The sequence below is a fragment of the Vicugna pacos genome, unplaced genomic scaffold, assembly GCF_048564905.1.
Source record: "Vicugna pacos unplaced genomic scaffold, VicPac4 scaffold_209, whole genome shotgun sequence".
In the NCBI taxonomy this organism is placed as follows: domain Eukaryota; kingdom Metazoa; phylum Chordata; class Mammalia; order Artiodactyla; family Camelidae; genus Vicugna; species Vicugna pacos.
The window spans coordinates 38,392-140,297 of record NW_027328888.1 but is presented as its reverse complement, the minus strand read 5'-3'; the positions used below and the strand labels follow the sequence as shown (position 1 = coordinate 140,297).

At 46.4% G+C, this 101,906-nt stretch overlaps 2 protein-coding genes across 5 annotated transcripts; one reads left to right on the top strand and one right to left on the bottom strand.

The window, feature by feature from the left end:
* Positions 1–22,177: 22,177 nt before the first annotated feature.
* LOC102537096 (nuclear cap-binding protein subunit 2-like) lies at positions 22,178–22,661 on the bottom strand. The gene is given in 2 exon segments (XM_015247803.2): positions 22,178–22,429; positions 22,431–22,661. Coding segments are annotated over 2 exon segments (483 nt in total).
* A 16,432-nt stretch (positions 22,662–39,093) lies between these two features.
* Positions 39,094–97,953, top strand: TSC22D3 (TSC22 domain family member 3). Of its 4 annotated transcripts, none has more exons than XM_031675474.2 (4): positions 39,094–39,250; positions 39,881–40,306; positions 95,207–95,258; positions 96,436–97,953. In XM_031675474.2, the coding sequence occupies exons 1-4, from the start codon at positions 39,165–39,167 to the stop codon at positions 96,664–96,666; spliced, it is 795 nt and encodes a 264-aa protein (XP_031531334.1). In that variant the 5' UTR covers positions 39,094–39,164; the 3' UTR covers positions 96,667–97,953. The 4 variants fall into 4 exon arrangements, with proteins under 4 accessions (XP_031531334.1, XP_031531335.1, XP_072814287.1 ...); XM_031675475.2 differs by lacking the exon at positions 39,094–39,250 and adding an exon at positions 39,411–39,624; XM_072958186.1 differs by lacking the exons at positions 39,094–39,250; positions 39,881–40,306 and adding an exon at positions 94,083–94,454.
* Positions 97,954–101,906: the final 3,953 nt, after the last annotated feature.

The window sequence follows — 101,906 nt, the reverse complement described above, 5'->3', positions numbered from 1 at the left end:
GACAGATTAATTTTTTTTAAAAGTTGAGTCAGAAGTAAATTGATCCTGGCATAACAGAAGAGTCTATATATAAGGATTATGTAAATACATTATATATATTTATAGATCATAGATATTGTTAAATGAACAGAGCAAGCTGTGTATGGTTTGCTATACTGTGTAATGAAAGGAGGAGGGTGTATGTCTGTCCATGTATGCGTGTGTGTGAGTAGACTTTTCAGTAAAGATACCTAAGAAACTGATTACTCTGGTTCCCTGGGAGTCAAGCGTAGGAGGGAGGAGTATTTAACATTTTATATGCCCTTTTGTGTTGTTTAAAGTTTTTGTAATGTCTGTGTTTTACCTTTTCAAAAACAATTTTACAAGAATAAGGAGCATAGAGACAGAAAATAAAACAGAGATTACTGGGGACTGAAGGGAGGAGAGAATGGGGAGTTATTGTTTAATGGTGACAGACTTTCTATTTGGGATGACAGAAACAGTTCTGGAACTCAATGCTGCTGATGGTTACACAACATTGTGAATGTGCTTAATGCTACTGAATCGTACACTCAAAATGGTTAAAATGGTAAATTTTGTGTAATGTGTATTTTAGCAGAATAAAACAAATTAAAAAAAACTAAAAGAATGAGGAGGTATACAGAACAGGTAGAGATTATTGTATTTATGTAAGAAAATAGATGTATGTATATGCCAGTAAATGCATAGACTAGTGCCTGGAAGCACACTGTAAATAGTGTGAGCCTGGAATTATGGTGGGTGTTAAGGGGATCTTTCCAGTTTGATTCTATATATTTTATAACTGTTTGAATATTCTACAGTGAGAACTTCTTTTGTAGTTCAAAAATTTTTTTTAAAGTTCGTCTCCAGAAAACCCAAAGTTGAGTCAGAAGTCAATTGATCCCTGAGAATTCTTTAACCTCACTTGATTTGATCCCTACAGAGAGCTGGAAAATTTTCTATAATGTGAAGAAGTGATCACTTTCATCACGGACATACTGGAACCAAGCTAGCTAGCTCCTGGCAGAACTGTCACTTAAAGGAGATTTGCTTTTAATGGCTTTTATCGTCCTTTAGAAACCTCTCTTTCCTTCACTTTTTAGCAGTCTCCCCTCCACCTGAGCTTCCAGTGCTTTCAAGCTAGTTCCTGGCTTCCCGGAGCTCTATACAGAATGCTCCAACCCCCTCTTCCTCCCCAAGCAGCAGCCCAAAATCTGGACCTTTCCTTTTCCTACCTCAAAACTTAAAACTGCTTCTGGGTCCCTTTCACAAAGGACTTTACTGATTAATGATTTCAATCAACTGATTTGAACTAAATGTTAATAACTTCATTTGTCTCTCTATTAGTCGATAATGTTTTAATTTTAACAGAGGCCTTCAATGTATTAACTCAAAGGAATGACTAATAGTGTGTGTGGGTGGGGATGGGGGCTGGGGAGATTTTGCTAATCACATCACCTTAGCAGCTGCTTTGAAAATATCTCCCACTTTCAGGGGTTTTATGCAAATTATCGCTGTAAATGTATTAAAGTAAATGTTTTGTATCTGGCAGGAGATGCAAAATCGGCTGGGAGTATGTGATGAAATGATTTGTTTATAATTATTTAATGATTACTATTGTATATAACATGTGTTGATCCTATTAACAAAATAAATCGGGCCCATGGGGAAAAAAAGACGTTTGACAGATTCAGTTTGAGGTGTTTAATTGAATTAATCTGAGGCAGACGCATGACACCACAGTCCTAGAGTATGAAAGGGACAGCTCATGGGCTCTTTTTTTCTAACTACAAATGGGGGTGGCGGGGTAGGCGGGGGAACGCTCCAGATACTGTCTACAGAGAGAAGCACAGAGCCCAGTCTGTTTCGGAAGGAAAAAATCGCAGAAGGGAGATTTTGTTGCACAAGAGAATTGTTGCTTCTGCAGAAGGGAACCTTCATACTACTCTCAAAAGAAGCAGCTAGTTGTCTGAAATCCAGAGGTTGACTGAAGGCTTTTCTAACCAGGGGGCTCTTAACAGGATGGGGAGAAGAAAAGGACTTTGGCGTGGGTTCATCAATAGGACATTGTTCTAAAACCAGTTGGGAACAAGCCGTGTAGCTGCTTAAGAGACAGTGGTTCAAAATAAATATGTTCCCAGTATGGAGAAATGGCAGGCTCCTGGTATGTCCTATTTGCCTTTGATCTGTATTTTGGTACTGTTTATATTAATTTTGTAATTTATCTGAATTCTTGTGTTTGTTGCAATAAACATGTATGTTTGAAATCTAGAGTACATTGGTAAATATTTTCCTAGAGTTTTCGTTAGTCTTTAGGCCCAAGCCTAAATCTTCCTGCTGACCATGCCTTCCTAACCAAGGCACCAGATCGCTTAGAGCTTGGCTTCTGTGATGCCACATCCTCCAGGTTTTTCTCCCATCTCACTGCCTGTTCTTCAGGCTCTATTGCTTCCTCCTAGTGCTCTTCGACCTCTGAAGGTGAGTGTGTCCCTGGCCTCGGTCCTTGGCTCTCTTCCCCATCTACACTCATTTCCTGGGTGACCTCTTCTAGTCCAGCAGTTGTAAGTACAGTCCGCACTTTATTGCTCCAGCTTGGCCCTCTCCCTTGAGTCCAGACTTGCATATCCCCCTGACTATTTCACATCTCCACCTGGCTGCCTCACAGACAGCACTAACTTAATGGGACCAAAAGACAGCTTTTGGTTTCTACTTCTCCCCATCTCAGTAAATGGTACCACCCAACTGCTTAAACCAGACGCTGGGTTGTCCTCCTTGACACTTTCCTCTCCCCACCATCCGACATTTAATCCAACATCAAGTCTTATATTGGTCTTCTGTCTTCCACTTTTGCCCCCTTGCAATCAGTACTGCCACCAGAGTGATCTTTTTAAAACGGAAATCTGATCATCTTACTTTCTCCCCTCCCGGCCATTAGTGTAAAATTTAAATTCCTTGACATGGTCTCTCAGACCTGGTTGGCCTTAGCTGGCCCCGTCTACCTTTCCAGCTTCATCCTGTTCCCCTCTCACCCTTGCTCACTACAATCCAAACACACTGGCCTTCTGACACCCCTTGAATCACAAACTCTGCATATTCTCTCCCTCTGCTAGAATGCTCTTCCTTCCACTCTTCACCCGGCTGTCTAGTTCCTTCTCTCAGGTTATGCATCACCTACTCGGAGAAGCCTTCACTGCCTACCCTATCTAAAATAACTTCTTCATATTATTCTCTAATATAACACCCTTCAGGGCACTTATCATTAGCTAAAATTACCATATCTGTTTATTATATGGGGATACCCTGCCATGCACATGCACACACTGGCATATATAACCTATGAGGGCAAGAACCATGTCTGTCTCCATCACTGGTGTATCTCCAATACCTAGAACAGTACCTCGCTCATAGTAGGTGCTAATATTTGCTGGCTGGATGGCAAGAAACAGGAAAGAGCACGGTCCAGAGATGACCTTCATCACACTGATACAGATTTACCCCAATCTTCAATCTGTAATGACAATATCACATGGAAAGGATCTCTTGGCAGAAATTTATAGCAGATTCATGCAGGGAGGCCAGACACACTTCTCAGTCCCTCACCTGCCTATATGCCAGCAATTTTCAAACAGACCCGAGAAAAACTAGTGTCCCTCAAGATATTAACTGGTGTTCTCAGAAAAATGAATTTGATCAAGTAAGTTTAGGAAATGTTACACACTGACTCTCTCAGAGCCTCACAGCACACATTAGCATATTAAGGCTTTAAGAAGTCCTACCAGTAGGGGAGAGTATAGCTCAGTGGTAGAGCACATGCTTAGCATGCATGAGGTCATGGGTTCGATCCCCTAGTATCTCTGTTAAACAAAAAGAAAATAATAAATAAGTAAACCTAGTTACCTTCCCGCAAAAAAACAAACAAAAAAAAGAATTCCTGCCCGATATGAAACCTATTTTAGCTTTGCTTAGCATTTTCCAAATATATTTGACCATGGAACTTTCATGTTTTACTCACTTATTAATATCTCACAGGATCTCTAAAAATGCATTTTTGGAAATACTATGACAGATATAGATACATATAAATATGAACAGATACAGATAGAGAAATGTATGTCTGTAAATATATAGGATGGATATTAATCAGAGTTAACATCCAAGACAATAAATTCCAACTCAAAAATATCAGTGAAATGAGGTCGAGGAGGATTCAAGTTTACAATAAGGCAGTGATTGGAGATCGTGCTTTCTGTTAGTCTCAACCTGTTAGGATGACACTGGTCTGCGATGGGTTAAAAGTGCTGTTCTAAAAAAGTTCAGATCTTCTGGCCCGAATGAATTACTCCCTAGGCAATGAGAACCTGCGAGTACAATAGATAAACCACTGTCAGTGATCCTTGGGAAACTGTACACATGGGAGAAGTACCAGTACCACCTCCTCAAAGACTGGAGATGAACGGCTTTGAAAGGGGGAAAGAAGGTGCATTCTGCAAACTGCAGACAAGTGTGGACTTAATATCGATCTGAGGCAAGATTTAGACCATTTTTCTTCTTACCCATTTCAGTACTGCTTTCTGTTCCTTGAACTCCCCAAGTTCATCCCTGCCTAGAGCTTTTGTATTTGCTGTTCCTTCTGCCTAGAGCAGGGGTGGGCAAGCTTCTTCTCTAACGAGCCAAACAATAAATATTTTAGGCTTTTGGGCCATATGGTCCCTGTCGCAACTACTCAGCTCTGAAGCAAAGGCAGCCACAGACAATGCGTAAAGAATCAAACTTTATTTACAAAAACAGGCTGTGGGCCGGATTTGGCCCAAGGGCCATGGTTGGTCTATCCGGAGTGTACTTTGTCAGGATTCTTAACACAGCTAATTCCTTTTTGTTCCAAATTCAACTCAAACTTCCTTGTCTCGGAATATATCATCCAATCTAAAGTAACTCTGTATTTACTTTCTTTCAAATCTCCCGATTTTAATGATTTCCATTGTACCTATCACTAACTCATATTTTCTTGTTTATTGGCTTGTACCCACGCCACCACACACAACAGAGTAACTAACATTTATTGAGCTCTTATTATACACCTGACACTGTTCAAAGCATTTTACATGTATTAGCTCTTTTAATCTTAATAATAACCTCTCAGCAATAATCTTTAGTCTCCCCATTTTATAGACGAAGAAACTAGGGTTGAGAGATTAAGTAATTTATACACAGTCATATAGTTTAGCAGGTGGTGATTCCAGGATTTAGACCCAGGCTCATAAGCATTATGCTACTGTGATCTTGTGATTTATAATAAGAAATATATATTTGGTCTTCATTACTGTTCCTGGCACAGAGCTCCTAAAACTCCTGGAATTTCCTAAGTGAGGAGAGTGGAAAATGTGACTTTTTGTTATGTTAATGAGGTGAATATTGGACCACACCCAAAGTAGGATGCTGGTTGCCAGGGGACCTTCAGGGAGGGGAGATGTTGAAGGCTGAATCAATAGCCAATGGCAAATGATTTAATCAATGATGTCTATGTAATGAAGCCTCCATAAAAATCCAAAAGGACAGGATTCAGAGAATTTTCAGGTTGGTGAATACATGTTGATGCTGGGAGACTGGGCACTCAGAAAGGGCTTGGAAACTCAGTTTCCCTTCCCACATACCTTGCCCTACACATTTCTTCCAACTAGCTGTTCCTAAAAATACATCTTTTTATAATAAACCAGTAATCTAGTAAGTAAAATGTTTCTCTGAGTTCTGTGAGCTGCACTAGCAAACGAACCAAACTCAAGGAGGGGGTCATTGGTACCAGCAATCTATAACCAGTGGGTCAGAAGCACAGGTAACATCTGGTCTTGTGACTAGCCTCTAAGGGAGGGAGCAGTCTGGCAGAATCAAGCCCTTAACCTGTACGATCTGACACTATGTCCAGGTGGATATTGTCAGAATTGAACTGTAGGACATCCAGGTAGTGTGGGAAAATTGCTTGGTGATGTGGGGTAAAACCCCAACACTCACTGGAATTGGAGTCAGAATCATAGCTATAGTGCATCTCACTTATAACCTCCAGGAAAGCAGGGATTTTTGTCTGCCTGCTTTACTAATGATGAGCCTGGAACAGAGCCTAGTACAATGTCTGGTGTAAGTTAAGTGCTCAATAAATATTTGTCGACTTTGTAAAAATTCTAGAACACTCAGATTATTAAAGGGAGACATCTTCACTAAGAATAAATGAAATTAACTTGATTTCCTTATTTGATGAGGCTAATCATTAGGGAGAATAAGGAAATGGAATTGGGGATTTCTTTGGATTTAGCAAAGCATTAAATAAGTTCTTTCCTGGAACCCTGATTTTACTAGATCTTTCAGTGTCATTTCATGCTGCTGTTCTTTTCTTTCTTTTTTGTGGTTTCCATGACACCACACTTTCCTATTTCCCTTTACACATCTATGACTATTCTTACTTGTTCTTTCACGTGATCCTCCTCCTCCACCAACACGTAGGTGTTGACCAGGATTTCATCCTTGGTCTTTGGTTCTTCCCACCTTCCAGATTCACCCAGATGGTCCCATCCATTCTCATTGTTTCCATTTTCACCTTTGTTCTGCTGCTACCCAGATCTATATCTCCAGGCCAGAACTTTACTCCAAGTCTAAAAAGTCCCACAGGTACCTCAAGTTGAACATGTTCAAAACCAAATTTAGTATCTCCTCCTCAAAGCTATTCCTTTTCTGACATTCCCTGTCAAAACTGATGTCATCACCCAGTCACCTCCACACCAGAAACCTGAAAGCCATTTTTGCCTCCTTACTCTCTCTCACTCCCCCAATAGCTAAGCCCTGACCTAATCTTGACAATTTTCCTTCTCAAATATTTCTCAACTCATCACACATGGTAACCAACTTTTAGTTGGTCTCCCTGCATACACTTTTGACCCTATCCAGCTCTTCACACAGCCACCAGAATTAGCTTTTTAAATTGTGAATATGATCATGTAACACCTCATTGCCTACTAGATGGAGTCCAAGCTTTGTCATGGCCATGTAAATCTCCTCAAACTTGCCAGTTTCATTTCCCGCCATCGCCTCACTCACAGCTAATGTCACAACACCACCAAACTACTTGCAACTTTGCAATTCTCCAAACACTTCTGTGACTTTGCTCATGCTGCAGCCTCTGCTTTTTTATGGAAAATAATGTTTTATTTCATAATATAGAGAGTTTAATTTTAAAAATACAATTTTGTTAGCTTTTCTGACTCTTGAGTTCAAGATTATTTTGATCATAACACACCGGATTGCATGAGAATCCTCCTGTATTTTGAAGGGAGAGACACTCTGCCAGAGTTCCATAGGTGTTCTGTGCAATTCAATGGGTTTGTAGATGTAATTCTTGGTGTATTTGTGGGAGACAGAGAGCTGTGAGTCTCTCTACTCCACCATCTTGGCACCTCCCCTCAGCAGCCTCTGCTTTGATGCCCATTCCTTCTGCCTCTCACTCCTTCTTTGCCTGGCAGACTTTTTTGTCATCCTCTCAGACTCAGTTCAGGTATCATCTCTTCAAAGAAGGCTTCTTTTAACATGCCCCATTCTGGGTTGCGTTACATGTCCCTCTTCCATGCTTTCAAAGTACCCTGCTTCTATCACAGCATTTGTTCAGTTGTATTTTTCTTGTCTGTTCACATACCCATACCCCTCATTAGACTATGAGCTTCCTGAGGGCAAGGACTAGGCTTTATTCAAAGTTGTACCCATCACGCCATGTACAGTGTCTGGCACATAGTAAGAATTCAGTTAATGTTTGATGAATCAACTATTTTTTGGCTATAACATACTGTTGGCTCATTGGGTTGATTTATAACATCCTTAATTCTTTTCACACAAACAATTGTTTCATGGTAAGTGCAATGATAGAGGTAAAACAAGAGAACAGAAGAGGGACACCTAACTCAGTCTGAGATGAGAAGAGGTAGAGGAAATGTACTACTTCAAACTTAAGCTGCAGTGATATAGAGTATGTGGAACACGGACGAGGTAGTGTGGGTCTCTTCACATGGTCAAACTATGCCTGAACAATATTTCAATCAATGAGCTCATTGGATTATTCAATAAAGGGAAGTAGTTTGGAAATAATTAAGCCAAAGCTCAGGAATGGATGAAGGAAGAGGGAAGGTTTAACCAGGATAAAAGAAAACTAGAAGGAATTTGATGGTTTTCTTCAAATATTGAAAGGGCTGTGTTATGGGTTGAATTATGTCCCCCTCAAAAGATATGTTAAATTCCTAAACCCTGGAACATCAGGACGTGACCTTAGTCTTGAATGGAGTCTTTGCAGATGCAACTCATTCAGATGAGGCATATTGACATAGGGTAGGCCCTTAATCCAATATGACTGGTGTCCTTGTACGCAAAAGGAAATTTGGTCACAGACACAGAGGGAAGATGGCCATGCGAAGGAAGCAGAGATTGGAATTTCGTTGTCATAAGCCAAAGAACAGGAGCCCCCAGAAGCGGGAAGGGGCAAGAAAGGATTCTCCCCTAGAGCTTTCAAAAGAAGCATAGCCCTGTCAACACTTTGATTTAAATTTCTGTTGTTTTAAGCCACCTGGCTTGTGGCACTTTGTTACAGAAGCCATAGGAAACTAATATGGGCTGTCATGGAGTAGAGGGAGCAGATTTGTTCTATGTAAGACCCAAGGGGTAGAAGATACAAGGAGACAGAAATGCTTCTTTATATTGAATGAAAACTTCATTGTCACACATATGCAAAATAAAATGAGCTGCTGTGGGAGCTGGCAAGCTCCTCATCTCCCCAGGATGCAGATTTGAGTGATAGAAATAATAATGGTAATATAATAATAATAATAATAATAATAATAATAATAATAATAATAATAATAATATGACTTCCATTCTTATCCTGATTTGAACACGCCAACTTAAAAAACTGTTTACCATATGATTGGAGACATTTGAATGCTGATTAGATATTTGATCATATTAAAAATTTTGTACTAAATTTTTAAGTGAAAATAATGGCATAATGGTTATAATGAAACAAAGTGGGAGATAGACAGTTGTAGGGGGAGTGAGGATTGCCCTTGAGTTTTTTAGAGATACACACAGAAGTGCTACTCAGCAAATGATACAGGTGTCTAGGATTTGCTTTAAAATAATTGAGAGGAAGGAGACATGAGTTGGTGTACAGATAACATGATTGGCCATGTGGTGACAATTGTTGAAACTGAGTGATGGATACAAAGAGATTCACTTATACTATTCTCTTTACTTTGTGTGTGTCTGAAATTTTCCATAATGAAATATTTTTTTTAAAAAAGCTACCAGCTTCCAGTTACTGAGCACTTAAGATGTACAGAAACCATGCTGAGTGCTTTTAAAGGATCATCTCATTTAATTTAACTATGGCACATACAGACTTAAATAAAAAGTGACATTTCTGTATAGGAAGGCATAGTATCGTAAAGCTGTTCTCTTCAAATGTGTCTGCATAATCAAGATGAAGAGAAAGCTCAATTTGTTTGAATTGCTTGAATTTTCCAAAGAATATATCTATGTCAAGTTGTGTACTTAAAAAAAATCTTCACAACAGCCCAATGAGGTATTATCATACCAATTTTATAAAGGAGGAAACTGAGAATCAGAAAGGTGAAGTAAATTGCCCAAGGCTGCTCAACTACTAAGTAGCAGAAGTAGGATTTGAACCCAGGTTTCTCTGACTCTAGTGTTGTATGCTTTTAGTGCCCCTGCTGTTCAAATTGTGGCCCAAGGACCAGCAGCATCTTATTATAGAAGAGTGACCTAGAAATACATGATTTCATGCCCCCTACCCAGGCTTACCAAGAGAAATTCCACATTAAAGTTTGAGAAGAATTTTATATACTAAATGCCCTCCAGGGTTTTTAAGCACTGGCAGGATGATTAGATCCAATCAAGGGTTCTAAACCCTGGTTACTCATCTGAACTAATTGAGGAAAATTTTAGAAATACTGACTTCAGATTATACTGTATTGTATGTCTGGGGTGGGGCATGAGAATCTGTATATTTACAGGCTCCCTCAGATGAGCTATCAGGGCTGGGAAGCACTGGAAAATGAGATCCACTAAAATCTTTTTCAACTGTTAGAGTCTCTAATTTCTGATAAGCTTGCAGAAGATGAAGAATTCAGTTACGTGTAACTATGGAAAATTACTTACCTGTTCACTGAAGATCATCATTTAGAAGGGACGTTAAGTTTTCTTCTAAGGAAATATAAACTTCAAGGACTGAAAATGGAGTCCAGATGGACAGAATGAAAGGATTAGTAAATATATCAAAATACATGACAATATATAAATCTTTTTTTAAAATTGAGGTACTGGAGATTGAGCCCATAACCTCATGTATGCTAAGCATGTGCTCTACTGCTCAGTTATATCCACCTCCATGTATATAGATCTTACATTTTATTTCAAGGAAGTATTAATGCATACATATGTAATAAAATAAGATACAGGCCTGTGACTACAAAACAATTTTATTGGTTTTCATTGATGCCTTATGGAAATCAAACTTATTATACTAGAGGTTTTTTTTCCTTCAGTGTGTACTGAGTCCTTGTCCTCAAGGAGTCCACGGTCTAGTAGGGGATAGCTAAGTGAAGAGACAGTTACAATAGAGTGTGATAAAGCGCTGAGATGTGATAAATACAAGCTGCTACAGAGCATGTAGAATGGGACCTTACTAAGCAACGGAGTTGTGAGAGGGTAGTCAGGGAAAGATGAGTCTTGAAAGTAGAGTAGAGGTTGTGCAGGGGAAGAAGGGCATTTTTAAAAGATGGCACAATATGCTCAGTGGCACAGAAGCCAAAGGGAATATTGTATCTTCAATAAATGGATAATATTGTAGGCACATAGGTTGAGTGTGGAGTATAATGAAGAGAAGAGCCTGATGAGACAGTCTGAAGACAGATCATAAAGGAATCTGTATGACATTCCAAGGAGTATGGACCTTATTCAGAAGCTATGAGCAATCTTTGAGTGGTTTTCAATAGGGGAATACCGTGATGAAATTTGCATTTTAGAAAAATTACTCAGGTAGCTGCGGGAAGGATGGATTCAAAGGGGTTGAGACTGAAGCAGAAGAGCTGTTGAGAAACCATTGCCATATATTAAGCAAGCGGTACAAGGAGAGCACATCTATAAAAGAGATTTAGAACTTGGTGACAAAATAAGTGAAGGAGAAGAAAGAGTCAGGTTTCTGGCAGGGTACTTGGGGACAGTGGTGTCACTGTCTGGGATAAGGAATGTAGAAAAAGAAGCAGACTTTGGGGAGAAATGGGGATGGGGAAAAGTGGGAGAAGAATAATGAGATCATTTGGGAACATGTTGAGAATGAGGAGTCTAGGGAATAACGGGTAGAATTGTTGAGTGGACAAATACATGTGTGGATGAGGGGCTCGGAAGAGAGACTGAATACATAGATGTGGAAATCATGAGTGTGCTCATTGGAATCATAAGAGCAGGTAAGTTTAGCTAGGAAGAGACTGCAAAGTAAGGTAGAGATAGGTGGAGGATAGAGCCCTGGGGACATCAATATTTAAGGGGTGGCAGAAGAAGAGATCCCTGGAAGGAAGGAAGAGGAGCAGCCAGAAAGGTAGGAAAAGCAGGATAATGTGGTATCAAGGAGCTAAGTGAGTTAGTTTTCTATTGCTATTGTACTGTATTGATGTTGTATTGTATTTTTATTTCTATTGTATTTGTTATCAAAGTGCCACAAACTTAGTGGCTTAAAACAATACAAATGTATTACTTATACTCTAAGAGGTCAGAAATCTAAAATCAGTCTCACTGGGCTAAAGTCAAGGTGTCAACAGGGCTGGTTCTTTCTGGAGGCTCTAGGGAATTATCCATTTGCTTGTCTTTGCCAGCTTCCAGAGGCTGCCTGCATTCATTTGGCTCATGGCCCCTTCCTTCCTTTTCAAAGCCAACAGCATAGTATTGTAGCATCTCCTTCACTGTCTCTGCCTCTGTAGTCACATCACCTTCTCTAGCTGCCCTCTTTCCTCCTTCTTGTAAAGACGCATCAGTGGATGCTAAAACTAGTGGATGAAAATTTAAGGAGTAAAAAGATCCTTATGTAGTCTCAAAGTCTCTCCCTACTGGATAGCTATTAGTATAAGAGGGAAAAAAGAGTAACTTTACAGTGGAGAAACCCAGTAAACAGGATCTGAATCAGGTGGTCAAAGTTAATATGGCCAGTAACAAGACAAATCAACATGTACCTACTAAGGACACAGCCCTTCTGTGATGCTCCAATCCAAAAGCACATAATCTGAATCTAATCCTGAGGAAAACTCTGGTACATTCAAATTGAAGGACATTCTACAAAATAGCTGGCCTGTACTCTTCAAAATTGTCAATGTCATGAAACATGAGGACTGTAGAACTATTCCAGCTTCAAGGAGACATGAAAGCTGAGTGCTACTCATGAACCGAGATTTTCTTCTGCTACAGAAAACACTATTGGGACATGCATTCAGCAAAATCTAAATTAAGAATTAGATTTGTTAATACTGTACAATGTTAATTAATTCCTAATTTTGATCATTGTACTTGAGTTATGTAAGCCAATGTCCTTATTATGAGGAAATACACTCTGAAATATTTAAGGGTAAATGGCATCATGTCTGCAACTTACTCTCAAATGGTCCAGAACAAAACTCTGTGTGTGTTTGTGTGTGAGAGAGAGTGGGGAGGAAGAGAGAGAGGCAGGAGAGGGGAGAGAGAGAGAAGAAGAAGAAGAGGAAGAAGGAGGAGGAGGAGGAGGAGAGGAGGAAGCAAATGTGGTAAAATATTAACATTTGGAAAATCTGAGTGAAGGGCAAAATTAATTTTTTACCCTTATTGCAAGTTTTCTGTAAGTCTGAAATTATGTCCAAATAAAAGGCTAAATGATAAAAAAGAAGTGATTCTGAGATGAAGAAGTGGAGACAGCAACTTCTTCTCAACTAGTTTTACTTTACTTTCAGTTTCTTTCAACAAGTTTGCCTGTGAAACAAATCCAGAGGAAAGACAGTGGTGGTAGTGGTTGCAGCGGCTGCTCTTGTATAGCTGGGGCAGATTTGTGTCAGTTTATAGCCTCAGGGGAAACATCAAGTAGAAACAGGGTAAAGATACAGGAGAGAGGGGGTATTGTTGGCATGGGGCACATTGGTGGAGCTCCACATTGATGGAACATTAGCCTTAGACAGGAGAATGGATAGATGCCCACTTAAGAAGGAAGAAAATATGGAACTGTGCATATGTAGGTAAGTTTGTATGTAAGGAATTGGTGAGAGAAATTTCCTACTGATGACCTATTTTTTTGTGAGTAGGAAGCAAAGTCATTTACACAGCACGAGGTGAGAGGTAAGTAGTATATAATCAAAATAACTATTCTGAGGAATGGGAGAGGAAGCTAATCAGAGAAATGTTGAGTTACTTAGTATTGTTGAGGGCCCAGCTGTTGTTCTGGGGAATTAAAACCTAAACACAAAAACTGGCTTCTTTGCAAAAGAGCAAACACACTGATTGACTCACACTCTGTAGATGAATTTGCCTCCTTCACAAAGTTAGTGCTTCAGCATGCACATGGATAGACCACCTGATTCTCAGTTCCTTGATTTATTCATTTCCCATGATCTTCTCCTCCACTCCAATCCAGCCACCCACTCCCATGGTTACACCTTGGACCTTATCATCACAAAAATTCTATCACCTCTGCCATTTTATTTGAAACATTCACTCCTCTGCCACCTACCTTCATTGCCAACACACGCACACACACAAACACACACACACAGACACACATGCAAACACACTTTCACATACATAGCCTCTCCAAGACCTCCAACCCATTTGGCATCACCCTTCTCACTATCTATCAGCTTCCCTCCTGACTTAGCTTCATTCCTTAACCAGTCCTGAATTTGTGTTTCATACTTACAAATAAACTCAACTCCCTTGGCCATTTCTGTTGACTCTACTGGCAAAACTCCAACCCCAAATGAATTCTGCCATCTACCTTCTTGGAGCTTGAACCCAAGCAGCTGAATAGTGTTGTAGAGTATCATATCACCAAGCTGATTAGTTTCACTTTAAGTTTATGAAATGAAACCTCAAGAGACTATTCAGTCCCTCCATTGTGCCCTTTTATTCAAGAAATCTTCTCCTTCAGTTATCTCCTTTCTCTTATGCATAAACAATCTCTCCCTCTCCTTTGAATCATTTCCATCAGAGTTCAAGCCTGCTCTAGTACTGCTGACCTTAAAAAAATAGACACTCTCCCTTGATCATGTATTCACCTCCAACTTCCATCCCATTTGTCTATTTCCCTTTATAGCCAACTATTCACATATAGAGCTCTCTACATATGCTGTCTCCACTTCCTCTCTTCCCATTCAATCCTCAATCTGTGGCAAGCAGACCCCCACCTCTACCATTCCACAAAAACAGCTCTTGTCACCAATGACCTAGATGTTGCCAAATCTAATAGGCTCTTATCTGTCCTCATTTTACTCATGCTTTCAGCCGCATTCAGCCGCATTCAGCACTTCTGACTACTCTTTCCAGTTTGAAATACACTTCTCTCTTGCCTTTCTTGACACCATACTCGGGTGGTTTTCCTCCTAACTGCTCAGCCACTACTCATTCAGCTTTGCTATCTGCTCCTCTTTTAGCTTGTTTTGAAATATTCATATTCTTCAGTGATCTGTCCTATTCCCTCTTCCCTTTTTACTCTATATTCTCTCACTGGGTGATCTCAGCGATTCCCATAGATTTAAATACTATTTTAAATTTTGATGGCCCCCAAATTTAAATTTCCCAACCAGAGCTCTCCTCTGAGTTCCAGTGGTCCACTTGACACCTATATAAAGATATCACACAGGGCTGGGTATAGCTCAGTGGCAGAGCACATGCTTAGCATGCATGAAGTCCTGGGTTCAATCCCCAGTACCTCCATTTAAAAAGAGATATCTCACAATAGGTCACACTTTATAAATTCAAAACTGAAGCCTGGATTCCCCTAAGCATCTCCTTACTTTCAGTAGCAAGCACCACCATCAATTCTATTGCCTAAGCCAGAAATCCATATGTCATCTTTGATTCTTCTTTTTCCCTTATCCTGTCTTCCATATCTTACTCTTCAGCAGGCTGTATCTTCAAAACATATCTTAAAGCTAGTTATGCTTCTCTATCTTTATTGTCATCACTCTAACCTGGCTACTTTCAACTGTAGCCTGGATTGCAATATGACCTAATTTCTCTACTTGCATTCTTGTCCCCTCTAATCCATTCTCCCACAGCAGCAAAGTTGACCCTTTTAAAATGAAAGATCATGTCACTACACTTCTTAAAACCCATTGGTGCACTTAGGGAAAAAATGTACAAATTCTTTACTAACTGGCAAAACCTCGTATAATCTCGTCTCTGTCTGTTTCTCTGAAGTCATCTCCCTTATCTTAGCCCTACTGGTCTTCTTTTAAAAGTGCCTGAAACACACTAAACTCTCTCCCAAGACAAGGTCTTTGCACTTGCTCTTCCCTCTGCCTAGTATATTCTTACCACCATTCCTTTATATCCTTTAAGTCTGAACTCAAATGTCAATTCCTTGGATATGCCTTCCCTGGCCAGTCCTTCTAAATAAAATAGGTCCCTTATGTTATTCTCTTTCTTAACCTCTTGTTTGTTTCCTTTGTAGAACTTACTGTAATTTATAATTATTCTATTTATTTACCTTTTCTGTCTGTCTCCTCTTTGGGCAGAGCTCATTGGGGATGGCTCATCTCTGCTCCGCATGGTGTTGGATGGGGCAGCTTGACTAGGTCTGGAGGATCCAATATGACCCCACTCACAAGACAGGAGCCTTGGTGCTCACTGTCAGCTGAGGCCCTTAATTCTCCTCGTGACCTGTTTATTCAGCTGGAGGGCTTGGACTTCTCGTTATACCATCTGTGTTCTAAGACAGTGAAAACAGAAGCTGCAAAAGCTCTTAAGGCCTAGCATTGACAGTTTTACTAATCATTCCTGTCCAATTCTACTAATCAAAGAAAGTCAAAGGACCAGCCCAGATTCAAGAAGAAGAGGGAAACTCCACTTCTCAATAGGAATAGCAGCAAAGTCACATTACAAAAAGGGCACGCTGCATGGTAGGGCTTATTACAGTCATACACCCTTCCACACTCAAATACCCAAATGGCTCGCTCCTTCAGCTCTTAAAGATTTTTGCTCAAGTGACACTTTCTCAGTGAGGCCTTTCCTGACCGCTCTATATTAAATTGCAATTCCACCCTGCCCATTCCCTAAACAGTGTTTTATTTTAACACTACAGAACTTATCGTCATCTAACATATATATTGTACTTACTTATTGCCTGTCTCCTCCTTCTAGAATACAATGTCCATGAAGGCAGGAATTTTTGTTCACTTTGTTCATTGCTGTACTCTCAGAACCCACAGAGTAGCTGGCATATAGTAGGCACTCAATAATGATCTATTTAATGAATATGAGTTCAAAAATAGTGAAACAAAAAAAAAGTGAAACCACATTATCTCAAAATACTTCGATATCTACTATGAGCATATTAAAGAATTTATAACTCAACAGTTTTCTCTCCTTTTCATTTCCCTGGTTTCTTGGTAAGACTTGAATAAGTTATCTGCAGATCCTATCTGCCCAATGGCAAATGAACATGTCTAATAAAACAATGAGCTTGATTAGAGGAAAGCATGGATTATCTCAATAAGGCAGTTTGGGAGGAATCTTCTGAGATGAGATTCGAGATCCCATGAGGTGAGATATAAGGCCATTTTCAGCTCATTATTTTGTATGTTGTGCCCAATTTACACCCACTGGGGATAGCTAGTTAAAGTTCCAGTTTTTTTTTTAAGTCAAAAGTGGTGAAGATAAAAATTTCATTGGCCAGTTGCAAAAAAAAAAATCCAAGACCATCAGGAGAACAGAGAAAATGTCTTTCAGGGAAGAGGTGATTTAAAGATAGCATTATATATCCTTTCCAGTTATCTCTGGATTGAGATCAGAAATTGGTCCAGTGCCCTATCCTTACTCAGACAAAGAGACAGCTTCCCCAGAACAGAATACAGCAAAGAATCCAAATATCTGACTAAATGTAATCCCCCCTCCCCACAAAGGAAGGTGTTGGTGGTAATAGCTCCATAGAAAAACCCATGAAGGAACACAAATTGAAAGAAGATGAGTTGGGGGTGAAAGTAGGGCTGTAGGGAAAGTAAGTCTTATGCAGGAAATTCTTAATTGAGGCAGCCTTCAGTATTACCAGGAGATACACAGATAAAGCAGCCTGCCTCTGCTTATCTCTGCCCACCTCCAACAAACTTTTTATTCAGTGTGATTTTTTTACCAGCTTTATTGAGATATGTCACATACCATACAATTCATCCATTTAAAGCTTTTAGTATATTCACAGAGTTGTGCAACCATCATTACAATCAGCTTAGAACATTTTTACCACCCCAGAAAGAACCTTCATACCCAATAGAGATCATTCTCCCTCACCTCCTTGGATCCTAGCAACTATTAACCTACTTTCTGCCTCTTTTGATTTACCTACAGTGGACATTTCATATAGTAGAATCATACAATCTGTGGTCCTTTTTGACTGGTGTCTCTCACTTAGCATAATGTTTTCTAAGTTCATGCATATTATAGCATATATCAGTACTTCATTCCTTTTCATAGCCAAATAATATTTTATTATATGGATATACCACATTTTATTTATCAATTCATTAGTAGATGGATGTTTGAGTTGTTTCCACTTTTTGGCTCTTATGAATTATGGTGCTATGAACATTTATGTACAAGTTTTTGTGTGGATGTGTTTTCAGTTCCCTTGGATATATACCTAGGAAAAGAATTGCTGGGTCATATGGCCACCCTTTGTTTAACATTTCAAGGAACTGCCAGACTATTTCCAAAGCAGCCATACTGCATTATATTCCCCTCAGCAATGTACGAGGGTTCCAATTTCTCTACATCATCAACAGTGCTTGTTATTAGAATCTGACTTTTTGGTAATAATCATCCTAGTGTTTATAAAGCAGTATCTCATTCTGGTTTTGATTTGCATTTCCCTGATTGCTAAAAATGCTGAGTATCTTTTCATGTACTTATTGACCATTTCTCTTCTTGGAGAAATGTCTAATCAGATCCTTTGCCCTTTTTTAAATTGGGTTATTTGTCTTTTAATTGTTGAATTGTTAAGAATTCTTTCAATAGTCTAGACACAAGTTTCTTATCAGATATATGATTTACAAAATGTTTCTCCCATTCTGTGGATTGTCTTTGTACTTTCTTGGTGGTGTCCTTTTAAATACAAAAGGTTTAAAAAAATTTTTTTAAACAGAAATCTTTTTTTCCTTTGTTTTATTTGTTTTGTGGGGGGGGAGGTAATTAGGCTTATTCATTTACTTTTATTTTCGGAGGAGGTACTAGGGATTGAACCCAGGACCTCGTACATGCTAAGCAGGTGCTCCACCACTTGAGCCATCCCCTCCCCACTAAATTTTTGATGATATCCAATCATCTATTTTTTCTTTGGTTGTTTGTGGTTTTGGTGTCAAATCTAAGAAACCATTGCCTAACTCAAGATCTTGATTTATGTCTATGTTTTCTTCTAAAAGTTTTAGCTCTTATCTTGAGTTCTTTAATCCATTTTGAATTGATTTTTTATATAGTGTGTGGTAGGTGTCCAACTTTATACTTTTGCATGTGAATATTCATTTAAAGTTGTCCCAGTACCATTTACTTTAAAGGCTATTCTTTCCCCCAATGAATTGTCTTGGTACCCTTGTCAAAAATAATTTGACTATAAATGTGAGAGTTTATTTCTGGACTCCCAATTCTATTTCATTGATCTATATGTCTATTCTTATGCCAGTACAACAGTGTCTTGTTTACTGTAACTTTGTAGCAAGTTTTGAAATCAGGAAGTGAGAGTCTTCCAACTTGGTTCTTTTATTTCAAGATTGTTTTGGCTATTTTATTACATTTTCATGTAGACATTTGGATCAATTTTGCAATTTCTGCAAAAAAAAAAAGCCAGCTGGAATTTTGATAGGAATTGCATTGAAACTGTTGATCAGTTTGGGAGCCATTGTCCTCTTAACAATATTAAGAAGTCTTTCAACTCATGAACATGGGATACCTTTCCAGTTATTTAAGTCTTCTTCAATTTCTTTCAACAATGCTTTGTAGTTTTCGAAGTATAAATTTGGCACTTCTTATATGATATTTTTTCCTAAGTATTTTATTCTTTTTGATGATATTTTAAATGGAATTGCTTTCTTAATTTCATTTTGGATTTTTTATTGCTAGTTCATAGATGTGCAATCGATTTTTGTATATTGATTTTATCTCCTGAAAATTTTCTGAACTATTAGCTCTAGTACTTCTCATTTTTGTGGACTCCTTAGGATTTTCTCTACATAAGATCATGCAACTTGCAAATATATTTTACTTTTCAATATGAATGTCTTTTGTTTCTTTTTTTTTTTACCTAATTACCCTAGCTTAAAACCTCCAGCACAATATTGAATAAAAGTCTATTGTTCCTGATCTCAGGGGGAAAGCTTTCAGTCTTTAACCACTGAGTATGTTAGCTGTGGGGTTTTCATAGATGCCCTTTATCAGAGTGAGGAAGTCCTGTTCTATTCCTATTTTGTTGAGCATTTTTGTCATGAAAAGGGTATTGAATTTTTTCAAATGTTTTTTTCTGCATCTATTGAGATGATCATGTGATTTTTAGCCTTTATTCTATTGATTTATTCAGCATGAATTTGAAGAACATGTTATACTGTAAGAACTGCTGGAGGAGTTTTTTATCCATACGGTATGAAAGTTTCTTTACTTAACCAAAAGTATGCTTTATAAGACATTGTTAAATGCTTAAAGGCATCCTTGGGAGCAGTCTAAGTTGGCACCCACTAGTAGGAGCGGTTGGGAGATATGCCAAGGTACTCCTCCAGAAACATCCTGTGTTAAAAACAAAAGTTTAATCCCATGACTTGAAACATCTCTTTTTCTATTTTAGGGAAGTTGCAAACAGGAGATGCTAAAAAGTTAGTCAACTCCATTGCTGTATGCAGAGTAAGCTAAATTAGCCAGAAATGCATGTCAGGTGTTCCTCTTTCTCCCAGAGCATAAGGATAACTATGGCTGGGTGGCATTAGATGTGGAGCTTGGACAGCAAAGAAGAAAGGAGAACACACTTGAGAAACTTGCTTGAGAGAGAGAGAGCTCAGATATGTAGTCAGTGGGATAATTTCCTGATAAAAAAGGAACCTCAAGGAGAGATTCGGACCTCCTGGCCTGACTGAAGATAACGGAAAGAGAGAATAGAGTACCCAGATTAAGGGCACCAGCTTTGATCTAGACTCTCTTGGTTTGAACCCCAGCTCTGTCACTTGCTAATTAGTGCCCTTACAGCTCTGATCCTCAGTTTTCTCACCTATGTAAAGGGCACAGAGTTGTTAAGTGTAAATGAAATTGTGTTTTAAAGCCTCTAGCAAATTGCCCAGCACATAATAGTCACTCCATAAAAATTGGCATTCCTTTTCCTCCCTTATTCATGAAAGAATGTTACTGATCAGAGAGGATGACCGCAGGTCACAGGGTGAAGGAGTCAGGAGTAAGAAGGTGATTTTCTCTAATTTCCAGATGAAATGTCATAAATCCTGGAGATGTATGCTTGGGCACAGGAGAGAGCAACTTAAATCCTTTATACAAGAATGAAATTAAGAAAAAGTATTTGGTATCAGAGTGCTTTCAGCTGCATGTTAACAAGCTGGCTTACAGGATAAAATAATGTATCATTTCACGTAATAAGACATCCAGACGTAGTATGTGCTACAGGATTAGTTGATTCAGCAGTTTCTTTGGTCCTTCTTTCACTATCTAAAGAGTCCAATTCACCCTAGGGCTTCTTTCTCCTATGGTTGTAAGAAGGCTGCTTATAGAAATCACTGTACACATATTTATTCACATCCAGTGGGAAGGAGAGAGACAATTTCCCCTTCAAACATAAACTAAAAATCCTTCATTTCAGTCTTTATTGGGGTCCCCATTGGTCACTGTGCACCTCTGACTTTATTAATAATGATCATCACAGGATTGTAAACCTCTGATTGGCTTAAGCCTGGATTCCTAAGCCAATCACCAGCAAGAGAGAGGGAATTGCCATAACTAATTCACACTACTGATAGTGGCTAAGCTTTCTGGGCCCCAGAAGGAGAATGATCGTGACATGGAGCAGAGCCTCCAGGCAATCAGCAATGGAAATGTAGTGTGAGGAATGGAGTTTAGTGATTTCCAGCCACTAAGGCTTTAGGGGTTGTTTGTTATTACAGCATAACCTAACCCATGTTATGTAACAATAGAAACGGTGAGTAAAGAGTTATAAAGTATATTGAGAAGATGGAGAGAAGAGGGGTGCAAATGGGGGTGTGAGTGAGCCAAACCCTCATCTATAAAAGCAGAGTCAGTAGATGATATTCAAAATGAAAATAAATAGTATAAGCAGTCATGTTATTTAGAAATATGGAGGAAACTACCAGGAAAAATCCTGCTAAAATAATTGAAAGTTATTGCCCAGGGAATAGGCCTTGGGGTAGGAAGAGGTGGGGCAGGATGATTTTTGCTTTCATAGTAAACTCTTCCAGGTTTTTTCAACAGTTTAAAAAATGTGCTTGTATTCTTTTGATGATTTTATTTAAATTTCTAATTATTTGACTTTTTATTTTATGCAAAGTCTAAAAAATTGATCATTGTAGGCCCTAGGAACATGGTCATAAAATTCAACTGAAGTCTTCCTGAAAGGGAAGTCGTGCTTTGGTTGACTCATATCTCACATATCTAATTTATTTCTGAAGAACACTTCCCTGTTGACCACCTGATGGTCAAACTGATAATCTGACAATCAGCTTCAAAATTAAGACAAGAACATTTTTTTTGTTCTTGTTTGTGCCATTTAATAATGTTTCAAAGAGAAAAATACATTACAAAGGTTTCTGCTAAGCAAGTACAATAATTTAAATTTCTTATGAAATGGGCTATTTGCTGACCTGGTGTTGTTCTTTAATAGACTTACTGAAGGGTCAGAGCTGCAAGCTTTTCCCTAGCGGATTCCTCTCCTATCACAGGCCTGAGCCTGTCTTCCAAAGCCTCCTCTACCAGTATCAAAGTCTTCACGAAACTCATCTCTGACCTGGCCCCCAGATGGGCCACAATCATATTGTCTGCCCTCTCTAAAGCCTAGACCCCAATTTGTGCAGATAATATAGTCATCTAAATGGGTTCCATTTAGGAATCACATGGCATTTTGGGCATCAGCTCTGTTATGGTATTCTACAAAACAAAAAACACATGTCATTTTTTTTTATTTTATCCAGGCCCATAAATACAGCCTTAACATCACTGCATCTGCTAAAGACCTCGAATATTCGCTCTTCAGTTGTATAAAAGGAAAGATTCCCCACATAGAGTGTGGACCTTTCCATCAATAATTTTTCATACTCATTGTTGCCACTAAACTGCTGGTCCTGGTACTCACTCAGCACTAGGGATGAATCACTGCACAGAATTCTCAGGTCGTTGGACATAGTGCCCAGTAGGCACTGTGAGGGCAGCAGTTCCCGATCCAGCTTAGCAGCAGTGACACCAGCAAAGAAACCCTAAATTAAATTGTTAAAAAGAAGTAAAGTTACAAGAAGGGAAACAGAAATATAAACCTGTGTCTATTTAAAGAAGTTTGTGCCCAGATACATAGACAGCTCTTGACCATGAGGATCACATCAAGGCAAATGCAAAATGGAAAGCTCCAAGCCCCACGGACTTGGTCATAAAATCCAATTTTGCAAGTCTTCCTGAAAGGGAAGTTACTCTGCCTTTGGTTCACTCATCTCTTACAGACTTCATCTATTACCAAAGAACACATTTAATAATTTAATCTGCTCTTGGAAAATACGGCATAAAACAGTAAAATGGATCAAATTTTCATGAAGCACTGCCACCATCCCTGATCAAGGACTAGACATCAGATAAATTGCATACATAATCGGAGTCAAACACAAATACAGTTGTGACATGCTCTCTCATAATTTAAAGTAATAAATTTGTGACTCAAGTCTATAGTATGCAAATCAACGTATTGTATTGTATTGTTAGGTTAAGCAAAGAGTCCCTATACTATTAAGTATACAAGAAGCTCTATAAAAATGAAACTTGTCTGGCATCATAAATCTGACTCAAATCAAGATTAGATTTTATTAACACTAATTCCACTTGTCACCTCAGACTTTAGAAAGGCTTTTATTTAATTGTTTGGATATTCCAAGTGTCTTTTTAAAACCCTCTCAGAGAATTTTAACTAATGACCTTTTCCCCCTTTACTAAATTTCCCTACTGCAGTCAAAGGCATTAAAAATGATTCCACTGGTCTTAGCTACACTGAAAAAATTTGAGAAAAATGTGGATTAGTTCACCCCACCCTACCATCTCCTATTGTGCAATGGTTCCCAAATTTTAGTGTGAAAGAGGTAACTAGAGAGTGAGATTGAAATGCAGATTCTTGAAGCCCACCCTTAGGAGATTCTGACTCAGCACTTCTAGAGCAAGATCTAAGAACTGACATTTAACATTTAACCTGCACCCTTCGGTGATCCAGATGCAAGTGGTCCAAGGACCACACTTGGAGAAACTCTGCTGAGGAAAAGTGCATTCTCGTAACAAACCTTTCATGAGCACTCTTTATTTGCTAGGCACTATGCTAAGTGCTATGAATGCAACAATGAAAAAGACACAGTGAAAGTATGATTTTCAGAAATTATTGGATCCCCAGCACCTAGCATGAATGATGACTTGCACACACAGTAGACATGCAATAAATATCTGTTCAATGAAAGAACACATGAGTTCAGAATTGGGTGACGAAGCCAGACAGGTAAAGAAGAAAACACAATCTGGTGTGACCAATACTATTTTAGCAATATACATAGGGAAAGGAAGAAGGGAACTAACATTTCTTGAGCATCTACTTGGTGTTGGACACTGTGTGCACTTTCCACGATATCACACAGGAAGAGAAACAGTTACCCAGTTTGGGGGCACCAGAGATGGCATCCAAAGAAGGGGCTGTGTGCACTGATTTTCAAACGACAAGGAGGATGTGTGTGTGTGTGTGTGTGTGTGTGTGTGTGTGTGTGTTTGGAAGGAGGATGTAGAAATTTAGAAAATGGGCCACACAGAGAAAATATGTACCAGGGCAGAACACAAAGAAAAATAAAAGCATAGAAAACAGAAATAGAAGCCTAAATAAAACCAGGTACAAATGACAGTGCTATACAATTCAAAGTAATGAAAATGAGGGGCCCTGCCTATTTAGATGTCATTTGAAGAGTAGTAGGAAGTCTACTGCCCAAAAATCATCTTCCTGACAGTCTGTCAATGATGTCTGAAAATCTGCCGCTGGAAACTCATTACTTTGAGTCATTGACAAATTGCCCTGTTAAAAAACAAATTTCCCTCCCAGATCTCATTTCCTTTTTTTTTTTTTTTGGATCTGGTTGGTTACTAGATTGGCAGATCGGAGAATGTGATAGCTATCATGGATTTCATTTATTCAGACATTGGCCAAAGTTTTCCATAATTTCCTTGTAGATGAGATGGCAAAATATAGGCTGGGAGCTCCAGCTGTTTGTTGAGATGAGTCTGTAACTAGTTGAACAAACAAATGGTTTGGTGTCAGACTAGAAGGGAGGTTCTAGGAGTGAGCCAAAAAGCTCTATTCTTGGCTGTGTCTGGTTCAGCTCATTTATAATTTTGGCTTACTACAGACAAGAGCTTTTAAAATGGTCAGAGCAGTCCAAAGATGGAACGGGCTGCCTTGGGGGAGCAATGAGCACTAGGCACTGAGGAGTTCAAGCCAACCTTGGAGAAGCACTTGCCCGGTAGTCAAGCAGTGGACTTTCAGCCAGTGTTGTGTTATGAAACAAGCATAAATTTTGAAGTCAAAAGACCTCAGTTCAAATCTCAGCTTTTACTAGCAATGTGACACTGAGCAAAGTACTTAACCATATTGACTTCAATATCCTCATCTGTAAACTGGGGATCAAAGTACCTACCCTGCAGCAAATGCTGTGGCAGTGTCATATGTAAAAACACCTAGTGCAGTACTTAACACACTGATATGTTCCTAAAACAGCAGTATTAGACAAATTATTCCAATACTGTGATTCAGTGACTCAGAATAGGACACATAAATACATATCAAATCTGCCAATGACACAGAGATAGGAGAGACTTTGAACAGATCTGGGCAGTCTTGGATGATGCTGAACCAAAACTGACAGGGTGATGGATGATACTTAGGAATAAATGTGAAGTATTACTTTTAGATTCCACACATGGCTAAAGAACAGAGTGAAGGTGATCTGGAAAAAACACAGGCTTGAGAGCCATGTTTTATAAAGGGGGCATCCCAGAGTTCATTCATTTCTTCACTCATTTCTTCATTTATTCAATAAACATTTATGGAGCACAGTGCTAGAGTCTAGGAAAATAAGAAATAAGGTGCAGCCCCTGCCCCTGAGGAGCTGATAACCTGGGGAAATAGACCACTTACAAGATAAATTACAACACAATGTGATTATTCTGCTTACAGGAGCACATTCTAGGCCCAGAGGTAACACAGAGAAGGAAGAGAAAACTACAGAGGGGGAATTCAAAGGGGAAGACAACTTTCTAGAGGACATGATCTCCAAGTCTTTTTTTTTTAAATGATTGCATTGTATCTATTTTTTGAGTCACCAATTCAGATTTGTGGTACAAAATAGAAAATGTATGAAAAGATCTGCAAAGAAACTCTGCCTTCCACCCATGTGCCCTAACCACCCAGCTCTCTGCAGAGGCAAATCACTGTCACTAGTTTCTTGTATATCTATCCAGAGATACACCAAGTCCAATTTCGAAAATTGAACAAGGGTTTGACTAGAAAACAAGGGGTCATTCTAGGCAGCGAGAACAGTGTGTACAAAAGCATGGGGTCATAATGGTGTGTTCTGTTTGACATTAGTTGGGCAAGAAGATAAGGAAAGGATTATAGAAGATAAGACTAGAAGGGTAGTCAGGGTCAGGTTGCAAAAGACCTTGTAAGACACGTGGAGCCATTTGGACTGTTCTGGTAAGCAGTGGGGAGCCATGCTATAGTGCTTGAAGAAGAGGAGTGATGTGATCCAATTTGCATTACAGAAAACTCATTCTAGCACCAATATGGAGAACAGATTAAAGGGGAGTGGGCCAAGGATCAGGGAGACCATTTAAGAAGCTATTTTAGTAGTTTAAAAAAAGAGATGCTGGAGAGTCTGTACTAACACAATGTAGTAGCATAAAGAAAAGACATACCAGGTAGATAGTTAGAAGATGGACTTAATAGGTCTTGGTAACTGGTTGAATGAAGAGTCTAGAATGACTCCTAAGATTCAGGTCTGGACAGCTGTGTGGCTAGAGTTCTGCATCACCAAAATGGTACTAATAGGGTAGATAGAGGAGAAGGAGCAGATTTGAAAAGGAAGTTGAATTTGTGACACACTGAATTTGGTTTTGAGGTACCCGTGGGACACATGTCCCACACGTTTGGTTGCAATTGAGTATCCAGGCTTGGAGCTTACAAGAGAGATCTGGAGAGAGAAAAAGAGACAGATCTAGGACTATAAATACAGAGAAGGGAGTCAATAGCACAGCAGATAAAACCATGGGGTTGGATGAGATGATCTAGGGGAAAGATATAGAATGAGAAAAATCTTGGAAAGGACCAGCATTTAAGGGGTGGCAGAGAAAGAGTCCACAAAGGAGCATAAGAAGGAGTAACTAGAGAGGAGTGAGTAGAATCAGGAGAGGAGCAGCATCACCAAGGACAAGGAGTAGGCATTTTTAAGAGAGGCATGAGGACAGAAGTGGCATGAGAGTGAGATGTTAAATGCAGCAGGGAGATGTCTAGTAAAACAAAGACTTAAAATTGTTCGTCGGATTTGGCAATCAGGATGTCATTGGTTTCCTTAACAAGAGCAGTAACAGTGGTATTCTGGGGTCAGAAAAGCCAGACTGGAGGTGGGGGGGAGGGTGAGGTTACTGGGTTTTGAATGGAAGATGAGGAAATGGAGACAATGAGTGTAGACTACTCTTTTGAAAAGCTTCTGTGATAGTGGAAGAAAAGAAATAGGGTGAACATCAGAGTCGAAGGAGAGGTTTGTTTGCTTCTTTTTTTTAATAGGAGAAAGTTGTGTATATCTAAACACTGATGGGAAGCAGCCAGTAAAAAGAGAAAAGATAATTGAAGATACAGAAGAGAGAGGGGATAACTGATGAAGAAAGGTCACCAAGGAGGTAGGAGGGTACGGATCCCAAAGCATAGAAGTAGTTCCTGCAAGACAAGAAGAAAGGGGGTTAGGACAAGCAGGCATACACCTATGTGGCAGGGTTGGGTAAAGGCAGGAAATTGAAAGTTAGCATCTGATGCCCTATATTTGCATACTGGAATAAGAAGGGAGGTCATCTGCTGAGAATAAAGTGGATCATGGGCATAGGGTTGGTGAAGTGGAGTGGAGGTGAAAATGATTGAAAGGATGAAACTTATAGATGGGTCATTTATAGGGACATTAAAGTCACTCAGGATGGGGGCCAGAGTTGGGGAGATTCTAAGTGAAGTGCCAAGGTCTTCAATGAGTAAGAGAGCTGGAGGAGAGTAGATAACAGGATTGGAAGAAGGTAGCTATACAATTTCCTGGCCCCATGGGGTAAGAGAGAACAGAGAACCTCTACCACTGAACTTTGGGGAGGCTGCTTAGCAGATGCTAAGTATCTGACCCAAAGTAGGTGCTCAATAAATGTGAAGAAGTGACTTTTTAAAGCCAACACTATTGTAAAATCACATTAGAAGATCATCAGAAGGAACAGTCCTAATATACTCAGCACTGGTCAACCATGCATGGTACCATACATGGTACATCCATTTTTAGGCACCTTATTTTAAAGTGAAAAACATTTATGAACTCTAGTGGGCTGATTAGGAATTAGGCATATTTAGTTTAGCAAAGAGATGGCTAACCTTTAAAGGAGGATATGACAGGCGTCATGATACATTTGAAGGGTAATTTTTGCTCCATATGGTAAAAGTAAGATTAATGGATAGAAGATACAAGAAGATTGCAAAACTCTTTCTGCACAGTTTTTCATTCATCCAATGATAAGATGTGAACTTACCTAGCATATTTAAGTGGAAGCCGGATGAACACCTACCGGCAAAGGGAGTTAGAAAGGCCACAGTTAGAAGATGGGAAAGCAATGGAGTTGTTGTGGGCCACAGATCATCAAGTTGATCTGTAGACACTGTGAGAGACTATTTCCTACTTTATAAAGTGGATCTTGGCTAGAAGAGAAGGCCCTCCCTGACTCTTCCTAGTGGGGAAGAATGAGTCAGAGCATCTAAAAATAGAAGAAAAACTTGAAGAATGGCTCAAAATGATCACAGTCAAAATCCTAACAGGAGGGAGGAGAGAAGGTGGCAAGATAAAACAAATAACCTTCCTGGTAACTAATTTTGCTGGCCTTCTGGAATTAGCAGAAGGACTCTGAGAAGAACCTTTTCAATGTCTGCCTTAAATAAATGCCTGGTAATGATTTCAACTATGCGGAAGAAATAAAGATTTGAAACTCTTCAAGAAGCCAGGCTGTTTCCTGCTCCAGATGAAGGCAGTAGCTCTGAGAAAGGAAGTTAGAAAGAGCTGGGACAGCAGTGTTACATGCCTCAACTTTCTAAGACTGTTCCTAGTAATAGAGAGAAAACTGAGCAGCTGTGGAGGCCTGGACCTTTGTGCCAAGAGCAACTAATACTTGACTGAGGCTGCTTAGAGCTCAGAATGGTAGAAGATGTTCCTACAACTTAAACACCTGTATTTAGATAAACAACAAGTTTCTTCTGTATGGCACGGGAAACCATATTCAATATCTTGTAGTAACCTATAATGAAAATGAATATGAAAACAAATATATGTGTGAATATGTGTGACTGAAACATGGTGCACACCAGATATTGACACATTGTAAACTGACTATACTTCAATAAAAAAAAATTAAACAGACAAAAAAACCCCACATGTATTTAAAAAGCAGTTGAGCATCATTTGAAACAGACAGACCTGAAACAGAGACAATGGCCTAGGACAGACTATAGGAGAAAAGAGAATAATAAGTGATTGTTTAATATAGAAGCTGATCTTGATTGAATTAGGAACGAGGAATTAATGATGCTTAACTTTTTGTTTGTTTGTTTATCATTTGCACTATATGGCCTTGCAATTCAAAGTGTTGCCTGCGGACCGACAGGAAGAGCATCACTTGAGAGTTTGTTAGGAATGCAGAAGCTCAGGCCCCTCCCCAGACCTGCTGAATAACCTGCATTTTAACAAGTGTCAGGTGATTTTTATGCACAGTCCAGTTTGAGTAGCTAGTTTCTTATTTGAACTTTTGCCTAGCAAAACTCCCTCTCCCTTCCTCCTTCCTTTTCTCCCTCCCTCCACCTCCCTTGATTCCTCTGAGTAGTACTCATGACATATCCAGATCAGGAAAAGAAAAGAGTGTCCAGGTAACACATTGTAAGCATGGCTTTAATAAAAAACAAAAAGTCCTACTGTATAGCACAGGGAACTATATTCAATACCTTGTAATAGCCTATAGTGAAAAAGAATATGAAAAGAAATATATATATATAGATAAAACTGAATCACTATGCTGCACACTAGAAACTAACACAACATTGTAAATCAACTATACTTCAATTTTTAAAAAATAAATAAAGCACAGGTTTGGGTAGAGCAAAACCACTGACTTGGTTGCCCATCATACTGTGTAAATAACTTTCATCAAGCTTTTCTGAACTTTTCTGAGCTTCAGTCCCCTCATCTGTAAAATATAGGTCACTGGAAATTTGCCTCACAGTGCTGTTGTGTAGGGGAAATAAGGGGAAATTGTGTAAACTGTCTAGCATGGTGCCTGACACACAGTAGGTGCTCAGTATAGAGCAGTCATTATTATTGAGAGCCATCCATTTCCAAGTGAAGTTAGAAATTATAAAGAGCTAGTGTGGCCTTCCAAAGTCCCTGAAAGTCCCCTTGAGAGCCTCCATGAAAACCCCATCTACCTCATCCAAGTCAACCTCCCTGCTTCCAGCATCAGCCAGCAGTCAAGCTAAAGCATTTCTTATTCCCTTGGACTGTCTTCCTGTTTTTGCTGAATTAGTCAGATTTTCTACTATTTCATTGCAAATGGCCCACAGTTCTGGTACATTAAAGTTAAAAAAAAAAACTTTTGTGGGCTGGCCTGGAAATGTAACTACCATTTATAACAATTTTTTTTCTCCTATGGAAAAATGCATATCACCTTCCAAACAGTTGACTTCAGAGTGAACTTTGAGATCTCAGTCTGTGTACAAGTTGGAGGCTGCCTATATGTCAACATGTGGAGTGGTAACAAAGGGCTAGATAAACCGAGTCCAGAATTCCAGAGGTGGCTGAAAGGTAAATGAGAATGCTCCAAGGAGTGGAAATTAGGGCAAATAGATCAATCTGAGGGCACAGTCAAGATCTAGAAAGCTAATACAGGACATACACCTCAGGAAGGATATTAAAAGAGGGCAGCAACAACAACACAAACCATTTTTCTGCTAGATTAGGTCCGGGGCCCCTAATCAGTAGCTTGGGTTCTACAAATAATATCAAGGCCTCACAAGCTATCTCTGCAAGGTGGTTACCCTCCTCCTGCCTCGCTCTCTGTAATTTGTCTGAGTTCTCAGTTCAGAGAAGAAGGGGAAAGCAGTGTCCCTGCCCCCATTCTCCTCACCCCCACACCCTGACAGCCAGCCCCCAGGTTCAGCTGGCTTCCTTCTGCCCTTAACCTCCTTCTTTCAAGAGGAGATGAAAGCTTCAAGAAAATACAACACAGTTTTTCCTGACAAGCAGAGGGAACACTCCTGTATTGGATAAAATGAGATGACTGGTGAAAACAGCGTCCCCAGGATGGAGAGAGGTGCAAACTTAGTAACAGAGGACCATGGGAAAAGCAAAGGACTTTTGTGTCTTTTCACTGAAGTCTTTAGCAAGAAGATTGGTTATATCCAGGGGAACTCTGGGTTAACAGGGCAGCAACCTAGCAATGTCTGATACCCACCATTGACAAATGCCCATTCCAGTATCTATGAAGCTCTGCAAAAGCACCAAGAATTGCACTAGCTGGGGAAACTGGGGGAAACTGAGCATCAGCTGCTAGTGGCGCAGGAAGAGCTGGCTGTTGTGGGGAGATGGGGTTGGACTGAGGACCATACTTGTGGCCTACATGCACTCTACCCTCGGATCCAGACAGTAAGAGTGCTCAAGAAAGAGGCGGAGGGCTTTTGATTCACTTCTACCAGCTCGTTTTCAGTTTAGCAATATAGGGGCTGTACTGATCAGAAAACCAGACTATTCCTTTAGTGCACAAAAATATCTTCCGAGGCAACCACTGTTTGGCTCCACTTCTTCCACTGTCAGCTCTTGTATCTTTTCTATATGATTTTGGAGACTACAACTTGAGCACACCACATGGCTAGTGATGGTGGTAGTGGTGGCTGGACCAGAGGTTGTTACTAAAAACAAAATCTCCAAACATAAGTATGCTTGGAGACATCACATCTGAAATAACGTAACAGGACAAACTGCATAGTCAGACTGTCCAAAAGATCAGAGACAGAAGATTCCATCGCAGTCCACAAGAACCTAAAAATAATAAAACCACCACCACCAACACTATCTACTGCCATCATTTACTGTGCACTTATTGTGTACCAGGCAATATCTTAAGTACTTTTCATGCATTGTCTCATTTATTCCTCACAGCAACACAAGTTGTCATTCCAGATTATTTGAAAAGGTCAGGTAGTAATAATGACATATAACATTTATTGAGCCCTTACTATGTGCTAGGCACTAAGTGTTTTACATCCACTATCTCAACAAGGCACTGGAAAATGGGCTCAGCCTTCCCAATTTATCCTTCAAGGCTCAGTTCAGGCATCACCTCTCCCAGGAAGTCTTCCTTGACCACTCTCAATCTGGGTTAGTTACACCCACTCTGCATTCCTTCCATTACCACCCTGTGCTTCCTCCTATCACAACTTTATCTCATAACACACACATACATACACACACATATGCACTCACTCAAATACCCAACTATGAGTTGCAGAAGAAAACACTGTAGATATTAAGATGCAATAATACATGACCTCCAGGGGAGCTCTAATGTGAAAAGATACATGTACCCCAATATTCATAGCAGCACTATTTACAATAGCCAAGACATGGAAACAGCCTAAATGTCCATCAACAGATGACTGGATAAAGAAGATGTGGTATATTTATACAATGGAATACTATTCAGCCATAAAAACCAGCAACATAACACCATTTGCAGCAACATGGATGCTCCTGGAGAATGTCATTCTAAGTGAAGTAAGCCAGAAAGAGAAAGAAAAATACCATATGAGATCGCTCATATGTGGAATCTAAAAAAAAAGAAAAAGAAAAAGAACATAAATACAAAACAGGAACAGACTCATAGATATAGAATACAAACTTGTGGTTGCCAAGGGGGCAGGGGGTGGGAAGGGATAGACTGCGATTTCAAAATTTGTAGATACTGACAAGCATGTGTAGAATAGATAAACAAGATTATACAGTATAGCACAGGGAAATATATACAACACTTTGCGGTAGCTCACAGTGAAAAAAAATGTGACAATGAATATATGTATGTTCATGTATAACTGAAAACTTGTGCTCTACACTGGAATTTGACACAACATTGTAAAATGACTATAACTCAATAAAAAAAAGTTTTAAAAAATGAAAAAAAATACATGACCTCCAGAAAACAGTTGTATAGAGAGGTTGAGATAAAAGTTACTCTGGCAGAATTGGGGGTGAATTTTGAGGCTTCTTCATATCATCCTGCACTAACAATTTTCTAAAATAATCTAGTATTATCTTCATAGTAGAAAATCTTGAATTTGTATAAATAAAACATACTGATTTTTTTTGGCAAATGATAAAATTAGAAAGTCTCTCTCTCTCCCTCTTTTCCCCTCACCCACCCCAATCCCACCTCCTCTTTAGAGGTAACCACTATCAATAATGTAGTTGGAATCCTTCCACAGGCAAATATATTTTAATTTAAGCAAGAGAAAGATGTGTCGATTCTGAATAGAGTAAATTCTAATTGTAATAGAAGGATGGAAAACCAAACTATAGTAAAATGAATCAGCATTTAAATACAATCTAGAAAAATTAAAGATTCTTGAGTACTGGGGTCTTATACTACTGCTACTACTCCTATGCTGACTGCTACTATTTTAAAAATTACTATAATAATAGCCATTTATTGAGCTCTATGGAGAAGAGTAAAGTGACCCTCCATTGAGGTTAAGAAACCTAATACAAGTGCCATTTCCATACCCTTCTATATAAATCCCTATCACATATACACAACCATATTCAAACATCCCATACACACACACACACACACACACACACACAATATCCACACATAGGCAAAGCTCCATATAGAAATACATTCACAATCACAAAGACTCAAATAGCCAACATATATAGGATCTCATTTTTGTTTTTTTATTAACTCTACCTCACTGAAATCAGTTTTTAGTTAATGTTCTCTTGACACTTGCATATAAATTTCTACATTGTTATTTTGCATATAAAAAAACTAAAAGTAAGAAGGGATAGACAGTGAGATCATCTGGTCCATCTCCCTAGCTGCAAACAGAGGTGTCTGTACTCTTGGAGACCTCTGTCTACTTGATGATCCCTAAGGGTACTTTAAAATTTCTCCCAGTTGCTCATCTCCATATTTCTCCTTCAATCAATCAACCAATATTTCCAGGTATTGTGCTAAGAACGTTTGTGGCTGGGAACCCAAAGCTGGCTGTCTATAAGAATCACCTGGGGGGGTCCTTTAACATAGTAGCTCTCTCATCCCCACCCCAGACCTACTGAATCTGAATCCTTGTAGTCAGGATCTGTTATGGGTGATATTGTGCCCCCCTCAAAATCCATATGTTGAAATCCTAACCCCTAGTACTTCAGAATATGACTATTTGGAGATGGGATCTTTAAAGAGGTAATTAAGTTAAAACAAGGTTATTATGATGAACCCTAATCCAATATGACTGGTATCCTTATGAAAGGAGGACATTTGGACATAGACATATACAGAGGGACAACCATGTGAAGACATGCGGAGAAGACGACCATCTAAAAGGCTAGGAGAGGCCTCGGAAGAAAACAAGCCTGCCAACACCTTGATTTCAGACTTCTAGTTTCCAGAACTGTGAGAACATAAATTTCTGTCATTCTCTTCCACTTGCCAGCTCTATAACCTTGGAAAATTAATTCCATCTCTCTGAGAGCTGTAAAATAAGGCTACCTCATAGGCTTGCTATGAGGAATAAATGGAAAATGGTTGTAAAGCCTTTAGCACAGTGCCTTGCATACAGTAAAAGCTCATTCATGTTAGCTATTGTTATTAATACTATAAGGTGGTTGGTCTCAAACAGGGACTCTTAAAAATTCAGGGGATAAATATTACATCTGTATTTTCACCAGCTTCTAAGTAAAATTTAGATTTCCTTCCATTATAAATGCATAGAACAGATCACAGTAATATTAGCAGTACCTGTGAGTTTGTCACCAGTAGAAATCATAGTTTTATGTCACATTACTGTTATTAGCAGTGCATTTAAATATTTTTACACCCATCATTATTTTGAAGTTACCATGGTTATCAGAGATGCATCCAGATCTGGTTACTTACTACATTAATGACAAGTACTTACAACTACGTAACAATTTTCTATTTTTAATATTTTGATAACTGCATTTCAATACAACTTATTTCCTTTGTAATCCTATGTATTTTATTTTATGAATCTAAAAACACTGTTCTGGGAGGAGGGTACAGATCAGTGGTAGAGTGTGTGCCAGGCATGCACGAGGTCCTGGGTTCAACCCCTAATACCTCCATTAAAAAATAAATACATAAATCTAATCACCTCTCCCCCCTCACCAAAAAAAATAAAGTGATGTTATACAAAAGAAAAAGAAAAAAATTTTAAAAATTGTTCTGACAGGGGGTCTATAGGCTTTATTATTTTTTCAAATGGGTCCTTAGCACAAAAAGGGTTAAGGACCCCTCCACTAGCAGGTTTTAAACTCTTACCAGATATGGCAGTCTACAAACCTGTGAACAATTATGAAAAGTTTCAGGAAGGATAGTCTGCTTTCCCCGTTAAGAAAGGTTAACGAAATTGAGTATCAGTGGTAGGGAAATGGGCTTGCCTAAAAATTACTGTTGAATCTAATTAGACTGTAAGTGCTTAGAAGGCAGCTTCCTATTCTCTAGAAACAGCCTCTCAGTGCCTTGCTTTCCTCATCTCTTAAGTGGGGGTGACTGTAGTATCTAACTCACAGGATTGTTGTGATAATTAAATTGGGTGATGCCACGTAAAGCACTTGCATAGTGCCTAGCACATGGTAGGTAGGTAATCAAAAATTCAGCTATTATAATATTAGTTATTATACCAGATTTGTCAATTTCCTTCCTGGTTCTCCACAGTATAAGTGAGTCATTAAATATATTAGGCAGTAAATCATTGATTGCACTTTTTTTTGGAGTATGCATTCTTGAAACAGATGATATGCTTTGTAAATGATGTCTGATAAAACCATCACTAAAGAGTCACCTAATGGTTAAAGACATGAGCTTTGAAGTCAGAAAGCGGTGGGCTCAAACCTGAATGCTACTACTTCCTACTTATGTGACATGAGAACTTCTTTAACTTTCCCAAGCCCATCCCATCACTGGAATCATAGTAGCTACTTCATCGGATTGTTGTGAGGATTAAATGAGATGAGTTATGTGAAATGTACAGCTCTTAGCCTGACCTCATTTATAATAATTGCTAAATGAATGGCAAACTTGTGAAGTGGGAGGATTTCCTTAACGTTTCACACGAGGTCCCCTGAGACCTGGTCCCTAAATCCCTTTCCAGCCTTGACGGTCATCTCTCACATCTTATTCTTCAGTAACACCAACCTGCTTTGTAATCCACACTCAGCCCCCAGCATACATACTGCAGTTCTCACCTCCAGGCCTCTGTTCTCTCCTCTCTCCCATCCCTCCTTTCAGGGCTGACACCTCCTCCGCAGTGCCATAGCAGTGCTCCACACACACACACCCGGCCTCCATCATCACTTCCCATGTGTACTGTTTTTGTCTGTTTATGTATCTGTTTTTCCAACTAGACCATGAATTTTTGGGGGGCTTGGGCTGTGTCTTATTTACCTCTGAGTCCCCACTCACCCTGTACTTGGCACAGGGCAAGTGGAGAGTAGGTGACAGTTTATGATTCCATCTGAGAAAGTGGTATCCCTCCCCCTGCCGCATTTCTACTTCACCCAGAAAGCCACCAGCTTTGTCTAGAAGTGGCGCCCCCCTCTTCTCTCTGCATTTATACAAGAACATTTTGCTACTTGGAGTCTCTCCATCCAACATAACGTATGTTAGCAAAACAAGGCTTCACAGAGAGGAGCCAAGGAGGCCCTGCCCAGTCAGCCTTCTGGGGAAGGTATGCTATATGTTAATATAAGCTGGACTTGTATGCAAACACACAACCACCTTCTGAACTCTATCTCTGAACTATCTCAATGTTCCTATATCTAAGTTATATTTGCTCTTGATCAGCCTGGATACAGTATGCAAAGCTGTACTGAATTATTAATGATACTGCTTGCGAGCAAGGACTACAACAAGGGAAATGTCAAGGGGACAAAATCTGGAGTTCAATGGTACCAAATGCCAAGAAGGAAATACTTCCACCAGGGCCTCGTCCCAAGGTTATGCACAAAGATAAGAGGACTCAGGCAAGTGTAGAAGCAAAAGGCCCCAGCAGTTTTCAAAACACGACTTAAGTAAACATTTATGGAGCTAATATATTTTGGTATAATGTTTAACATAAAATAATTACAAACAAGAGGGAAAATCATAAACACTGTAATTAAAAAACAATTCAGTAGGCTATAAGTCTACACAATGCATATGAAATTTCATATTCTACTATCTCCTCTGGCTTTTACCCAAGAGCATTAAAAAAAAAAGACAACAATGAAGAAGAAAGGGGGAAATTAACCCATAGAAAAGACTGGCTTTTTAGAGAACAAACAGCATCTTCAGCAGTCTGTGGGAACACAGGGACTGTACTCTCAGCTTTCCTGGTCTGGTCAGTGACCTCCCAACATCTCTTTCATCTCTGATTTTGGGATCATGTCAGGAGCCAGGGACAGATCTTGTTTGGGGTTTTCTGTTCCCTACAGCAGAGAGAGTACTGCCCTCCCTCCATTTCAGAAATTGCCAGGCCCCATATAAGATCCATAGGGACTTGGAAACAGGAGTTTGTTTGCTGCCCTTTGCTCCCAATCACCAGCCGATGCTTGTGACATATGGAGGGAATTTCAAATCTATGACAGCCCGATCTACAGGCACTCGCGCAAGTGGAGCTCCACTAGAAAGAGGGTGGCTTTGCCCTGATGGCGTTCTGGCGTACAGCTTGGCTATGGGGCCTTCCTAGTGAAGATGTGCCTTCTCTTTCCTCCTGCTCTCAGGATCAGTGCAGTGTGAATTCCACTAGGAGGCACCCCTGGTGTCTGTGCAAGATCTAACTGACTAAAGCAGGAAATGTTCCACGCCTTAAACACAAGGTGGCAGTATATGCTGCTCTATTGCAAGGGCCATGGGCTTGTGAAAGAAACGAGCTGAAGGGGGGTGGGGAGTGCTGACAGTAACTGAAATCTATTTGAGTTTTCAGTGAAAACTGAACATCATGAATATTTTGAATTTTTTCAGGAACTAATAATTATTGAATCATAGGCATTCAAAGTATTCCAAGTCTTTAAGTCTTGAAATACCCCAGAACCCTACCACTTGCCCACCCAGCGCATCCCTACAACTCACAGAGCTGGGGTTTGACCCAGGGCACCAACCCGCTGTGCTCTCCACAAATCTGCCCTTTCACCTCAGCTCAGCTCCAGAGTCACTTTCTCCTCAGAGTCAAGAACCCCTCAGACCAAAGTTTCAGGATCCCCCTCCCTCAGTGCCTGTGAACATCAATAACCACACCTCTTGAAAGGGTAAAGACAGAGATCACCTAAGGTGGCAGGTGGAGATCAGAAAAGAGGGGGGAGAGCAAGTTTGGAAAAATAAGTGAAGATATGGGGAGTGAGGAAGAAGGGAGAAAGCAGGAGAAAGCGGCAGTGAGGGAAGCGAAGGAAAAATATAATGAAGAAAAAGAGGGGGGAAGAAAGAAGCCAAGGGAAGAAAAAGAGGAATGGTAGAGAAAAGGGGCAAAGGAGGAAATACAGAAAAGGAGGAAAAGAAATAAGACAGGAGGTAAGAAAGAAAGAGAAAAGTGAGTCAAGAAAGGAGAAAAAAAAGGAAAAGAAAAATAAATGAGAGAAAGAATGGGAGAAGACGCGCGGAGAAGGAAGGCGGGGGGAGGGTGTGCCAGGGGGTGCAAATTGAGAAAAGAGAGGGAGCGGGTGCAACGGGAGGCGGCAAGCCTGCTGAGGAGCTGGCATTCCCGGAAACCGGGACAGAGATCGGGTCAGATGGGGTTCAGGGAAGAGAGGGGAGAGCAAGTGGGGAGAGAGGGGACGATGAGTGGAAGGAGAAGAAGGGGACAAAACCCGAGGGGCGTTGGAGCGTGCTTCTGTGAGTTTTGTTTGGGACCCGTCTTGGGTCCTCCGGCTGCGCGCCAGGAGCTCTAACTCGCCTCTGGGGTAACCGCTCTCCCTGCTCTCCCCTCCCCTCCCCTGCGTCTCGAAGGCAGCGTCTCTCCTGTAGGGGGACCCGTCCGCGGTGACACGAGGCAGGTCGGCCCTCCTGCCGAGCTCGATACCCGGGTGGCGCGGTGGCCCCGGTCGGCGGTTCTCAGGGATTTCTGGCCGAGGATGCGCCAGGAGCGGCGACAGAGCCCGAGTCCAGGGCGTGCGGAGGAAGGGAGAGCCGGGCCGGGCTGCCGGGAGCGCGGGCTAGGGTGCGAGCTGCCTTGCGGGGAGCGGGGGCGCGAGGGTGCGGGAGGGGGCGGGGCGGCGGGATGGAGGGCGGGGGCAGCACCGCGCCGGCTCCCGGGCGCGCGCCGGGGAGGCGGCGGACCCGCGTGGTCCGCCGGCCCCCCCGGGGGTCATTTGCATGCTGTCACGGCCCCGCGCCGACTCCCGGGGCGCGCGGCTCGCCCGTTCGCTCACTTGCGCTCGGCTCCTGCCACCGCTTCGGCGGCGCAGCCCCGGGGAGTCCGCGAGCGGGCAAGCCAGCGAGCGGGAGAGGGAGGGAGGAAGCCCGGGAGGGAGGGAGCGAGGGCGCGCCCCGGCTCTCCCTCTGCCCCGCCGCCCGCCCTTCCTGCTGCCACAGGTCCGCCCTGGGCCCCGCTCTCACTTGGGAAACTTGGGACGGCGTTGGGGCCGCGTGTGGCACCTCAGGGGGGCGGCCCCGGCCTCGAGAGGAGGAGGAGGGGGGAGAGGAGGAGGAAGAGGAGGAAGTGAGCCCGAAGGATCCGCTCAGAGCTGTTTGTCCAGCTGTTGCTCTTCGCACCCCGAGCTGCGCAGCCAGAAGGGGGACGAGTGGAGGACAGCCGGCTTTCCGCGCTCATTTCCAACTCTTCTCACAGCTTGTCTTTCCCAGACACCGTGGAGTCCCCTCAGGCCACCCCGGCGGGCGCGCACCTGCCGGCCGCCCCTGACCTCGAAGGCCAGGCGGCCCCCGAGGCAGAGAAGATGGCCCGGCCCAAGACCGACTGCCGATCACCTGTCGGCCTCGACTGCTGCAACTGCTGCCTGGACCTGGCCCACCGGAGCGGGCTCCAGCGCGACAGCAGCGGGGACAACAACAACCCGGGCAGCCCCACTGTGAGCAACTTTCGGCAGCTGCAAGAGAAGCTGATCTTTGAGAACCTCAATACCGACAAGCTCAACAGCATAATGCGGCAGGATTCGCTAGAGCCCGTGCTGCGGGACCCCTGCTACCTAGTCAACGAGGGCATCTGCAACCGCAACATCGACCAGACCATGCTCTCCATCCTGCTCTTCTTCCACAGGTGGGTGACGGGGAATACGGGGGGGGGGCACGGTCCGGGCTGGCACCCGCCTCTGCTGGACCCTCACCTCTGACAGAAGAGGCAGCCAGGAAGTCCACGAGGGGCGCTGAGGGGGTCGGGCTAACGGGCTGCCCTGACCAGACCCCCGAGGCTACCTGGACTCCCGTGCGGCTAAGGGGAGGCCTGGCAGGTGGGAGCCCTGTTTTGAAAGGTGCCTGCAGACCCTTTCCTCGGGAGATGCTGGAGCCCTAGATGGTTTGAGGGTAGCTGGCGACACTTTCTTCCCAAATGCCTGCATTTCTACAGCCACTTTGGATATTCTGCCGCGGGGTGCTCAAGGGGATCTGAGCATCTGAGGTCCTCCCTTATCAAAAGCCCGTTTCTAAATATGCAAACTATCAATGAAACAGCAAAGGTTTTTAAATTACTGAGTGGCCCTGACTGACAGGGAGGGCAAGCAAAATGTCAAGACAAGTTAAGCTGCTGTTGGGGCTGGGGGAAGATGGGGAATAAGGAAAATCTGAGACCTGAGAGAATTTATCGAAACTCTCCAAGGGGGGACACCTCCTCCACGGATCACAGCCTTCAATTTGGAGTGGTGGCTAAAAGCAGCTCCAAAGAGCATCCTAGGAAAGGAGGATGGATGAATCCATGTCCTCTCAGGCGTGTGTTGGAGTGCAGGTCAGACTTTCTAGAAATCCTGCTGAAGGGCAAGGAGGGCAGTGGGAAGGGGAGAAACATAGTGGGAAGACCCAAGGTGGCTGCTGTCCTCTAGTCTGAGACACTCTGGTAAGAGCCGGTCTTAGGGGAACAACCGAGGCAATTTTGAGGCAAGGGAAACTTCAGGAAACCTAGCTGTGTATTTGGTGTTCTTAGAGCCACAGGGACAGGGCACTGTTGTGTGTGTGTGCACGTGCGTGGGTGAATTTTACTCTTTCTCAATGTTGCAGCTTATGTAAGAGAAAAAACTTGCTGTGGGAGACCTGGGTTGTAGTACAAGTTATGACTACTTCCCTGTGTGAGCCTGAGCAAATTGCCTGATCTCTCTGGGCTCTAAGGTTCCTTCTAGTTCTGAGATTCCAGGTCGTGGGCAGGTAATGTGCTCAGACAAGGTAATAAGAAATTTTGAGCTCCCACAGAATATTTGAATAATTGGATGGCTTTTCAGTGAGGCACAAATAGGACATTTTAAAAGCCATCAAGCTAGGCAGGCACTGCCCTCACTTAGTGCTCAGCCCAGGTTCGCCTCCTTAGCCCCAGAAGTTCCAGGAGGAGACAAGCAGGGCTGCCGAATTTGTTAGCATTATTATAACAAGTTGTATTTCCAGCCATTTTCCACACCATTGAAGCCCTTTCTCATCTATTATTTCACTTCAGGCATCAATTTATCTCATTGCCTCCATGAAAGCAGGCCGCATATGTAACAGGTTTCAAGGGAATCTTCATTTCTGATGAAAGATTACTGCAAGCGTATTCAAACCACAGCCGCTGCAACCCTGCAGAGTAAAGCCCTACCAGGCTCCTAATAAGCCACTAGGCTTGTAGGCTGCAGGGAAGGAGTGGTGACGACACCTGGAAACAGCACCCCCGTAGCACTTGCAGTCTTTCAGCTGGGACTGAAACTGCTCCGAAATGGCCTGATGACAGGTACATAAGAGGGGATGCCTCCTCAGCTCTGTTCCTAGGTTGGGGGCCTAGGAGGGTCAGATCTAGGTGAGTGAGGTGTGAGGCTGAGAGCTTGAGGTCAGAGTTTTCGCTTGTGCCACACCTGGTGAGGCTTCCTGGTGGTCTGGGTTTCTTGAGTGGCAAGACCTCCTTTGTCACCTACTCCACTGATACCTGTCTATTGACACTTGGTTCTTGGCAAAGCCCAGAAATCCCACCAGGTTGGACAGGGGGCTGAGGGCCTTGGTGGAGGGAGCAGGGCATACTGTTGGGAGTTGTCTCTGTGCACACTGCCTCCTGGAATCAGGGCAACTTAATGTCCCAAACAGCTGAGCAGTGAACCAGCAAGTACTCAGGCTTCAATGAGGCTGGGGAATGACAAGGTCCTGTGGCAATAGCCTTAACAGTTCCAGCAGGACAAAGCATTCTCTCATTTGACTTTACAACAGGGACCTTAGAGATTGGGGATTCTGAATTCGGTTGAGGTTTTGCCTAGAATGACATCCTTATTAGCAAAGTAAGAGATTGCTGTTGCTGGTCACAGGGCTTCTCTAAAATCTGAACTGGACCGTCTTCTCCTGAGTGAAAATTTCCATTTCCTTTTCTTCATTTATTCCCTGGTTTTGTCTCTTCATACCTCAGCCATCATTTTTACTTCTGTTTCATTTAATGAGTTGATATTTCAAATGCCACCATTTTTTACTTCTATTTCATTTAATGATTTGGTATTTCCAATTCCTGCCTGGGTGTCTTTTTCCTCTAATTTGTCTACCTTCAAGGCCGTCTTTTCTGGAGAAGTGACTCTTCCCACCCCTCCTCCTGCAGCCCACCCCCTTGCTGCAAGGGATCCTATATTCTTGGGAGCAAGGGCGGGGCACATTCTTGATTTCTGTCTGGTTTGTCTGCTTTGACCTGTCCCTGGCTCCCAGCTTAGCTCTTGGTTTCCTTGGAACACAAGAGTGTATGCAATTTGAGAGGAGGGCATGTTTTATACTCACTTGGCTTTCTCTTGACTTCTAGTTATACAGTCAGTACTCAATAAAGGTTTTTTGACTGGATGATGGCTTAATTGTTGGTGTAGTCCTACGTAAAGATTTTACAACTTTAATTTAGTCTTGGAAAATTCTTATTAAGGTTCAAGTGTGATTTTTTTTTTGGTGTGAACCCCATGCAGTAACTCTAATAGCAGAAGTCCTGATGGACAGTGCTGTATATATACATATAAATCAGTGTAATGGGCATGCAGCTCACTGGTATGTAAATAGTGCATCTAAATGATTGGGAGGAAGATGTGTTTTACATACCATCCTTTCAACTTTGTGTTAGGTAACTAATAACTATAATAGATTAATAGCTAACATCTATTAAGTGTTCCCAACATGTACTAAGCATTATATCTGCATAGCCTCATTTAATATTCACACCAACCCAAAGAAGTGGGCACTGTTATCACCATTCTTCATTTTTTGATGAAAGAAATTGAGGCTTGGGAAAGTTAAATAACTTACTCAATGCCTCACAATGAAGAGCAGAGCCAAGAATCCACCTAAGATCTGTCAGACACTAAAGAATTGTCTGTGAAGAAATAATTGTTAAGCAGAGGTAAATATTAGCCCAGAAACTAACCAGATGGTTAAAATGTCCTTATTAGGTGGGGTGGCCATCCAGTTCGGGGACATAGGGCTTTCAATGCTCAAACTGTCTCAGGGAAACTAGGATGGTTGGTCATCCTATTATTAGGAGACTATACCTAGACCGTATCTTTTGAAAATGCTTCTGAAACTGAAAAACTCAGGAGGCACATAGAACATGCTGGGCAAACAGCTAAAATTTCCAACTGAAATGTAGCCTATTAAAAACTTGCAAAATTGAAATATGAGGGGCCTTAATTCTCTGATCAGTAAGGTGCAGCAAGCTGGCATGGGAGCTTTGGCCATATTCTGTTGTTGTCACTGCTGTTGTAATGTCAAATTTATTTCTAAGATTGTATCCAAGCCTCCTTAGTCAGTTCTATTCTGCCTTGGGCCCCCAAACCCACCTGCCCAATGTGATCTGAGATATTCTGAATCTGAGTTCCCTTCCAACTCTGAAAGCCCTAGGAGTCTACCTTTAAGCTTCTGAGCTAGCAACAACTGGTCCCACACTTAGATCCTCAGAAAATAATAACAGCAAAGATTTTGAATTGTTTTATGTGTGCCAATTCATTTAATCTTCCCTATTGATTTGATATATAGTAGAAAGGGGAAAGATATAGATTCAGAGATCAGGCTTCCAAGAAAAATTTGCATGAAAATTATTTGTGCTTCTCTGTGTCTTTGAACTAAGATTTCATAAATGTATGTTCCTGCACCTGATTTCTGAGGATGTAGCCACTTACATGGTGTGATTTGAGGAGCAAAACTCTCCCACCTGCCTACTGTAGTGCCTAAATTCATACTGTAAGATCCATTCTCTGTCCCTAAACCATCTAAAACCTCTCTCCCATAGCACAGTGGTATGTGGACCACATTGTGAAAAATCCTGAGTTAGAGATTGCAACCGTTTGTCAACTAATTTGCCATTTGATTTTGAGGACGGAGTTCTTTGCAGTAGAGAGGTTTGGGTTTCTGTGTGCTTAAGTCTGTCATTCTTTGCCTTTGTGATTTTTGTTTTTGGTATCAAGCTTTGAAAGTCCTTCCCTAGCCCAAGGTAATTTAAAATAACTATTTCCCAAGTGCCTAGTGGTCTGACAAAGAATAAGCACTCTTGGATTAAGGCAGTTCTCTGTTGAAAAACACAAATGTGTTTGCAAACTTAACATTTCATGGTTTGTAGATCTCATGAGAACCTTGATATGTAAGAAATTGTCTTTTTGCTGACGCACAGATGTAAATTCCATGTGTTAAGAGGCTTTGGGCAGTGAGTGACCCTAGTGCTTTACCAGCATTTACTACATATATTACATATGTACATGTGTGTTTTATATATGTAAATAAAGTATATGTATATATTAGATATCTACATATATAATAGTAAAATATATATAACATGAAATTTGTCATTTTTAAATGTACAATTTAGTGGCATTAGGTATATTCACAGCATTGTGCAGCCATCATCATTATCCATTTCCAGAACTCCGTCATCATCCCAAACAGAATCTCTGTACCTATTAAATAATAACTCTCTATTGTCCCCTCCCCTAGCTCCTGGTAACCTCTATTCTACTTTCTGTCTCTATGAATTTGCCTATTCTAGGTATTTCGTATACGTGGAGTCATACAATATGTGGCCTTTTGTGTCTGGCTTCTTTCACTTAGCATAATGTTTTCAAGGTCCATCCATATAGCAGTACTTCATTCCTTTTTATGACTGAATAATGTTCCATTGTATGAATACATCACATTCTGTTTAATCCATTCATTTGTCCATGGATGCTTGGGTTGTTTCCACCTCTTGGTTATGGGGAAAAACGCCACTATGAACATTGGTGTACAGGTATCTTTTTGAGTCCCTTCTTTCAATTCTTTCGAGTCTCTACCTAGGAGTGGAGTTGCCCAGCACCTGTGTCTCATTCCAATTTTGTGGTCCTCTACTATGGTCAGTTCATACGTAGTAATGCCCGTGAAATGAGCGAGCATCTGTTTCTTTGTGGAGAATACCCCCTCCCTGAGTCGGCTGCTTGTGCTAGTGGTTACAATGAAAAGAAAGCTAAGACATTTAACAAAATGATAGAAATAGAAGTTTTAGGGGGGAAATGAGATGCTTTCGAAATGCTCATGAATTAGGGACTGGCAAAAGTTTGAGTGTATCTCTCTCATGAATGGCCAGGTTTACTACCCAGGGTTTACTTGTTGAAAGAATAACGCCTGACTGCTTTACTCGTCATTGACTACTTTGTATGGATCTGTTTATCAGAATTTCCTTCGGGGTGACAGTTCACTGGGAGTAGGGGTCTGTGGGAATGTAGCATGGGGAAGTCAAGTTTGGAGAAGAGAAGCTGAGAGACAGGGCCAGAGTCCTTGAAAGGCCTGCTACACAGTGTGGGGCTTTGAGCAGCGTGAGAGTTCTGGATGGATGGGTCCTGCTCTTCAAGAAAGGTGGCAGGAACAGAACGTGAACTTCACCTCCTCCTCCAGTTTACCAGGACTGGACGCATGTGAGCCCACACCCCAGAAAATAACTCTTTCCAGGTGACCTTATGTTCCCTCCCACCTGAAGAGAAGGTTAACAATCCTGCTTATATTTGCACTTCCAGATAAACTAACAAGCTCTCAATTCCAGGTAGAGTGTTGGCTCCTTTCCATAATTGGTCCTGAAGGCCAGGAAGTCTGAGTAAATGGAGATGGATGTGTCTGGCCCAGGCTGCCAGGGTCTCTGGGTCCCCTAAGTGATGGAGCCCAGCAGAGCACTTGCCTGCACCTCGTGGGCAGGTTAAGAGGAATAAGGTCGGCAGCATCTGCACCTGGTGGTGGCCATTGCGCTGTGTTTGCTCATCACAATTCTGCTCCTACCTGAACTTTCTCCTCTTATGTAAGGCATCCCTCAAGATAACTACAAAGCCATAATCTGCCATGGCTGGCTGGGTTTACATAACAAATTGGTTGGTGTCATGCAATAGCCTCTTCAGCCCTGGAGAAGCCAACGTGCTGAGTGGACCTGAAGCTTGGGCCCATTTGGTGGGACACTCTGTGTGCTCAGCGCACTCAAAGGAGAGCATTCCTTGACCACAGGGGTCAAAAAAGATAAAATTTCCCTTTTAGATGAAGAGGGCAATAATGGCCCAGGACATGTGCCTGCAATAATGGGACAAGGGTTAGGGCTTCGCTGTGGGGCTGCAGCTTTGGCAGAGCAGGTTCTTCTTAGAACCCTGTGGGCTAATGGGATCTCTGTGAAGGCCAGAAGGCTAGTTCCCAGCCTCAGAGCAGGTTTGATGAGGACTCAGGTCACGGGAATGGCTTATGGAAGCCACTGTGTACCATGCCGAAATCCAGCTTAGCTAAGGAGTCAGAGTGAGGATAAAACGGGGGTCTGTGAGACTAGAAAACAAGGTTTTCCAAATGCTAATCCAGGCAGGAGGGAATCTTATAAAGGGGCAAATTCACTTGGACCTTCTAGCTGGAAATCCCTGTCCCAAAGTAGCTATTGCTCTTTTAGAAACAGTTTAATAGGTGTGAGATCCCAGCCAGCACGGGGAGACTGACTGGGAAGCTTCCCATCGTGCAGACACTTGCCCAAGGGGAAGCAGGAGCTAGCAGCATGCTGGTCAGTGATGCCCCAGGCACGCTATCAGCCTTCCTCCCCCGGGAGCCACTTTCCTCAAATAGACCCAGCTTGAAATCAGGCCCCTGCCTGTGGACGGAGCCCCACAGGGACCTTCCCCATCCTTCCTCGAAGGAAGAATTTACTCACGAAACAGCCTTGGGTATTCAACCTACTTCCTCTTGTCTTCTCTTCAGGGGAGATGGAGAGCAGCTGCTCACAGCTGAGGGATCTGGCCAAGATTCCCAGTCTGAGGTTTCCTGGCCGGTGATTGGCTACAGCTATCCCTGAGGAAGAAGGGATGAGAAGTGAGAGGAAGGGAAGTGGTTCCAGCGGCTCCTTCCTGGCTTACCCCCCACCCCCAACTACACACACACACACACACCCCTCCCTTTAGTCTCACTCCCAGACTGGGCTGGGCCTGGGCCAGCCTGAGGGCCCTGACTCATATCTCGCGTAGTGCCTTATGTAACAGAGCCAGGTTACTGAGGCATCAAGCTTCTGCTTGCTCAGTGGCAGGCTTCCCTGGGGCCAGGCATTCAGAAGCCTGCTGGGGGTCTAAGTAGAACTCACCAGACTTCCAAAGGAAAAGCCTGCTGTCCCTAGTGGCAGGCCAGCAGTCTGCTCAGAGGCAGGTGCCAGGCTGTGAAGGGGATTCCCCCCTGAGCCCCCACACTGAGCAGCAAATGTCAGCAGGCAGGTGAGCTGCTGTGGGCTTAGTGTGTTTTGGGGTGTTTTTTGCAGGACCGGGGGCTCCTGCTATCACCTGATCATATACTGCTAAAGAGACAGCCTGGTGCATCTGGAGAGGCCCCAGAACAGGTGTCAGAAGTCCTTCCTTTTATAGCGGCTTGTTGATTCAGGTACTGTTCTGGAGACCTTGGGGAGAGGGGTTTCCCAGAAGCCAGAGGAGCTTTTTAAAGGAAGGCCCTAAAAGAGCCAATTCCCAATGCATTCTCCTTGCAGTCTCAAAGTCCCCAGGCTGGCCTGAATTCACAGTGACATTTAGCTCTCTTCCAGGCCTGTTCAGAAAGTTGCATGACTAGCTTGGTGCAACTGAGCCCCCAGTAAAGTGGGGCTTGCTGAATTCTATGATGTATTTCTCTAATAAGCTCATCTGACTATCCACAACACAGAATAGCCCCACCAATCTGATATTCCATTGGCTCAAAGTTTATGACTCAGCCAATAGGTTCTCTTTTTCTCTTTCCTTGTCTTTGCCCAGCCTATCCCACTGTGTCACCAGCAGGTAAATGGCTCACCAGGCTGAGGGTAGTTGGAGACACTGCTGTTCCATCCAAGAAGAAGAGGAAGAGACAGGGAAATAAAGGTACCATGGGAATTACCAGCAAGCATGATTTGTATCCAAAGCTCAAATTCATGACTCCTCAGACAAGCTCAAGACCACCATCCCAGGGCTCAGGACAGCCAGACACCCCAAATCCCCTGAATCATAGCCAGAATTCAGTGAAAACTAGGGGTAGGGGCTGAGGTGGAGGTGCAGAATTTCCCTTTCTTGAGACCCCTGCCAGGCCTCCAGCCCCTCACTTCTCCCTATCCCCCCACCCTTTCAGTAAGTTGCAGTAAAAAAAGTAAATAAAATAAAAAAAGTAAGAAAAACCCTTTAGGGTTTTCAGGCAATACACCCTGCCTACCCAGGTGCACAGGGAAATGAATGACGGCAGCGCCTCACTCAACCTTGTACTGAGCAACCAAGCACTTCAGTTGAACAGTTGATCAATCCATCATTTATTGACCAAGGGCCTGCTATTTATCCAGTGCTTACAGCAAATTTTTCGAATACCTAGCCCGCTAAGCCCTGTAGAGGATACGGGAGGCAGCAGAGGCCAGGGCCAGGCTCAGGGGAGCAGAGAGTGATACAGCTTCACCCCAAGGCCGACAGGGAACAGAGCAGGCCACGTTGGAGCTTCTTCTTCTTGAGGGAAAGGCCTCAAGCTTACTGCTCCGTGGGTCTGCAGGTCCGGAGCTTAGGCAGTGCCAAAGCAAACTAGGAAGGGAGAGTCTATGGCGGCGGCTTCCAGCAGGGACTTAAAGAATGGCTTGGCTCTGGCCTGGTGGGAAGCGGCTGTGGGGCTCTCTGGTTGGGAGAGGGGAGGAGAACCTTGCCAGTCCAGCGGGGCTCATGGGTTGATCAGGTCAAGTCCGGATCAGAAAGAGCTATCCCTGGGGTGGGGACAGCAAGGAACACTTTCCATTCTTTCTGGGCTGAAACTGAGAGGCACCCAGCTTCAGGAACGAGAAGCCTATTCTGCCTTTCTCTCATGGCCCCTCCCTGACTCGGGGCAAGCTGACCTCTAGTAGCCTCCCCTCAGATACCTAGCTAGTCTTGGGTAGGCAGAGGCCTTCAGGGCCAGGGAGCAAGAAGGCCCCTCTCCTTGATGTTTGCAGAGAACTTTGGAACCAGGGGGGTTGAGTTTGGGAGTGCAGTTGAGGATGGGGGGCAGAGGAACCAGGAGAGTGTGGCTTCACATATGTGAACCTCTGGCCTCTGTCTCTCCCAGGCCCCTCCTGAGGGTGGTAACAGATCCAGGAGGATGTCAAGGTGCTGCCATGAGAATATATATACCATTCACCCTAATCTGTCTGGAAAGAAGTTGATGTTCGCCCCACAGGGTGTCATCTTAGCCTTGTTTGTATCTTAGTCAAACCCTTCTTCCCCAGATGCCCTATAAATGCCCCTGGGGTTGGGCTGAGGAAGGAGGGAAGCCTGAAGCTGACAGGAAAGGAGGGTTGGAGTAGCAAAAGGAACCAGCCTCAGGTCGCCTGGGGAAGGAGGGTGCTGCTTATCGTTAGCACCTTGCTTTCTGGGTCCCTCTCCCCTCAGGCTGATATCCTAGGCATCCATGCCCACACCCTTTCCCACCAGTGCTCTGAAGAATCCACATTTTACGTTCATGAACAGATTCAGTCAACAACAAGTATCTCTTGCATACCTTCCATGTGCCAGGCTCACTGTTAGGCACTGGGAATAGAACGGGAAATTCACAAAAGGCATGGGCGCAGCCATCCTGGAATAGCCAGTGGAATGGGGGAGATGGACATTAACCCAACAGTCACACTCATGAATGTATAATTACAAAGTTTAAGTGCCTAGAGAAAAAAAGCATTAAGCTTCTGTCAGAGAGAATAACAAAGGATCAGACAAAGCTTCCTGAGGAAGTGATATTGAGCTAAAGAAATGAATCTCTATTGCTGAAATTCTAATTATCAGACCCAGGCCAAAGGACACATGTTCAGACAGAGGGCTTTCTCAGGACCCCCAAAGTCATACCATTAGGTAGCTGCTCACACTCTTGGAAATATTTCTAAGCCATGAGCGGCCAGCAGGTCCAAAAGGGGAGGACTGACAACATCCTGACAAGAGGAAGAGATGAGTTTGAAGCCTACAGGGCAGCTAATACTTAATGTCATCCTTCGCTAAAAATAGTCCATGACAGTATGGAAATGCGTAAAGGCTGGCCCTGGGGACCAGTGATAAAGTGGGTATAGCCTATGGAGAGGAAAATTTGTTTTTGTAAATTATTTACTGTAAAGAAAACAAGAAAGGGGAGGGTCGTCTGGGTTTTCTTTTCCCTTTGCAGGCCTCCTTCTGAGTTATGAATGCTTCTCATTGTACAGAGGCAGTGGGGCACAGAGCTTCGGGCTACAGTCCTTTCTGGGGCCTGGGGTGTAAATTTTCTGGGCTGCAAATGTCAGATATTTGTCCAGGCTGAAAAATAGCCTGAATGCAGAAGGGAAGAGAGGCTTGTTTAACCAACGGGAGGTAAACCTGGGACTTCAGGGAGCTGCGGGGCCAGGCAAAAGGAACTAAGATGATTGATCTGAGAGGAGTTTAAGGGTGGGCCAGAGGGTGGTAAAGAGAGAGGAGAGAGGTTGATCTTCAAATATAAAAAAAGTCGCAACTTGGAGATGGTGACTAGTTGTTTCCAAACCACACTAGGAACAGAACAAGAGGAAATAGGCCTCTACTGTAGCATGAAGAATTGTGATTAGATAGCAGAAAGAACTTCCTGACTACAAGCTTTCAGAGAAGCTAGACAAAATTACCAAGAGATGTTATATTACAATATGGGGAAGGTGGTGACAGTGGCAAAAAAGAACTGGATGAAAGTACTAGAGGGCTGGTTATAAGGACCATGGACAGAAGGGACAGACAAGTGGGGAAAGCAAAGGAGTCAAGCAGATGCCTACAAGGAAAAGGAAAGCACATGTGGGAGAGATGAAAATGTTTTCAGGAAAATACCTTCATAATGAAAATGTGTATGAACTCTACATTGGAGGTGAGTCATGGAAACTAGCATATACTGTCCCAGGGCTGGAATCGTGTTGGGGAATGCACTGAGGAGCTGGTAGGTTCCCTCCGCATCCTTCAGCCTTCTTATCTCCTGGTCAGATTAGCTTCAATGGGACACCCATTCTCTACAGTCTAACAATTTGGGGAAGCACCTCAGTGCTGAGGGCATTGGAATACAACTGCTCACCACAAGTGCTTGGGGAGAAGGAGGAGTTCTCCTTCCACACACTCAATGAAAATCAGACCCAGGGGATAAAGTGGCAGCTAACAAGCCAGGCAAGATCCCTGTGGCAGGATATTTACAATGGTGGTGGAGACAGAAATCAAATAATAATTGCACAAATAACTGTATCTTTACAATTGATCATAATGAAGGAAAGGTGCAGGAAGCTGTGAGAACACAGGCTAAGGGGGCTTCCCCCAGGATTAAAGAAAATCCACAAAAAGAAAAATCACCTTGTTAAAACCTTGGGCACTACATGTGCTCCTCTGTGAGGGATTCTTGCCCTAAATCAGTAGCCAGGAAAGTTAAAATGAACTCAGTCATAGCTAATACCCTAAGATGTGGACTTGGAAGTTCCTCTGGCTCACTGGGGCCCTCAGTTAGGAGCCGACCCCCAAGGAAATTTTCTCATTACCAACATCAAGCAGCCTTGATTTAGGCAGAGTGAGTCTCTGAGGGACATAATGGCCTATCCGCTGAAAATCAGGATCAGAAAGACTTTGAAGAGCTCATCACCTACCAGATGAACAGGATGAAGGTCAGTGAAGAGAATAAAGAACTAATGCACTGAAAATTATGCTTGAAACTAGCCCCCCAAAATGACCATGGCTCCAAAATGCTGTGCCTTCAGTCTCCTATTCAAATGTGGGAGGCTTTGCTAGTGTATTCTAGTATTAGCTGCAAGGTGTGCCTAGGGCTTCTGAGTGCTGGGGAGCCAGGAACCTAGAGAGGCAGGGCCCCACTCCACTGTTTCCCATTCCTCTCACAGAGGGGTGGGAGGTGCTGGCCCTTGTGGGGAACTGGAATTGGCTTCTTCACCCTCAGAAAACCCTTGAGGGGCCACCGAAGAGTAGAGAAGGACATTCACCCCCATGTGTTCCTGAAGCACAGGGGCTTCGCGTCTGATAAGACTACCATTGACAGACTCAGTGACCTTTGCAAGTGACTTCTCCAGACCTCAGTCCCCTCATTTAGAAAATGGTGGAAGTGTGGTTGGGAAGGTTAAGTGAGAGGACGCTCCCCAGACGCACTCAGTAAAGGGAAGCCTTCATTATCATTAGGCAAGTCATATGTGGAACCGGAACAGAACCTTTTCAGACTTGCTTCACCTCTCTGTCTCACAAGTCCCCTCACCAACCTCTCCCCTTGCTCCATCAATCACACACCCTCTCCCACCCAAAGCCAGCTAACACCCACAACTCAGTCTGGCATGCTTTCTCCCTGTCAAGGTTTGCTCTCTGAACCTTCTTCATTCACACTCAGGTATAAACAACTAAGAAGGCTTCTGGTTTTCCTCCTGTTGGAGGCATGAGCTGCTGGGAGCTTTGAAATTTTGACCAGAGATCAAAAGCTACAGAAGCACGAGGGCTCCCTACTGGCATTGCTAGTGAATGGAGAAGGATTTCAGAGGGTGGTAGAGACAGAGACTGCCTCTTCAAGACCCTGAGCTTGCCCTACCTAGGATTGGTGGCTGGCACCTTCTGCTTCCACATGCATCTTAGCCGGAGATACAGGCTCGGAACCAGTAGGGCTTCTGCAGCCATTAGATCTGAACCCCTCTCTTTACAGATAAGGAAACTGAGGCCCAGAGATGGGTGGGTACCTGCTCCAAACCAAACAGCCAATTAGTGACCAGCTGAAACGAGAAACCAGGTCTCCTGATTCTCTGATCCAATGGTCTTACGACTTCTCGTCTCTAGACGGCTGTGCACATCCCATCCCAGTAGGTACACAGCATCTCCATGCCAGGAGACCAGCTTTGGGTCCACCTGATGCCAAAAACGGTGTTTTTTTATTTGATTTTATTTAATGGAATTGACCAGCGGTTTGGGTGTTATGGAGTCCCAGCCCTGGAATCCTGCTTCTGCTCAGGCTGGGGCTGCATGCCACAGCCACAGTCATGCAAGGGGGACAGAAAGGCCTGCTGTTCGGGTTGGAAAAGAAATCAGTTGCTGAAACATTGGTCTTTTTGAAAGTTCCAACCACAGGGGCTGGCTGGCAGAGCCGCCGTCTGGGCTCCCCCAGAGGATCCGGCCCTCCCCTTCAGTCTGGGAGTTAGTTTAGGAAGCTGGCCCGGCCTCGGCAGAAGATCCGGAGGGCAGTGTTGGCCCCAGGAGCTCCAGCCTTCCCTCAGAGCCTGGGAGCCCACGAAGGCACTCAGGGCCGGGAACTTCCTCCCGCCTCCACAGCTGAGCCAGCCCAGGCTGGCCCCGAGGCTCCCTGAGCACTTTTTCTTCTGAGCCTGGGAAAGAGTTTCCAGTTGCTCCCGCCCTCGCCCGGCAGCTACAGAGATAGAGCTAGAGAGTGAGAGGGAGGCAGAAGCAGAGAAAGAGAGAGAGAGGGGCGGGGGAGGGGGGGAGAGAGAGAGAGAGAGAAACCAACCACAGTGCAGCCAGGCAATCAAGGTTTCCCTGGGTAGCAGTGAGATGAAGGGGGAAAGGCTGGAGGAGCCCCAGCTTGGGGAGGACCCTGAACTCGTGGAGGAGGCACAGTTCCTGGAAGAGCTACAGCTTGAGGTGGTGGAAAGTGGGTCGGATTTGGATCCAGAAGATCTGGGTTCGAGTCCTGACTTTGCCACCAATCTGATGCTTGAGCTTGAGTAAGTAACTCCCTGCCCTTCTATGGGCTGCTTTCTCTACTTAAAAAGTGGGGGAGGGGAGAGACAAGATGGTCTCCAGGCTCTCTTCCAATTCAGATATTCTGGAAGACTATACCTCTAAAATCTTGATGTATGTAGATGGGATGCATGCACACTTGAAAGTCATTGAACCCCTGAATGTTAGAATGATGGGGGGTGAGGAAGAAGGGGTTCACAGGAACAATAAAAGGAAAGGAGAAGATGGTAAATGTGTAAAGAGTCATGATCCCAAGAGAGGGTCTAGGCTGAATAGAACATTAGGGTCAATTTTCGGAACTCAAGGAATGAGTTAGTAAGGAGAACCAGGGTATTTGGGGGTGTGGTCAGTGTGTAGTTACTAATTGGCCCTTTACCAAATGTCTCCCAAAGCTCAGGTCCTCAACCCAGGATGTATTTCTTGAGTTCTTCAAGTGTGTCTTTGTGGAAATTCTCATTTGAATTAGGGGGATTTTCAGGTCTTGGATGTTCACATCCAGATCTAAAAGACTGCCTAAGAAGAAAGACTAGATTGGCCCCTTGTTTTAGAAACCTGGTTTCTTGGTAAACCCCTACTTTCACCAGACCCACCGCTGCATGACTCAATGCAGGGCCCTTTGAGAATTTGATGGCTGCTATATATAGCTACTCTCCCCCACTGATGCAGTGATGAGCTACCAGAAACTAATCTGTTGGGTGAGTGTTGGTGTTTGTACATTTCACTGCATTCAGAATGGGTCATCTCTCCCTGGGTTATATGGTGAGGGTCCATAGCCACAGTAGGTGACATTTCACTAACCAGAGAGCTCCTGGCCAGGCCAAGCATGAGAGCTTGGGGTCCCTACATGGTGGATCATCTCCAATGTCCTCTGCCAATTGTGTGCCCACCAGCCTCTCCACTGCTGGGAAAGCTGCGGTACGGAGAGTAAGTAGAAGAGGAACCACCCCCACCTGTCCAGACACCTGCCCACTGCCCTAGTGGCTTACCCTCAATGCCTCCCGCTCTGCTCCCTCCTCCACTGTCCCTCCTTCTTCTTGGCTCAGTCCATTCAATCATTTCTTGCCCCTCAGTTAATCAATCATAGATTCCTATGGTTGCAAGTGACCTTAGAATTCCTGCAGGGAATAGTGCTGTACTAGATAGAGCCCTATGGTCCTCCTCGGTGCCTTAGGGGCTGCAGAAAGGAGAGAAGGGAGAAAGGGAGGAGAGAGTTGGGGGGAGGGAGGAGAGGCCAGGGTAAAGATGAATTTGAGGGAGGAAAGGGAAAGAGGGGAGAGTTTAAGAGGAGGACAGAAAAAAAGAGGGGAGGTTGATTGTGCCACCACCCTCACCAAATAGAGGTTACACCCCCCAAACAAACAAGGTCACAAATAAGAATCTGCATGTGTCTTTTAAAAGTTAGAAGGGTTTGGATCCTCACCTGGCTTGCATTTCCTCACCGAGGATTTTCAAGCTGGGCTGCCCTGAACTAGAATGCATCTCCCAGTGGGTGGTGGAAGTTAGGGGTCTCTGAGAGCCTGGGGAGACGAGTGGCCAGAGCTCCCAGCCTCAGCCCCACCTCCCTCAGTTCTGCCCCCTGAGGACTTTGTATCCAGAGTCCCTGAGAGCGTCCAGGTTAGATTGGTAGGGGGGAGGCAGAGGATGGGGATGGGGGATGTTTATCTGTTTAACAACAACAGCAAAAAGCTATAAGCCACCGAAGGCCCTTAACTCTCCAGCCAAATCAGGACTCTCTTGTAAAGCATCCCCAGGGGTGGACACGCTGCTTCAGCTTGAGGGCATTTACCCAGAAGCCGGTTCCTTTGTTGGTTAGCCCTGATTGTTAGACAGTCCTTGTGTTTAGGCAATATTGGCACAATCTTTCTGGCTTGCAGAATGCTTTGGCCCCTCCTCTCGTGTTCTTGCTGCGGGGCTCCTTTGTCTCCTGACCACCTGGGAAGCAGGCTCAGAGGAGGGGGGGTCGCTGGCTTCCCAGGGAAGACGGTGTTCCCAGCGAAGTGCACCACGTGCTCCCCGTTTCCCAGCGGGAGGTTGCTGGGACCCAGGCGAGCGCCGGGCTGGACAGGCAGGCTACTGATGTGGGCTTGGGGCACTCCAGCCGAAGCAGCCCCTGGGGCCAGGGCTGAGGAAGTCCACTCCACAGAGGGCACTGTCCGAGTTAAGTGAGGTCTAGTGAGGAATTCTCAGCGGGAGAAATAGCTCGAGGGAAGGAGCACTTGACCGAGAATAAGGGCCCTGTGTTCTGCTGCATACTCTAGCCTTGGCTGGGGCCAGCACCTTGAAAGGAGGAAAATAGTAAGGGCCCGGGCCCTGGCCCTGAGAGGAAGGCGTGAGGGAGGCAGGCTCAGGATGGCATCCCGGCCATTCGGTGGCCTAAAGCCCCGCCGGCTTTACATTGCAGGAGGAAATAAAGCCGTGCTTGTTGGCGGTGGGGGCCATCTGCGTGCACTATACAGAGAGCACTGTTCCCCCGAGCGTGGTAAACACACTCTAGTGGTGTGTAAGATGATTTTTGGTGGTATGTGGACTAACTTTGTTTTTCTATTTTTATAGCTATTAATTTATTTAACATGTATGGGGATGGGGAGTGTGTCTAACACATACACCATACGATTTCAAAAATATTTCCAAGGTCGGAGCATTTTTAAACAGTGAATCTGCTTGAAGTTACATTAGAGAAAATATTAAATAAATAACGATACTGACAGCCCTCAGTTATGGCCAGAATCTAGAGAGTGGTAGGCACATCATTGGATTTGGGGCAATCCTACCACACTGTGTTAGCAGAGGCAGGCAATAGGAGCCATACAGTGTGATTTGAGATCATCTCATCCACGTACACCTAGCTGGAAGGCCCCCTCTGACAGCCCGATTCCAAGTGTAAGAACACGCCGCTATTTTTATATCCCTGGTGTCCTGCTCTGCCCCATGATACTCAACACTCAGATCAGCAGCAAGCCTTTCCCTGGCTCCAAGGCCCAGTCTCTACCATGCTGTGGCATACACAGGGACATGGCCACTGGGAAGCTGGTGGGGCAGTCCTCACCAGCTTCCACTGATTTCTTCTCAGCATTGTTCATGGGCACATTCAACTCTAGTATAAGGACTATTTCCGGGAAGCAAGTGAAAGAGGTTCCAATTTTTCTCTGAATGCACAAAGCCACGGTAGAAGGACAGGAAATATGTCACTGTGGCAATTTCTCATGGACCTGTGCTGATTTCTGGACAGATTTGGGCAAGATTTGGTGGGAAATTTGTATAAAATCAAACTGTACAGGAGGGTTGCCGCTTCTGCCAGGAATTTGTGATGGGCTCTGTGTAAATAAGCTTGGACCATTTCCTCCTTCCATTGCCCTGAGATAGGGAACATGATTATTAGTCCGGCTTCCTCCAGGGCTCACCTTGCGGATTGTGAGGTAAGCCCTGGAAGGAAGTGGAAAGGTGATAAAGGGTCTGGTCTCCTGCCTTCCACCTGGGTTGTACCTCAGGAGCCTTGCATGTCTTCCCTATGTTGCCCCTGGAGCTGTCTTTAGTAAAAGGCTCAAGCAGAGACAGCTAAGTTTCCAACACCTCTAAGAAAGAAAATACCACAATGTCCTTTGCTCGTATGTTCCAGTGTTTAACAACCTCTGCTCTCTGAAACTGTTCCTCCTAAATTCTGTCCTCCAGCTTCCTGATACACCTCTTAATATGCTTAAATGGTTGTTATGTCCTTTGTCAGCACTCTTTTCCAAACTGGCAAAATCCGTATTTTAAAAGACTTTGATCCAGGTTGTGTTTCTCCATCCCTTACACAATCTCCAAATTCTCCACCAGAAACTTCATTCTGTCCTCTGTAACAGCTAAGAGTATAGTAGACACATCTCTGTCTTTAGCCAATCACCCAAGTCTCTCTTCTGACCAGTGACACACATTTGCAAGATGGCAAGTTAGGAACAGAGCAAAATTTACTGGACCTTGGAGGATCCAATCACCTGCCCTACTCCCCTGAGTTAGCTGCCCCACGAGAGACTAGAGCAGCCTAGGGTTTCATTAGTGGCCAATGGCCATGAAATAGAGAAGGAAGATGACCTCAGAGTTCCTATGGGCTTCTTTCCTATGTAGAGCATCCAGGATCATGCTTGTTCCTTAATGATACTAAATTGTGTGTTTACAATTCATTGCAGCCTCTGTCTTTAGCTGCCCTATCCACATAGCCCCATTCTTGTATCTGGATAGAGTCACATTTTGACTACCCATATATTCATTATCCACTTTGGGGACTATCCATAGCAGTCACTGAATCCCAGGTTACCCCCACCTCCCTCAAGCTGGTCTCCAGGTACTCAGGCATGTAAGGTCACTTTGACACCAGTCCATAAATAAAGAAGATTCTTGCAAAAATCAATTATCCACTCACACACAGGTTCCAAATACCATCATAGTTGAATTTCACGTGGCTGGGGTACCTAACACTGGAAGTGTGGCACAGATAATCCAAAATAAAAGTTATACCAAATAAAAACATGTATAGCTAGCTTTGAAATTGCACTATAGGTCTAATTTTTTCCCAGTAGTTCTGCCTTCCTAATTATTTGGACTGATACGAAAATGAGCTTGCATCCCTGGAGTATACAGAAACCTCTCTTAGGAGAACCTAAGAGAGCCTAAGGGCGCAGGGAGAAGCTAAGCTGAGACCAAGCATTGCCACAGACATTTCCCAAAGTGGAAAAGCCACCCTGAAATACTTGGAAGTTGGGTTTCAGACATACAGAAGTCTTCTCTCTGTGTTGTTGGAATGTGTCATATGGTCGTTTATGGCATGGACTTGTCCAGGAAGGTCTAGAGGGCCTGTCCACCGGTACCTAGTTTGACTTGGGGAGACACAGGGCCAGGGAGTTGATGGGAAATCATAGTTCCCTTCTCCCTCTTCGCCATAGCCTGATGGCTGTTTCACTGTGCTTGGTCTCGTCGCCTGACCTATGCGAGTCTGAAGGAGGTGGTGCAATTCATCTGAGGAAAATCACGTCTGAGACAGGAAGGGGCACGGCAGCCTCTTCAGCCAAAGATTTATGTATCTGTCACAGGAGGGAAGTGTGAGCTGAGAAATGACTCCCAGAAGTGCTAGAATTGGAAGAGACAGCGCTGCTGCCTTTCACAGTCAGTAGTGTATTCATTCGGAATCGGGCTACCTCAGGAGGCCAGCATCCTGGCCCTTCCTCCCTTCCTCGAGTCCATCCTCCCTCCTCGCTCCTCTCTGGCTCAGCACACACTTAAGAAAACAGAGCAGAGCCTGCCAGGTGCACCCTGCCAGAGGCCAAGCTGTAGGTGAAGGGAGGAGAGCAGAGACTTGTTGCTGCTTTTCGCCTGGCAGTTAAAGGCCAAGGGGATGGACCCCAGACCCTCGAGCCAGCTATAGCAGCTTGCGGCTGATGCCTTGTCATCGTGGCAGGCCCTGTGGCCACTTGGTTGGAGAGGGTTCCTCCAGTCCCTGCAGCCCACAGAGGCTGGGGGCTCACTCGTTCTGGCTCTATCTCGACTTAATTCTTCATAGTCTTTGTGAATTGAGTCTTGCATTTTTGCATGCTGGGTGCATTTTTGCCTATGGGCTCTCTGCTGAGCCTGGGACTGAGCCTTTCCTCCACGTCCCTTCCCCTGCTGCAAGGCTGCCAGGATTGCTCCCTTGGCAACATCACTAGGCTCCTGGGGTGTCTCTGGGGAATAGAAGCTGGGCGGCAGTGCTCCGTCTTTCGGGCTCTAGTTGTCCAAATGGCATCTAGCCTCTCCAATGCCAAGGGACCGCAGCTGTAAGGTCCAAACAGCTGTCTTTGGGAGCACCCACTCCACTCGGATCTGTGCCCGGCACCAATGGAAACAGACTCCTGGCTTCCAGGTGCAGCTTTCTGTGTGTTCTCCTATTCTTTGTCTCCAGGGCAGGGGCTTGGCCAAGGGAGCAGATTCCCCGCCAGGACAAAGAGCTAGTGACTGTTGTCATGCTCCTCTTCTCAGGAAGCAACGGATAGGCCAGGCCAGGCCTTGAAGCCCAGTAGGGAAGGTGAACGGCACCCCTGGCTCCAGACCTCGTGCCTCCTCACGTGCGTGTGGTCCCAGCACTAAGTGGCAGGAGATGAGTCTGAATTCTGGGGAAATGCCCCAGTCTGGAGAGGAGATTTTTTATCTCCCTTGCTGTAAACTTAATTGCCAAATCTGAAACATTTTAGCCTGGGTAGAGGAAACAGGCACCTCCCTCAAAAAATGGTGAACATGAGCTATCTATCACCCTGTAGCTGAGAGCTCTGAGCAGCTGGGGATAGTTTGAGGGAGCCTATGCTAGAAGGGAGGATGGGGGAGAAAAGAGAGTGTCAAAACCAGTTCTACCCAGAACTTGCCTGATCTCTCCACCTCTTAACCATTCCTCTGGGGGAGGCTTGCTTTCTGCTACTGCTAATGTTATACAACAATCTAGCCAAGGTGTAAACAGCTGGTAGTAGCTGAATGTGCTTCCCCTGCCCAAGTCACATTTCTCTTTAGACCTGGACCTTTGATAGGAGTAAGCTAAGCGAGCACTGCAGGTTCAGCTACAGGCTCATGGAGCTGACCTTTTGGGGCGAGGTTCTGCTCACCTTTAGCCCCTCAAATCGTACCAATCAGGTAGCCACCCTCTCCATCTCTGAGTACAGCCATCCTTTGGGATGTGGTTGACTTTAGCCAAGGGGACTGGGAGGGTCCTGGCTATGCCCTGCCCCCACCCCCATGTAAGCCCAGACACAGGGGGCAGGCACTGGGGAAAGGCTCCAGCTTAGCTAACTTCGGTGTAGGCCTCTGTGTTCTCCTGTCACCAGCCAGCAGCCACTTTTGGAAGATGCTGGGAAGAAATTGGAAATCCCCCCTCATGTGTGTATGTGTGTGTGTGTGTGTGTACCTGACTCAGTTGACTTTTCCAGTATCTGAGAAAGCAAGAGTGAGGCAATTACTTGTAATAGCAAAACCATTCTCGTTTGAAGGGAGGAGCTCTAACCATTCACTAAGCAAGGGTTACGGCCCTTCCAAGGGGTCTGTTGCAAAGCTATTTTTGGCTCATTTGCTCTTCTTTCCTCCTTGAGTTCTGTTCCTCCCCAGGTCCCTCAGGAGCCCCCCCTCCACCTCCTTCCCAGTGTCTGTGCTCACACAGGCTTATGCAGGGGAAGTAACCCTTCGCCAAGTGATTCTCTCATCCAACACATTTTCCGAGATGATCCCACTGCTCCTTTCCAGAAGAGCAGGGACAAAGACTGTCTGGGCCGGTGTAACGACCTCTTCCTCTCCGCCCAGGCACACCGGAATTCCAAATGCTCTCGTTTCCTTCGAGCGCAAATGGTTTTTGCTGCTGATCCTCTGCTCTGGGCTACCCATTTCCTGCTCAGCCCTGGCACAGCAAACGTGTCTCTGCAGCAGCTACCTCAGGGTAATTTGAGAAGGAGCTCTAGGCCACCACATGTGGAAAAGGAATCAGGGGAAGACACATGTGGAATAAGAATCTCCTAGAGAAAGATGCTGGGCTTTTGCAAAGGGCCTGAGTAATATAGAAATTCCAGCACCGGATGTTTCTCAGATGCCAGCATCATTTACTCTAAGGTGATTTTTTAATTGTTATTATTATATCCTCCTAGTTACAGTGACTCTAACGAAATCCCTGACACTGTTCCATCTGCCTTAAGGAGTCAGCAACCACCCATGTCCTGGCTGCATGAAAGTCTTGGCCACACATACCCCTATCCGGCTTGGAACCCTCAGCTTGTACCTGCAGTATCTGATCGGTTTCTGCCTAGTCAGTCATCTGTGCCCTGTCGCTGAGCCTGTTTGGGCAGGGATGATGGGAAAATGGAGCAAGTGCTCCAGGAGGGTGCCTACTGTTTCCCCGCCCCCCAACTCCCTAGCTCTCTCTCCTTGGTCTATGTCTCAGGCTTCAGGACTCTAGTCCTGCCCAGTCCCAACACTCCCTGCTTGAAATGCCGGGTCCACAGTTGTGCTCACCCGCATTTCCACCACTCCTCTTCTGCTCAGCCCCTGAGCCAGTGGCAAATTTCTGTCTGACTGGCCGCTGAGCCCACCTAAAGATGTCTGTCCATTTCCTTCTGGCCTTTTCCTCCTCCCGTGCCAAGGATGCTCACAGACTAGAAGGAGCTGCTTCAGCAGACTCACCCTGGGGAGCAACTCCTCCCCCACCCAAAGCTAAGTGAAAAAGCAGGAGCCCTGCTCATGTTTGTTCATTTGGTCCCATCCTTTGTTTTACGCATTTGTAGACCCGCATTTTCCGTGGGTTTTCTAGCACGGATTTGCAAAGCTGCAGCCCCATCCTAGGGTGACCCGAGAATGCAGGCCTGGGACCCTAGACAAGGCTGCTGAGTAAACAAAAGGTGTTGACCCCAACTCTGTCTGCCTTTCTGTAGTGTTCTCTCATCCTCTTCTCTGTGCCTTGTACCCCCATTGCTCCAGGGCCCAGGCTGTGGCTGCCTCCTGGATGTCTGGAGCACCAGGTGCCAGGCAAGAGCTCCTGCTCCACACTCCCAGTTTTCCAGTGTGCTCCTTTGGAGCCCTAGGGGTCCACCAGAGTGATCTCAAGGGCAAGCAGAGAGCCCAGCCAGTGGGACTCCATGGGCCTTGCCTCAACTTTAGCTAGAATAGTTCTGCTTTTATCTGTTTTATAAATTGGGTTTCAATTGTGAGACTCTGTTTGAAAGAAAAGATTCACTTAAAAAAAATCACTACCCTAGGCTTTTCTCTCTCCATACCCAAATTAACCTATTCCTTCCTTGTCCTCTTTCCTCTGGCTCTGAACTCTGCTAGGGGACAATGAGGGGGTACGGCTAATCAAAGAGCCACCTCTACTGATGTGTTAGCTGGCTATAGGCTGGCTGGCAATGCCAGTGCCTTCACCCAGCGAAGATGGTGAGGAGGGAAGGCAAGTTGGCACTCTGCGCCTCCTCGTATCACGTGACTGCTTCCCCACCCATCATTAATAATAATCCCTCGCATTTGCATAGCACTTGACAATTTCCAAAGCGCTTTCACAGACTTTATCTTATTTGATCCTTTGGAAAGCCTGTGAAGGCCGCCAGGGCAGGGGCTGTTATTTACATTTTACAGACTCAGGAGACTCTCGAGACCATTTAATCACTGGTCTCTCTGAAGAGCTTGCTAAAGGGAGCTAGTCAGTATGAACTGAAGGGCTGGTTAAAAGGAACGAGAGAGTTGGAACAAGGGTTATAAAAGGAATGACGGGGGAGGGAGATGAGGCTGAAGGGAATACCAGAGCCAACAGTTCCACCGGATCCCCCAGCCGGGTTTGTGAAACTTTTTAGAAATAGTATGGAAATTTGGGAAGGGCTGGCCCAAGGAGCCAGGGAGATTTCCCCTCCTTGTGACGGTGACTGCTTGAGCCCGCCGCCATCCCTATCTTTCCTCATCCCCAGTTTACAAACCTAACCTGGTCACACAACTCCCTTGAGGCTCAGGAGGCAGAGTGTCAAGTCCTAGAAATGGAAAGGCTCACAGAAATCATCTGGTCCCACCCCTCACCTTATAACAGAAGCCCAGAGACAGAAAAAGTCTTGCCCAAGGTCACACAGAGAAGCAGAGGCAGAGCTAGGTTGGTACCAAGATCTCCTGACTTGCAGTCCAGAGTGCTTTCCGCTATAACACACCACTGCCTATGTGTGTGCATGTGTGTATGTGTGTGTGTGTGTGTGTGTGTGTGTGTGTGTGTGTGTGTGTGTGTGTGTGTGTGTGTGTGTTTAGGGAAGTGTGTGTAGAGGTGTGAAGGACGGTTGTGTGCAGTCACCAAATGCCTGAACCACCGTGGCCTGGACTTTGTACCCATGTGTAGTGACTGGAGGTTAAAGCCATTTATAGGGCCTGGCCTATGATAGGGTGTGAGAAAGACAGAGTTCAGGGTTTCTCTCCCAAGGGGATTCACCCGTATAAACTGCTCCAGGTAATTAAGATCCCAGAAGAATTGGCAGCTGCTTGCTGAACAAATTAGACTCTGCCTTTATGGGCATGTTCTGTGCTGGAGATCAGAGGGCCCTCCCTGATGTTTGGTTCATTAGTCATTGTTCCCTGTCAGAGCAGGCACTCAGAAAATTGGATGTCTGGCAACAGCCTGTATTCAGAAATTCAATAGCAGAAGCAGCAACGGCAAGAGCCGAGTGTCTGGGACAGTGCTCCATGCACAGTAGGTGCTTGGAAAATGCTTGTTAGCTAACTAATGAACTAAGTAAAGAAAGCCTTTAGTCCTCTGTGCTATTCAGAATGAAACAGTGTCAATAACAGACCTGATTGCTTTTCAGCCGAGCCACATTTGAACTTTTTAATGGGCAGGCTGGTGGGACTTGGATAAAAACTAACTGGACCGGAAACTTCCTATGCAGATCACAGTACCCACCACTTGGATCTTAGATCTAATAGACTCACTGCTCCTTCTAAAAGTGCCCATGACTTCCTTCTAGTCAACTCTAAAAGCCTTTTCCCAGTTCTGCTCTTCTTTGGCCAGAGCAGAGTCAGCCTGGTAGGGGACAGTGAGGTTCCAGAGGATGTGTGGGGAGGGGGGAGGGGGCACACTCCAAGAGGACATCCAGGGTCAGTGGGCTTTAAAATCAACTTATCCTTCTTTGCCGTCTTGCCGCAGGCCAAGCCTGCCAGGTGAATTTGGACGGATGCTTTAGTATTGTTCTTAAATGTCAGGGGAAGATTTTTGGTTTTGTTTTGGTTTGTTTTGTTTCTTATACTAAATGTTCTTAGTTCAAAATACCCAGGATTCCTTGCAAAGGTCAGCTAGCATAGCAGGACTAAGAGAGCCTTAGACGCTTTTGGCAGCCGCTAAAGGTTACCGCTGGTGTCTTGTCTATAGGCCAAGGGAGTGAACTCTGTGAGGGATTTCAAATGTCCTTGATGGACTTTTCCACCATGCTAAGAACCATTAGGAAAAGTCCTTCTCCAATTCACCTAGCTATCCAGTCCCTCCTTCAAATCCCATCCACCAAGTAAAAAAGCACTAGAATATATTGAGCACAGACTTTTGCCTTTGTTGGGAAGGAGGATGCGTATGAATGTGTATGTGTGTTGCTGTGTATGTATGTGAGGACTTGGTTGTATGGAGGGAGTTTCTGTAGTAATGTGACCATACATAAAAATATGTTCAAATCATATGCAAAAAAGGTATGGAAAATGTTCAGTAAATATATTTATGTGTGGATTGGGGGATACTTGTGTTTGTAAAGGGACACCTGGAAGGATGGCGTCTGGGAGGGTTGGTGTTCTTGTGTATGTGGCATATATATATGTAACTCCATCTGAGTCTATTCCGGTATTTGGGACTTCAGAGCCAGAGAGAGAGAGAGTGAAAGACGCAGGTGTGCCTCTGTGTGTGTGTGTGTGTGGTGAGGGTTTGTGAAGTTGTATATGTCTGGACTATCCTCAAGTCTTAGGCTTGCCTGGGAGAACCAGCTTGGCCCCTATTCTCTTTTTTCCAGTCACAGTCTTCCTTCTCCTTAGGGAGATATTTACTACCATGCATTCCCCTCTTTCTCTGTTTCATGATCTCTATCATCCCTCCCTGCTGCCCCCCTCCCCCAGGCCACCTGCAGTCTCTACCAACAAAGCGGGGGTGACTCCACCATTTAGAAGGTCAGCGCTCAATGATTGGGAAACAATCTCCGAGCCAATGAAATGTCTGCCTAAAGATTGTTCTTGGATCAATGGGAAACCTGTGGGTCACCCTTGGACAGATTAACATCATTAAGAAATGTAATATAGATATTCAATCCCAGAATTTTGGTGAATTAATTAAAGCCTTGTTTTTAGTTCTATTGAGAAGGAAAATCATTTATTATCTTTAGTCTGACCCTGAGCCTTCCAGAGAACTCTTATTCTGTGAAAATAAGGGCTGAGGTAGGCAATTCACACATACTTGTGAAATCTAAGCAGATTATCTCACCAGTGGCTATAACTAATAAACTAAAGTGACCTCAGTTTAAACAAACAGATGTTTAGGGCTGACAATTGAAGTACAAACATGACCCTAATTAATGGCTTGGTTAATAGTAAGTAGCTCACTCTTTGGAGGTATTAGCTAAATTCTCAGCCTCAGCTATAACATAGGTCTCCAGGCTATCTCTGTATTCTTCCTCTTAGAAATGAAAGATTTCTACCTAGTCAGTCTGTGAAGCCATTTGTGAGACAGGAGAGAAGGAAAACCTGGAGACAGTTCTGATTGGAATGAGTGTTTTAGGAAAAGGATCCCTAAATACTCAAGGCTCCCATCCATAAATGTGTGTCCACCATCAAAGCCAGTCCATTTATATCTTCTCCTAGGTAAACCTGTAAACAAGGTATACATTAATAACCATTAATGAACAAACATGATCTCTAATTTCAAATAATTTCCTATCAATAATTCACTCTGGGTCCAATGTAGTCCTGCAGCTAGATTCAGGGAGACTGCCACTTCTGGAAACGAATTTAGAAAGCAGCCTAACACCCTGTAGCCTAAGAGATGGATGAAGCCGAGTAGAGGATTCTGGGAAATGGAATGTCCAGCTCCTCGGCTTAATGGCCGCTTGGTGTGAAGCACCCCACCCTTGTCCCAACTGCTTATTTGTTATTTCATCAAGATGAGACAGGGAGGGGGTGGTTAAGTCAACTGACATGCTGGCTTTGGGTGACCCTTCCTTCAAGAATAGCTCTTTCTTTGCTGCAACGGATACATCCAGCTGCAGATTTCTGTCATCACTGGATGCATTTGCTGATGAATTCAGAAATTATGCTGGCCTCCCCAATTGTTACTGAGTTGAACAAGCGCTATTGAGACCATCCTCTTGGCCACACCACTGTCCCAAGAGCCACTGGGAGAAGGAAGAGGGGAGAGGAAGCCACCAAAGGCCTGCTTCCCACTTTTTAGGAGCTTTGGGTCAAGTTGGGAAGATGGACTACACTCAGAGAAATCACTCCCAAATAATTATAAAGATATATGTCCACAGATGCAAAATAACACATACCAACATGTCCTATAAAATGATGGTCTCTATAAAATGACAGGTGGCATTAAGTGGCAAATGCAGCTGTCTGGAGTCTTGGTACAGAACTTCATGAGTGGAAGGTCAAGAAGGACCTTATTCTAACTGTCGCCTGTATACCACAGCTCTCAGCCAGAACAAGGGGAATGGAAATGGTTAGAGTAGGTTCTAAAGCATGTGTTGAAGTACTGAATGGTTTGGGCATGACTGTCTTCCATGCTGAGATCTTTATTTTAATGGAACTTTTCCCAGATATCCAGGTCATCCTGCCTCAGAAAACCGCGTGGCCATAGTGAAGGGTTGGCGGCTTCCAGTAGTGGAGGGCTGGCCATGTCAGAGAGGGTGGGGTCAATTCAGCTTCAGCCCCAGCCCATGGCTTGAGGACAGACCCAGCTGATTTGATTTTGGCCTGCACATGCCAGGGTCAGCCTTGTGGGCCTTGCCATCTGCCTACAGTCTAGCCCCAGAGCTTGCTCAAAGTTAAGAAAGCTATCTATGGCTTATTAACTTTCTCGAAGCTGGCAGGCACTCCCACCTACCTGCTTCTTTGTCCCTGTTCACAACTGGAGTATTACATCTGAGCTGTGAAGGGGCAAGATGAGCTCTGAATCCCAAAGGAGTGGCAAAGGCCACATACCTAGGTTTGCCCCTGCACTGCCCTCCCCAACCAGTGGAAAAACTAGGACCGAGTTTCTCCCCTCGTCTAGAGCTTGGCAGGGAAGAGCAAAGTCCCCATCCCAACTCTGGCTTGACACTGAGCCCCAGGTATGATGCCCATCTGGCCCAGTAATGTCAACAGGCATATCCGTTGACAGGTGAAAGGGGTCTAGAGTGCTCACAGCCCCATACCATCCTCATGACCACATTCAGCTCCCCAGGTTACACTGCCCACGTCACTTCAGAGCTTCTGGGTCCCAAAGTTCTTGCTTGAGCCTCAGATTGGTGTATCTTCTTCCAACCATGGCCAGGACTCAGAACTCCTGGGGTAGTGCCCTGACTTCTAATGCCAGATCTTCTGCTAATGAGCAGAAGTCTCTGCCTCGCTGTGGGTGGGCCTCAGTTTCCCCATGTGTAAGAGGAAATGGTTGGACTAGAGGATCCCCGAGGTGTCTTCTGGCCCTGCCGTCCTGGAGTCTAAGCGTCCTTTTTCTCACGAGGTAGCTGCCTTTTATGGTGGGGGGAGGGGGCGGACGAGGGAGATTTGAGGACTTTCAGTTTGGAAGCCGGTCCAAAGTTCCCAGGTTGTGTTTGTTTTTGTGTCGTGTTTGCTTCTTCCCAACTGCTTCTCCCACCGCCGGGGCCTGAACACGGGGGTGGGGGGGGCGGGGGTGGGGGGAGGCGGGGGTGGGGGGGGGGTGGGGGGGGCGGGGGTGGGGGGGGTCAGGGCCGCCCCGCGCCTCCCCCTCTGGCGGCGGAGGAAGTTCCGTCTCTCCTGCCGGCGCCGCCGCCGGCTCCTCGGGGCCCCTCGGAGGCAACCTGGCGCCCCGACCCTGAGAGGCGCCCTCGGAGACCCCGGCCCCCGGGCGCCATGGGGCTGGCGGGGGTGGGGAGGTGGGCGCCGGGCCGGGGGTCCCCCCTCGAGGAGCGGGGACTCTGGGGACCCTGTGAGGAGCCAGACCAGGCTCCCCTCAGGCATCGGGGAAGGTCGGGACTGAGGGAGGCCCTGGGGGGGGGCGTGCCTGGGGGGCAGTGAGTCCCGAGGCTGTAAAGGAGCCCGGGGGACAGGAGGGGGCCTCTGCCACACTGCGGTGCCCTGAGGGCCTGCAAGCCTGGCTCCTCATTTCACGCGGGAGGGAGGAGACAGGCTTCTGAGAAGCTACAGGACCAGAGGTTTGAGGGAGGCCGTCTTGTTCTGTATGATCACGTGACCCTGGGACTCCCCCTATTTCCCAGCTTCCCGTGGAGACCTTAGTGGGCTGGAAGGAGCCTAGGCGGGGAGAACAGTGGTGATGTGCCACACAGAAGGCAGTGTCAGCCACTACAAACAAGCACAGCCTCTCAGACAAACACAAACACAGTTTCTCTCTCTCTCATTCTCCTTTACTCTCGCTCTTCTCTCTCTCTCTCACACACACACACACACACACATGCAGATACTGAGGCCTCACTGCACACCCATGTGCCTCTGTGGCACTGACTTTCTGTGAAGACAAGCTGATGGCCCAGCCCACATCACCTGTTGGTACAATTTCACTTTGCCCAGGTGTGGGGGAGGGGTAAGGTTCCTTGGGAGGGAAGGGGCATTTTCTAAAGCTAAAAAAAAAGAAAGAAAGAAAACAAAGCAAGGCTGAAGTCCTCCCACAGGCAGGCTCGTGCTCCGGGTGTGCTTTCGCAGGCCAGAAACTACAGAACTGGGAGTACTGCCAAGTGCTTTATCAAAGGAAACAGCCTGCCCAACAGCTGGAGATGGGCTCCTGCCAGCTGTGTGTGCCTCTTGGTCGCTCCTTCTTCTTTTCTCTCCCCTTCTCCTATCTCCATCCATCCGTCTCCTGCAGCCTTGCACTTTGCACGGGGAGAGCCCACGGACGGACTTCCTTGGACCACAGAGAGTACCCTTGGCGCTGAATAACTGAGCAGATCACAGCCCCAGCTGGAGTGGGAGAGGCTGTCCTTGTAAGGGGGTGGGCTGTCCAGAAGCAGGTCTCCTGGCATCAGGCAAGGAGCTGCTGGGTGGTGGGCGCTTCATCTGCAGCTGAAGCCTTGGGGAGACACAGTCAAGTAGTCCTCGGAGCTTCCTTTTCACTCACGGTGGGAGGCGGATGCCTGGCTGGGTTGTGTGTTGGCGGCAACAGGGTATTTTCCAGCAACCTCAGCAACTTTGCCATCCGTATTCATTAATTAGTAAATTACTTGGATTCATTTCTCTAAGCCTTGGGCTTCCCAGGGAGGGAGGAGACAATGGACTGGAGGGGGAGAGCTCTGAAGAAGGGTGTTCTCCCCTTCCCAGGGGTAGAGGGCCCACTGGCAGATGCTAAGGAAAGAGAGGGCAAGAGACACCTCTGGGGGCTTCACCACTTCTCCCAGCCCTCACCCATATCAGACTCCCAGTGTGTCAGCTACAGTGGCCGGCATAGTCCTGAAAGGCGGCTTCGAGCTGCGTTTGTAGAAGCAACCCAGTGGGGAATGGTGCCCACAGGGCTCTTAGCTCTGTGAGTGGAGCTAAACAAAGCATCCCCATCTCTGGAGAGGACTGGGGGCTTTGTTCTGTTCCCTGACTGTGTACAGCCCGCAACCTTCGCTCCAGTTAACCCTCGGGGATGGCTCAAGACCAATCTAACATCTCCACTGCCAGCCTGGCCACGTCTCAAGGGCAGGGTCCCTGTTGGGTTCATCTCTATCCTTTAGTGCCTGCCATGTGTTGGGGGCTTGAGTAATGTCTGGTGACCTGGCCTCTAGGGAGGCCACTTTAAAGCTTGGGTCTTACCAAGAGGGAGGCAGCAACTTGGTCTGTATGTATTCCCCAAGGTTGCTGTGTTATTTGCTCTTTAGCAGTTTTACTGAGTGAGTACAGGTGTGATGGCAGGCACCATGACGGGGGCGGGGAGGGCTTGGGGATTCCCAAGAGGCATGAGGCTGCAACCTAGATACTCTTAGCTTCTGGCATCTGGTAGGCATTCTGCTGCCATCTTCCCTCTTTCACACCATGGCCCTTCATCTCCTACACCACTCTGGTTCTTCTCCTAAGGCCCAGCTCTCAGATCTTGCCCTTTATCCCTCTCTTCCTTCCTTCCCTGAGGCTTTTTGTATAAATTGGAATGTTCATATGCTTAGTCACATGGGACCTGTAGCACATGAGCACAGGCTTTGGAGCCAGACAGACCTCAGTTTGAATCCCTGTTCAGCCAAGCTACCTGGTAGGACTTTGAGTAAGTTATTTTGCCTCTCTGGATCTCAGATTCCCCCTCTGTAAACTGGGGAGAGTTAATAGAGATTTTATATATATAAAATTTATATATATATATTTTAATATATATCTGTGTATATACTGTATATGAAGTGCTTTGGACTATGGTACAAAGTAGGCACTCAATGAATGTTAACTACTGATGTTCATTACTGCTGTGGGGCGTGTGTGTGTGTGTATTTTGAAGGCATCCATCATGCACAGATGGGCTGATAGGACTATCTGTTAAACCATCGACAAACTGGAGACCCTGACGAGGACATTCAGAAGGCACGTTGGCAGTTCCATTTATCCAGCCCTGTTAGCCGCAGTATTGGGAATATGGAGGTCAAGAACCTGAGGCAGAGTTCAACCCTTTATCCCTGATTCCATCCCTCCCAAGTAGAGCTGCCCCTCGGGCCATAGGCCAGACTAGACTGCACGGCATGGATAGGGCCAAATGTCTTCTGGGAAACTCTACCTTCCCCACAAATTCTCTGAACTCTAGTTTCCCGGCTTCCCTCATTTGGGGGTCTCCTTTGTCTCACTTGTCCAGCCCACTCTATGCTATAACACACATGCCCTTGCTGCATTTTCCTCCCTGTGTTGTCAACCCTGAGTGTAGCTGAAAGGACCAGGCCAGGATTCGAAATGACCATTTCTATCATGATTTGTTGAAAACCAACAAATTCCTGAAGATGATGATGATGATGATGATGATGATGATGCGTGCGTGTGCTTGCGCACGTGCACGTGAGCATGTATCTAGAACCGGCAGCCTTGGGGTACCAGTTCTTCTGCATATTTAAGCTTTGTGACACTAAGATTTCTCATTCCTACTATTTTCTGACTGCTCAGCCTTCCCTCAGCAGCAGCCTCGGAGAGCTAGGCAGTCAGAAGGATGCTGACATGGGCATGTACACAATTTGCGATCTAGGGCTTCACGAATGGAGGTTTGTGGGGCTTGCCCCCTCCAGCTCCCTCACAGGGCTACTTCCGATGGTTGGCACCAGCAGCATGTCAGCTGCACGGAGCAAATGGTGAGAGAGAAGAGATTCCAGGTCTTCTTTGGCTACGGCTGATTCCTTATTTCCTCTCCTTTCCCAGTTTGGGAGCATTTGTTGCTGTCTGAAGGGCTGGGCAGTGCCAAGACCACAATAAACAGCTTGTCCAGTACACACAAGCTCTTTGGACCCTGAAATGTCAGCTGGCCAACTGGCTCCCAGCTAGACCCTGCTGCGTGCCGTTTGCATCCGGCCTCGACAATGCCGCTCAGCGCTTGTAGAACCATGTGTCATAGCAACAAGCCTGGGAGTGGGGGCCCACGGTGACCTGGCCCTAGCTCTGGGATGCCAAGCTTAGGGGCCACACGTATAGCGCCTGGTAAAAAAGAAAGACTGCATTAGGGACCCAGCTTTGCAGATCCCAGACCAGCAAAGTGGCCTGCCCTCCCCCTCCCCAACCTGGGCTTGGCCCCAGGGGCAGCAGACAGCCAGACTCCCTATGCCCCATATGGCTGAACCACTGACTGGTGTTGGACATCTCGCCCAGTGAAAGCTAGTGGGGTCAGGGCACATGCCTCCAGAGGATGTGGACAGAGCACAAAGGGCAAGAGAGGAGAGGGAGAGGCAGTGGGATCTGGCGGCAAGAGTGCCAGGCCAGGATCCAGGGGACCTGGGCTCTACTCCCAGACCCTGCCACCAACTCCCTTGGAGTCCTTGAGCAAGATCACCCAGAGGGCAGGATTGGGGGACCAGGCACAGGGCCAAGACCTTGCGTAGGAGAAGATGAGCTGCAAAATCTAGTTCATGCATTTGGGAGGTTGTGGTGGGTATTTAACCAGAAACACTTTCCACTGAAGACCCACCTAGCTGCCTTTAAATGCCTTGCATACCTCTTGACCAGCAAAGGAACCAAACTCAGGTGCCAGGGGGACATATCACAAAAGAGAGTATTGCTTCTTCCAAAATGTCCTGTCCTTTGCCTTGCTTGGGAGGCCAACAGGCAAGGACAGAGGACACAGCTGTCCCTTAGCCATGGAGGCCCTGCGATTGTCTTCACCTCTACCTCTTGCAGCTACCCAGGAGGACTTCTCTGAAGTGTGAGGTTTGTCTCTGGGCCTAGAAGTCTGTAAAGAAGTGGCACCTCCCAGGTCACCTCCCTAGGCGCCCATGCCTCAATATCACTGATGTCCAGAGACCCACACTCTGGTGCACACTTACTCTCAGGACCTGCCTTCATGGCTCATCCCCAAGCTTCCTCTGCCTGGTAGCAACAAATTTGCTGTTTTTCTGGTCCTGCGTGCTCACTGGGGTCCCATGAAGCACAGCCATCTTCAACCGCACAAAACACAGTGGATAGAAGCTACCAGTGTCTGACACAAAGTAGGTGCTCAGTAAATATTTGCCAAATGACTCCAGGCTGGAATTAATTCATGATACTTTCATATGAAGGGCAGCATTTAACTGTAGACATTTCAGGCTCTGAAGTAGTTTGGGGGCAGGAGGAAGAAGCCTGTTTGTGACCCATGCAGATAATAGCATGAGAGCAGCCACCCTCTGTGTGCGTGGAGGGAAGGTAGGCTACACCCACTGGGGCCGGGGGGGAAGGATGTCTGGGAAAAGGGCCAACATCCACTCCAGTCTGAGGGCCTCAGACACTTCCCAGTGCAGGAAGGCCCCATGGTGTTGTCTAATTGGCTTTCTAGTTATTCTCTTCCTTAGTGAGGGCCCAGCATGCAAAGCTGGGGTAGGGCTGAGCTTCCAGAATCTCCCCTGGAGCTCTGGGCAGCTTCTGATTATTCCCAACCAGGTGCCAGTTACCAGGGAGGGCCTTCGATCTGATTAGCATTACCTGAAATTACCTGAAGGAGCAAGAAGAGTCTTGGCCGGGGTCATCACAAGTCACTCATACCTCAACATGCCCCCCGCTCCCCATTCGGTTCAGGGGCTCTGGGAGCTGTGGTCTGGCCTTTACAGCTTTGCTTGCCAGATTCCTGTGTTGTCTATGCCTTCACAGCAGGGTGGGTGAGAAAGAGCGGCCCAGAAGGAAAAAACAAACAGAGGAAAGGTCTCTGGGTCTGTTGACGTTATAAGTGCTATTGATTTTACAAGATTTTTCCATTGGGAGGACAGTGAACTGACCTCGTTTTGCAGCCGGCTCGGGCTTTGACGCCACTGTCTAGGCCGTGAACCGAGAATCCGAGAGGCTATGGCTTTATCTCAACACATACTTGATAGTCACCACTCTCAGCAAGGCCAGGCTGGGGCCTCTCAGGGTGGGACGTTGGAGGATCCGGGTGGTTCCAGGCCTCTCTGCTCCTTCTGCCTTTTCCCAGTGATGCTCTATGACCCTGGGCCCAAGGATTCTCAGATCTCATGGGACCTGGATGGCAGGGAGGGGGGATTTTCAAGCAAGATGGACTCCAGACAAAAAGCTCAGACAGGAAGAGTGTGGTTGAAAGAGCACTGAACTTGGAGTTGGTGACTTGGACTTGGGGCCCAGCTGGGCCACTAATTAACTGTCTGGTTTCAAACAAATGCCTTCCCCTCTCCTGGTTTCAGTTTTCCCATCTGTGAAGTGATAGGTGGAACTCAGTGATCCCTGAGGTCCTTCCCAGCTCCAAAACCCAGCAGTTTTGTGATAAATGCAAAAGTTAGGAAGGAGGAGAAGAACATAAGGAAGAGAAGAAGCAAGAATGAAACATCCCAGTACAGTACAGAAGGGGGAACATGGGAGAGAAGAGAGGTACACTGCATTGGGGTGTAGTGGGGAGAGATCCGGTTCCTAATTCGTTTACTAAAGAGCTGCGTGACCTTAGGTGGGTCACTTCCCATCTTTGTACCTCATTCCAGTGGGAGGAATGAGTTAGCTCCCCACCCCCCCGCCAGACTACATTCTCGCTGGGAAACCTAGGTATACACGTGGGAAACAATCAGGGAATAGAATCGGTGCTCAGTGGTGTGACATGGACACTAGGTGCATTTGAAGAAGGAGAGGGGGATGGTGGCTGGTGGGCTAAGGTCTTACCTAAAGGTCAAGGGAGCAGAGTAAAGGTGCAGAGGCCCACAAATCAGATAGAACTAAGGGATGGATTATTGGCTCTGCCCCTTCCTGGCCATGTCACCCTGGGCAAGTCATTTGCCCTATCCAAATTTCAGTTTCCTCACCCATAAGAGGAGGGGATTGAACTAGTTGATTCTCAGGGTTCCTTCCATCTCTCTGAATATGTGGGAAAACAAAACACAACAAAAAGAGGCCAAAAGATGCCAAGTAGGCCAAAGGGGAGAATTGCACGTTCAAGGAGGAAGCCAGCCAATGTGGGTCAGATATATTTGCCAGGAGAAAAGCAGGATGGGGTTCCCAGAGCAATAGTGAGCTGGGGAGAGGAGGAGGAGGAGAAGGGGAGGAAGAAGCAAGGTGAGGTCAACTCAAAGGAGTGATTGGAAGGGACATGGATGCACCTTCGGTGAGAGGGTGTTTGGTTGGAAGGCATGCCGGTTAAGGAGCCCCTGCCTGGCACAGAAGTCTTGAGTGAGTCCTGGACCAGATGTTGAGGATGGCGAGTGCTACCTCAGACTCACCAAAGGATAAGCCCCAAGTGGGGAGCAGGGACACTTTCAAATTGGCAGGACTTATTCCACGGAGGAGAGTGGGCTCAGGGCATATCACTAAGCATTTGATACTCTTGCATTTTATAGATCACTGATCCCTGCCCAGGACCAGAGTTAGAGTCTAGGCAGGTGTGGAAACTGAGGGCCTGAGAAGGGATTCAACCAGCCTGGGGGGGTCACATGACAATTTCATGGCAGGGCCAGGAACATAAGTTTTCTCTCCCGATTCAGAGCCCTGTACTCTTGAGTGACCCCTGCTCTACCCCTTGGATGCTCTTAAATCTCTGATTGGAATTGTTAGCCTCTTAGGGAGAAAAGTGGAGTGAAGAAAAAACAATTCCAGGTTACTGAGGCTCTCAGGGATTTGGAAGGCTGAACCATGCTGGCAGTGCCTGACGAGCCCTTTGGCTGCAGGGCCGATGCTTGGGGCAGGACAGTGAGGGCTGAGTGGGTGTGAAGAGGGTGGGTTCCAGAGTCTGCTAGGTCCTCAAAGACCAGCTGCAGCTGTGTGTGCTTGAGCTGGTCACAACCTGTCTGAGCTTCTATTTCCTTAGCTGTCATCTGTAAAATAATAATAATACTTTGTTACATAGGGTTTTTGTGAGGAGTAGATGAAATAATGCACGAGAAGCACTTGGCACAGTGTCTGGTACATAGTAAACTTTCAATAAGTGGTGGCCTTTATTATCATCATTCCTCCCACCATTACTGGTTTAATAAATGTGAGAGTCTGTGATCTTTCCTACCAACCTCCCAACCCACCAAAGACCTAGACTCTGCACTGGCAACTTCCTTCTCCACTCACTGGCCCCCAAATCCTCACACCACTTCAGCTGCTGAGCCCAGGGCCTCTAAGAGCACCTTTGCCACCTTCATTATGAGACCAGCTTTCCTGGGTGGCCTCTCTGGAGAGTCCCACCTCCTCCCGACCTGCCTGCCAACATGGGGACCCAGCAGCGGGCAGAGGGAGGGAGACAGGTGGCAGGGGCCAACAAAATGAGGCCGTGCAGTGCCGCCCTGTCACCAGTTCCCTGGCAAGGCCTAGCAAGGTCACCTTTTGCTTCTAATTTCCTCCTTTGGGGAGAGGAGGGATGAAGTCCTGAGGCGGCATTCAGATAAAAGTAAGGGCCTTTGCACACTGTCTGGGAGAAACCTGCCCGGTATTTGCCAAACCAAGAGATGGTCCAGTCAAGGGGACTGCTGTCACCTAGTATTCCTACACCAGGAGCTATTAGATCCATGCTGAGCTGCGCTAGGTTTCATTCCCCAACCCCTAGGAAAAGTCCAGGAGCCTCTAATTCTGGGGAAGGAAACCCATGTTTCCTCAAATGAGAAGACTCTTGGGTGCGGCCTTCTGAGGGAGCTGATTGCTTATGCTGGGAAATTCAGAGGGTGCCCCAAACTGCTCCCAGCCTTTCGTCCCTGTGGGAAAGGTGGGGTCACCAGAGAAACTCAGTGGCACTAGGCCAGGGAGGCCTGAAATCACATTGGAGTATGCAGGTCCTAGAGATGAAAGAACCCAGCCCATTTTCTGGGTTGAGAGGTGAAGGGCAAGATGGGTGGGAAGAGTGGGCGAGCAGGGCCTGTCAAATCTAGAGGTGGAGCAGTTGCCTCTCTGTGCGCTGTCAGGAACCCCAAAGCAGACTCCACCCCCAAATCTCCCCTAGATAGCGCAAGCAAATAATGATGTGTTTCTGGAGCGCACGCTGGGTGTTCCGCATTGTGCTCAGCCTCTGTAGCAAATCGTCAAGTTCAGTCATTACCCCGGCCCCAGAGTCCTTCCTCTTCAAAGCTTTGATGAGGATGAGCTGAGGTCAGGGCTGGGAGAGCAGGGTCACTTGGCACTCCGATGGCCCTGGGCCCTGGACAGCCAGAGGAGATAGTGTGGCAAGAGGCCCTTGGATGATGCAGGTAGGCCTGAGGGCGATAGGATGGGTGATGAGGGGGATCCGGGCAGGGTGGGTGATGTTCTTAAAGCAGGGCGGAGGTGCACAGGAGACAAAATTTGGCTAAGGACCAAGGCCTGGAGGAGAAACAGATCCTCTGAGAGGAAGAGAGGAAGAGAGGAAGAGAGGAAGAGAGGAAAGGGGCATGCTGAAGGCACACTGGCATTTCTGTAAAGAGGGCTCTAGCAAGTAACCCCAATGAATCCTTCAAGCACAGCAGTGGGGAGACATAACCCCTGGTATTTGTCTCGAGCCTTGCCATTTGGAAAGTGGTCTCTCTCTCTCATACACACACACACACACACACACACACAGTCTCCTGTAATTTCATAACACCCCTGTCAAGGTGGGGAGGGCAAGAGTAATTATTCCCATTTGACAGATGAGGAAATTGGGACTCAGTAAGATTAAGTGACTTGTCCAAGATCACATAGATGTTTTTTATGGCAGAGATGGGACCAGGACTTTGGTTTCCTGACTCCCAGGGCAGCGAAATTCAGAATTGGCCTAATGAGCATCCAGAGTATGGAGGAGACCACCTCTACAGCATTATCTCAGGAATTCTGGGAAAGAACTCTGCCCCACAAATCTCTCTCTCCTCTCACTAACACCTGAAATTTCACTCCTAAAGATTTATTCTCTGGGATTGAAATTGTGCCCCTAGTTAAAATGTGAAAGGGTGCTGGAGGAAAGAGTGGGGACATGGAACAATATCTCAGCGCCTTAGAATAAGGCCTGGGAGTGTTCCTATGAGAGGACCCTGGCCCTGGAGTGAGGTTGGGGAGGGGAGAGCAGAGGGTGTGCTAGGAGAGGAGGGGAGGGGAGGCAGCACCGGCAAACTTACTCCTTTTTGCGTAAGAAGATGAGGAGTTGCGTCAGAGGGTGAATGCAGGCAATGCTGAGAAGGGGGGTCAAGTCTGCCTCCCATAACTCTGATGGGTGACTGCACCGGAATCCTCTGAGGGAGGTTGAGGGAGGACTTCCATGTCGCCGTGGGGGAGGAGGGGGCAGCCACAGTGTCGGCTGGACAAGGAAGCAGGTTGGCCTAAGAAGCTGGCATTGTGGAGGGGCAGGTGGGGGTGGGGGAGCTATTCAGGGAGCTGGCCTGGAGCCAGGGGCCAGTCCCAAGGGGGTGAGCAGAGGTTTGAGAGCTCTGGGCCCCATTCCAGCGCCTGACCTTGAGTCACCATGCAACTCGGCACTTTTCCTACCTCAGCCCAGACACCCATCAAGTCTCTGTTATCTCAGCTTCCCGTTTTACAGAAAACTGTAAAAGTTTCTCTTCTGACTCCTCCTGACCGACCCTGCCCTTCCTACATTCCTCGCCACCCCCCAACCAGCATCCTGCAAGCCTCCTGGGCCCCCTGAAGGCTCTTGCCTGCTGCCTTTGGTCCCAGAGGCTGCCCCTCGGCCGTGCAGGCTGCCCCGGTACCCTCTGGTCCTGAGGGCAAGGGCCTGAAGGCCTCACTCAGCCCTTGGCCTGGGCCTTTCACTTAGAGGCACAGCTGTAAATAGCTGCATCTGAGGACATCAAAACTGGGACTGTTAGGATGGGCAGCAACCTCAGAAGTCACTTCTACCCTTCCTCCCTTCCTTTCTTCCTTCCTCCCCTCCTTTCTTCCTTCCTCCCTTCCTTCTTTCCTTCCCTCCTCCCCTCTTTTCTTCCTCCCGTCCTTCCTTCCTCCCTCCCTTCAATTATTACATCGGTTGAGCACTTACTATGCACCAGACACTGGTATAGGCCCTTGGTGTATGGCTTCATGGAGCTCCCAGTTTAAATAGGGGTATCATTAATCAAATAAGCACCTAAACAAATAGAAATTTGCAGCCTTGATCCTCTCATTTTACATTTAGGGGAAATGGGCCCAGAATGGTTATGAGACTTTTCCAAGATTGTTCCAGTAGCCAGGGGCAAAACCAGGCCAGAACCTGTCCCCTGACTACTCTCCCAGTGCTCTTTCCACCATGCTCTGGAAAGGGTACAGCATGAGTGTAAAGGCGGAGTGTTTTTCCCTCTATGCAGAGCCAGACTTAACCTATAGTCAGAGTAGCACATGGCCTACTTGGCAAGATTTGAAGATTACTGATAAGCACCCACCCCTCCTCACTGTTACCCCACCTCCAGCTTATTCCCTCCCCACCCCGACACCCCCACCCATGCCTAAAATTATACCACTGCCTGAAATCTGAGGGTTACAGCTCCTGCGATCTGGGAAAAACCTGTTAAGTTATTACCTGCCATTTACACAAAAACATTTCCCTGATTTGTCCTTTAGGATAGGCCCAAAGTTCAGGTACTTATGATTTGGGGGATGGAGACCAAAAGTCCCCTTAAGGCGGCGTTGCTAGAGGGGCAGGGTGCCTCCAAACAGTAGTGAGGGGCCCCATGGAACCCAAGGCAGCAGGAGGGCACAGATCGCCTGCGGGGACAGGCAGGAGGAAGGTACCTGAAAAGGAAACAGGAAGATTCTGAAGACAGACTCCTACTTCACAGTTTAGCCTGGGGGCCACCTTGAACTGACACCAACACCGAGATCGGTGACATTTTGTTTCAAAATACATGTTTACATTTGATCTTTCCTTATACTGGATTATACTGAGTCTTTTGTCCCTTCCCCAGCCTGGTGTCTGAGTAGTTTGTACTTATCTGCAATTAGGAGGGGCCTTCCCTGTGTCTGGTCAAGTAGGTGCCCTTAAACATCTGCCAAGGCTAAATTGAAATGCAGACCTTCCCCTCTTCCAGGGACTTGAGATGGGAATCCTTCAGTCAGTAAAGAACCAGCCCCCACCTGGGGGCTTCCCCATCCTGACCCTGATAAAGGCCTCTTTCCAGTTCCCCTGCAGCTGTGATGAAGGGGGTTTATCAGGAATGGACCTTCGTGCCTAGAATGCAGCCCTGCCTGGAAATCTCAAAACAAAGCAAAATGCCCAGCTTAGAGACAGCCCAGAGCTTTAGAATCACACACCGGGTGTTTACATCTGTCCTCTGTCACTACTAGCTGAGTGACCCTAGGCAAGTCACTTAACCTCTCTGAGTCTCAGTTCTCTCATCTGCAAAATGGCCTAATGATAATACGATTCCCAGTTCCCACTGTCAACTGTCCATAACTGTCGAAAGGTTCAAAAGGCTAATGGATATATTGCTCTTAGCACAGTGCCGGCTAAGCAGTCAGTACATGGGAGCTACTGATGTTATTATTTGGACCAGATGTGGCTTTGAGAGCTCCCAGTGATAGGTCAAGACCTAACAGCTGTGCATCCCTGCCTTCTTGTTTAATCGAGGTTTTCATATATCAGGTTTGCTTAAAGCAAGGCCCACCTGCAGGGCATTCCCCGAGCTGGTGATTCATGGGTGGGATGCATTCCACCCACCTATTTTAAGCTGTTCTACATTTTCTTCCCCCTGACACGGACGTGTTTACACAGAAGAGGACAGTCCCAGTCAAAACAAGATGAAAATACCCTGCTGGCTGAGAGCCCCAGGCTAACTGGTTTCAGGTCCTCTCCCAGCTGTCAGCACCTCACAACAGAGCCATGGGGTGGTAGGGGGCTACCCAGGCCTACTCCCCTGCCTCTCCCTCCATCGGCCCAGCTCTTGGTATCAGGCAGTTGGCCATCACCTGGTCCAGACAGAGTGGGGTTCCGGGGCTGAGGTGTTCCCAGTTTTACAAGGGCAAGAAGGTGGGGTGCTGAGAGGCAAGGGCTGCCCTGGCCAGCTCTGGTGTGAGTATTGTGTCTGCCGCCAGGGCCGCCTGGTACCCAGGCAGAGAAGGCAACTGCCAACAGAGAGTGGGGGAAAATGGCCAAAGAAAGCTCCCCCGGCAACCTGACCTCTTGTCTGGCATTTCTCCCACTGGACTCATTCCTTTGGGTTAACAGGAGGCTCTTGGTAAAAAGAAATTAACCCGGGGAAGAAGAACCCACTAACCCCTTATCAGTCACAGAATCTGCCCGGGAGTCGATTTCTCAGCTATGCCAACTTATCGATGAGCAGGCACCTGGGAAGGATATTTCCAGAGAGGATGCTTTGATGAGCACACACACGAGATCCCCTGGACAGGGAACACTGAAGCTAAATGTCCCCTGTAGGGCTTGGGCACATCGCTGCTCCTCACAGCCTCTTCAGAACAGTTTGCTTGTGTTTACCGAGAAGAGCAGGAGAAAACAATCTTTGTCATAAACTCTGCTCCTCTTACAGCTGCCCACTCAGGCAGTTTGGTTTCTTGACAGCAACTCCAGGAATATTGGGGCACATTTGCCTGTCCCTGAAAGCCCAAGGCCACCAGTTACCCAGGACCCATTGTGAGGTCCTACCCCAGGCTGTACTGCTCCCCCACCCCGAGTCTATATTCAGTCCGCCTGGGTCACTTCTCTCAGAAGCCCCCCACCATTCAGACCACACTGAGCAGATCATCGTGTTCCGTCCCTGAGAAAAACTAAACAGTTCCCCTTCTGAGAAAGACTTCATTTTAACAGGGATCCTCAAGACTTCAAACCCCAGGGTGACTTTAGGGTGAGAATTTCCTTTATGTTGGCAGGCATCAGGGTAGTTTTAGTCAGGGTGGGTTTTTTATCTGCACCCCACCCCCCACATCGTTCCAGTTATATGGCTGTCACTCGCTCAGAATCAGGCTTGCTAGCCTGAAATCCCTCTTTGATGTTATTGCCAGCTGAGACTTGGCTGCCCTCCTCCCGGGCTTCATCACCCTCTACTACTCCCTGTGGGTGCCCTGTTCCCAACTGACCTAGCCCCTCCAGCTAAAGATGGAAACTGACCAAAGTCCCAGCGTTAGTGCAGAACCAGGAGGGCACACACGGGTGAATTATCCCTTTTATTGAAGAGGTCAGGCCTTGGTTCCAGGTCATTAGTGGCCACTTACTCAATTAAATTGTGTTTGGGTTGGGTTTCCCAAGTATGTTTGATTTTCATTGGTCTTTCGTGTTTCTAACTGCAGGGTTGCTCTCCAACAATGATTGTCCCCTAATTAAAATGTGTTAACAGGAGGCAAATTCATGAATTTGCCTATAGTTCTTTGCCATGGGGGCCATTAACAAAGTTCAAAAACTTATCTAGACCTTGTGTTTACTTATTAAGCACATGTTTATGACATTGACACTGTGTGCCAGGCTCTGGCACAGACTCTGTGGGTACCATGTTGAATAAGATAAGCCCCTGCCCTCGAAGAGCTTGTATTCTAGTCTAGGAAGCCAATCAGTGCTCACTTGAGACCGTGTGCACTGCCCACTTCCGGTCATGGTCTTAATCTGGCTGTGCCTTCGGTCTTGCTTGAAAGACTAGAGGTCCTGCTGATTACTATTTGTGCCATTGGAGAGGCTCTCGAGGCCAAAACGTTATGCAAGTTACAAGCCCTCTATACAGGAAAGGCTTGCTAAGACCTTCAGGAGACTAAATTTGAAATGCTGATTCCATTTTAACATCAATCCCTCAAACTACACTCCCCCATAAGCAGCATTGATAACGTGTGAAACCATGGAAATGACAAATTGGAACTGGACAGAACGTTAGAAATGCTAGACTTTGAAACAGCATCAATAGGGCTGCTCATTTGATGAGCCATTTTGCCAACAGTGTTGGGGGACAAGTGCCCTTACTCATGGAGCATATCACATTCACCTTGCCCTTGTTACTTCCCAGAGAACTCAGCTCTGCCGCCTACAGGATGTCCACCACATCTGGAAAAATAGGCAAATATATATATTGTTGTCAAGGACATCATCAGTTTGCAAAAAAAAATACAATGATATCATCTCCATTTTCAGACTTTGGGGTGTCCATAAACATATATACCTTGTGTGTTGTGTATGTTGGGGAAGGAAGCATCATTTCCATTTCATGAATGAGGAGCCGGCAGCTTAGGGACTTGAGGAGCCTTCTAAACAGGTCCGGGGGCCTGCTGGCTAATGTGGGAAAAGAACTGTGGCCTCCTGACATTTTTTTTTCCCACTTGATTGAGTTCATTTATTTTTTTAAATATTTTTTAAATTGAAGTACAGTCAGTTTACAATGTTGTGTCAATTTTTGGTGTGCAGCTCAATGCTTCAGTCATACATGAGCATGCATATATTCGTTTTCATATTCTTTTTCACCATAATTTGCTGTAAGATATTGAATATAGTTCCCTGTGCTATACAGTATGAACTTGTTGTTTATGTATTTTATATATATTTCATTCTAAGTGAAGTAAGCCAGAAAGAGAAAGAAAAAGACCATATGATATCACTTATATGTGGAATCAAAAAAAAAAAAGACAAATGAACTTATTTACAGAACAGAAACAGACTCACAGACATAGAAAACAAACTCATGGTTACCAGAATCAGGGAAGGGATGGGAAGGGATAAATTGGGAGTTCAAGATTTGCAGACTGAGTTCATTTAGAACGGGTGCTAGAGCTGCGTTCCCCAGGGAGAACCTCCCCGGCATTCGCACTAGGGGAGTCCCTGTCAATTCCTCTTGTCATCGCTCTCTGTCTGAGGGCTCAGCTCCATGCGCCACGCCCATTATTGCAGAAGCCTATTGTTGGAGGGAAATCAGCCGATGACACGATAGATGCCTCTGGATTGTCTCCCAACCGGGCTCAGGCTCCACTGCCCCAAGATGTCCAAGCAGTATCTGTGAAACTCCCTTTTCTCAACTGCTGACCTAGTAACTGTCTCTACTTGGCCATTCCTCACTTTCCATATTGACTTTAGCTCTTCTGCAATTCTGTCAACAAACTCCGTGGTGTTATTAGTTTTAGCAAATAACAGGATGTCAGAACTGTTGACCAGGATTCGTTACTTTGCTGTTAGAGTTCTATCCCAGGACATAGGGGCCAGTGTTCCTCTTATTTTTTAAGGTGTATGAGCTTTGGCAGGAAGCCTTTCCCTGGCAGGTCCACTGCGCTCTGCTCAGTCTCTAGGCCTTTAAGGCTGCTCGCTGCCAAGACTCCGCCCACCAAGACGTGGGCCCTTCTGTCTTTGCTTGGTGGTACAAAGACATCTGTAAGTAGGTTTTTCAAAAAATCAATGCAAACACTTAGAATTTTCTGTTTTTGTGCTTTACCCTCACAGTCTCACAGTGGCCTTTAAAAGAAGTCTGTACTTGGTAAGGCAGCTTCAGGACTTAACATTCACGTCGAGAAGGGTGGGGGGATGGTATTTTAGGCTGGCATTAAGAATTTCCAGGCTTTTGACCCAAAATAGCTTGCTCTTCCAACCCTATCCCCAACACTACCTGTCTCAGGGAGCAAGACAAGAGGTTAAAAGGGTCACTCTGTTCCTGACAGGCAACCAGGAAGTCCAGGCCTTGGGGGAAGCATGGCCTTTTATATTTAAGCCCCAAACCTAGCAGGCTGTATAAATTAAACATACAAATAAAATAAAATACCAAAACACAGGCCAGATGCGTACAACAGGGAGCAGTGAATTCCCCTTTTGGCTTTCCCTTGGGAGAGGGGAGGCAGTGAGCCGCAGGGGTGCCCTCCTTGCCTGGGAGGGACTCACAAGCAATGGGTGAGGATGGTAGGGGCAGGGGAGCGCAAGGCTTGGATCGGGGTGGGGATGGGCATGTTTGTAGAGATCCTGGCAAGGCTTTGTAGTCAGCCCCAGCAAGCTGCTGAGGGGGGATGAGTCACAGCCCTCCAGCCAACCTCGGAATGGATCCACGTTTGACCGGGCAGTGACAGCCACAGGGCTGGAGGAGAGCTGGCTTTTGTAGAAGGGAGGTAGGGCTGGTTAATTGACCAGACTGTGCTGTTAGAGAAAAATCAGCCCCTCCCAGTTCATTCTCTCCCTCTCTCCGGGTTCTTCTCCTCTCCCACCCTGTGGTGCCCACCCCCTACGCTTCCAACCTCCCAGGGCAAGAGTTCCCACCGACAGCTGTGAAGTATCATAGAAGCAGTCTGTTTCTCATAACGGAGAAGCCAAATTTGCCAAAGAGTGATTTATAAATCTGAGCAGGTTTGGGTTATCCTTCTAATAGCAGCTCTCATTTACACTCTGATCAAGTGTTCAGGAGTGGGAAGCAAAGAGATGGCCAAACATGAGAGGGAAAGAGGTGACTGAACAGATGTTGGGCTTAGAATATGCTGAACCCCATCATGGCATATCACGCAAAGTGGGTCGTGGTGACCCTGGCACTATGGGAGCTCTGAGTAGAGTGTGTCTTGGTCTCACCTATAGGCCGTTGGTTCCCCAAAGCAGTTCCATGAACTGGGGCCAGATGAGCTGTGTCCACATCTCCTGAAAATACCCTTCCCAAGCCACAGATGTATTCCACTAGATTTTCTAGGGCTGGAGCCCAGGATATCCATATTCTCAACCAGCTCCTCCAGGCAATCCTGATGTTAAGAACCTCATCTGGACCCATTTTCCCCCCAGGTTTACTTGCTGTGTGTTTAGTCATCTTCTGATGCTGATCGGTCACTCACTACTCTGTTGAAAGCAATACAACAATTTAGTTCAGACTTATTTAAGTATTTGTAACCAATAGTGGCAGGATGTGGTACTTTCCCAGGGCTTTTGGCGTTGGAAGAAAAAACTTTCCTAATTCCTCAAAGTGTAAAGGATTCCATTAGAACCCAAAAGTATGACTCAGGGAGTGGTGTTCGTAGGCACTGCGGTAGTCCACCCAGGCAGACAGCTTGGACTGAGAGGAATTCGTTCCCAGTGCCCTTCAAATCACACTTCTCAGGTCATCAGTCACAGCCATATATGGTATCTGTGCCAGGACTGGCTCTCCTAGAATAGTCCTCATTGCAGGTGGGTGTAGCTCAGTGGTAGAGCGCCTGCTTAGCATGCACAAGGTCCTGGGTTCAATCCCTGGTACTGCCATTAAAAAAAAAAAACTTCCCTAGTGAGGAGCCTGTGGGGATAATTTCTTAGGCATTCATGTGATTGTGCACAAATGGTGTGTGCTTTTCTTTCTCTTTCATTTTCATGTGTAATTGACATCTTTGAAAACCATGGACCTGGCAGCACCAGCACTTCCTGCTCCTGGTGTGCATTGTGAAGCTGGTTCCCCCTATACCCAGTTGACTGCCACTTCAAGCTTCCCCCAAGACCCTGTCACCTATGACCCCTGCACAGCACACAGCCAGCTCTGGACGTCAGAGAGAGCAGAGGTCATGGCTGGTGATGCTCTGGCCTGGTCTAGAGTGTCCTGCCTTGTCATCTGGCCATGTCTTATTGCCTTACTATCCCTTTGGGGTCACAGGGAAGCTGGCATCCACTGAAAGAGACAGAGACAGAGATTGAGACTGAATGATGCCCCCTGCCTACCTAGCTCTGGGAATTAGACTGTCAGATGCTGAAAGGGTGTTTGCATAAATGTGTGTGTGTGAGTCTGTGCTTCCTTCTTCCTGATAAGGTGTGCGTATTCCTTGTCATCATTTCTCAAACCTGGCAGGAGACCTCCCTTAACCCTCCCAGCACTCTTCTCAGCTCCCTGGCACTGTTCCCATGGCTTGGGGGTCGGGGGCTGCCCAGGGAGGAGCTTGCCTTGTTTCTCTCCTTTCTTTCTGTTCTGGGAGTAGTAGTGTGTCCCCTTCCCCTCCTGCCACTGCTCCCACCCAAGCTGGGCTATCTTCTTTCCATCCGAGTTGGTGGGCGGGGGGGGGGTGGTTAGAGAGCCAGAGGCCCTTTGCAACTACAGGGCCCCTCCTCACAAGTCAACAGAGGATCAAGGAGCTACCTCAAGTGAGCCTGGGGTGAATAGCTCCACTGTGAGGTAAGCGAGGGCCTCGAGCGTACAATGTGAGCGCCTTGGGAGACTCCGAATGCTTACCCATCATGGCCCAGAAGCCCCCCGGCGCCTGAAGAGGCTGGCATTATTACCATGGTTTTGTTCCCCAGGGAACCTGGACCACTTCAAAGGTCATCCATTCTATAGCGGGGGGCCCACAATGGAGCAAGGTGCTCCACCTCAGAGCCCCTGGCCTCTTCACAGGCCCCTTGTCCACTGGCTCTGCTTCCCCAGCAAGATTCTCCTGGTTCTCATCTTCCAAGCATCACCAATAGTCCCAAGTCCTTCACATACCTCTCAAAGTAACCCTGGCAACTGCCAGAAAAAAATGGCTTGGAATTTTTGGCTCTTGGGACTGCTCCATAGAGCAGGAGGACTGGGGAGAGGCCCTGCAGTGTCTCTCTTGTCCAGAGAAGCTGGTGGAAGGCTGGTGCCGACGAACAGACACAGAGAGTTGCCATGTTCTTGCTGCTTTCTTTTCTAGCCACTGGGAGAGTACAAAGGGGCAGGATTCCCAGAAGGTGGGCCTTGAGGAGGGGGGTTATGTGCCCGCCTGAAGATGCTCACTGGTCTGGGAGGGCAATATAGAGCAAGGATAAGACCACCAAGAGCTGGCCAAAGAAGTAAAGCCAAGGGGTTTGCAGGTAGAGGTGACCCCTCCAACCCCATGCTAAACGTAGACCCCTTCCCTTCTCACAAGGAAGGGACTGGCAACTTAGAGACCCGCAAAGACCTGTGCTTTGTTCCCTTGGTTTACAAACCCCAGGGCTTAAGGAAGGGACTTAGAATGAAGGACCTTGGTACTGCTGACCATGTCAGAGGAGCCTTAGGTCCCACAGAAACTCCAAGCTTTGTGGCTGCTGTATTATCCCCATCTAGATGGGCACAAGCCAAGGACACGGTAGGGAGAAAAAAAAACATACCCAATTCTAAGGAATGAAGTGATACCCAGGGTTGAGGCAGTGGTGTGATGGCTCTCCCAAACCCCAGGCTATTCTCCCTAGCACCCCTAAGCCCTAGGCTTTTTCCTGAAGTAAACATTTCACTGAGAACTAACCAGTGGAGAGACTTCTGAGTTTGACACAGGCTCAGGATATTCTGGAAGGAAGTACAATTATTGGTTTGCACTACCAGTTTGTTTGTTTGTTTGAATTTCACTGCAGTGTGCCTTGCACTTTGAGTAAGGTGTTCAATGAACTTTGAAATGAGTTGAATTGAATTGAATTGAATGATAATGGCAACTAGTGTGGGGAGGAAGAGGGAATTCCATTTACTGAGGTAAACTGAACATTCCTTTTTTTTTCAGGAATATCTATTTCATACTTGTAGATGGATAATGGGGATGGTGGAAAATGAGAAGAGAGCTTAGAAAAATTATGGAGGTAAATTTTCCCAGCTGCAAGGCATAAGGGGAAGGGAGACAAGCATAAATATTGACACAAGGTTCATGAAATTTAAGATCCGCTGAGCTAAACTGCATTCCTGGATAACGTTGCCAATAGTTGCAGTCTTGCTGAGACGCCAAGGACAAACTGCCTCCCCACCATAGTCAGCCATCAAAAGTTAGGGTGATGAAGACGATTTGATAAGAGCCCTTTTTGACTTCTCTGAATGAGGGTGAGTGGGGTGGAATGCCTTGTCCAAATGGGCTTTGGTTCTGCCTGTTGTCCTAGTGTCACTGGGAGATTGTTTGTGACGCTCACATGGGACCCTGTCCGGGAGGGAGCTGAAAGGCACAATTCATTGCTCCTGCCATCATTCGATGCCAGAGTTTGGCCCATATTGGTTGCTAGAGCCGCTTTTCCAAGAGAGCACCCCTCCCTGTCCGCCACAGCTCCCCTTGGGTTCCCGCACCCCTCCCCCTCCCACCATCGCCTTCTGCATCTGTGTCTGCATCCTCCTCCCTGTTTTCCTGCCCTCCAAAGTGGGGGTTCTGGCCCTTGGCCATGCAGAGCAGTTCATGTGACCCACAGAGGACAAGGCACTTTGTCTGTCACCGTCTTTCCTTCTTGCTTCCCTTCTTCTGGACTTTGGGGATTTTCCATGAGGCCAAAGTAACGTAAGTGGCAGCAGCCCTCCTGTCTATAGTCTCCCACACTGGAGTGGAACCCGAGGGGAAGAGAGAAGATAAGAGTGAAGCCAGGACACATTCACTGATGGCATTTCAGCCTCCTTATTCCCCCAGCCTCTTCAGAAAAAGGGACAAGTAAGTAATTAGAAGTCGACAGCGCTTCAGGCGGAAGGGGGCCCGCGGTGGAGGAATAAGTGGGGAGGGTTGTTTAGCAGCCGGCCCGTGAACTGTGCTCACGCTCCAGTGCTCATATCCTTTTTGAGTCCCTTGTCCAGCTCCTAACTCAGTGTTTGCTTTGCGGTCTGTCCCGCACCTCTCGCATGGTGTCTTTTTCCTCTTCTCCTGACACGGGACTCTGTGTTTGGCTGGCCACATTGCCGCATCTTGGGGTGGAACAGTCCCTGTAGAAAATAAGGAAGACTGGCCTATAAATAGTTACCTTTGGGCTGTGTGGCACACAATGCTTCGAGTGTGAAAAAAAGGGAACTGAGATATTCCCCCTGGTCGCCACCCCCAACCTACCACACCCACCCCTCGGCAGCGTGCTGAGATCCTGTCTGCCGGCTCTGTGACCCAGGCTGCCCAGTCTCCAGCCCCCTGCGCCGTGGGAACCCTAAGGAGGAAGGGCTCTGGTCCTCAAGAGTCTGGCTTCTGAAGTGGACCAGACTGCTGGGAACACTGAGATGCTGCTCCCCGTCAAAGGGAACAAGTCGGCTCTCAGGGCCGCCTGCCTGAAGTGGCGGAAGTTGTCCCATCCTCATCATGCCACCCTCCATCTAGCAGGGCGCCCCTGAGAGAGGGAGCGTCAGCTGTGTCTGTCTAATCACAGAGTCCCACAGCTGTAGGGCTAGAACTGAGAGCCGGCTGAGGACCTGGCTCATTAGTTGGGCGCTGTGGCCACGGTGGCTGTGGTGGCTCTGAGTTCAGCCTACGGTGTAAGTCATGGGTTGGAAGAAAGGGAGTTTGGAAACATTTACACACGTTGGGGTTGCTGTGCTGTTGAATTCCTAGGCCACCGTTTCCTGCCTGGGGTCCACCTCCACAGGACACAAGAACCCCGAGAGCCTCCTGGATCAGCACTTTCCTTGGAAAAGTTAGATCAGATCATAGATACCTTATCCTGCACAAGCGTCCACTCACTGCGAGGTTTGGCGCAGCTATTCTGGGCAGAATTCCCTGGTGTGCCGAGGGTTAAGCAGAAAACCTTTTGGGTTCCTCCAACTTCTCCCTCTCCTTCTACTATCTACCCCTTCCTCCCCTCCCCTTCTTGTTTGAAAATCTTTCTAAAGTGACATTTAGGTTGGTTATCTTCCTTTAGCAAACCCTGGGATCCCAGGATCCAGCCATTATTACAAACAGAGAATCATAAGGCCTCAAAGTGAGCTCTCCTCACTGCTGCCTGATGAATTAGAGGTGTTAAGGGAACAAGAGATTGGTTGAGTGTGGACTGAACATGGGACATCCTTTCAAAGTCTTTTTTTTAACTTACATCCCTGATATGAGCTTGTTTTCTTGTTGTTGGTTTCATTCTCCTAACAGCTGAGCACAGCAGGAATAAGAAAAAAAAAGTTAATTAAGGGTGCCCGTTAGTGACGCCCCAGGAACTGGACGTTTGACTGGACTGTGAGTATTATTGTAAGACGCCATACCTAATTTAGGACACTGTACACCCTAGGATCCCCCTAGTCCATTGGGGGATCCATCTGGTTAGATTTATAGTGCCTATTTCCTAGACAGAGAGGGCTTTCTTTGAGGACTGCATAGCTGCCTTTTGAAAGGATGCAGGTGAGCAAAGCCTTCTTATAAAGCTCATTGGGACACTCTGGATAGTCTTCCACGCTGCTGGCATCCTAGAGGCACTTCCCCTGCCCCTCACCTTTTTTTCCTCCTTACCAATTTCCTGGCGCCTTCAACCCATCCCCCAACTGCCTTGGTTCACTCATTCAACAAACCTACTCCCTGCCCCACTAGTAAGTGTAGTAAGAACCAACTTGGTCTCTAGGTCAGAAAGACCTGGGCTGGAGTCCCAGCTGTATAATTTATTAGCTGTGCACCACCTTGGGCAAGGTAGTTTCTCAGACCCTTGGTTTCTTCATCTGTAAAATGACAGTGACAGTGCCTACATCACAGGGTTTGTGACTCAACCAACACAACGTCTGGCCCGTAGCCGGAGCTCGGTTAATGGTAGCTGTTATTGTCAGTGGGTCTCAAACTGAGCTTATTTCTAATTGAAGTATAATTAATGTACAATTCAAACACAGCCTTCTTAGCAAACTTCACCTCTTTTCTCTCTCCAAACTACTTGGATTTCTATGCCTCTGTCTCCATATAAGGGAGTCCCCATTGAAAGAGCCGGTTTTTCTTGTGTCTTATGCCCTGTTTTCCTGGTGGTGTTTTTTTCCCTGACAACCCAGCTTATTTATCTCTCCCTTTTTCATCATCTTCCTTGGAATCTTGGGGTGGGTAGCCATTGTGAGTTTAGGAAAGATTTACAAGCCAATGAAAGGTTAACTCAGAGGCTCTTCCTGGACCAAGAAAGCTCTGTGTGACACAGAGGGCAGATTAATATATCAGGAAATTCCAATATCAATTAAGCTCAGGATTTAAGAAGGTTTTTTTTTCTCAGCTAATGTTCTTGATGAACTATAAATATAGTCTGCACTTTGTTCTGTCTGTTACACGCAGCTTAGTGTGAACACCTTGTTCAGAAAGCTTGTGACCTGAAGATAACATAATGTCCTGAGATTGGGATTGTCTCCCACCTAAACACTGGGGTGAAGCAAATCTCCATCCTGGGATAATATAGTAGGTTCGCTTACACAGATCTGTTTATCAGCCCTTTGCAAATAGAATGGCCCTTGTGCACATATTATCACCGGGGGGATCCGATGGGAGTCTGACATCATTGTTAAAAATGTTGGTTCTTCGGTGACATAACTGCACTGGCAGCCTGGAGGAAATTAAGGCCTTCAGACTGGGCTTAACTGGGGCCTTGGCCAGGGTATTGGTGCCAGGCACCTGGTTAGGAGAAATATCCTGAAGCAAATAATAATTACCTTTGCTGATAAGAGGCCCCAGTACTTTTCCAATAGCGTGATTGCACTAGGGTATTTCTTTGGACCACAGCCTGAATCACAAACTGATTCATGGGTACTGGCCCTAACTTCATCCAAACCATTTTATATGTGGTGGAACCCAGTGTTCTCCGTATGGCCCTGAATTGGTGTAAATAATACTCCCAGTTGCATCACCTGTCCCTTGTTTCGTCTAGGTTGCTCCATCTGGCTGCAATTCTGCTTCTGTCCACCAGGTGGCCTCACTTAGGAAAGAGCAGCATAAAAGGACCTCAAGCTTTTTTTTTTTTTTTTTTTTTTTTTAAGCTTGAGGCTAAAAGGAAGGAAAATGTATATTTGGATGGAAACATATGTAACTCTTAGTAGGCAACAATCACCTCATTTCCCTTGTGACTTTGACTCTGAAGTACTCCGTAACTCTGTATGGCTAGACCCACCACCAGGCGGGTATTCTCCTGGATGGTGTGTATATAGCCTTGGTTTGTAGTTTTGTTGTCATTTGCTGTTTATAGGAAAGTAACAAAATCTTGTTTTTAAAAATAGGGACATAAGATTCCGGATGATGTATTCTGCATTGCAGAATAGGTTGTTGAGACCAAAGAGAAAGGGGCTGGCATCTTGTGGACATTGCAGTGCCCACTTCCCTACTGTCTCTTCCCCACCTCCCTCTGTCACCCTGTTGGCCCCTAGCTGCTCCCATGTACAAGCTCCCCAACTCATCCGAGTTCCTGGACGCTCTCTCCTCCCTCCATGCACACTGGCATGTACAAATTAACTGGTCCATGCATGTCACCGATCTGTGCATGTGTCAGTACACAGACAGCTACATCTGTAGGAAGAGGTGAGTAGATGGTGCTGGGGATGGGGGCAAGCTAAGTGGGCAAGCTGGCTGGGTGAGGGGGCATGCAGGTGACAAAGTATGTGTGCAGGAGAGAGGCTGAGAAGGCAGGTGGTAGGAAGGAGTGAGGCTCCTGATGGCGAGGGTGGGTGTCCAGGGAGGGCGGCATGTGACAGCATGGCGAACGCATGGGAGTATGCTGGCTGACATCTGAAGAGGAGCTTTTCAAACGGGCGCTGCCCTCTACTGAATGCTTCCTACCTCCTGCTGTGGCGTTGGTTCTTCTCCTTTCTCCAAGAAATCAGCTCCAGTTTGGTTTTCACCGATCTCCAGAGCCCTCTTTGGAGATGCCAGTTGGCATAGGAAAGTGCTGAACTGTTTACAGTCCCAGCCTAAGGTTCAGGGAGGGGATGTGGTTTAACTGGGCCACAAAGCCCGGTACAGGACTCATTTGCATGGCCCCTGACGCCATGTGACGCAGCCGGCTCCTCCTATATAAAGAAGAAGGAGCCGAAATATCTCCGAGTCTGGGTTGGACCGGCGGCTGTGGAGTTTGTGACACACTAGGTGACACCCCTCGAGTCACTTCCCTTCAACTCTGGAACGCCCGCCCGGCTTGGGGTCCGCTCGGCAGCCTTCGCCCCCCTCCTAGCCCCAGGGCCCGACGCGCAGAGCCCAGCCCGGTGGAGCGCGCCAGCAGCCGGCGGCCGCCCAGCCCGCCCAGCCCAGCCCGCAGCCCGGCCAGAGCTCCCCGGCAGACCGAGCCATGAACACCGAAATGTATCAGACCCCCATGGAGGTGGCGGTCTATCAGCTGCACAATTTCAACATCTCCTTCTTCTCTTCCCTGCTTGGAGGGGATGTGGTTTCCGTTAAGCTGGATAACAGGTAACCACCGGCCACAGCAGCCGAGCCCGGGCGCCGGCGGGGGCTGGGCTGCGAGCGGGATCTCCGAGCGAGCCGTGCGCCGCCGGTCCCCGTTCCCCGCGGTGCAGCATCCTGGGAAGGGGCGGGGGTAGGGGACGCAGGGAGGGGAGGGGGGGTCACCGCCGCTCTGGGATCCGCCGTCGGAGCGTCCCTGCGGCCGCTGCGCCGTAAGAACGAGCTGCCGCAGCCCGAGGCGGAGGCAGCCAGAGGCAGAGGGGCGGCGGGGCCGGGCTGGGCAGGGGGCTGGCTGCGCGCCGTGCGCCTCTGGGGAGCAGGCCGGAAGCTTCCGAGCCAAGAAGGAATTCCTAGCTAGCTTCGGAGCCCGGTAGGTTTGCCCGGGACCTTCTGGGCTGGCGCCGGAATGGGCCGGCGGCGGGGGACTCCCTGGGCCGCGCGCCCCCATTGTTTGTCGCCGAGCAGGCCACGCTGGCCCGTGCGCCCCGGGACCCGCGCGCTGCTCCACGCGGAGCTCTGGGCGGCAGTGGCCGCCGCGGCGGGCGGCTGTGGCGGCGGCGAGGAGCCAGCCTGGGTGGGGAGGTGCAGCTTCCTGCAGGGGCCAGAGAGGGACCTGAGGACAAAGTGCCGGGAACTCTGAGCCCGTGAGGCGGGAGAGAGGAAGAGCTGGGGCAGATGGAGGACTTTGGCCACAGCTGCCAGGTACTCAGAGTGGAACCAAGTGGGTAACGCGGTCGCTTTGCTTTTTGTCTTGGCAGTGCCTCCGGAGCCAGCGTGGTGGCCATAGACAACAAGATCGAGCAGGCCATGGTGAGTGGCATCACTGCGTCATTCCCATCCCCAGACCTGGCTTTTGCTTCCGTAGCTCAGGGTAGGAGTGAGCGGGTGGGTGCAAAAGCCTTTAGCCAAGAGCTGGAGGAAGCAGACAGCCTGCTTCTATCCCTTTAGAGGCCTTTAAGTGGAGTCCCGTCAGAATGACACCTTTTAGGACATTTCCAGTCCACCCTTGCTGAGCCCTCTCCTTTCCTCCTCCCTCTCCCATCCCGGGGCTTTGCAGCAACCTCTGCCCCCGCCCCCACCCCGCTCCCGGCCTGGCCAGTGGCAGGGCAGGGAGCTCAGACACTTGCAAACCTCTGTCTGCATCCCGCAGTTGGCAGGGGCCAGAGCTCATTGGATGCAACCGCACTGCAGTGCCTCTGCAGAGCCTGGGCTGGGGTCAGGAGTTGGGAGGAAACAGGAAACAAAGCACCCCACCCCTTCTCCGTCTCCTTACCAGGTAGAGGTCATACTCCACCAAGCAGCCAAAATGGCTGCAGGGATTGGAGCATCCAGCAGTTAGCAACCACTTTATTGTGTCCTGGAGCCTAATGACATAGTTCCCTGCCCCCCAGTGCAGTCATCCGAATTCGGAGAAGATGCAGCCATCCTGTACCTTCCCCCAGGGCTAGTGTCCTGTCCTGCCAGGCTGCAGGACAGCTGCAACTCAGTATGCTGGGTCATGTGGAGAGGAGGAGGCTCCAAAATAGCCCATTAAATTCTCTCGGTGAAGATGTGTAAAGCAGACAAACGGTATGGGGTGCATTGCAGGTGTGCCCTGGGATCTAGGCCAGCAGCAGGACCTTATGTGGAAACGGGGATATAGCAAACCACCGCCAAGCAGCAGAAGTCTCACCCAAAAGGCTTTGGAAGTGGCCAGCTTTGAATGTCATTAGAAATTCACAAAGGGAAATCCTATGTAGTTTGCAGCTGGGCTCCTGACTCAGACATGGCCCTGATCATGCAGCTCTTCTGAAGCGAGGTTTTAAGTGTTTCAGGGAAAGGGGTAGGAGGACCAGGGCCACGGGGCCAGCGTGCTGAGGGGCTACTGAGAGAAAACTGGAGGTCGGCTGCATGGGGGACAGCGCCGGCACCCTGAGGGCCAGGGAAGGTGCTGCAGAGGGCCTGAGGTGGGTGACAGATGTCTTTGTGGTGACCTCTCCTGGGACAGGATCTGGTGAAGAATCATCTGATGTATGCTGTGAGAGAGGAGGTGGAGATCCTGAAGGAGCAGATCCGGGAGCTGGTGGAGAAGAACTCCCAGCTGGAGCGTGAGAACACTCTCTTGAAGACCCTGGCGAGCCCAGAGCAGCTGGAGAAGTTCCAGTCCCGTCTGAGCCCCGAGGAGCCAGCTCCCGAAACCCCAGAAGCACCCGAGGCCCCAGGTGGTTCTGCGGTGTAAGTGGCTCTGTCCTCAGGGTGGGCAGAGCCACTAAACTTGTTCTACCTAGTTCTTTCCAGTTTGTTTTTGGCTCCCCAAGCGTCATCTCACGTGGAGAACTTTACACCTAGCATAGCTGGTGCCAAGAGATGTCCCAAGGACATGGCCACCTGGGTCCACTCCAGTGACAGACCCCTGACAAAGAGCAGGTCTCTGGAGGCTGAGTTGCATGGGGCCTCGTCACCCCAAGCCAGTGAGCCTCTAACGCCACAGCGCCCTGGGGGCTCCCAGGGCCTGGGCAACTTAGCTGCAACTGGCAAAGGAGAAGAGTAGTTTCAGTCGGGCCACCAGTTTGCTCCAGAAAGTATAAGGGGTCTGTTTTTTCATTTCCATGGACATCTTCAAGAGCTTCACCTGACAACGACTGTTCCTATGAAGAAGCCACTTGTGTGTTAAGCAGAGGCAGCCTCTCTCTTCTCCCCTGCCTGGCCAAGGCAGGGAGGGCCACAGTTGGGAGAGATTGAGCCAAGTCAGCCTTCTGTCGGTTAATATGGTGTAATGCATGGCTTTGTGCACAGCCCAGTGTGGGATTACGGCTTTGGGATGACCGCTTACAAAGTTCTGTTTGGTTAGTATTGGCATAGTTTTTCTATATAGCCATACATGCGTATATATACCCATAGGGCTAGATCTGTAACTTAGTGTAGCGATGTATTCATATACACATACACCTACGTGTTGAAGGGCCTAACCAGCTTTGGGAGTATTGACAGGTCCCTTATCTCTTAAGGCTAATTCCTTGACTGTGTTCAGTTACCAAGTTGATCCAGTTTGTCCTCTAGATTAAGTAAAACTAAAGAGTAAAGGCAGGGAGGGGGCCAGCCTCTGAATGCCTCGCTGCTGCAACCCTTGCCCCATCTGTCCCCTGAAGACGTGTGAGGTCCTCTTTTGAATGCCAAACCCACCATTCACTGGTGCTGACTACATAGAATGGGGTTGAAAGAAGATCAGTTGGGCCTTCACATTGTCATTCAAAAACTTCTTTTTTTATAAAATATTTGTGGAAAACTTTCAAGTGAACAGAACACTTTGCTTGCTGGGGTCCTCTTGTGGACCAGGGATGGACAAGGGAATGGCTTTGACCGGACAGTGCCTGGGTGATGTGCTCAGGGAGCTTGTCTCGAAGGAGTTCTGTGGCAGTGAACACTTTCCACTTTCTGACACCTTATCCTGATGTTATGTCTCCAGGATTTGGATTTTGATTTTTCAAATGTAGCCTGAAATTTCAATAAACTTTGCTCTTTTTTTTTTTCTAAAAATAAACCTGGTGTCTGACTGCATTTAAATGGGAGTGGGTGGTAGGGGCCCCTCCTGTGGTCAGAGGCGCCATTTCTCTGACTCACCGTCTGTTCCTGAACACCCCTGTGAGTGGCAGGCCTGAGCTACAGCCGCCATCTTGCATAACCATCACAAAATGCCCATTGTATGGGTGAGGAGGCTGAGACTCAGCCAGTTTAAGTCACTTGCCCAAAATCACACAGCTGCTATGGCGAATTGGGACTCAACCCTCCATCCAGCCCGCTCTGCCCTGCTCCTACTTTCACGTAACAGCTTCAGAGTGAGAGGCAAGGTGAATACTAACACACAACTTCGGCTTGAGGGGTGATTTGGGAGGAAGGGTACTCCCAAGAAGGCCTGAAAGAAGAGGTCAGGAGATTCATGTGAGGGAGCAAGAAGTGAGGAATCAAATAAACACAAGCGGGGCTCTTGCCTCTTCAAAATCATCACCCGGATTACTCAGTGCGTTCTCCTTAATCCCAATCCACAGGAGGCCTCTGACATTGGCAAAGGAGCTAAGAGGGCCCCTAGTGAGGAAAGGACACAGAATGTATGTGGTAGTCCAAACCCCAGCCCTCTCCCCCAAAGAAAGATGCTCTCAAGCCCTCCTGTTCCACTTGTCACTGTTGAAATGTCACTCACAAAACCACCAGCCTCATGGGCAGGGCCAAGTCTAAGGATCCTGACTCCACTTCCTCCTCTGCTTCTCTTTGGGGGTCATCCTCACCCATCACCCTTTGCCTAGCCCCATGTCTCTGGCATCTGGAGTCTGGCCATTTCTCTGAGTCACTGTTTCCCCCACCATGCCCTCACCTGAAGCCACCGTGGGCTCTGAGCTGTGTTCTAAGCCCCCAGGGTCCCCATGGGAGACTGGCACCCCTACATGAGTGATTCCATTCACTATCAGCTTCTTATAGCATATATGCCTACCCCTTTGTCATTTGAAATGTAACAGAACTCCTCGATTTTCCTGAGCCACAAACCTCAAGGACCAAGAGGTCTTGGCCCCCTCCCTTGCACCTGTCACTGCCTAAATATATTCAGAACGTTAGGCTTTCTTCTCTGCCAAGGTCATAGATGTTGGCCTGTTTGTTTCGAATCACTAAAACTCTTCTTCAGAATGTTACCAACCCCTGCTGACTGGCCTCTCAAATCCCAATTTCCCTCCCTGCTCCAAACCTCTCTACTCATGATACCAACCTCATTGTCGACACCTGCCCACTAGCTCCATTTCGTGGCTGTGCAGATTTCATAGCTGCTGGAATGGATACAAATTTTGGATTAGGCAGCCACTCCCCCATCTTCCCCCACTCCTTGCCCCAACCCAAGCCGGCTCTCCCCAGTTCCCGCTTACTTCCATCCCCACCCACTTTCAAGAAGAGCTGAGGGACTTTTTGACTCCAGCTCATCTGCAGACTTCCCACGCCCAGATTTCCAGCCCAACAAGAACCAACAGATGAAAAAAGGAAACTAAGAAGATGGCCCAGCAAGCACACAGCCCTCTCTGGTCATCCAGCCCTTCCCTACAAGAAAGGGGAAAAAACATACCCACAGTCACACAGTGGGAAAGAGAGAACAACTTCGTTTCCTAGGCAACCGTGACTAAACAGAGACAAACACTGCAACTTCTGAGGCCACAGCGGTTGCTAGACTAGATAAGAGGAACTTTGTGGCTGTTTGTTAGTCACACGGAGGAGCAGTTCTTGTTGTTTCACAGAAAACCAAATAGGGGCGGGGTGGGGGGAGGCAAAAGAACACATTGCTCTAGGGAAGACCTTCCCAGGTGGGCTTTGGGGTTCAGGGCTCAGCTGGTCCAGCTGGACCCAGAACCAGGAAAAGAACCAGAAGAATAGCAGCCGTAATACCCCCTGCCTGGACATGCCCCCTCTCCCAGAACCCTCCTTTCTATCATCTCAGCGGATCCTCATGCAGCCAGCCCACCCCGCACATCAGTGTTTCCCGCCCTTAGAAGAAGCACTTATGATTTACCTCCGTTTAGCAGACAAGAAAACTGAGAGCCAGAGAGCTCAGTGCTACTTGCACGGCTCCCACTGATCCCATGGAGCAGTGGTTCACAGCCTCTGTGACAACAAGGGCCCTTTTAAAATGTCAAAACTAGTCTCAGATCTCCCCCAACCCAAGAGGAGCTGAACGTTTAGTACAGCCATACCTCGCTTTATTGCGCTTTGCAAATACTGCATTTTTAAAAACAAATTAAAGTTTCTGGCCACCCTGCACCAAGCAAATCTATCAGCATCATTTTCCCAACAGCATTTACTCACTCTGTGTCTCTGTGTCACACTTAGGAATTCTTGCGATATTTTAAACTTTTTCACTATTATATTTGTTACTATGATCTACGATCCGTTATCTTTGAAGTTACTACGACTTGCTTAAGGCTCAGATGACGGTTAGCATTTTTAACAATAGTTTTTAATTAAGGACATTGGGGCTTTTTTTTTAGACATAATGCTATTTCACACTTAATAGACTACAGTATCATGTAAACATAACTTTGATATGCCCTGGGAAACCACAAAATTCATGTGACCCACTTCATGGCCGTGGTCTGGGACTGAAACCATAGTATCTCTGAGGTGTGCCAGTGTTCATCAAAAGAGAGAGAACATGTGATGACAAAGAGTGACTGTGAATTCAGTAGGGCCTTTAAAAGAATTAATCGTATTTGCCACAAAAGCATAAAGGTGGATTTGAAAAGTGGAACAGAAATGTGGGTAGTAGATTATTTACAGACAAGGCCCACAGGGGTGCAGGGTGCAGGGCTTCCAGGCTGGGAAATACCACATAGGAAGGCACTTCCAAGAAGGGCCACTGGGACCTGGGGTGTGGGGAGAAGGATTCTAGAAAGACCATAGGACATAAAGAGCACAACCAACCATCCCTTAGGGTGTTTTGAAGGGTCCTAACGTCACCCTACTTATCCTGGGAAAATCTTCATTTCAAATCTCACCTCCTTTTCTCCTAGTTGGTTAGAAATTAATGGACATAATTAGTGCTTTGTAGACAGTCCAGTTCCTTGGGTTGTCTCCTGCAGAGCAGCTCGCTGAAACCCAAATGCTTAATGCTTAACCACCTCTGCTAGATGAGGCCAGGTTTCACAGAGAATTCTGTCAGTTAGCTATTTCAAGCAGAAGTGGTTTCTAGGGAAGAGCTGGTTGGAAGGGGCCACAATAACAAGGATTAAGTAATAATAGCTGACACTTAAACGACACTTACTTTGTGCCAGACACTGTCCTAGGCCCTTTCACACCCAATTGCTTTTTAGAATCCTCTCTGCAAATCTAGCCAGATGTGCCATTAAGATCCCCGTTTTATGGATGAGAAAATGAGTAGGGTGGAGCCTCGACGTGGTGGGAAGTTTGGGGAGACAAATCCGCTGAGAAACAGACTAGAGAATCTCAACAGTTTTCTTAATTCCCAAGTCACCAGAGGTGTTGTGGGGGTGGGGTGGGGGAGGTAGAAAGGAGACCACCCAAACTAACAGAGGAGCTAACAGAGGATTGAAAATGACCATTGAGGCTGGACAGATGGGAGCAAACAGGAAAGAAGGAAAGAGGGAGAACGGGAGACTGACTTGACTGGCCCCCAGCCCAATGAATTGAGCCAGGATCTAATAGGTCGGAGGGAGCCATGGTAAGCTTCTGAGCAGGGAAGTGATGTGATGCCAAAGATATTTGCAGGAGATGGGCCCCAGCAGCTGGAGAGGCTAGAGTGGAGAAAGGCTAGCCGAAGGCAGGCCAGCTGTGGCGGTAATCCAGGTGTGAGGTGATGGAGGCCAGCCGGGGCAGGGAGGGGGTCGTGGAAAGGAGACAAAGGGATGAAGCCAAAAGGCGCTGAAGGGCAGTGTTTCTCCCAGTGTGGTCTGTGGTCTGCTCACATCAGTTATGTTGGGAAGTTGGTTG

Excerpts from the sequence above, each read along its gene's own strand:
- TSC22D3 (XM_031675474.2), top strand. The coding sequence starts at position 39,165 with ATGCGCCAGGAGCGGCGACAGAGCCCGAGTCCAGGGCGTGCGGAGGAA. Across the intron at positions 39,251-39,880 it reads TGCCGGGAGCGCGGGCTAGG|CTTGTCTTTCCCAGACACCG; the intron begins GTGCGAGCTGCC and ends CTCTTCTCACAG. Across the intron at positions 40,307-95,206 it reads ATCCTGCTCTTCTTCCACAG|TGCCTCCGGAGCCAGCGTGG; the intron begins GTGGGTGACGGG and ends TTGTCTTGGCAG.